The following is a 142,950-nucleotide window of genomic DNA, read 5'->3' on the forward strand; positions in this document are numbered from 1 at the left end:
AAGAGAATTCAGAAAAGATTTAAATTGCTCTTCTAATTGTTTTTTACACGTTGGGTTGATGTTCCTTGAATGCCTCACCAAAACAACCTGGGCCAGAAAAGCGTGGGGGGCGCATGGCCACATATTCAAACTTATGTACAAGGCATTTGAGGTTGGGGCATGGAAAAATACTGAGGCACTGTGTGTATGTTATTTGTCCATAAGAATGTAATTCCTTGACCCTGAAAACAGGGCAAGGAGTGGAGTGTGTGATAAGGAACGCTGAAAACAGCCTCCTGAGAATGCGGTTTGAGTGCTTTTACAAGGCCACAGGTGTCTCACAACCCGACCTCAAAAAGCCATCTGGTGGATGTTTGTGGTTTAACAAGCCCTTTCAATGAATACATGGTGAGCAGATATTGGGGCGGACTCTCTCAGAAGAGCTGCCCCCTGCCCTGCTCAGCTGGAATTTTCTGAGAACTCATTCTTGGCATTCACTGCAAGCTATAAGCTTTGCAAAAATTAGCCTTAAGGCAGATTCCATGAGAATATAAATTTTAAAAAGCATTTTTAAAAATCAGATTGTGCATGAAACACTGTAGAATAAGCTTTAATTATGAGTTTAGATGGACCTGCACTGTGGGAAGATCAGAGTTGATGCAGTTACTCTAAGTTTTAGGGGACAAGAATAAGTCACCTTAAAATATGCCTCTTTGGCATAAAGATTATTTTGAACTGCAGGCAAATGAGATGCAATGGAAGCAGAAAGAAGCCTTCCTGGAGTCTCTCTTAGATGACTATAAGCAGAAACTTCGGAGGAATGAGGACTGCTGTAAGTCCCTTTTCCCGAGGGAGCTTTATGTCCATAAAGAAGGCAGTGTCAAGACAGACCTACACAAACCTTCTCCATTAGTTTCTTTCAGGTATTTGCCTTCTCAAAATTTGCAGCCCTAGAAACTCAACATTCTTTTCCTTTGTCTTGTCACTTCTCTACAAAGTTATTGCTCTTTTGTTAAGATGCTATATAAATCTAAGCTCTAACTCCCCTGTGAGTTACTCATCATGAGGTTCCTCCCACGTGGGGTGTGCTGCACACATTAATAAATTGTTTGGGTTTCTCTTGTCAACCTGTTTTGTCAGTTTAATTTACAAGGTCCCAGGCAGAGAACCTAGGAGGGTAGAAGGAAAAATAGTTTTTTCCTCTCTTACAAAGTAATGGCAGCCTAACTCCTCGAAGGCTACTGCTCACCTTGTTATAGCCCTTCAGACCTGCTACAGTGTTTCAATTACCTACTAAGGCAGATTGCTACTTCTTCTTCAATAGCTACTGAACTCTTCTTTGGTAACTAAACCCTAATTATAGCTGGCACAAAGCCACTTGGAATAAAAATATTCCAGCCTGCATGAAAGCTGTATGTAGCCACTTGACTATGTTTTGGCCAATGAGATATAAGCATAAGTGTGTTTGCAAAATCTAGGAAATATACTTGTTTTAATTTTTAACTTTACAGTAGGTGTATATATTTATGGGTTACATGAGAAGGGAAATATCCTTAAAAGAAGCTGGTATGTCCTGTTGCCTTCTTCCTTCCTGCTGGCCAGAGCGTAAACATGTTTTCTGCAACTGGAGTAGCCACCTTCCTCTATGAAGTAGAATCCAACACATTGTTCTTTTTGAGCGAGAGACAGAAAGAGAGAGAGAGAGAGTCTTACTCTGTCATCCAGGCTGGAGTGCAGTAGCATGATCATAGCTCACTGCAGCGTCAAACTCCCAGGCTCAATCAATTCTCCTGCTTCAGCCTCCCGAGTAGGTAGGACTACAGGCGCACCACCATTCCCGGCTGATTTATTTTTTATTTTTGTAGAGATGGGGTCTCACTACATTGCCCAAGCTGGTTTTGAACCCATAGCCTCAGGTAATCCTCCTGCTTCAGCCTCCCAAAGAGCTGAGATTACCAGCCTGAACCAATGTGCCCATGGAGATGTTATTTTAGATTTACTGGAAATGACTCAGGAATTTAAATTCAGAAAAGAATATTTAACAGACTTTATTAAAGCATACTCTGACACAGTTTCCCTTCCCATCCATAAATTCTACAAAGACAATGGATGAAAGAGGAGAGAACCTAGGAAGTGAAAACTGAATGTCAATGATGAGGCAAACATATCAGTAATGAAGGAAACCCAAATGGATAAACAAGTTATTCTCTGAAAGTAGGCTGGATGTTCAGTGAAGGGCATTAAACTTGTTGAGAATAGACCCCATGAGAGTTGCAACGCTGCTTCCCAAGTGTTCCTATGCTTCTGAAATTATTTTGCTTAATTGCAGAGAAACTCTCCTATAGAATCTAATCTGATTTTCACAGGTAGAGTGTTGCATACAACCAAAAAGGCATTTAAATGCCTTTGGGAATTCAGAAGAGTAGTTGTTCTGCCTGTAAAGGGCTGAAGGAATGCAGCTGACATTGGCTTGATGAGAATAAAAGAAGAAAGACCGTGCTTTGATGTTTTTAAGAGAAAGAAAATACTACTCTCCATGATTACAATATGCTATGTCATTAAAAACCACGTTCTTAAATATCCCAGTGTGCAGTAAAAAAATTCCAGTACATCATATATTCCCCTCCTCTGCTTAAATAGTATCAAATGCATGTCACTGTATTATTTTTTCTTTTACATGTTAAAGGAGAGAAATGGACAAGAGAGTACAGACAGTATTACGTAGCTCCTGTTTCCTACCCTGAGGTCCAAGAATGGGTTTCAGGTCATGACCTACCTAAACTGTATGGAAAACCTATGTGTCAACCTTTTTCTGGGTAGAGAGTCCTTAGCATGTCAAATTCTCAAATGAGTTCAAGAGAATGAATGAAGTTTAGATGGTGCAAAATACTTCTAGAGACCATAAACCTTGGTGATGGGCCACTGTCAGACTGCCACAGAAGTGCCCATGGGCTCATCACCTCCTGCCGAGTTCAAAACCAGCTTGGGCAACATAGTGAGACCCTATCTCTACAAAAATAAAAAATAAATAGCCAGGGCAAGCTAGTGAACCTGAAGGTTGATGCTTCTCACAGTGAGTCCTAAGTGAAGACCCTGGAGAGGTTTAAGAAATGGTGTAATAATGAAACATACAGGAGAAAGGCAAATAATGACCATCATCCAACACTGAAGTACTCGCTGAGTAATCATTTTCTAATGCTGGTATCTTTGCTAAGTTTCCAGCAACATTTTAAAACAGTGTGGCATGTGTCTGTTGGGTCTTAACATTTACCTTGTTCTGAGATATTATTGGCTTTATAAAAATCACGACAGTGTTTAGGTGTGTCACTCAGTAATGGTGCTCATTTACCTGTCTGTGAAACCCAGAGAATCATTCCAGACACCCCAGCCTTTTACAAATGATGGCTTGATGGCTGAATTAGCGAACACTTGCAGAAGTGCCTGGAGATATTTCCAAGGAAATTAAACCTTGACACCACATCCTCATTACTGTCAGTCCACCAGCTAGATTATTAAAGCTCAATGTATTCATCAGTACATATAACCACTGTCTCTCACTTGTTTTCAAATTGGAGAATTCATAAGTCATTTTCATTCTATTAGAAGAACCCTTGAACTTAAAGAATTTGGAAATCCTCTGTTGTTATTATGAACATTTCATTTTATCTCTATTGCTACTGACCCCAAAAGAGTGTTCCGTTACTTTATCATATACATTTATGTAACCATTATCCAACATTATTTGGTCAAGGTCATTCATGAGGGGGAAAGAATCCCCAGTAGAAAGAGATAGGCTAGGTTACAAACCTGCTGTTAACCTTTCCTTTCCAGTAATAAACTCTACACAAAGGTCAGGGACTTTGTTTTAGTCACTGCCTGGCAACTAACAGGTAGTCGCTAAATATTTGTTAAATAAATAAATGAAACTCTAGGATGTCAATAATGCATGGTAGTCACATTCTTACTGATATCATTTTGAAATGCTGGTGGAACTTGAACTGGTTAAAATCACTAGTTGGAAATATACATATAATCTGATAATTTGAAAATCATCTTAAAGAAGCTAGTTTCAAACACATTTTAGACAATGTTATTAATATTTTACATACGTATAATGTACCAAATGTTATCTTTTCATGTGTTACCTTAAAAATTAATTGCATTTTTAATTAAAAATAATTTTATTGTATTTTCTTATTACAAAAGCAATACATATTACTCACATATTTTAGCATGATTTTATTAATCCAGGAGATAAACATTTCTCCAGAGAAATGCATCTCTTGGTTTACACTTACAATAAAAATCAATGAGAAACAAAGTATTCAAAAAAAATTCACTGCCCCTTAACATCGTTATTTTCCTTTTACAGAAGACAGATATCTACATTCTGGAAATTTAACTTAAGTTAATATGACATTACACTTAAAAGCTCTAACTACCTAAATTTCTACAAAAACAAACAAACAAAAAACCTGACAACATAAATTATATTACATTCTGATTAAATACATGCAAACAGTGACATGAAAACTCAAAAATGCCTTACATGGATAGAATAAATAACTAAATATAAACATTGTCTGATCATCAAAAGACAGTTTTTGATGCAGAGAGAAATCCATATCACAACCAAATCATTATAGTACAGCATGCGGTAGGCAGCCAGATGAAAATCATCTGCTACAGGGTAAGGAGCCTTCCTGAAGGCAGCTTTGTATGTAGAAAAGCAGCTCCTAGTTGCTGGATGCTGAACCGCCTGCAGCCCAGCTCATCATATCTTAGGTAACAGAGTCCTGTATCATCCACAGTATAAAAGAACCATTTGAGAAAAGCTACATTTCGTTACTTTTCTTGCTACTCACGCTTTTGCCCAGCAAGTGAGCATTTGAGTGAAAAGGAAAAGAAAGAAAAGTAAAGCTAAAAACATACTATTCTTTAAAAAAATAGACTTTCCTTGCAAGATACAATATCCTGTGGGGGATTCCATACTCTCCTTCAGTAACAGTGACATGTCAAAACCACATTTACAGAGATACATTCATACATTTGACAATCACTGGGGAAAAGTTATCTGATTTGTCTGTAAGGAAAAGCGAATGACTAATGCACTGAGGTGCTGGTCCATGACCCCGCCACCCTCACTTTTATATGAGAGACCAGTGACCACAATAGTGACCAGTGGCCAAGAGGCAGGTATCAGGAGACTACTGCCCTCCAAGTCACAGCCACAGCTCTCTCAAGGACTGTATCATGGTGACAGACCCCACAGAGGGGCATGTCTCCTTCCACCTGTTCCGAAGCCAAAACACTCCCTGATCAGGCTGATTCTCAAGGAGCTTTCTTGACTTACTCACGTGATATAAATGGCACTCTACTTTTCTCTCTAGCCCACATTCCCAACCACCCGGGAGAACCGCATCAGCCCCATCTTGATGCATGAGAGGCACATGCATGAAATCAAAAGTACAGTAGCTACAAAAGGGAACTTAGAAGATGGGTACCCATTTTGGGGAGTCTTGCAGTCAGATCCTGTCCTGAAGAGCCTGGAACAAGAAAAACTTCTCTAAATGAAAAGGTTGCTACTGACACTGTTCTTCTATCAAAACAGAAGAGATGTTTTAGGGACTGAATTTCTCAGAAGACCCTCCATTCACCTGGTGATTTGTCTCTTGCTTCCAATGTGGCAGATGGTAACTGCTAGCATATGTATATTAGACTCTAGTCTGCTCGCCTGGAACAGTGGCAGAGACCAGCTCTTACCTTCTCACTTGAAAAGTAAATCTGAAGAAGTACATTTGCACTTTGGGCAAAAAAGAGCCAGCAAAGGATGCAGACAGTCACAGGTAGGATGTTAAATGTCTATACAGAATGAGATTGACCAACTTGGACCAAACCCAACAAAGAGATGACAAAAAGTCACTGGTTCAGGTTGCTAAATGTTTTGAGGCACAGGGAAGTTAAATTTTTCAGTGTAACTGATATTCCCATTAGGCAGGAGGGGAGGAAATATGGTGACATTTCTCCAGGCCTCGTTTTGGTGGCCCCCAAAGTCCAGCTCCCACCTAACTTCCTGTTCTCGCCTCTGTGGAGCTGACATCCCAAGCTTTTCATTAGATCCCAGTCGTTTGGAGAGGTGAGGCCTGAACATCCACATCATTAGCAAGGCAACATGAGGGACGCTGCAGAGGGGCGTCTGCGCACAGCCAGTGTGGTCTCTGCTGCCTACAAGCCAGAGAGGAAGAGACACAAAGCTATTACAGCACCGCCAAGCAGTGAACATAAAAGTAGAACAGAATCCTTCCCCTACCTTCCCTCCTCCCTCAACCTCCCCATCCCCACATCCATACACATGCATGAACACACTGGCGTGCCTACACACACACCTTGACTACTCGAATGGCGTAGTCATGGTCTTCTTTCCCTGAGGAGCTGACCTCATGACCATATTGGACCAGGCACTCCTTTCAGACCTGGACCATAAGCTACGTACCCAAGATATGAAGCAGGAGCCGTCAGGATCCCTCGGGTAGAAGGAGATTGTGTAGGCTATGTCAGCCAAAAGACCATGCCAATAAAGTGACACTGTAGTCAGGGGCTACTCGGCTTCTGAGGGGGGTCCCTACTATTTTAGTTATACGAGTCCATTCTGAAACCAGTCATCAGAGCAGATCAACTTCTTCCCATTAACCGGCATCTAACATTTTACCTCGTGGGAAATTTTTCCCCTAGAACAGTGCTTCCCAAATGTTAAATGTGCATATGAATCCCCTGGTGGTCCTGGTAAAATGAGGATTCTGACTCCGGAGGTCTGGGATGGGGCCTGGGATTCTGCATTTCTAATGAGCTTCTGCTCTTTGTTAAGGTAACAAGGAATAAGGCATGAGAATGGTAAAACAATCCCATCTGTATTTCCTGTCTCAAAAAAAATTAAATGCTGTTTTATACCCTGGACCATAATCTCTTCAGAAATGGGCAAATCACATTTTAGGAACAGCAGTCCACTAAGTGCTAAAAAATCTCCAAAAGTTTTCTTTATAATAGATAATATGAGTTACATGTTGCTAATGGGAATTACTGCACAGTGCAGTGAAATGTAATTGCTTCTTAATTCTTATATATAAGTGCCAACAGGTACACACAACTGTTGAAGTTCATGTGCTTTCCATAATGTTCTTCCTATTTTTCCCAGAAGGTGGCAGAAGAGAGCCATGGCTACACCATGGTCTGCAATTACAGCGCGAACTTCTGTTGGCTTGTCTGAATCTGAATCCTTGTGCAGCATGAGGCAAAGTTTTAGGGGTGGGGAAGGAACGGGAAACACAACTGAAAATACTAAACAAAAAACCCAGAAGCCTTCTGATAGGTTGAAGTTACTCAACAATTTTATTTACCCATTCTACACACACACACACAAAAACACATTTCAAATACAGTTATGCACACTTTAAATGGATCTGAGTGGCATACTTTGCTATCAATGCCACCCAATTAAATCAGAATGTTGCTAAAGACTTATGTTCCTATTTCAACAGAGCAGTGCCTAGGAAATCTGCAGTAGAACTCTATTCCTAGGCTTCCCAACCTGACCCATTCCCATTCAACCCAGAGGTGCTCAGCCCCACACCATCCCCCTTCCCAAAGGGCACCATGTATGATCAGCCCTTTGCTTTTGCCATAGCAAAACCATCACCATACCAGCATAAGTTGATCTTCTTGTTAGGTCAACATAATAAAAAACGTACATAAGCAATTCAGATACAAAAACATTGTGTAGGTAAACATTGGTCACAGATATCCAGTGAAAGGCTTACTGGAAAGAATACTTTTGCCAACCCTTAAAATCAATTTTTAAATGCCAAATTTCCTTCTCGTTTTTACTTACTAGATTAAGCGTAAAATCCAAATGCATGGCTGACTAAAAATAGCAGCCCTGTCCAGTGGAATACAACATTCCAGAACAGGGTAAGCTGGGGACACAGAAGCTTCAGAAACGAACAGCGGAACTGAAGTCCTGCCCTAAAGCAGGGGACTGGATGAGGTGACTTCAAGTAAAGGTAACAACTCCAGGCTCTGAATAGGCATTCCCTTAGCTGAGTTCACAAAATACCATAAAAATGATGTATAACCTTTATCTTGTACAAAATAATGAGAATTTGGCCACTACTATATAAGAAATACCTATTTAAAATCATAGTGTACAGAACTCCCCTATAAAGAAAACATGTAGAGTGCTTAATTCCTTTCTTTGTTAGACACATTTAATAGACAGAGAATTACCATAATGTACATACACTTCAATGGGTACAATCAGAAAGCAGGCAGACTGTCAGCTTACAGACCCTAGACCGTTAGGCAACTCCCAGATTTTACTAGTCTATCAGTCAGCACACAGATACTACTAGAGTCTGTTAGTCAGTCAATACACAGACACTACTAGAGTCTGTCAGTCAGTCAATACACAGACACTACTAGTCTATCAGTTGGTCAACATATAGACTCTACTAGAGTCTGTCAGTCAGCACACAGACACTAACGTCTGTCTGTCAGTCAGTCAGCACAGAGATCCAACTAGAGACAGTCTCCTGGACAGTATGGGTCTAAATTAAATCCCTGGACACGCTTCTGATATCTGTGTCACCTTCAGGGAAAGTCAATTCTACCCCACCAGTGTTGCAACCTGACTCAGTTGTTACATATTTTCGATAAGTCAAAATACATAGAAAAGCTGGGTAAATCTATCAAATTTCTTAACAGTGAACACAACATGGCTTCTGGGCTTGGCAAAGACAATGGAATGTGCATAAGATTACATAACCCAGATACAATTCTTCTGATTACTGGATACTTTTTCCCTTGCCCATTGGCCACTCCAACCACCAATGAGTTTCTGTCAATTAAGATCTCCGACTCGCAAAAAAAAAAAAAAAAAAAAAAAAAAAGTAACATAGATGAATTTATTTCCAAACAGCTATATCATATGTTTCTTCAAAATGCCAGTGTCTCTGAAGACCAAATGTGGGTTGCAAGGAGGATTACCCAGATCCTCATATGGAATACTCACCCATTCAGTCTAGGGGTACAAATATATTGTGTCCTTAACTCCAACTTCTTCGGAAACAAACAAACAATAACAACAACAAAACACCAGAGGCAAAGATATAGGGCAGATCCCTAGCACAATGCAAGTTTTTAGAAGCTTTTCTTATTCTACTTTACAACTCAATGTAAAAATCATCCCTTTACCAAAACAAAACAACAATACAGATAAGAGTTAAATTCCAATTTAGGGATTAGGAGATAAGAAGAGAAGCAGGTTCTCTAAATCTGCTTTAGAATTCTCTTTCAAATCTGTCATAGAGTTGAAGCAAGAATAAGAAAACAGAATAATTTCCGTTTCCCCACTTTAGACAAGTAAATTTAAAAAAAATTTTTTTAGAGGTGAGGTCTCACTATATTGCCCAGGCTGGTCTCAAGTGATTCTCCTGCCTCAGCCTCGCAAGTATCTGGGACTACAGGTATAAGCCACAGCAACCAGCTTATTCCAGTAGATTAAATGCTAATGTCTTTACCTATTTCTCACAAAACAAAACTTATAGCCTCAGCAGACAGTACTTTTAAGTCCATTTTTATTTTGTAGGACTTGTGATAGACACAATCATAGTAATGTACACAGACTACCAACATGCATTCAAGTAGGAAGAGCAGGAGAGAAAAGATGAGAAGCAGAGATGAAACTTCTCTAAAATTTGGAGTAAGAGCTCTTTTCCATCCTACATTCTCCTGGCTTCTTCCTGCTGGACTTCTCTGAAGGGGTCTTGCTTTAGAAACTAAAGGATGCTGAAGCCCTTGCTTGCCAAATTCCTATTTCTCATGTCCTATCTGAGGATAAGACCACCTCAGCTCCTCTTCTGGAGAAAGCAAACTAGCACGGGGGAGAGTGGGGAAATAACAGCAGGCTGAGAGCCAGAATGAACATCCCAGTGACCTGTCTGTAACGCTGGGGTTAATGGCAGGTTAACACAATGCTAGCTTGTTAGAGAAGTCCCCTTTTGCTAAGAGTAGGTACAGTGTTAATCCAAAGTCTGTGGATCAAAGTGTTCCCTCTTCCCATTCATTAGTTCTCAATTACTCTCACCTCACAGCAGAAGAAAAGACTGAACGCCCATTTGGGCTACAGATGCCACCGTCCAAGCAAATGTAGACAATGCAACCTTGTAACAGTGCCAAACACGCCTCCCCAACCATATCTCATCCTCACGTCGGTGGTGGTGGGGGCATCCCCATCCCCCAATCCTTGTAGTCTCATAGCCATAGGACAACAGAAAAGTCGGGAGAAGCGATGTGATGGTGAACACTTCTAGACTCAGACTGTTGCTATATTGCAAATGTCCATTTGTTACAAATTACATGTCCTGTCTCTTAAAATAACCTTCCTCTAGGCAAGGACCTTTTCTTCCACTTCTGTGTATCTTTCCCCTATCCCTGCCCCCACCAGCCCAAAGCGCCACAAAGACACTAAGTACATGTTATGTAACCACTAAACAGGAATAGCAGGTTACTTAACATCTTGGACACAATTTTGAGAAGAATCTAGGTAAGCAACCTTTAGAAGCTGGCTATGGTATCCTACTTGGGACATATGAGTAAAGGACTCGGGGTCAGGAGTCAGTTGCCAGTGATGACAATCTTTATCATCCTGCAGGGTCTGCACCTCTCTCCAGGGTGCTTTAAAATCCCCAGTTGCTATCTAGAGACAATTATTTAATTCAGTGATTTGTTCCACATCACTCAGCAATGTAAAGGGTTAAACATGGGACTAGAACCTAGATTAACCCTCTAAAACACAGCAGCCTGCCTTCCAGGGGGTTATATCATTTAACACTATGATCTGCTCAAACATCAAACCCAAAGAACTGTCCTTTCAGGACTATGAGGAATTCAGAATTCCTAGGCTGGCACTTTTGTCTGAGGAACTACTATCCAGTATTTTTCCACCTAACTTCCTAAGGTGGAGTTCTTAACCAGGGCTATGAATCAGAATCATCCGGGAAGCTACTTAAATACATGCATGTCCAGACCCAGATCCCAGAGATTCTGAGTCAGTATTAAGCGTAAGGTGGACACAGGCATGTTTATGATTCAACAATTCTAAATGGGATTCTAAGGAATACTCCTGGATGAGAACCACGGCAAAAAGTCTTCCATTACCAAATGAAAACGCCCTTGGAAAATAGCTAACTCCTTCTTACTGGGTACCTCTAAAAGACAAGTGGATAACTTTAAGGTGGGGAGTCACCTATCTCTTTTTAAAATCCCATGAGAACCCTCAACTTGCCTCTCAGAAAAACATACATATATTCATACATTTTGCCTGCAAAATTGAGAAAGAGAATAAGCCACCATGGTCATCAAGGGGCTAAGAATTTCTTCCCTAAAGATTTTCTGTTTAACCCTACAAAGAAAATGAAATGACAGAAGTGAATAGAGAAATACAAACAGTTATGAGCTAGATCCCACAGGGTTCCAAGGACTTCTCTGGACATCAAGATGAGATAGTTTCTCCTTATGAACAAAAGAATACTCCAATGAGAGAGACTAAATTCATCATCAAGCTTTCCCACATTTGGGAAAAAAAATGCTCATGTAAAAACTATTTTGTTTTGATGTTTCTTTCTTCTTAAGGAGAGTGTGCTGAAACTATTCAAAAATAAGCAGTTTTAGTGAACTCTTCTCTGCTTCTTGCCTTGAGCAACTCAAACATCAGTGGTGACTCTTGAATCTAACTGCCCTTCTAAACAGCCCCAGAGGATACTGGCTTTGGCAGGAAAAGTTGCTGTGATTGGCAAAGAACCTGAGAGCCATGGGAGAAAAGATAGGACTGCTCTCTAAGAGCCCTGCAAGAGCTAGAGCCCACCCTACTCTCCTAAACCCCACTCTGCAGACCTCAAAAGACCCGGGCCTGACTCTAAATTAAAAATAAAAACCAAGACATTTCCCACATGCTCAGAGCCAGATTCCCCCAGGGCATCGAAGACTTAGGACTGTTTCTCATGAAAGGAGGCAAGAACTCTCACCCTATGTCTGCTTGCAAGCTCCAGGATATTCTGTGGATGTTCTGTAGCCTGGGCTGGCCCTTGCAGGACCTGGCTGGAGAGGAAGGGAGAAAGGAAAGGAAAGACTCCTCCAGTCCAGATCCATTTAGACCCACTGCAGAAAGCATCAACTGGGCCAGACTTGTCTCTTGCCAATCACCCCTTCCTTCCTAGACAGACACCACAATGCCATGCATTACACCAGACAATCCAGAGGGGACATGAAAGTGGGGGAAGAAAGCAGTCAAGTAAGAGTGAGGAAAACACACATTGAAGAGACGAAAGTGAAGGAAAAAATAGACTTTTTGTCCCCCGACTGCTCACATGCCCTCCATCCCCCAACACTTCACCAACACGAGGACATTACTGAAGACACCAGGGAACAGAGAGAAGATCCAAGAGTGTGGAGCATGCTCAGCCCCAAGGGAGTGTATCTTTTTCTTCCTCCTCCAGATCACCCCATCTGAGAATCTGTCCTAAAAGACTCAATTTGCTAACTTGCCCCTGGGTGAAAAGATGTTTCAAACTGAAGAACAGCTTAAGTTGTCCTATAAACACATAACCTCGTGTTCTGTGTTAAGATTAATGGTGAAGTGTCAGGGGTGGGGGTAGAGGGAGGAAGTTAATGACTCCTTGGTGATTAGTGACAAGGGCAGGAGGCCAGGGCTGGAGGGAAACACACAGTTACACCACCGGAATGCTGACTTGGGTCTTCGGCTAGTCGGCCCCTTCTTGCATGTCCTGGGCACGGAGAGGGCTGAGGGGCTTGAGGGGCCGGCTCCCAACACTGTAATTTCTTGGACGCCTTATTGTATTCGAACTGGACAGAGGCGTAAAGCTGTTCCTTCTCATCCTTACAGGGGTTTGGTTCTTGGGGAAGTTGTTCTGATTGGAAATGGAGTGACACCACACAAATGAAAGCCAAGCCAAAAGCTCACTCATACAGGTTAATAATGCGCTTGTAACCACAACAGCTTCCCTCACTCCTGCTCCTCTGCACACAGGGTCCCTCACAGGGCACGGCCCATGGCCTGGCCTCCTAGCATCAGGGAGCTAAAAGGGAGAAGCTCCTTGAGCATAACATTCCAAAGCAGGAAAAAGACCCAAAGAAAGGAAGGGGCTTATTGAAAACCACACAGATTACCAGGGACAGACCTAGGAATGAACCTGCACCTCTTGACCCCCACCTTATAGGCTCCCGTGGACTCTGCTTTCTAAAGGGACACTTGGGGTTGGAGGGGGGTAGTAACTTGCATTTCACTTCAGCCAAACACTTCCCGTATTTCATTGAATTTCCAGGAGCCAACATTCAAGGTTAAGACTCATGAAAGTGGTACTAATTTAAAAAAAATAATAATTCCAACATCAGTTTCAGATGTAGCAAACTACGTTGGACATAAGTTCTGAATCTGTTTCCCTTTTGTACATAAAAGAAACCCCAGACTCTTGATGTCAAAGCTTCAAAGACTCAAGGTGGCAAGGAAACTGGCGTGTTCTTCATGGGAAAATACTTACAGTTGGCTTGTCACGGTGCGTGTTCACAGCCTCCACGTTAAGTTTAATTGTTTCCACTTTGCACCCTGAGAAAACAGAGGAAAGAGAGGACTTAAAGAAAAAGGTTCAATGGAAAATTCCTTAGTTATGGGAAAGTATACCACAAAGGAATGTACACATTCTGCAATACACACAGTCATGCATACATCCCTTTCAAAACAGAAGGCACTGATGGAGCTTCCCTGGTATACAGAGATAATGAAGCTGAACTCTAGACAAACTTCAGAGAAAATTCTGACCTTCCTCAATTCCCAGCTCCCACCAGCCCCTATGTGCATAGTTACCGTAGGCCACAGGAGTAAGTTTGAAGATGGTATGGAGAGGGCATCTCAAGTATGGCAGCTCATCTGAAAACAGAAAGACCAGGTGAGGGAAGTCTCTTAGTATTATGGAGTAAGGTCAAGTTAGGGGAAGAAAGAATCTACAGAACTCATAATGAGTTTCCCTTACTCTGACCACCTCTTAGAGTTGTACAACTGCTCCCTTAAACCCCAGACCACAAAGCCACCCAACTTCTCAGTGGCCAAGGAAGGAAATAAGGCCATCTTAGATCCTTCCATGCAGGCAAAAACAGGAAGAAGTACTGTAGCCAGAGAGCCCAATGGAAGGGGGTCACGTGGGTACAGCAAAGGCCAATAAGGTCTGACCACAACAGCTTCCCAGCAGCTCAGGATGCTACGCTCAGCGTCCACAATGCAGGTTTCCCAGGAGCTCCTGAAGATCGGGAAGGGAAGTATGGAAGAAGGCAACGGCACCTTCTTACTGCCCTTACCCAGAAACAACTGCTGCTCCTAAAATACCACCCTCCTAGTAGGCAGCGTGGCAGGCTGGGAATATTCAACCACTGTCCTGATGCTGCCAGGAGTGTCAGCGTGACACTGGCCCTTGAGCCAGGCAGGATCAAGGAGCACCAGCAGTAGCCACTCTCCATTGGAAGCTTTCGTAGCCACAGAGTGAACTCAGCAAGTCATTGACTCAGTGGCTGCTGGGAGCCCCACACTGCTGTCTGGAGAAAGTACTCTAATTTGAGCGGAGACAGGGAGGTCTGTTTCCCAGGAATCCTGGTGCCACTGCAAGTCCAGCCCTCTCCCGCTGGACGTGTCTCCCAGCCCCTCCCTCAAAGGCACCTGCACCCTTATCCAAGAAGTAGGCCAGGAGACAGCGCATGACAGCCTGGTGGGAGATGACGAGGACATTGCCCTGACGTTCCAGCTCCATGATGACAGGCTCCAGCCGCTGCACCAGGTCCTGGTATGACTGTGGAGGGAAATGGGGCAGGCTGGCAGGAGCCCAGGTGCAAGCTGGCAGCCAAGTCAGTGGCTGGACCTTGGAGACTAAGGGCCACTTCTTCTTTCTCAGCTGTATTTCCTCCTGGAGGCTCAGTGAGTTTATATCACCTGCTAACTGCCCCCAGCCCTGGTATTTCTTGAGAAAACTCAGATCTTTCAAAAGCAATATTTAGACCAAGAAAACTACAGGTTAAGAAGAGGAAGTGTGACTTCAACCTGTGTATATGTGTTTTTTCTTCCCACAGATTAATACAGGCAGTGAGACAACAAGAGACAACTAGGGGTTTCCTGTACCTCTGCCATTCAGTTTTATTTACTTTTGCCTCCCACATCCCTAGAGTATGGAAGCCACTTAGACAAGGAAATAGCCTAAAACACTCAAGATGATAGGGAAATAATTCCTATCCCATATATTTACTTGGTGACTCCACTTACTTATGTGGGGGTGGGATTGAGAGAGTACAAGGAAAAAAAGAAGTAAAAATGATTGTGTTGATTCTAAAACATACTGAACAGACGATGCCTTGTCACCCTTATCCCTGGGAATCTTAACAATTAATGAGGCATTCGATTGTCTAAGCTGAATGAAACCAAAATGACCCAATGTAAGGAAGATAAATGATGCCTAGACCCTCCAAATCACATTCAATCCTTCCCGCAAATTAAAGCTAAACCCTCAGCAAGGGTCTAGGCAGTCACTTTATATGACAGGGGCGTCTTACCTCCCCACCAGGATATCGATACAGATACTTCTCTTGATCTCGAAGTGCAAACTCTTCTGGGTACCGTTTCTCAATCTCTGCATAGGTCATCTCTTCACACACACCCTGCAAAAAGCCACTTGAAGCTGGCTTGAAGAGATAGACTGTACCACACCTGCCCCATTACAAATAAGGAAGATGACATCGAAGAATGCTAGTTTCTTAGTACATGCCAGGCACTGTGCTGGGTCCTTTCATGTATTGCAGCTGCCTGTGACCAGAGTGTCACAGAGTGTGTGTGACTCACCAGGTGAGGACCACTGCAGGAAGGAGGCAACTTCTCTAGCTCAAGCTACCACATTCTCCTACTACTCGGGGGAACTTACAGTTCAAGAAAGTCAAGAGGCTAAAAGGAACAGGAAGCAGAGAAGGAGGGAAACCAAAGGGACTGGAGACCTTGCATGAAAAATAAAAGGGTAGAAGGAAGGAAAGAAAAAGAAATGTCGGCCGGGTGCGGTGGCTCATGCCTGTAATCCCAACACTTTGGGTGGCCGAGGCGGGTGGATCACAAGGTCAGGAGTTCAAGACCAGCCTGGCCAAGATGGTGAAACCCCATCTCCCCTAAAACTACAAAAATTAGCCAGGTGTGGTGGCGGGTGCCTATAATCCCAGCTACTCGGGAGGCTGAGGCAGAGAACTGCTTGAACCCGGGAGGCAGAGGTTGCAGTGAGCCAAGATCGCGCCACTGTACTCCAGCCTGGGCCACAGAGCGATACTCCGTCTCACAAAAAAAAACAAACAAAAACAAACAAACAAAAAAAAAGAAATGTCTATTTTTGTGCTCAAGAAGAGAGAAAGCCAAGAGAAATTTTGGGAAAATCTTTTCCTGAATAGCTGACCAAATGATCTAAGCAGAAAGCAAAGAAGTGGGTTGTTAGCTATTTATTTTTCCCAGGAGGCAAATATACAAAGGAACAAAATGAGTCCTTGTTAGCCCTACTTTCCCCAGGTGCCAGAAAGGCTGGCTCAAACATTGGTTTGGGTCCCATGATTGGCACAGGTACTGAATCAGGCAGGAAACCCCTGATTAGGGGTGCAATTGTCCTCCCTGAGCCCCCGAGCTGGCCATAGAGTCAGCTTCCTCAGAGTTTTTACTTGTTGGTTCTAGTTTCCTAGATAAAACTGTCTAAATAGTGACTTCTGAGAGTTCCTGCCTGAATACGAGACTCTTGTTGGCTTTTCTGGGCCTTCAGAGCTTCCTACTCACAGCATCAATCTCATTCAGAATCTTCCACTGCTCATAGGGCACCCCGAGAGATTCAGCAGTCTGTATGGTCCTCTTCAACTGGCTTGTCCACACTTTGAGGTCTGTTATTTCCTGTTCCTCCAGAAATTTCCTTAGAGCTTGGGCAAACTGGGGTTTAAAAATGAAAATTAAGGGTAAAAAGAAAACACACAGACACACACACACACACTCAACACACACACACACACACAAAGCCTGCTAACTTGGCCTGTAATGGACAACGTGCATAGCCATGGTCAAAATCCATAAGGTGCTACATAGTTAATATAAACCCGAAAGGAAATGAACTTTAACTGGAGCACCTTGTACATTGCTAAGTACACAAGTTGTGCCCAGTGAATATCTGATGGTTGAATGATCACAGCAGAAATGGGTCCAAGTTATCTACACTTCAATACAGAGCTAGACGCGGTGAGCAAGAACACACCTTGAGCACTTGCCTGACTATGAAACCACAGCCTACGTCCAAATGGGATTTAAGTAAGGAGATAAAAGAGATGACCTCAGCCATGCCCTTCTAACTCTAAGCCTAGAAAATCCAGTGTGCTGACTAATTACTCACCTGCTTTCCCCGCACCGAGAGGCCAGAGTCACCCCCAATCTTCCCCAAGAGATTGAACTCGCTTTCTCCATGCCGGCAAAGGTAAATGGTGCGAGGCTGGACGTGGATATTCATGAGGTAGTAGACTATCTTGCTCTGGATGTAGTCCTGGACTCTGTTGACTAAAAATCGCTGGCCCACGTTTATCACCTTGATGAAAGAAAGATCCCTGGGACAGGAACGGAAAAAAAAAATTCCCTGGGTAAGAAAATCTGAGAATAAGAATCAGAGGAAAAAGGATTTCTATAGGGACTTGCAGGTTCACAGATGGTCTTCCTCCCCTCCTCTGTCACACCCACGTTTATGGAACCAAATGGTAGGAGATTAATTACTCCTTAAAACCAAGATGAAGTACAATTTCCTGAACTTCTAGTAAGTTCGTACCATTTCCTCAGTGCCTGTAGTGTGACATGTAATGTAGATAAATATGATAAACAGAATTCAGGCTTCCCATCGGGGGCTAGACTAGGTGACCTGAAGATTTTGCTAAGCCCAAAATTTGGTGAGAAGAATACGCCCCTTTTGAGGCAGTTAAGACCCGGCCAGAATATGGCATGACGAGCAATGAGGGGAAGGGAAGAGGCAGTAGAAGCACAGACAGAAATGTCTATACACTCCCTGCATCTACCTAATCACACTTCTCTCAAAGACACTTTCAGACATTGCTTGCTTTGAAGCCAACATGAGATTGTTCTCTTTATAAAAGTCATAAGTGTGGCTGGACGTGGTGGCTCATGCCTGTAATCCTAGCACTTTGGGAGGCCAAGGCAGGTGGATCAGGAGATCAGGAGTTTGAGAGCAGCCTGGCCAACATGGTGAAACCCCATCTCTACTAAAAATACAAAAATTAGCCGGGCGTGGTGGCGGGTGCCTGTAATCCCAGCTACTCAGGAGGCTGAGGCAGGAGAATTGCTTGAACCCAGGAAGGGAGAGGTTGCAGTGAGCCGAGATCACGCCACTGCACTCCAGCCTGGGCAACAAGAGCGAGAGATTCCATCTCAAAAAAAAAGTCATAAGTGCTTATTTTAAATCAAAAAATCAGGAAAAAATGATGGAAGGATGCAAATCATGCATCACCCTACTACCAGAGATAACATATACAAACATACACATGTATATATATGCAGATCTTCTGTATGTTTTTCTAGGTGGGACTTTGTTCCAACTGAAGAATACTTTTATGCATATCTAGAGGTGGTTTTCAGCCTCTGAATTAAGGGGATTCTGGGAAACCCACTTGAAGGAACTGAAAGGCTCAAAACATTAAACAGACCACTGTATTAAGTGTGCCATGCACATTAAATGTGCCATTTGCTTGGCTGCAGGTCTGTATTATATGAATAGAGCTGCTAACTGCCCTGAATGCATGCTCTTTCATGAGGCCACATTCTTGCAGATTTCCATGTGTCCGCCATCTTTCTTCAACATGGACTTGGTTTTGTTATGGCTCATATACCTCACACATGACAAGTTAATCTATAGTCTATGCCATACTGCCAACAAATGCTTCCATAGTAACGACAGCTGGCATTGATCAGACATTTCTCTGAGTCAGGTATGTTCTTGAGGGCTTTGCATGTTATATATATAGAGAGAGATAGAGAAATAGATATAAAAAATATGCAATACAGAATATATATAATGTGTTATGCTATAATATGCATGATATACACACAAGCATTAATATATATAAAATATCATATAATATATATAAACTTTAAAAACTGATGACACAACTCCAAAGGGTATCCTAGAACACCCCCATTCAGATATGGAGCAGTGATTCTCAACCAGGGATGACTGTGCCCCCCCGGGGAACATCTGCCATGTCTGGAGACATTTTGATTGTCACAGCTTGGAGGTGTTACTGGCATCTAGTGGGCAAAGGCCAGGGAAGCCGCTAAACATCCTACAATGCACAGGACAGCTCCTACAACAAAGAATTACCCAGTTCAAAGTGCCAATAATACTGAGATTGAGGAAATCATGCACTAGAGACTAGAGAGAAAAAAAATTGATGATAAAAAACACTTCCGGCCAGGCACAGTGACTCATACCTGTAATCCCAGCACTTTGGGAGGCCGAGGCGGGTGGATCACTTGAGCTCAGCAGTTCAAGACCAGCCTGGCCAACATGGGGAAACTCTATCTTTACTAAAAATAAAAAAATAAAAAAAATAGCCGGGCATGGTGGTGCACACCTGTGGTCTCAGCTACTCAGGAGGCTGAGGTGGGAGGATCACCTGAGCCCAGGGGGCAGCAGTTGCAGTGGGCCCTGATTTTGCCACTGCACTCCAGCCTGGGTGACAGAGTGAGACCCTGTCTCAAAGCAAAACAAAAAACAAACCACTTCAATTTTTCATGTACAAGATGCAATCCACATAAAAGCCACAAATCCATACCTTATTTCTCCGGGATGATGTTAACAATATAGATCTAGATTATCAGAAGGAAGTTAGAGAACTCAGGGAGAAAGGTTATTTTCCCAGATGAGACCTTTGCCTTGGGCCCTTCAAACCATGGCCTTAAACCTTACTTGTCATAGTTGTCTGGGTCAAGAGGTCGGTAGGTAACTTTGTAGCACTCAATTCTCTTCAGGAAGTCCTCCATCACGTTCTCTCTGTTCCTTTCAGGGTAGTCAGGGCTCGACACCTTAACCTCCTGAAATCATAGGAACAGTAAAGGCCTCATCAGAGGTCTGCCCTTAACAGTCCTCCTACAAATAGCCACTGCTAAAAAAAAGAAAAAGAAGTCCATAAAAGTCGCCTTTCACTGGAACATTGGCACTCCACTCATTGAGTACCCCCCCGCCCCGCCCCGCCCCATCCTGTGACCCTGGCAACCAAAAAAGTTAAGACAACTGGGGAGTCATGTGCCTGCACTTGGCTGAAGGACAGAGGCAGTCACGCAGCCAAAGCTGCTCCTGGGCCCCAATCCCTTTATGTACTTTCCTGAGAAAACAGAACAGGCTCCAATGTTTCCCTATTACCACTCAGAGTAGGGTGCATGACCCCAGTGCCTGACTTGGGACCAGATGCCTCTTCCTCAGATGATCCCAAGTTCCTACGGCTGGGAGAGCACCTGCATAAGACCATGTACAGATATCTACTCGGTCCAGCAGAGCACAACTCATCCAATGGGGACTGGCTGACACTGTGACCCCACAGGGAATAAGGAGCTCAGTGTATAGAACACTGACTAGAACATTGGACAATTGCTGGGGAGATAACCTTCCTGTAGGTAAGTCCTGAAATGAAGAGTCTGATCTAGTCTTTTTTTTTTTTTTTTTTTTTTTTGAGACAGGTTCTCACTCTGTTACCAAGACGGGACTGCAGTGGTACAATCATGGCTCACTGAAGCCTCAGTCTCCCAGGACACGCTCTCACTCTCACCAAGACTGGACTGCAGTGGTACAATCATGGCTCACTGTCACTCTCACCAAGACTGGACTGCAGTGGTACAATCATGGCTCACTGCAGCCTCAGTCTCCCAGGACACGTTCTCACTCTCACCAAGACTGGACTGCAGTGGCACAATCACGGCTCACTGTGGTCTCAACCTCCCAGGCTAAGGTGATCCTCCTGGGCTCAAACAATCCACTTGCCTCGGCCTCCCAAAGTGCTGAGACTATAGGCATGAGCCACCGTGCCCAGCTGATCTATTCCAATATCTAGGTCTCAGCATCCAGACAATACCCAGAGCACAGGGTCAAGAATCCTACAACCTAAACCCTGGTTTCAATTCAACAGCTAATTCTTACTTGATTCCTTAAGGCCTCAGTTTCCTCTCCCAAGAGAAGAGTGTAGAAGTACCAGATGGTGCTCTGGCAGATAGAAAAGATCTCTTTGTGATGTTAAACATGTCTATTTCTCTCTTTCATTATGCAAAACACCCCTCCCCAACAACACACACACACATGTGCGCACACACACACACACACCACAATACACACAGCACAAAAGGTGAAGAGGAGATGATATGTAGGGGTGTCACCAACCAGAATATTGGCAGCAATGACATCAGGATCATCACAGACGGATTCCACAAAGAATACCTGGCCATGGAGAGAAGGCAGTGATAAACAAGTCAAAAATGCCAGGCTGTTAATTAAGAGCACATGCTCATCTACCCCACCCAGCCACCACATCTCCCAGGATTTTCTTCACGAAAGTGGCCCTCAAGTACTCCTTATAGCTCTTACCACAGCCCCTGGGCCTCAAACATACAGGCTAAAGGTCTGAGAAAGGACCTGAATGAAAACACTCAAGGACTGGGGGAATGCTCTGAGAGAAGAGATTCAGATATCCCATCCTGTCCTCACCCACTAGAGTCAGAGACCCATGCCCATAGCCTGACTCCCCACCTCTACTCATCCCTTTTCCTCCAGCATGGAGTCAGATCCTACCTTGAAGGAATTCTGTTCAGCAAAGTTCAAAATCATGTCCCTCCTCTCCCGGGTTGTATTGGTGGCATCAAACACCTGTGAAGAAAGCACACAAGGTAAATTAGCAGTAACAGAGAAATGGAACCCCACTAGGGCAGACTCAAGGTGGGGCTGGGTAGCCGGGCTGTTGCAAGGGTGGGGACCAGAAAGAAGCAGCAGCAGATAAAGCTTACCGCAATCTGACCATTCTCCTCAGTGAGATACGCCTTAACATCTTCCAGCGCCACCAGAGCACACTGTCTGCCATGACAGTAAATGAAACCAGCAAGGAGAGCTAAGCTCACAGTCAGAGACACAAACATTCGGGTGGCTACAGGAGTCACATCTCTGCCCACTTAGTTTCCCACTGTTCAAAACCTTTTTCTAACTAGATCTTTCAACTTTCTCACTGAGGGTTTTCACACCATCCTATAACCCCTTCCTGCCCCTGCCCCAACGCACAGATCTTAGCCCTCTTTAGACTTCTCCTACGAGCACACAGGTATCACCCTGAGCCCTGTTCTTCTGACCACCCAAGCCCAAGGTCACTTGCCCATCAGATAACTTCCATTTAACTTCCCCATAAGATATTTACTGAGATGAAACCAAGCCCTGTCACACCAAGTCTCACGACGGCCAAGAAAGAGTTGACCTGGAGATCAGGCCTTAAACAAGACTCACTTGCGGATCTTCATGGCCTCCTCATTGTCATGCCGAAAGAAGTCGTAGGACTTATAGGACTTGACTGCTTCACGCCGATACACCCCAAGATTAAACACTGTAGAAGACACCCAAATCCTTCAGCAGCAAAATAATATGATGGCCCCACCAAATGGGACTTGTTTCTTGGCCTAATGTCGGAGTGACCAAGGGGATGAAAAAAGCAGCAGCATGGTAGGTTGGGAACAATATCAGATTAAGAGTCAAAACAGTTGGGTTCAAGTCCTGACTTTCTAGACCTTGGACAAGTCTTAAGCTGTCTGAGGTTTCAATTTCCTCAGCCACTCTGTCTATTTTACAGAGACACTGCTAGGGTTATATAAGACGATGTCCATGTAAGGCTTCTGAAAAGCTACAGCCCTATGCTCATCTAAATCTTAACAGTCCTATCAAAGGCATTCCCTCAAAACTAGGCCAATCCACCCACGCCAGGAGGAGACAAGTCTGGGAATAGAGAATAACTCCAGTAAACCAGAAAGCAACTGCTATTTCTGCCAGAAGCACCCTATAGCATTGATGCCAGGAAGAGTAAGTCTCCCAGAGACCTGTGAGGCCCAGGAACTAATAATTTTCTTTCCTAGGGAATGAGCCACACTTACCTTTGGTGGGGACTCCAATCCAGTTGAGGTAGCGTGTTAGTTTCTTGGACACGTAGGTTTTACCCCGGGCTGGCAAACCAATCATAACGATCAGAGTCGGGGAGTTGGTCATGTAGGAGGCCCATGCTAGAAGGAAATGAAACAAAATAAAACGAAATGACTAGGGTCCTAGTAAGGTTTCCTGGTGTTTGTTTTTTTTGCGACGGGGTCTCGCTCTGTCGCCAGGCTGGAGTACAGTGGCGTGATGTCAGCTCATTGCAACCTCCACCTCCCAGGTTCAAGTGATTCTCCTGCCTCAGCCTCCCGAATACCTGGGACTACAGGTGCCAGCCACCATGCCCAGCTAATTTTTGTATTTTCAGTAAAGACGGGGTTTCACCATGTTGGCCAGGATGGACTCAATTTCTTGACCTCGTGATCCACCCACCTCAGCCTCCCAAAGTGCTGGGATTATAGGCGTGAGCCACCCAGCCCCGCTGGGGCCTAGTAAGGTTTATACACTGAGCTACGAACTTCACAGTCATAATCTCATTTTATCTTCATAAACCTGTGGAGCAAAGGTTCAGCAAGTCTGGGAAGACAAATAAGGAGATATCAGGCAGGCCTCCTGAAATAGAGTTAAAAGGTTATGTAGGCTTCCAGAAAATGCCCAAACCAAGACACGTCTTTCCCACATGTCTGAGGTCTTCACTGAAGTACCCAAGGTGGAAAGAGGAAAAAAAGTGGCAAGGATAAGAAAATAACCATGCTGTGGCCAGACATGACAGCTAATGCCTGTAATCCCATCAATTTGGGAGGCTGAGGTGGGAGGATCACTTGAGGCCAGGAGTTCAAGATAAGCCTGGGCAACATAGAGAGACCCTTGTCTCTTTATATATATATGTATAAAGATATATATAAATATATATATTTAAGATATTTAACATATATATATCTTAATATTTAAGATATATATATATATATATATATTTAACTTAGCCAGATGTGGGAGTGTGCACCTATAGTCCCAGCTACTCAGGAGGATTGCTTGAGCTCAGGAGTTCAAGGTTGCAGTGAGCCATGAGAGCTATGAAGGAAGGTCTAATGCTTGGAGATTCTACCAGTGCAGAACTGAGCTGGCTCCTATAATAGGTCCAACAGAATTTCTGTCTCCAGGATCCCACTGATCCCTTCAGAACCATGGGCAAGAATTAGCTTGCCCACTGCAAAAAGCCTTGCCTCAAGCTGTTTTGGCCTTTTCACTCAGGCCATGAGCTCCTCTTTAAGCCAGAATTTCTAAACCATAGTGAGATTGAGTTGGCAAAGCTTAATTGATACACGTTCTGAATAGACCTCAGGAAGCTTCAGGGTAGAGCCAGCCCACATGGGGCATTAGGGCCAATCTGCCACCATGGCCCATGTAAAAGCAAGACAATTGAGAAGCATTAACAGTCCTCAGTCTACCCTTCCTTAGTAAATTAACTTACTTCAGGAAAGCTCATTTGCAGAGATAAGTCTCCCTGGACAGGCAGGGCAAACTAGATGTTCAGGGGACAGGTGACTTGTCTAGGGACGCCTAATGAGTCAAGGGTACAGCTGGCACTAGAACACAGATCTTGTGCTTCCTTGCAGCTTTTCTCCATAAAAAGAGGTTCCTCGTCACTTTGTTCACAGGGGCTGGCTCCTCCCGGCCCATCTTGCTGCAGAGGAGAGGTGGGAGAAAGACCTGCACTGCTGCCGGCCACTGTCCCGTGGCCAAAAACCACACTGAGGTCATCTGGGACAGCTCAGGCTCTGCCAGCTCCAATGAGGGAAGGCCCTGCACAGGATAGGGGAAAAGGAAGAAACATCTTCACCTCCCACTTCCCACCACTGCTTCCCAGAAGGTGCCCCGCAAATTGCGGCTGCCCCTCTGCCTGATACTAAGGGACCTTGTAAGATTAGGAAACAGTTCTGTAAAATGGAGGTACTTGGATGGGAAATACAACTTTCATTTTCTGAGAAATAAATGTAGAAAGATCTCAGTGGAGAAGTGGGAGGAGGGGCCCAGGTAGAGAACCAACCTCGCAAGGAAAAGAGTTTCCTAAGGGTGTTTGGCAAGAAGTACTCAGAGTGACCCTAGTGGTGAGGAGGGAGAAGTGGAGGCCCAGACCTGGGGTCAGAGGGCTTGGCTTTTAGTCCTTTACGCATTGTACACATGGAAAATTCCTGAGTCTCAGCAGGACCCCCTCCAAGGTAGGTAAAGGAGCAACATAAGTGATTTTCATCTCTATTCAAATAGGGAGCTCAAAGGCAAGCAAACGGTACCCTGAAGCCTCAGCTGGCATTAATCCCTAATCACTGGCCCCTAACAGGCAGATAGCCTCTGCATGGGATCAGCTGTCTCAGATTTAAGTAGTAAAATCCCCTGAGTCTTCACTTTCTCCAGCTCAGCTCAATGCCTGCTCTCAATCCCCCATGATTTGGCTCATTACCTGCACTTCTACACCTGCTTTGTCCGCACCTTCCAGCCCATTAGGCACTTCCCCCAAAGGTCCTATTACCCTCCCTAAAGCTTAAAATGAACTGATACTTGGGAGCTGCTCTGAAGGCAACCAGGGAACCAGCTGCTCTCTGTTTACCCATATGGACAGACAATGTTAAGAACAACAAAAAAAAAACTGCATCCACCTGGGACCTCCCAAGAGCCCTCCAGCAACGCACGTCTCACCTCTGTCCAGAATACACTTATGGGCACCTGCTACAACCAGGGCTTCTCATTTTCTGGAGTAGAAAACTAAACCACACTTCCTATCTCAAATTACCACACTGGCAAAAGTACGAACATTCTGTCCTGCCTGTTAAAAAACAAAACCACCTGCCACTGCCACCTGATTAATTTCAGAGACAATGTAACCCATCTCTTGATATACAATGGAAAACTGTTTCAATCCTGAAATTCTCTTCCACCTTCTTTAAGCCAGGTTCAACTCCTTTTCTCAAACTTAAACTCATTTTCCTTTCATAAACTTGCTTAGATAAAATGAAGACTTGAGGCCAGGCGCGGTGGCTCATGCCTGTAATCCTCACTTTGGGAGGCCGAGGTGGGTGGATCGCCTGAACCCAGGAGTTTGAGACCAGCGTTGGCAACATGGTGAAACACTATCTCTACTAAAAATACAAAAATTAGCCAGTCTCATAACCCAGTCTCAAAATAAATAAATAAATATATTTAAAAAGAAGATTTACAAAAAAAATGAGGACTTGATAACTTCCCTCGTGTAAATGGAAAAACTCAAGCCTGGAGAAATTAAGAGCTTTGCCCGTGGTCCCACAATAGACAGTCAAGGTCAGGGCTCTGACCAGTCTCCTGATCTCATGACTGCCCATTCAGTCCCAGCTGCCAGCTCCTGTGCCTCATGTCAGCACTTGACAAAGGTACCCTCACGGTAAACACAACTTGCTCTCTATTCTAATCCTGAAGGATGGTCTAGGAGAGCAATGGTTCCCAGCCTTTTCAGGACCCAGGTCGTCTTCTTTTATTGGCTCTAAAGAGGCCTAATATTTAGAAATATGCTGCCCATAAAGCATGTTTCATTAGTGACATTTTATCTTTATTCATCAGAAGTCAGAACTGCTGATTACCTCCTGCCAGTTGACAGGCATGAAATAACCAAATTCATATAACTACGGTCAAACACTAAGAAAGCTGATGTTTCAGTTAACCACTATGGCTATAGTTGATGCTGCCCAATTTCCATAAAATATCTTGAAATATTGAAAACAGCTTACAATATAGAACTTCTCAGGAGAGCAAATTAGTAATACTGATGAACATTTCCAGTGTGTCTATCTTTTCTATTATTTCTGTAGGAAAAGTTGCTGGCACAAATGTGCAAATGTGTATGTGTAAGAATGGTCACTGCAGCACTCTTTGTGATGATGAAAAACTGGAAACAATTTAAATGTCTATCCGTGGAAAGCTGGCATATCCATACAATGCAGAATGAGGTAAATCTGCATTTATCAACGTTAAAAGGATGTCCACAAGACAGTAACTTGTTAAAAAAAAAAAAAAAAGGAAATGGCAGCTGAACAGAATATGAACAATATAAACCTATCTTTATTAATAGGATATACCAGAATAAGATGTCTAAAAGAATCAAACTTGGAAGAAACAGGAGTTTTTTACTTTTCGCTTTCTAAATCCTTTCTGCAGTTTGAATTTTTTATGAACATACATTGCTTTTGTATTTAGAGAAACGTACGTGGAAGAACTTGTCTGTTCCAGAACTACTCAAAAAAAAAAAAAATTTAAAAAGAAAAAAAAAGCATGCAGATTTCTCCATTTCCAATCTTTTTTTTTTTTTTTTTTTTCTGAGATGGAGTCTCACTTTGTCGCCCAGGCTGGAGTGCAGTGGCGCGATCTCGGCTCACTGCAAGCTCCGCCTGCTGGGTTCACACCATTCTCCTGCCTCAGCCTCCCGAGTAGCTGGGACTACAGGCGCCTGCCACCACGCCCGGCTAAATTTTTTTTTTTTTTTTTGTATTTTTAGTAGAGACAGGGTCTCACCATGTTAGCCAGGATGGTCTTGATCTCCTGACCTCATGATCCGCCCGCCTCAGCCTCCCAAAGTGCTGGGATTACAGGCGTGACCCACCACGCCTGGCCCTCCATTTCTGCTTTCAGAAGCCCTGAAATCTGTCCTCTGAGCACCGTAAAGGCATCTCAGCCAGTAGCCCCTCTTCGCCCCATCCCTGGAGCAGTTGAAGTCCCAGTAATGCTCCTTCGGAGGTTTTGGCTCCCTAAAGTCATTCTTCAGCCCTGAAATCCTCAAGCCCAGTCACTTCCTGAAGTCAACGTTAGCCAACACAGGTGTAATGAGCAGCAAGGGAACAACGGTTAAGCTATTAATAAAGCAGCTGCTGATGTGAACACTAAGCTGCCAGGGGAACCAGCTCCAAAGTACAGCTCTATAGCAGAGGAAAAGGAAGTAAGTTAACATATACTCATAACTTTATTTTCTCCTTTGACTATGTCTGCAACAGTCTCACAGCCAACTGTGACGTGAGGAGAGAATGGGGTAAATAAATCACAGTGGCTTTAGGACACCTTCTTCTTCTTAGAGAAGAAAAAGGCATTTAGAGAAACTAGAGTTTGGAAAAAAAGAGATTAGAGCCCAGAGCAGGAATTAGAGTCTAGATGACAGGAAAGAAACCAGGGATTACTGCTTCCTTGACTAATTGAAAGCCTTCAAGGCAAAGGAACTACAGAAGAGTTAGGAAAGCAGGTAGAAGAGATTCCTACCATGGAGAAAAAAGCAAAGCTAGAAGGACTGACACAGGGCATTGTGTAGTCAGAGACTCCCACAATTATCGATCCTGCCCCCCAGCCCCAGCTCTCTTTTGGATCAAGCACCCTAGTAACATGAGTGTACCTCCCTGTAAGAGGTGCATCCTAGATCCGCAAATCTAGGTTACAATATTGTCAAATAAGAGAAGAAAACATTTTTTACTGAAAAAATATTCACAGGCCTCTTTTAAATAGTGAGCTTCCAATACAGCATTTGAGTATGATTCAATATAAACATTTCAGGAATAAATACAACAGGCCGATTGAGTCACCTGTGAAAAATAACACACATTAGCTATATGCCCAACACTCTTCTAAGTGCCTTCCTACATTTAGTCATTTAATCCTCACATCACTCTTGGGGGAGACACTGTTAGTATCCCCACTTTTAAAAGGAGTAAACTGAGGCATGGAGAGGACAAGCAACTTGTTCAAGGGCTAAGAAGTCATAAACCCAGGATTCAAACTCAGGCAGTCTGACTCCAGAGGCTACACTCAAACATCATGCTGTACTAGTTATCTCTCATGGGGTATTCTGCCCTTAGTACCTGGCTTCTTGCCCTGGCAGAGAAAAGAGACCCTAATTGTAGACCCTAACTCTGCCAACCCCAGTATCACATCCAGCCAGCTGCTTCTGTCCAGCAGGCTCCATGGGTGCTAGGTGAAGAGAGATTATCATTGTCAATCATGAAACTGACAAGGGCATGACATCAAGGTCGAGGCTCTGGGAAAACCTTTGAACATGAGATGATTCCTGGTCTCATGCTGGTCGGCTGTTTCCACCTGCTGATATATATATATATATACACATACACACATATATATATATACATACACATATATATACACACGTACACATATATACACATACACATATATATACATACACACACACACACATATATATATATATACACATACACATATATGTATTCTTTGACTAACTGGTTATATATATATACATATATAAAAAACCACTGAAGTGAGAAGAACTGACAGGATTCCACAGGAAAGGTGCCAGCCAGAAGCAGAGGCAAGAGTTAGCATTCCTTGAAGTTCCCCAAAATATATGGGGAACACAGTCCCAGACCTTTTGGGAAGCTATGCAGCCTATGATGCTTAGAAATACAGATGCATGGGGACAGGAAATGATGCTTCACCTCCTCACTAACCCTCCTGCTGTTTCTATCTAAAAGACAGGCATGGAAACGGAAATGCTCAGGTGAAAGCTGACCTCAAAAAAATGAACCTATAGGGAAAATAGTTTACAAAGTACAAAGGCTAAACCTGTGAGAAAGTAAGATGCCCAAGACACTGTGAGAAGCCAAGTGTCAGGGCTCATTCCCCTGAGGCCTGTAGGAATGAAGCCAAGCAGCACTGGCTCCCATCTGCAATTCTACAATGAGCAGCAATCTCCCAAAACTTAGCCCAACAGATAAAGCTGGTAACATTACCAGCTCCAAGTAATTCCTGCACCTGCAACTGTGCCTTACTTATTGTGTGTACAATAATGTTTGTTCTAACTTCCATCAGCAAGCCAGTGTGCAAACATCCCAGGAGACAGAGATTCAATTTAAGAAAGCAGTAAGAAACTGCTGGACTACACCAGTAGTCTAGCCCCAAGAACAGACATTTCACTAAGTCTACTTGTTTTAGACAGGACATTCCACCCTGGAGACTTTATATTAAATTTCCATGTCAAAGAATTATTTATCACTCCCACCAAGCAGCAGAGTCTAGGATTATAACTATATTCCGAAGATAAATGCTGAGAGAGAGCAGTCCCTCCTCTCTGCCAGAACTCACAACATTTCTTCTCTGACATTCGAAGATTTGGGGTTTTGGTTTCATAGCTGTTGTTGTTCTGTTCTGAGGAAGATGCCCCAGACATGGCAGCTCTTCAGATGTCTGAAACAGAGAAGCAGAATGTAAAAAAGGGAAGGGGAAGAAAGAAGACATAACTTAAAAAAAACTCAGTGCATTGGATCCGTGTGGTATAAGTAAAAACACCCTGGGCCAAGAGACAAGTTCAGTCCTGTCTCTCCCAGTTAGCAGCTACTTCTCTAGCCCTGTTTCCTCACCTATAAAAAGACTTGCACTAGAACCTTACATTTATCTGCTGACTTACGAGTCTACATTTACAGACGCTATCTTCTTCAGGCCTTCCGATAATCTTGTAATTAGGCAGATTTTGCCACCATTATTTCTTCTCATTTTACATATTGAAAATTCGAGATTCATCGAATTAAGCGGCCTGCTCAAGGTTTCATGACCTCAGATTCTAGTTTTAAGAATCTGGGCAGAGTAGTGGCAGCAGTTGGGGTGGGGTGGGTTATGAATAGACGAAGTTCATTATCAAGAAAGTAACTCCGATCTAACGGTAGGACTCAGTTTTGCAAACAGTGAGGCCAGGCACGGTGGCTCACTCCTGTAATTCCAACACTTTGGGAGGCTGCGGCGGGCGGATCATGAGGTCAAGAGATAGAGACCATCCTGGCCAACATGGTGAAACTCCGTCTCTACTAAAAATACAAAAATTAGCTGGGTGTGGTGGTGCGTGCCTGTAGTCCCAGCTACTCGGGAGGCTGAGGCAGGAGAATCGCTTGAACCCGGGAGGCGGAGGTTGCAGTGAGCCAAGATCGCGCCACTGCACTCCAGCCTAGCGACAGAGCGAGACTCTGTCAAAAAAAAAAAAAAAAGGAAAAATTAAAAAGAAAGAAAAGAAAAGAAAAAAGTGAGGGACGTGGGAAAATCTCGAACATATTCCCTGAAGGAAAAACAGTAACTGGACCCCATGACGGCCCTAGCACGTCGTCATTTCTCCTCTAGTGCATTCTCAAGCCCTGCTCCGCACCCTCTCCCTAGTTACCCCCGGGACTCAGTCTAAAGAACACCGGAGCGCTGAGGTGGTAAATGACTTCCCCAAGGTCACCTCAGGAAGAGGGGTAAGCCCTGATTCAAACTGGAGTGGGAAAGTCCTGAGCTCATGCCCCCAATTCAGCCAACAGGGGGCTGGTGAGGACGGAAGGTCCTGCGCCTTCAAGAGCCTTACACAATTCCTTTACTGACCACACAAATCCTCCAACCCAAACACAGGCTGTGGCTCCCGGTCCCAGAACGTCCGCGCTGCCTGCCATGCCTGGGGACCAGCACCTCGCCCCGCACTTCATGGCACGCAGCCCCCACATCCCGCCCCGCTAGACCCAACCCCCGGGCTGCGCAGCTGTGGCTCACCCTACGATCTCTCCTAAGATCCCTCCCTGCCTTGGCCCCGGCGCCTCCCCTGTAACGCGACCGAACAGAGCAGACAGCTTGTGGCCGGGGCCGGCGCTACAGTAGCCGGCAAATCATGTGAGCCCGTCTGGCCCCGCCCTCTCGCGCGTAGGTCCTCACCTGGAGAGAATCATCCACCAATCGGGCGCCTGCAGGGCCCCGGGGGCGGGGCAGGGTCGCAATCGCCTAACTGGCTCGGGAAGGCGGCTGGAAGTCGGAACCAGAGAGATCACAAGCTCCCGAGTCTCCCAGCGCCTAGGAGCCTGGTGGCATTGTTGCTTGGTAACTAATAGGGCTGGGGGCGGTGTTAACAAAAAGCCTGACTTTTTTTTGACTCTCGCGAGAGTAGACTATTCGGTAGGCGCCTTGAGAGGGGGTGTGCCGGGTGACGAGAAAATGCTGCAAAGATTAACGCTCTCATTCCTGAATCCCAGCAGAACCTCATTAGGTCCATAAATGGGAACGTAAGCTTTAAAGATGTTTTTGCTAGAATAAACTACCACAACACTTGAGCTAATTATGCCTTAGGGTGTATACATACCCCGCTCCACAGGTCAAACTCTAACCTAAGAAAATCAACCACTCTCATCGTTGAACCAGAAGCTTCCCTGGACCCACCCATACACCCCAGTGGAGTTTTGTTTGTTTGTTTGTTTTGAGATGGAGTTTTGCTCTTGTTGCCCAGACTGGAGTGCAATGGCACTCCAGTGTTCAAGCGATTCTCCTGCCTCCCAGTATCTCTAATTACAGGCATGCGCCACCACGCCCAGCTAATTTTGTATTTTTACTAGAGACGAGGTTTCTCCATATTAATGAGGCTGGTCTCGAACTTCTGACCTCGGGTGATTCACCTGCCTCGGCCTCCCAAAGTGCTGGGATTACAGGTGTGAGCCACTGCGCCTGGCCACTCCAGAGGACTTCTAACCACTCCTACCTTCCCTCCTACCCCCCAACCCAGGCTGTATCATCCGTTGTAGTCGTCTTGAAGAACCAAGGAGGAAAATTGCACCAGCAAAAAAAAATTGAGTCATGAAGGATGTGAAAAGATGGAAACATTACATACAATTTATTCAGAAGCAAAGTCTTTTACAGTGGAGGTGAGTTTGCACCAAGTGAACTACACTTTTCATAGTTGCCCCAGCGGGCCTGTTTGATGCTTGACAAACCCACTCTCGGCAAGTGGGACTTGCTGTCTGGATCCTGGCTGGATAAAGAACAATGAGTATGGATTTCTTGGAAAAGAGAGATATAAATTCAGGGATGTCTTTATTCCTCCTTCGCCTGGGAATTAAACTCATTCTTCCAAAAGTTCAAACAGTTATCTCCTCTTTGAGGCTTTTTACAACTCCAAGAGTGCTCTAGTTGCCCTCTCTATGTCTATACAACTCTGTCTTTATTCATTCAGCAAGTATTTGTTGAACACTTTTTATTTGCGAGGCACAGTCCTGGGTTCTAGGCATACACGTTTGAAAAGGTACAGATAATCTAGCATTATCACGTTGCCTTGAAATTCAGTGGCTGTGTGTCTCACACCCCACCCTGTCTCCCAACTGCAATGAATACTTGTTACAAGGAAGGCAGGAATGAAGTCTTCATATTTGTATGCCCAGAAACTGAACTGGAATCTGATGACACGCGTTACATGACTCCTCCTTACACTGCCACCACCTGAATGAGGCAGCTGCCCTCGGCCCAGATGCTGACCTCATACTGTGCTTTCTGATGTGGCAAATAGACGTTTTCAAGCACAGTCCCAGGGAGGCAGAAAGGCCAGTCTTTTGGCCCCTGGAACCCCAATGAGTCAATGTTTAATGCAGCCACGAGTCTAGTCACAAGTATGATTGTTTTTGACTGGTCCTTTGACTCACTGACCATTCCTGGCATTCGTTTGCGTTGTGAACTATGATTCTGTTTCTCCTGGTGTAGTCTGGGTGCAGTGTGGAAGCCTCAATTTAATAATTTCCGACCTCACTAAGTGCAAGGTCACATTCCAATCTCCAGACCTTCATTCAGGAACTCCTTCTCCCGCCCTCTTTTCTTGAGCATATATGCTACTCACGCGGAGGGCACCTCACTCGCTTTATAGGTAGCAAGACCCGTTGTCCTTTAGGAATACGGAGGTTTACATCTTCGTTCTGAGGGTGGGGGAAAAACCAGTTGTCACTTTAAAAGAGTTCGCGCTTGCTAAGGTACTAAGGTAGAAGCCGCACCGAAGCGTCGCGAGAACTGCAACCACCCGCAACTTCTCGCGATGTTTGGCCCCGCTAAAGGTCGCCATTTTGGAGTCCACCCGGCGCCTGGGTGCCCCGGCGGCGTCTCTCAACAGGCTGCCGGGACCAAAGCTGGCCCCGCGGGTGCCTGGCCTGTGGGCAGCCGGACCGACACGATGTGGCGGCTCCGCTGCAAGGCCAAGGACGGCACCCATGTTTTGCAGGGGCTGTCCAGCCGGACCCGGGTGCGGGAACTCCAGGGCCAAATTGCCGCCATCACCGGGATCGCCCCTGGCGGTCAGCGAATCCTCGTCGGATACCCTCCCGAGTGCCTGGATCTCAGCAATGGGGATACCATTCTGGAAGACTTGCCCATCCAATCTGGTAAGGAATCAGGGCTGGGGCCAGGGAAAGTCCCGGGAGGACGGATAGGGGCGTGAGAGAGAACAGAACACCAGTCAAGGCAAAGTGGCTGTGGGTCGGCGAGGGGCTTTGAGGCCAGGGGCGAGGATAGATCAAAGAACAGAGAACTCTGACGGGAGCCGGGGCAAGTGTCTAGCAACTCCTTGTCTTGACACAGGGTTGAAAGGGAACCCAAAGCCTTGAAGATCTCCTTCCCCATTCCGCTTTCTGGTCGGCTTTGAAACTATCCCATTTTGTTTTCCTTCGGCGTCCACAAAAATGTAAAGAAGTAGGGCCTGTTTTCTCTGTCCTTATGTCTGTTTTTCCCTGTATCATCGATGAGATCTCATGGGTGCAGGATTTTTTTTTTTCTTGGTTCATTTCTGCAGCCCCCTTCATAGATACTTCGTTTGACAAGCATACTTATTTTCGAGTTAGCTGTTAAACACCCGCTGAAAGCTCTTTCAATTTCTAACCAGCAGCAGTTATTTCTGTGCCATATCAAAACTTGAACATCAGTGTTTATAATTAAAAGCTTTCAGTTGCTGTATCAAGGACGTTGTAAACACTCAATAGAGTAGATAAGTTTCTGGAGAAGGAGAACCCCCTAGCGGCCTACTCTGTAGTGAGCACCTTCTGTAAAATACTGTATAAGGAAAGGAAATTTTGTTTTTGAAATGTATCTTTTTAGGTAAGCTTGAAGTTGTTTACTCCAGACCCCTTCACTAAATTGAGATGCAACCTCAAGTGTTTTTTGTTCTTTTTTCATCTTTATGAAAATTCAGTGAACAAAGATTGTTACTGGTAACTTATTTGCAAAGCTGTATTCTCCTTAGTAACCCCAGTTTATGCTTTAACTCCTTCAGTTTGTAATTTACAGACTTGGCTAGAGAACACTCGGTTTCTTCTGTAATTTCTCTGCAAATCGGGATTTGTTTGATTTTTAACAGGTGACATGCTGATCGTTGAAGAAGACCAAACCAGGCCCAGAAGTTCACCTGCATTTACTAAACGTGGTGCTTCTAGTTACGTCAGGGAAACTTTGCCTGTGCTTACCAGAACCGTGGTCCCAGCAGACAACTCTTGCCTCTTTACCAGTGTGTACTATGTCGTCGAAGGAGGAATCTTGAATCCAGCTTGTGCCCCTGAGATGCGACGCCTCATAGCACAAATTGTAGCAAGCGATCCGGACTTCTATAGTGAGGCAATACTGGGAAAAACAAATCAAGAGTACTGTGACTGGATCAAAAGGGATGACACTTGGGGAGGAGCAATAGAGATATCGATTTTGTCCAAGTTCTACCAGTGTGAAATATGTGTAGTGGATACACAGACAGTAAGAATTGATCGTTTTGGGGAAGATGCAGGATATACCAAAAGGGTTCTGCTTATTTATGATGGCATCCACTATGATCCACTTCAGCGTAACTTCCCTGATCCAGATACACCTCCTCTGACCATTTTCTCCTCTAATGATGATATTGTTCTTGTACAAGCACTGGAATTAGCAGATGAAGCTAGAAGAAGGAGACAGTTTACTGATGTCAACCGCTTCACCCTGAGATGCATGGTATGTCAGAAAGGATTAACTGGACAAGCAGAAGCAAGGGAACATGCCAAGGAGACAGGCCATACCAACTTTGGAGAAGTGTGACCGATGCATGAATGAGGGTTGAAGCCTACTACCTCACACATCCAGAAGGCTCTGGGTTTTCCAATAAGCTATCGTAACCGTAAAGAACAAAGGACACAATGCTTGAACCATCCTTTTAACTTAAAACCACTAAGACACTGAAATTCCTTGTTAAGATTAAAATTAGTGTGCAAGTTTACAGATGTGTGTCTACAGTGGTAAACTGTACATACATGCCTCTTTCTGCTGGAGTGACAGAATAGGTGATCCTTGCCACCTCCTGACACTGACCTGAAGATTGAGATTGATTATTATAAACGAGCACCCAGCAGCTTTAACTTGTAGAAGAAAGCATCACATTTTGGGTAATGTGGAAGGCCTCCTGTGAGTCCACTGGACATTTACCACAGTGTCTCCAGTAACTGAGTCTTTTTAAAAACTCTGAATGAGTTAAGTTTCTAAATTATGCATTGATTCATCAAATGAAAATACTCAGAATTGTCCAAACTGATTTTATATTGCAATTTGGTAGACTTTATAAATGTGTGCTTAACCACTGATAAGTACATCACAAGCAATTTTTACAGGGATGAGTCTCATCCTTGAGAATGTTATCACAAAACAGGAACTGATTGTGCCCTGTTTAAGATCTCTAGCGTATAAAAAGTAGAATGTATGAGGGAAAAGGTGCCTGAGCAGCTTCCTGAAGCTTTAAAAGACCGTTGGCCTCGTGTTTTAATGCAATTCATGTATTGGTCTTTGTCACATTGGATAACATTTTAAAATTAAGCAGGGTACTTTTTTAATTGAAATTCCTTGAAATTCGAGTCCTCAGTTTTTTCTTCATTTGCATAAAGATTTATCAGGGGGGATTTTCTCAGCTTTTTGTTAAGAGCACTTCCTCCAAAAAATTTTTTTCAAGTAATAATGCTCTGCTTTGGGTTGGTTTTATAAGATTTTTTGCACACCTAAAGAGTGTTTGCTTTTGTGCTAGCCTTATCCCTCCACTAAAGTTATTTTAAATAATTTCACATTTCTGCAAATTAGCACTTTGCTTATCTGCAATCTTTTACTTTGATTTTTGAAGTTTTAAAGTAATTGGAGTAATACTGTTGAATGAATTTGTTTCACTTCCAAAATAGGAAAAATTGTAAATCCTTGCCTTATGCAGCTTTCTCAGAATTCTGCTTCTTCCTAGTACTAGATGTGTAGCCATTTGCTTAGTGGACTAATCCGCAAGGCACACCCTCTAAAAGTTAGCTTCACTACAAGATCTTCCGGATAAAGTTTTCTACCTCTTTTCTTAATTATTCTGATCAGGGATGCTAAATTATAATCTGTTATGTATTATCTCATATAATGTGAAGAGGCTTAATGTTGTGAAGTTTTGTTATTTTGGTCTCATTTTTTATTAAGTATCTCACTTAGAAATTCAGTGGTATACTTTAAAGCACTTGGATCTTTTTCAGCCTGTCTTCCTAGCAAATGTTTTAAAATTGACATTTACTTTTAGCCCTTTCACTTGGTGAAGGTGGCCATATAAAATTAAGGAACATTTGAACAATATAAGAGAAAATAACTTTTAAGGAACAATTCACAAAGTTTGTTTGAAATCATCAGATGACATTTCTTGAGTACCTTTTGTGTGCATAGTTATTTTAGACAATATAAGCTGTTACGGTCAGCATAACTTAAAAGTGTTTAGTTTTCTATTTTACTGAGCCTTAAAAATAGCACTGATGAGCTTATGATACTTAATGTTTGGCAATCATAATGTGTTCAAATTAATAGGATTGAAAATCTCTCCATACCTGACTTTCATCTGGTCTGGATGGTTTTGGTTTTGTATCTTTTTTATTTCTCCCAGAAAATACTAAATTTAAAACTAAATTAAGAATATACCACTAGGTAACAATTATCAAATTGAGCTTTATGCATCATTACTCAGAAAGCTTGCCTTCCTTGCTTTGCTACTTCAGGAGACAGAGTTGACATGTGCTTACTGCAGCTTTAGATCTAGAAGTTTATTCATGCAACAAATATTTATTGAGTAATTTATACTATGCCAGGCATGTTTTGATATGTTTCTGTCATATGTTTTGATATGTTCCAACATAAGTTTCTGTCACTTTAAAATTCAGTATATATTTTCTACAGTGGGTAAATTTAACAAATGGAAAGGAATAGAACACTGATATTTTACAGAATTAAACCCCTTCATTGTAAGGGCTTTGTTTACATATTAAGTGTCAAGTATTTATTCAGGGGATCTTATTTCATTCTATTTTATCTGTTACCTAGGTTGTCCATTTACCGGTTGGACACTGATACTCTGTCAAATTCCTTTTAAAAATGACTCTTTCATCTGCTGAAATTTAGCACTAGTACTTTAGTGTTCTGATCCTGGAAAATTCAAGGTGAAGCTTTATTTGCGGACCATCTGATTTAATTATTGAGGATTAAAAACCTAAACCTTTGCTCATTCTAAACTCAAGCTTTTAAGCGTCACAGAATTTACAGGGGTTTGTTTTTTGTTTGTTTTTTCATTTTTTACTGTGCTTATTAAACTCTTGGAATTAGTTATTAAAGGGAGTAAATTCTCATCTTGGGAATTTTGAAAATCTACGGACTTGTAACTTTCAGGAGGATTAAATGTCTTAAGTTTTGTACTAGAGCAGAATGAAATCCTTCCTATTCATTGAGCTTTTGCCTGCCATAGAGGAATTTTTTTAAAAATTAAAATGAGGACAGTTTACATTAGTGGCAAAGTGAATAAAGACCTCACTTTCCCACACCACCCTTCTTCCTTTGTCTTACTCTTCTTTGGATTAAAGGTCAGGTGTAGTGCTATGAAGATTCACTCCTGAATAAAGTGATTTCAGAAGCTAAAATTTAACATACCTGGAAATTTTGTGATGTGTTAGCCAAGTGAAGACATTAGTGTGTTACATCTTTTACTAATGGTTCATGGTTGATTTCTTCATTGTTTCCCATGAAATTAACATAGTCAAGTGGTACCCTTGACGCTTGACTGCTGGTCAGTTTGACCCTGTTTTTAACAACTAATGTAGTCATGCCGCTTGATTAGTCCATGCAGTCCCAGCAAAATAATAATCAGGAATTAACTAACATTATGTTATCTATCTAATTTGTCTGTATCTCTAAATGCCCATGCCTAACTTGCTTCCCTGGTTTATTCCTTCTGTGGAGGGGTTAAAACGTGGGTGTTGCAAGTTGCCCTAAGCTAAACATAGTTTTCTTACATCTTTTTGGAAAAAAAAAATGGAATGGGAAGTATGCAAGATTAAGCAAGAGTGATTTTTTTTTTTTGGACAAATCAGGTGGCCTTCCTAAACATACTAAGAATTATGTTCTTTCATGTGTTGAGACACATTTAATTTGTTTGCAGCACTTTAAAAAAAATATGGAATAAAAGTTTACATGTTGGCCCTCTAGGGATCTAATTAAGGACATTAAAGTTCAATTCTTGAGCTACTAACCATCAGCTCTTCTTAATCAAAGATTGCCATCAGTGTAGAGTATATCTAATGGCACAACATTCTGGTATTTTAATAACAGTAGAACTCAATTTCAGTAACCATTAGGAGCATGGTCTGTGCCCTAGCATTAAAAATGTTACTTATTATTATAATGTGAATATCTTGTATTATTGTACAATGCAGTATTCAAATTTGTCCTTGTAGTGCAAAGATGATTGATAATTTCTAAAAGATTCGATCCTTAAAACTCGTTTCCAAGCAGACTTATAAGGAAGCTGATTTTTGAGTCAGAGGCCTTAAACGTGTCATACACAAGTGGCATCATTTTAAGTCCAAAGTGAAACACTTGATTTGAATAAGCTAGTTTATTAACTAAAGCTGTTTTCTTATGTTACAGTATTTCAGCACATTTCATTCAACATAAAAAGAATATTAAATGTCCCTGGTTGTGGGAGAGTGTTTATTTTTCTCAAAGTTATCTAGCATTTTGCTTACAGTGCTTTGAATATTTGACTTAAAATTATTATTGATGTTGAATTGTAGGGTGCTGATCTAGGTCTTGATTCATATACATTTAAAGGAGGTTGGTAACCCCCTCATGGTAGAGTGAAGGGAGAAAAGGGCCAAGAGGACAAAGTACCACTGATAAGAGATTGTCAAATAGATGCATTCCTAGTCATGAATTATGCTTTTCCAAACATTTTTAAAGCAATGTCTTTGTGTCAACTCAACCCTTCTTCCCCATTTCTTGTCATAGAATGTAGCATGGCCATAGGTGAAAAAGCTTATCATTAAAGTATGAAACCATGAATTATAAGCATTTTGCCATGATGCCCTTTTATACATATGTTTTTAAAAGTACTAACCAACATATAGGAGTTTAGGAATAGTGAAGATATAATTTGATTAAATTGTAGGTAAACAGAAAAGATCATCTTAGGCTCAGAATTTCTAATATGATTACATGAGTCTACTTTATAAACTGGTATAGGCTATGTAATTAGCCTCTAAGTTACTTAAGGGACCAGTGGACCTAATTTTTGTCAGTTTTCCAGTCACATTGGTGCCATTCAGGACTCCAGCTGTTTACAGGAAATATATACTTAGCAGAGTAGTATTTTTCCTTGAAAAAAAATCTGAATTCGGCCTAAATACAGAATGAATATGAATAGTTTGTGAAAAGGGTTAGAGAACAACAATATTCCTATAGTTTCTGTATTAATGCAGTAGAGACAGAGGTTCCTGACGCAAAAAGAGAACCACAAGTAAAGACTGTCAAATTAGAGCTTTAGAATATGACTTGGAAAAAGTAGGGATGGGCAAAACAGCATAAGAAAATATTTTTTCTTAATGAAGATGGACTGTTTTCTTGTTTTAAAAATGTTTGCCTATTTGCCAGCATTTTTTGAAGTAATGCACTGCTGCTACCTGGAAGATGTCTAACTTCATTTTCTACAACTCTTATGTGATTTTGCCATTGTCGTTAAGATGCATTGATTTTATTTATGAGGTGTATGACTTTAAATATCTAAATGCTGTATTAAGTGACTTGTTTCAAAGGAATAAATGAAGTGAAAACGTTGTTTGAGTATATTTTGGGATCAGGGCAGATGGCCAGTGAACAGCTATTTTACTCAATATACATATTATCAAAAGCTTACCGCATCTTTAACTAAGGTACCAAAATCTGCCAAATGTCACCCTTTAGGCGGACTCAATGAATGAGACAGGAGAAACTAAGGTATTTCTCCTTAACAACGAAAGGTTGAAATTCCCATTCATTGACTAAATTTGTTTCTAAATCAAATCCTACAAGTTGTAATTCAATATTTGTTGCTGACAAATTGTCAGTGTGGAAAGGCTTAATATTTATTTTCTAATAGACTGCAATCTTTATGAACTTAGATCTGTTTGAAAACAGCAACATCACTATGGGAGGGTTTATTTCATCTTTGGCAATGTCAACATTTAAACATATATTTGAAGCAACCCTGTGGCTATTACAATTGGCCAGAGTTCAGGTTCCCTAACCTAAACTACTTAACCCATTCTTTCTCATTGAAAGCTTAAAAATTATGGAAGTGGAAGTATAATAATATCTAATCAATTTGTACAGCAGCATAAAATATATCTCTGGGGGGTCAGCATACATCCAATGTAAGAATAAGTCAAGCCAAACTTCACATTACAAGGTTCATAAAGAATTGCTTGGATTGTGTGATGGAAGCTTATTGAATAATTAATTGTGCCCATAAAGCAATGCTTCCCAGAGTTGGTCATCACATTACCTGGGAATTTGTTAGAAATGCAAATGTTCAGAAGCACATCAGAAATTGGTGAGACCCAACAATCAATAAGCCCACCAGGCGATTCTGATGCATGATAAAAAAAAAAAAAAGTTTGGGAATAGTGGCTATCACCATGGTTGTTTAAATGAACCATTAATCAACTTGCAAGAGATCTCTTATGGCTTATACCAGTTTTATGTCCTTAGCCTCATGCAATTCATTTTCACTCACCACTTATTAAGTTTACAGATAATGTAAATCCAGAGAAGACTTGTAGAACAATGAATGACAATTCAAAAATCTCAACAAGCCGAAAAATCCTAACATTGAATATTCCTAAATGTGAAGTCCCGCCCTTGAATTCTAAACAATCCATTATGTGAGTTCAGCATGAGGGAAAACCTGGCTTTATAGTTGGTTTCACAAAAGATGTAGCAATGGTACTTAATTCTAATTCTGATCCCAATAGAGTACTATGGCTTAGGTTGCAAAAATAGCATTTTAATACTTGAAAGAGCATGAAAAAGGAAGCAATATTCTTTTTTTTTTTTTTTTTTTTTTTTTGAGACAGAGTGTTGCTGTGTCGCCCAGGCTGGAGTGTAGTGGGGTGATCTTGGCTCACTGCAAGCTCCGCCTGCCGGGTTCACACCGTTCTCTGGCCTCAGCCTCCCAAGTAGCTGGGACTAGAGGTGCCCACCACCACGCCCAGCTAATTTTTTGTATTTTTAGTAGAAACGGGGTTTCACCATGTTAGCCAGCATGGTCTTGATCTCCTGACCTCGTGAACCGCCCGCCTCGGCCTCCCCAAGTGCTGGAATTACAGACATGAGCCACTGCGCCAGGCCGCAATAGTCTTAATGTTGGTCATGTCGCATTGGAGGTTCGGATGTGGGTTTTACCTGTAAAATGTGGTGAAAAACAGGTTTGGTGGCCATCGTGGAGGCTGAAGAAATGAGGGAGGAAAAAAAGAGATTGACATGATAGCTAACTTCAAATTTTGGGAAATGTATAAAAGATGAATTTGATTTATTCTCTGAGGCCCTAGAGGAAAGAACTCAGACTAAAAAAGGATGGATATTGTTGCAAAGTAAACTTATGTTAAAAACCTAACAAGAATGAAAAGGAAAGCTATAATATCAAATTACATTAGTAACGGAGGTAGTCTTTTGCATAATGAGAAATAGTGCTAGAAGTCATTAGGTCCCTATCATCTTAAAAAAAAAATCTGTTTTACAGATGCTAGAGAGAATGTGGAGAAATAAGGACCTGTTACACTGTTGGTGAGAGTGTAAATTAGTTCAACCATTGTGGAAGACAATGTGGCAATTCCTCAAGGATCTAGAACTAGAAATACCATTTGACCCAACAATCCCATTACTGGGTATATACCAAAAGGATTTAAATCATTCTGCTATAAAGACACATGCACACATATGTTTATTGCAGCACTGTTCACAATAGCAAAGACTTGGAACCAACCCAAATGCCCATCAATGATAGATTGAATAAAGAAATGTGGCACATATACACCATGGAATACTATGCACCCATAGAAAAGAATGAGTTCATGTCCTTTGCAGGGACATGGATGAAGCTGGAAACCATCATTCTCAGCAAACTAACACAGGAACAGAAAACCAAACACTGCATGTTCTCACTCATAAGTGCGAGTTGAACAATGAGAACATATGGGCACAGGGAGGGGAACATCACACACTGGGGCCTGTCGGGGGTGGGGTGTAAGGGGAGGGATAGCATTAGGAGAAATACCTAATGTAGATGACGGGTTGATGGGTGCAGCAAACCACCATGGCACATGTATACCTATGTAACGAAACTGCATGTTCTGCACATGTATCCCAGAACTTAAAGTATAATTAAAAAAAAAAAAAAAAATTCTGGCCAGGCACGGTGGCTCACACCTATAATCCCAGCTCTTTGGGAGGCCAAGGTGGGGCGGATCACGAGGTCAGGAGATCGAGACCATCGTGGCTAACACAGTGAAACCCTGTCTCTACTAAAAATACAAAAAATTAGCCGGGCATGGTGGTGGGCGCCTGTAGTCCCAGCTACTCGGGAGGCTGAGGCAGGAGAATGGCGTGAACCCGGGAGGCGGAGCTTGCAGTGAGCCGAGATCGCGCCACTGCACTCCAGCCTGGGCGACAGAGCGAGACTCTGTCCAAAAAAAAAAAAAAAATCTGTTTTACATGCTAGTTATAACTACAAAAAGAAAAACGTAGTTTTTTCTGTCCTCTTTACCATCCCATTAGGGCTTAGAAAAAGAGTGGCTTGTGCTCTTAGTTATGTGGCAAAGGCTACAAAGCAGGACACTTATTTGGCAAAGTGTATACTTACTGGATGGGTAAGTATCTGTACTTATCTTATATCTCTAAGCCTGAATGAGACATTCAAGAACAGAAAAGCAGGCATTTCAAATATATTTTCTATTTTGTTTTGACTTGGATTATATTTGTCTCTATTTTGTTTATAAATTTTGAGGATGTTTACCAGACAAAAACAAGGCACAAACATATTCCCCTAACCCCACTGAAACTTGTATGAGTTCCTCATAAAATGAATTCAATAATTCCTAAGAAACTATTAATAGCTCTCAAAGAATGAATAGCCTTGTCTCTCTTTGCTTTAGTAGCTGCCACTCTTTTAACTTCTCTGCCCTTCTGACCTTCTAGAATTCCTTCCGTACACGAAGTGAAGTTTTCTGATCTTATTCCTATGGCATTTCTCTGTATTCACTTGGAGGACTTCATTAGTGAATCTTGAGGTATTGGAGCAGATGTCATAATGACTTGGTCATGTTCTAAAACCCTAAAGACGGCCCTGTTGAATCATTGCAATAAGCTGAAAAGCTATTAATCTGGAGTTGTTTGGAGTTGCTGCTGACTCAGGAGTCAGGTTTGAAATCAATACTGAAGTTAAGTACAAAATGTAGACAAAATTATTCCCAGTAACCCTTACCTATCTCATTGAGTGTATAGACATCACCATAACTTATGTAAGTCCAGCACAGCTAGTCCCCACGCCAATGCTGGAAGAGTTCATGCTCACTCCTGTGGTGCAGCTCTCTGAGGTCCCAACCTGCAGTGAGTGTGGCTCACTAGAGCACATTAATTGGTGGACGCTGAACTCCGATACCTGTTCTCCTTGTTCTCTTAAGCTGTCAGAAGTACCACTCAGCCTCTCAGCATCTCAGCCACCCATGTTGGAACAGACAAATGTCTCCAGAGGAAAAGTGGCTGGCCTCAAATGTTGGACACAACACACCAGACCTCTGTCCTCACCTTGATCCAGGCCTGTGTCCTTAGTGCCTGCCAAATTCTTCACTATCTTTTTGGCTCTACACTGCAAACAGCAGGAGAGTTTGTCTGAATTACCCAGTCCAGCATTCCTGGAAGTGGAAGTCCTCAGCAGCACCTTTCCTAATATAATCAAGAAATAACTACCATAAAAGTGTGGGTTGTTTTTTTTTTTTAAAGATGTAATCTTGGAAATATCAGGTATGAAACAAATGATGTAATAATTTTTCTGTCAAAAATGGAGGAAAGAAGGGTTTCATAAGAATTTGTCAGAGTTTATTTAGAACTGTCCAATAGGAAAAGGCACTTTATCAAGTAACCATAAATATTTTTCTAACACAGTTCATTTCCATTCTGTTGGATATTTATATTGAATTAAATAGAAACGTCCTTTTTTATGGAATAAGAATCTATTTTTAGAGTCTGTTACGTAGGACATTTCATAAAATTACTCTTCCTAATTATGGACAAAATTTTACAGTTACTGGAATTCCAAACTTCCACTATGACTTAACTATTTTGTATTGGGGTTGATAACTCTTTCTCTAATGAATTTTATTGGATTGAATTACTTCTCCCAGAGCATTAATATTGTGGAGTACATTGATCAATTTGAGTTTTTAAACCTACAAAACTAAGGAGCAGATTTTGCATTATGTTGACATACTGCCAAAGTTACCCTCTCACTAGGTTCATCCTTTAACATCCAAAGATCTAGCCTTGTTTTTCTTACTCTTACAATGAAGACCAAGAAAATGATCTTGAATTTGGCTAGGAAAAGCTAAGGTAATAATTTATCTCTGAAAATTGTTAAATGGTTTAACAAATCCTTATTGAGCTTTTACTTATTGCAAAATATGGTGTCAAATACCTCAAGATTGCAATAATATTAATTCATTTAATAAACATTTCTGAATGCTGATGTCATGCCAGGAACTTCCCTAGGTGGTGGGTATAATTTGGAGGGAAAGAAAAAACAACACTACAAAGAAATAAAAATGCAAGTGCTATGAGATCCTTTTGTAGTTCATAAGTGTGATGATTGGGGTTTTGCACTTATGTGTGGGATGTGATGACTCTCTCAAACTTTGTTATGACATCAGCACATCACCTGTCTGATGTGAAAAATAAATACAGATGCTATGAAAAGAATAATTGTGTGGGAGAATCGAATTAAAATTGGTGAATCTGGGAAAGACCTTGAGAAGGTGACATTTAAGCTGAAATCTGAAGCATGAATAAGAACTAATCAGTTGAAACATAAAATCATTTCAAATAGAGGGTATAGCATTTGCAAACATGATGTTGCAGAAGGAAATGAAATATTTTTCAGACCAGTCTGGTCCCAGTATGATAAACAGGGGAAGGGGACATGAGATAAAGTATTAGAAGCAGGCAAGGATCCAGATTTGCAGCATCTATAAGCTATATTAAGCATTTACTCGAATTCGTATTTACCAGGTTTTATTTGCTTATTTTATATTTGTACCCATAATTAGTTTGTAAACTCCACAAGGGCAGGAACTAGTTGTGACTTTTGTTGTTGTATTCCTAACACCTAATAAGGGGCTGGATATATAGTAGACATTCGATATATAGTTGAATGAATGAACATGTGAATGAATAAAGTCAACTTATCCTAAGATCATTGGGAAGATTTTCAAGCATTTTAAGGAAGGCATCAGATTGATGTTCCTCAAAGTTTACTTTAACTGCCCTGTGGAGAAGAGATTGAAGAGGGCGGAGTGGAAGTGGAGTACCAGTGAGGAGGAGGCTACTACAATAACTATGGAAGTGATGACGGTGAGCATTATCATAGTTAGCATTTATTGAGTGCTCACGGTATACTCAGCACTCTTCATGTATTATCTCATGTAATCTTCACAATAGCTCTGTAAGTTATGTGCTATTATTATCATCTCTATTTTATAGATATGATTACTGAGAATTATAAAGTTTAAACTGCCTCAAGGACAATCAACTAATAAATGCATGATGCCTTGGGCCAGGAAGAAGTCAAGAGAAGAGGATAGATGTAAGATATAATTTGGAGATAGAATCTCCAAGACTTGGTGATGTGGAATAATATTTACTCAATCAACTGGTAGGAAAAAGTGACATTTACTGATTCATGGAAGATGAAGGGGGGAAGTATTTGGAGAGAATAGAGAAGAAAAGAGTTAAGACATGTTAAGTTTGAGATGTTTGTGAATCATATGAAAGCAGAGATCATGTAGGCATCTACAGGTCTGAAGTTCAAAAGATATACCTAAAGACAAAGACCTAAATTTTGGACTTGTTGACCTATAGATAAAAGCTATGTGGATGGAAGAGAGAAAGTAGAGAGAGTGTATATAGGGAGGAAGACTCAGCACCAAGCTGCAAGTAACTCCCAACATTTTAGGAGTCAGGTAAGGGAAAAAGAACCAGCATTTAAAAGTTAGTTGAAGAAAGAGCCACCAAGGATAATTGAGGGTTCAGGAGAGATTAGAGAAGAAAGAGAATTTTATGTCATGGAATTCAAGAGAAAATAGTTTTTTTAAAAAACTGAAAGTGGCCAGCTGTGTTGGATGTTATAGAAAGGCAAGTTAGAGAAGAATTCAAACAGTCTATAGGATTTGGCAAACTGGAGTTCATTGATGACCTTAACATGAGCTGTTTTAGGGGAGTCATGGAGAAAGTAGCCAGATAGAAATGAGTTGAAGAGTAAATAGAGATGTCTGGTTAAAGATAACAAGTTGAACATAATCACTCACCTCCACTCTCCCAAAACTTCAGTAAAATGATAGTAATGGAATTACACTCAAGGACAAAGAGATAGTGGGGTAAATAATAGCAACAAAATTTCAAAAGTTAGTGAGCTGCTAACTTTCAAGTAATTTTTAACAAATTAGTTAACAAGCAGTTGGATGTGTGGTAACTGACAGCAGATTTTAAAAAGCTGATGGGAATTATTTTAGGAGAAAGGTCAAAATGATGATGCAGGAGAAAAGGTTATAGGGATAGAGTTGGTGAAATGAGATTCAGAGCACACATAATGAATGACAGGATTTTATAGGAAAAACATGTTTTTTGTTGTTGTTGTACCAACAGGGAAAAAGAAGAAAATGGGTGCAAAGGGAGTTAGGTTTGTAAATTTGGGGATGGGAATGTGGCATTCTTGCCTCTTGACTACTGTTGTCATACTGAAGCTTTCAAAATTGGTGACAAAGTTGTTATATGAAAATGGAGTGAAACAGAGGTAGACAGTTTATGGAGAGAGAAAAAGAGTGGTCTCAGAAAATGGGAAATCTAGCTTCCTAGAGAAAAGTAGTAATTGCCTGCAGTATAGAGTACCCATTTGAGGTTGTTACTCATGAATTTATAGTGGTACCAATCTGCCTGTTATGCGATCAACATAAAGATGTTAGTGACTCAAAGGAATCCAGTAACACCAAATCAAAAGCAAGAGCAAGAAATGCTGACATGTGGAGTCAACCATTAAAGGTGACATTTCTGGGAACCAAGACACCAGGAGGTAGGAGACAAGTGGTTACAGTCTATTCAGTCTGCCATGCTTAGAGCTGTTGCCATGTGATATAGTGTGAATGCTCTGTCCCCTACAAATCTCATGTTGAAATGTGACCTCCAAAGTTGGAGGTGGACCTAGTGGGAGGCATTTGGGTCATGGGGACAGATCCCTCATGAATGTCTTGGTGCTGTCCTTTTGTAATGAGTAAGTTCTAAGTTCTCACATGAGATCATGCCCAGCCAAACCCCTTTTCTGTATCAATTGCTAGGTCTCAGGTGTTCCTTTACAGCAATGCAAATGGACTAACACACTATGTGGTAAGTGTATGTTCCATGGCCCTGTCTATTGTTAATAATGACTCATTATAGCAAATAAAATAAATATTAATAACTGTATACTGAGTACGCATGTTAGCACCTCCTTCCTCTCTCTTGCTCCCCCTCTCACCCTGTGACACTGCCTGCTCTCCCTTTGCCTTTTGTTATGATTGTAAGCTTCCTGACACTCTTACCAGAAGCTTAGCAGATGCTGGCACCATGCCTGTACAGCCTGTAGAATCATGAGCAAAACAAATCTCTTTTCTTTTTTTTTTTTTGAGACGGAGTCTTGCTCTGTCGCCCAGGCTGGAGTGCAGTGGCGCCATCTCGGCTCACTGCAAGTTCCGCCTCCCGGGTTCACGCCATTCTCCTGCCTCAGCCTCCCGAGTAGCTGGGACTACAGGCGCCCGCCAACACGCTTGGCTAATTTTTTATATTTTTAGTAGAGACAGGGTTTCACCGTGTTAGCCAGGATGGTCTCGATCTCCTGACCTCATGATCCGCCCGCCTCGGCCTCCCAAAGTGCTGGGATTACAGGCTTGAGCCACCGCACCCGGCCTCTTTTTTTGGTTTTTTTTTAAGACAGGGTCTTGCTCTGTCACCAAGGCTGGAGTGCAGTGGCATAATCATGGCTCACTGCAGCCTTGATCTCCCGGTCTCAAGCCATCCTTTTGCCTCAGCCCCACGAGTAGCTGGGACTACAGGTGTACACTGCCATACCTGGCTGATTTTTGTACTTTTGGTAGAGACAGGGTTTTGCCATGTTGCCCAGGCTGGTCTCCAGCTCCTGAGCTCAAGCAATCCCCCTGCCTTGGCCATCCAAACTGCTGGAATTACAGGCATGAGCCACCATGCCAGCCAAACCTCTTTTCTTTATAAATCACTAGGTCTCAGGTATTCCTTTATAGCAATGCAAATGGACTAACACACCTTGCATGTGCACTTAGGGGGAAGGGAGGTGCCTAAGTGGGGAGGTTGTACTGAGAAAGGAAATCATAAACTAGGCTCTGACAGTCAAAGAGATGACTTGACCACAACAGCCTGCAAGAATGGAGAAGGAGGGAACAGATGAGTCAGGTGAGCTGGGCTGTAATTAGTTTCCACAGAGTCTGGTCATCAAACAGGCATTTACATACTAAGAGCAATGACACACATACCTCCTCAAATGATGACCTGTATCAACCAGGAAGCCTTATTCTTTCAGGATTTTGACTGACTTTGGAAATCCTCCCTTTTCTGTAGTCCAGGCCTCCTTTCCAATTCTCTTGGAATGTTAGAGACTTGATATGTTTCTAAGCAAAAATAAAACAAAGCAAAAACAATATGAATCCCGGGGAAAACATTTAAGTACATGGAGAATGGGAAACAGAAAATTTGAAATAGTGATTTATTTCAGTTAGGACATATGTGTGTTTGCGGGGAGGGGAGGCTCAAGGCTTGTAAGTAACTTCGACTGTGATGTTTATGTTTTATTTCCTGAACTGGATGTTAGGTACGGTTGCGTTTGTTATGTCAGTGTATCTGAAATATTTCATAATTTACAAAAAGAAAACATTTTTGAGAGGAAAGGGAGGAAGGGAAAGATGATTTTTGTCTATGTCCCTGCTTCTACCTGGTAAAAGATAGGGGTTCCTCCTAGTTATCCTAATTTTATTATAACTGAAAAACTGTGTCTGTTCACAAATAAGACTGTTGCCTACTATCCTCTTGGAAGTTAATTCTCATAAGTCAATTCATTTTTTTAGCAAATGTTCAAATCACACACCTATGGAGCTGGATCAACTTCATTGACTTCATACATGGGTGTGACTCTGGTTGCACCGAACTGCTGATTTGGAGATGCCCTTCCTGTTTTGTTAGTATTATGACATCATACATGTTTGAATGACACACCAGGGAGAGAAGTCATAGCCCGAAGTGCTCATTCAGCTGTGATATCCATCGGCTGCTGATAGGGTACTGGGTCATCCCAGGCTTCCTCCAACCTCCTTCCTATCCATTAGTCCTGCTCCACCTCATCTTTACCTTGGCCCCAGGATCACCGTGCTTTTTATTTCCTACCCAACCATGATCACAGAAAGAGCTAAGATGAAAGCCATGTGTCGTCTTGTTATAAAACATATTAATAGCTTTAAGTAGGAAATGAAACAGAAAAGGACGAATCTAATTGCTAGAATTACACTTGCAAATTTTCTGTGTATTTCATGATTCCCACTTGAGATTCCTTCCAAAATAGAGGCAGACTGGTATTATGCTGATTCATAGCAACCTTGATGTTATACTGCCTGGATTAAAATCCCTGCCCTGCCTCTTCCTAGCTACATGGCCTTGAAAAAGTTTTTTAACCTCCCTGTAAAATTTAGATATTAACAAATGCCTGCTTTTTTAAGTTAAAGACTAAATTAAAAGATACATGAAAATGCTCAGCGCAATACCTAGCAAATAGCAAGAGTTTAATACGTTTTGGCAATTACGTGTACATTGATTTTAAATTTTCTCCCTGACCTTTTAATGCTAGTAAGTGGAATACCTCAAATCCTGATAGGTATCAAGGATGACCTACCTCTAGGAAAAACCAGCTTCCAGGCAAAAATCATATCTGTTAAGAGAGGTCTCTGTACTTAGAGGGAAATTTCTTCCCAAAAATAGTAGATTCTTCTACCTACTCTCTTCTCCCTACAAGTGCCAAATATCAGTCTATGAAAGGAGACAAGAGTTGCTAAACTGGTTGGTAGTTTGTTTTGTTTTTATTTCATAATATGTATTGCCACCTTCCATGAACAGCTAAAAGAGAGCAGAGGACCAAATGACAGAGTGCATGCTCTCTCCTTTCAAGCTGTCCGGTCACTCTTTCATCAGGACACGGACCTCTTAGGGGATGAATGGTTTTATTTCCCCCAGAAATAAATTAGGCCAAGGAGATTGTTGGCAAGCACTGGGGCGAGACTGGCCCAACTACAGCATCCCTAGCCTGGGGACACCCTCCTCAATGGACTTGAATGGAATTGCTAGGCTTATGAGCTAGGAGTAGGCTTGGGGAAGAAAGTGACTTTCAACAGCTAGAAAAGCTAGCAGCAAAACTGACCACAAATGAGTTTAGCTTAGAGAATTCAGGGGAAAACTAAGCTCCAAGTGGCAGAAGGTAGTTCTAGATGAAAAACCTGTTTCACATAGACCTATGGAAAAGCACACTGCCCAGAGGACTGTCTGCGTTCCTTTATATCAACATTAAATATATATACTATCTCTGCCTACTCCCTCCCTGCCACCTGTCCTTCCAGTCTCAGCCCAAACCAGCTCCTCCTCCTTCCAGCCCTCCTTTTTAAAGAGCTCTTTATTAGCTCTAAACAGGGAAGGGGAGGGCAGGAGATGATTGGCTAAGAGGGAGCAGCACCACCCTGCTCATTCCCCTCCCATTCCCTCCCTGAGGAAACAGCTGGAATGACAGGTAGGGAGGGGAGGCTAGGATTGGCTGAGTCAGTGGCAGGGTGGGGGCCAGGCAGCACAGATGAAGCATTTACCTGTCTAGGTAGGTCAGGAGGAGCTCAAAAGGAGAAGAAAACAGTAGGAGGCAGGGGAAGCAGCCTCTGTCTCCGTCTCTGCCCTTTGAAATAAAAGGGTGTTTCTTTTCTCTCTTCAGCCCCCAACCCAGTGGAGGTGAGTTAATCACTAACCAACTATTGCTTATCCTGCAGCAAGAGGAAGGGGTTTCATGGGAAATCAGAGCTACAGGGGAGGAGAGGTGTCCCTCTATACCGCAGCTAGGGAGGTTTCTTCTCTGTTCCTCAATTCTCTGAGTCCATTCTGGGATCAGATCAGGTTGGTAGCGATTTGAGATTGTAGTATTTTTGTGGAGACAGGGGCTGGGAGGCACCTTCTTTTTCATTTACCTCTTTAGGTTGGATAGGCATATTGTGCAAACAACAAGAAAAGGAAAATAGATTTGTTTTGAAAATTTCCATCTCTGAAGAATTGAAATTGAGTTGTGATTTTAGAAAAGAACAGTTGAAATAGAGGGAATCAAAATGGGGGAGAGTATCTTGGTTTTCCATTGCAACTGTAACAGGAAATTCTCCCTTGGCTTTACCAACTCGGTGTCGATCTTTATTTAAATAATGGGTGCAGTGTGTGTGTGTGTTCGATCATGCTCTTGTGATAATGGAGCTCTCTGTGGACAGGTGTGTTAGGCATGAGCTGTACTAGGTTGTTTGTAAAGGGATATGAGGTTTGGGCATGTGGGGAAAACTTCAACTCCAGCTACCAGCTCATCTTTGGAAAACCCATGGATAATCTAGCTGCAAAGTCAAGTTTATTTGGGTTCTACTCAATTAACTTTCTGACTCTGCCTGTTAATAGATGCAGAGACTGGCAAACAGAAAGCTACCTGGCTGTGCCGAGCCTCACCCACATGAATATTTCGCGTCTGCATGTCAGGTCTAGTTAGAGTTCCAAGTGGGGCTCAGGCCAAGGTAGTGTGGCAGAGTCCACAGACAGAGAAGCAGACCAGGGTTGTGGCTTTGTTTTGTTTTCCTGCAGGTGGCCCAGTTGGCAGTTCGTGTGGCAGATTTACCTGCAGAAGGAAGGCAGATGTAGGAGTCGAGTCAGAGTAGCAAGTCACCTCTCCAATATCCATCTTGGGGGGTTTAACCCTTTGGTCCCTCACTTTGACTCTTTCCCTCCTGCTGCAGAGAAGAGGGAAGTGGGAAGACCTCAGTGCCAGGCTCAAGGACCTGGCACACACAGCCCTGAGTGAATATATGTGTTTTCCTGTCCTGGCAACTGGAGATTCAGGCTTGAGCTCACGTCACACCACAGAGCCAACACCCCACACTCACAGACTGAGGGCTGCCCTAGATGGTGAACTTAGGAATAAAGACCACTGGCAGTGTCTAACAAAGCTCTCCTATGCAGAGGGTATTTCTACCTGCTCCTTCCCTCAAGCCCACTGGTGAAAGGGAAGAAGACAATGTTGCCTAAACACACACAGAAACTTGCCCGTGTGCTCATGGAGACAGATATGCACATTGTGCAATTTTAGTCTTTCTGCAATTTTTCTTAAGATATTTTCCAGCCCAAGGCACATTTCTGGGTAGTCAACAAGAAGCAGAGACACCTGGATTGAAAGATAGGTAACCTCTTTGACTAGTAGGCAGAGAGGCAGAGCTCTTGGAGGACATGTGGGTGGTTCGTGGGAGCAGGATGAGAGGGACCTAGGTCTGATTAGAAGGTACAGACAAACCAACCTGGAATGGAGCTGGAGCCCTCTCCCCGCCCCACCCTCTCCAGATGCCAGAACTCCAACTGTTCTTTATTTCCTCTCCTCCAAGGCTTGGCAGTATTTAGTATTTTAGTCAGTGGAGTAGTTAATATTTAATGTGACTTTGGATGGGTGGCCCTGACTATAGGTGCTGCGTATTTCTTAACCCATTCCCTCCTCTCGTTAAGTTCCCAAAGAGGTCAAGGGTTAAAAGATACCAAACTCTCACCTTGAGTGTTTTGTTTGTTTCTTAGTCTTCTTATCAGGGTTTTGATGGCTGCCCTGAAACAGCCCCCAGGGTTCAAGGTTGTGAAGTCCGTGAAAGGAAATGCAGCTTTCACCATTCAGATTCTTTAGGTCAGAAAGCTAGGTATGGAGATGAGGTGACAGCACCTCACTCAGCTTTGGTTTCAGGTTCGGATTCCTCTCTGCAGGGATTATGTAATCCCTACAGACATGATCTTCCTTGGCAGCTGGTGTCATTTCTTTACTGTGGAAATATCTGCTGTTGGGGCAATACATAGGTCTGGAAGTATAAAGCTGGAGCAGATAATTTGCAGGGTTTAAGGTATGAAGTAGTAGGAGAAGCGGGTTTTAAGGCTTTTAGTACTTTAGTCAGGGGTGGCTAGTAACCATTCTCGGGGGCATGCCCCTCTTGCATCCAGATAGTCCCTGAAGTGCCCTCTGGAGGGCTGCCCTGTATATGCATGTATAGGTCATTCCCCGTTTCCCTTAGGAAGGGCTAGTGGTAAGAGCCATAACTTTCTCACCTGTAAAATGAAGAAAACGTCACATCCTGCCTATGTTTCCAGTTTATGCTGAAGATCCAATTAGCATATCTGAGAGCACTTTGCAAGCTGTGGCATGCTGTGTTCTTGCGAAGCAGTGCTTTTCCTACCACTTTTATCTCTTCCAGCTACTTGAAGATACCCTAGGTTCTGAAACAAAAGTGTGATAAGCTTCCCTGGTAGGAAAGAGAGACTAGAAAACCTCTGTAAAGTCTAAAGCATACTAAGAAGCACAAGGGTAGTAATTTCCTCTGAAAGTAAGAGGCAGCATCTGCTCACCCATTCATAGAGAATATGATGTTAATTACAGTGAGTCACTTTAAATATTTACTGCCCTGATTTTACAGAGAAGAAAATTGGAGCCCGAAACTAGACCCTTAGATCTACACTGACTTTTTGACAACAATGCCTTTGTCTTATACAGTTTTGTACCACCAGCACCTATTATTAGGTGCTCATAAATGTTAGTTTAACTGAAAACATTGCCCAAATTTCACTGAGCCATATATTATCCAGGAAATTAAATATGTAAGAAAAAGCTCACAGTAATAGGTTAGAAACCAAGAAGAAGCCTTCCAAAAGCTCAACCCAATAGACCCTAGAACAGATGGCAAGTTCATTCATTCGGCATTTTTTGAGTGTTTTCTGTTTGTCTAGACTTAACAGAGATGGATCTCCTTTGCTATAGTGGCCTCAACCCTACACGATGTTAGGAATGGGTTAGTCCTCCCTGAACTTGGGCATTGTTCATGGAGTCAGTAGCTGAGATGACTGAACTTCATCCACATAATTTCTCACGTTCCTGTTTCTTTGAGCTTCTGGGTATCGGGGAGCTAACCTCATGAAGAAACCCTAAGAGCTTCGTCACCCCACGTTTATTTATCATTGGGCTTCTTCAGTGTCTCTGCCCCTCCAGTCCCCTCCTTATCTCCTAGGAGGATCTGGACCCCTAGGAACCAGATGTCTGGCTCGCTAGGGATCTCTCCTGTTTTCCCCCCAGTGTTCTGCCCCTCCCTACCTGCCCCTTTTAAGAGATTCCTCCCAAGTAGAAGAGGAGCTCCTTGGGGCTCCATACTTGCCAGCTCTATAGGGGTGGAAGGCTGACTCACCCAATCCAGCCCAAACTTGACTTTGGCACTGGAAGCAATTATTACCAGAGACCAAGAGGACATCTGCCCTGGCATCCAAAGCCCAAGCCTTCAGATCTCAAATAGATCACATTTTCTTCTAGGACATTTTACCTAGTGTTGGGAGGGTTGGAAAGATGAAAGAAAATATAGGATGGCATTATAGGGAAAATACGGATTTAGAATCAGACAAACTTTATTCTAATTCTGGCTCTCCTCCAACTCTCTGTTTTATCTTGGAACTGTCTTTTCATCTTAATTCTTTTAGAATTTCATTTTAACATAGCAGACTCACTTCTGGCCTGCCGTCTCCAGTGGATTATTTCCCACAAACAGCTACATCAAAATCTTTGGGACTTTCAGAGAGAAGATGGCACTGCCTTCCTTTGCTACTACTATTGTTACAATGACATTGAAACTTTTTTTCCCTAAGGAATTGGAGTTGGGAGGAAGCTACATGGGACATTTCTCTTGTTCATTTGACATAGGCTAGGGAATCTCATTGGGAATATGTGCAAAACCAGAGGCACTAGAAAGAAATTCACTAGAAAGAAAATAGGTTTGTGTCAACCACTGCAGGTACCCTGTTTATGCCTCCAGGCTAGGGAGTTAAAGATGGATATCGTAGTGGTGGTTGTGATGATGTTGATGATATTGACTATGATAGCAGGTGACAATTTGCGCTGTGCAAAGTGTTTTACATGTTCTCACAATAACCCCATGAGGTAGGTATTATTAAGGGACCTGTTTCTTCTCTCAAGTCTACAGTCTCCCATTAAACCAGAACCCTTCTTTTCTGAGCTCCTGTTTCTCTTGTTTCAATTTAGTTCGATCCTAGATAGATCTTGTCTTTTTCTTGTTACAAGAACAATAATAGTTAATTATTGACTCATGAGATCTTAGGGTATTTACTACCAACTGAACTGTGCTAACTGTTCTCTCATTTAATCCTTATACTAACATTATTTAATGAGGAATAACAGAGTAATTTGCCCCAAGTCACATAACTGTAAATGGCTAAACTGGGATTTGAGCCCAGACCCAACTAACTCCAGAATCCAAGCTATTGGTAACATTTATTGCTTAATGAAAATGTAGGTTAAGCTCCTTGGTTCAGAGAAAAATGTAAGAGAAGTAGTAGAAGCTTCTTTCTGACTAGACTGCCTCTCCACCACCTAAGTCTGTCCTTCTGCATGTATTTGAGCCAGCTCCAGGGTCTTTCCATACAGGCCGGGGGTTTCGGGCAGTGGCTGTTCACACCCCCCTTCCAGCTCTCTGCTTGCTTGGTGTCCTTCCCGCCATGCCGCCCAGGGCCTGGGCAGAGCCTTGCCGAAGCCTCGGCTCACGTATGGCTTTGATTCTTCTCTTTTCAGGCCCAGCTTGGGACATTGTTCACTTCCCCTCGCTTCCCCTCTGGAAGCCCCCTTTGCCATCCCTGCACCTTGTTTCGGGCGATGCCCGAGAGGGAGCTGTGGTCAGCGGGGCCTGGCTCAGAACCCGTGACCCGTGTCGGCAGCTGTGACAGCATGATGAGCAGCACCTCCACCCGCTCTGGATCTGTACGTAATACTCTCCCTCTCGCAACCTGGTCGGCTCTCTGCACACCTGCCCTGCCCTGCCCTGCCCTGTCCTTTCCTGCCACCCATCCTGGCTCACTGCTCCTTCTCTTTCATTGCTGGGGAGTGAATCACAACACCAGTGGGTGCTTTCTGCCTGAGTCAGCCCTGGCTCTATAGAGAATAGGATGGGACGACCTTAGAGAGCAATTGGGCAAATGAGACTTTTTCCACCGATTTTCATTAGGTTGGGGGTTGGGTTGAGCAGAGAGAGTAGGCCTGTAATCTGAGGTCATGGTGGAAACCAGAACATAGATTCTTGTAGCATGTGGATTATTGAAGTTCTCTGCAATGAGCAGCATTACTTTAGTCTCTTACAAAGATCAAAGAAAATAGGTAATTAGGAGCCTAGGTTCTGGAACCAAACAGATCTGAGTTCTCTACTTATAAGCTGTATGACCTTGGGCAAATTACTTATATTTCTCTAAGCTTTAGCCTCCTCAGTTTTCAAATGGGATAGTTAGTGTTCATACCCAATTCAATTTGTGGGGAGTAAATGAGATACAGGTAAAGCACCTAGCATATGCCTCTATATAGAAAAGAATCAGCCTTTCTAGGAGCAGAGACTGAGAGTCTTCCAAAGTCACTGTGTTTAGCTACTTGTGAGTGGCATTTAATAAACTGTAATTTTTCTGGGCATCAATTTAAATCTCAGTTGTTGTAAGGCTGGTGTGAAAGAGTAAATCTGTGCTGCATCCAGACGCAAACAAACATTTGTTGTTCATGCTTGTCACATACGTAAGAATCCTGGAGAATTTATGCTTTTTTGCATTGTATCCTATAGAGGTATTTGAAAATTTAAGGATTTTAAGGGTGTCTAGTGAATGTCAAGATGTTTAAGACAACCAATGGATTTTGATATGTAAAAATGGAGTAGAGAAAGAAACACACACACACACACAAATCCAAAGTGCAGACAATCATACAAATTTTATTTTGACCCTAGATAATGGGGCTGTGGAGATGTCTTTCTATGTCTTTTAGGCTGAGGCCAATGTGAATAGTCACATACCATTGGACACAGAATGTGACAGGGATTAAAGGTTTTCAAAGTGAATCATTCATGAAGGAGAAACTCAGAGTCAGCTTATCCTTGGCAAGGCTATTTTAGAAGGAAGAGGACAATAAAGATATTTTTCTTCAAGAAACTCTTGGAGTCAGCTTCAGAGCTTCCAGGGGCTATATTTGGGGCTTCCTTTCACATGTAGGCCCGCATGCCAAAGGAAGTTCCAGAGGCAACTGGAAGGGTTATTCTGCAACCCTCTCCCCTCCCTCCAGGATATTTTTAGAGCTGTCTCAAAATCTTTCCTGGCCATCTGAGTGGGCCTGAAGAATATACAACTCTGAAGTGTCCCAAATATTAGGAAAAGGGGTGGAGATGCCAAGAAGAGACTCGGCCCAAATTTCTCATATTCCAATTTGCCTTTTGTTTTCCCTTCAACCTCCTCTGTGGAAGAGCAACTATTCCAGCAAACTTCTAGCCCCATACAACATAGTAACTGTCTGAGATGACCATCATCATTTTCTTCCAAAAACCTCTATGTACTCTCTCATAATGAATATGATCTACTTTAAGATCTACTTAATATTTAATACTAAGCTGCTTTTCTCTCCTCCCATACCATCCAGTTTCTCCACCAACCTCCCCCTTTAAGTTAATATTTGCTTTAGAAATGCACACTTACTTGAAGATTAGCCAGAGCCAAATGTCATCAAGAAAGTAAATGTACAAGGGGAAAAAATCCCGTATGGAATGCATTTCAAAGTCAAGTACAAATCGTTTAGTACATTTATCTGTGGCCAGTCATGCCACAGTTCCTACTGGCCTGGCAGCTCATAGCTGGCTGCATTTTCTGCTTTTCCTCATACTGTCCTTGACATACTCAATCAAGTATGCAGAAGTACTTTTAAAAGTTAAAAGGAATACCACTGAAGTTTCAGGTCAAATTGTTATGTTGCCCTTCTTATTTGGAGCTAAATCAGAGGTGCCCAAAGTGAGATGTTTGACAAAGGCTGTCAAACATTGGAACTTGGGACTGCTTCTAATCTGTGCCCCTAAGCATTCCAGCCAGGACTGAGCAAAAGAAAGGCCCCTGCCATGTGCCTGCCCAGCTCCAGAGCTGGGCGCTGGTGGGCCAGCCTCCTGACAGACTCTGCACTCCCTGGTGCCTACAGTTTCGGGAGGCAACTCCATCAGCTTTGCAGAGTAGCAGGAGGGGAAGGTTTCCAGCTCTTCAGCATTCCTTCCCCTCCGCAGGGTGGTTCTCAGGCCCCGCCAGTTTCTGCGGAGGGAGCGCTTTCTCACAGCTCTGTCTCCCTCTCCTGTTCTTCTTCTCGCCCTCCCCCCGCCCCCGCCCCCAACCCCAACCCCAACCCCAACAGAGTGATAGCAGCTACGACTTCCTGTCCGCTGAAGAGAAGGAGTGTCTGCTCTTCCTGGAGGAGACCATTGGCTCACTGGACACGGAGGCTGACAGTGGACTGTCCACTGACGAGTCTGAGCCAGCCACAACTCCCAGAGGTTTCCGAGCACTGCCCATAACCCAGCCCACTTCCCGGGGTAAGGCAGACCCTCTGGGGTAGAACCCCAGCAAAACCCAGAAAATCAATATGCCCCTCTGGCCACTTCCTACCTCGCCTGCCCTCTGCCCCAAGGGTCACAGACAGAAGAAGGGGTAGCCACACTCCTCACCACTCTCCTGGCTAGAACAGAGCCTTGTCCCTGGAGGGAAGGAGGGACCGCTGGCAAGCCAGCTTCCTATGTCTGTCTATGAAGTATCAGAGCCCTGGAAGGGAAAGGGGTTTGACCAGCTCCCATTCTCCTATGGAAAAATTCTAAAGAGACATGACCGCAGAGGCGGGGGAGGGAGTCAGGGAGGGCTGGGTGGTTGGCTCTGGAGAGACCGAGTCAGTCTAGGGAGCTAATCTGGGTGACACAGAGGACAAGGGTAGAAGAGATAAGGAGAGGGAAGGGTTCCCCAGCTGCAGTGGGAAGCACCTCGAGGCCCTCGTTAGAGAGCGTGGAGAGCCAGTGGTGTTCAAGCTCAGCAGAAGGGGAACAAAACAACACACAAGTGTGGCCATGAGTGTGGGGCCACATGTCCCAGGGTGTGAGGAGCCTTTTACTCCTGAGGACAGTCCCGCTGGTATTGGGGCTGCAGTTTTGTGTTGTTTCATTTAGTAAATATTTATTAACGATTAGTTAGACCTTCCCTGGAGCTAGAGCTATAAATGGGGACATAGGGCTTTCCTGCTCCATGAGGCTGATTCACTGGCCCAGGGGGCCTGATGCACCTGCCTAGCTCACTGGAAGGAAAGAAGTCACTTTCTGTTGTGGGGACACTATGGCTATTACAGAATCATCCACACACTCATAGAAAGTGCAAGTAGAAGGCAGAAGCCTGGTTGAATCAAGAGCAAATCACTTATTCATAGGCTTGCATTGGGCTCAGTTGTCTGGGAGGCCCAAGATAGCTAGAAGGAACTGTCCCAAATTTATCCCCAACACTGGTGCCTCTGTAGAAAACTGGGGAGAGGTCGAGTCAACAACTTAGAGCAATCAGGGGTCACTCTCTTGCCACCCATCATGAAAAATTAATTCTCAGTCAAAAAAAGATCTGCTATTATTATTTGTAGAAAGGGGGTCTCTTATGTTGCCCTGGTTGGTCTCGAACTCTTGGGCTCAAATGATCCACTTGCTTTGGCCTCCCAAAGTGCTGGGATTACAGGCATGAGACACTGCGCCTGGCCCTGGATCTGCTATTACTGATCTATTAGTCTAAATGATATCCAGACAAAAGTGCTGCTCTTGTAAAAGCAAAGAAAACAAGACAAAATAAAACCCATTCATTGCTAGTTTGGGATCAGAGTTCAGGAAGTCATTGCTTTCCCCTCTGCAGCAGGGCCCTCACCTCTGTCCACTCTCTTATGTTCTTTCTGACCCTCACAGGAGGTCCAGAGGAGACCATCACTCAGCAAGGACGAGCGCCAAGGACAGTAACTGAGTCCAGCTCATCCCATCCTCCTGAGCCCCAGGGCCTAGGCCTCAGGTCTGGCTCCTACAGCCTCCCTAGGAATATCCACATTGCCAGAAGCCAGAACTTCAGGAGAAGCACCACCCAGGCTAACAGTCACACCCCTGGAGAACCGGGGACGCTTGCGCCAGAGCCTGAGAAAGAACAGGTCAGCCAGAGCAGCCAACCCAGGCAGGCACCTGCCAGCCCCCAGGAGGCTGCCCTTGACTTGGACGTGGTGCTCATCCCTCCGCCAGAAGCTTTCCGGGACACCCAGCCAGAGAAGTGTAGGGAAGCCAGCCTGCCCAAGGGGCCAGGACAGCAGGGCCACACACTCCAACTCCACACACCATCCAGCTCCCAGGAAAGAGAGCAGACTGCTTCAGAAGCCATGTCCCAAAAAGCCAAGGAAACAGGCTCAACCGGGTACACACAACAACCCCAGCCTCCTCCTGCAGGGTTGCCTCAGAATGCAAGAGCTGAAGATGCTCCCCTCCCATCAGGGGAGGACCCAAACAGCCGACTAGCTCCCCTCACAACCCCTAAGCCCCGGAAGCTGCCACCTAATATTGTTCTGAAGAGCAGCCGAAGCAGTTTCCACGGTGATCCCCAGCACTGGCTGTCCCGCCACACTGAGGCTGCCCCTGGAGATTCTGGCCTGATCTCCTGTTCACTGCAAGAGCAGAGAAAAGCACGTAAAGAAGCTCTAGAGAAGCTGGGGCTGCCCCAGGATCAAGATGAGCCTGGACTCCACTTAAGTAAGCCCACCAGCTCCATCAGACCCAAGGAGACACGTGCCCAGCGTCCGTCCCCAGCTCCAGGTCTGGCTCAGCCTGCAGCTCCAGCCCAGGCCTCAACAGCCATTCCTGCTGCTGGGAAGGCTCTGGCTCAAGCTCCGGCTCCAGCTCCAGGTCCAGCTCAGGGACCTTTGCCAATGAAGTCTCCAGCTCCAGGCAGTGTTGCAGCTAGCAAATCTATGCCAATTCCTATCCCTAAGGCCCCGAGGGCAAACAGTCCCCGGACTCCGCCAAAGCCAGAGTCAGGGCTGACTCTCCAGGAGAGCAACACCCCTGGCCTGAGACAGATGAACTTCAAGTCCAACACTCTGGAGCGCTCAGGCGTGGGACTGAGCAGCTACCTTTCAACTGAGAAAGACGCCGGCCCCAAAACCAGCACTTCTCTGGGAAAGGGCTCCTTCTTGGACAAGATCTCGCCCAGCGTCTTGCGTAATTCTCGGCCCCGCCCTGCCTCCTTGGGCACGGGGAAAGATTTTGCAGGTATCCAGGTAGGCAAGCTGGCTGACCTGGAGCAGGAGCAGAGCTCCAAGCGCCTGTCCTACCACGGACAGAGCCGTGACATGCTTCCTCGGCCCCCCTGTGTCAGTGTCAAGATCTCCCCAAAGGGTGTCCCCAATGAACACAGAAGGGAGGCCCTGAAGAAGCTGGGACTGTTGAAGGAGTAGACTCTGCCACCAGTATGGACCCTGTCCTGGCTGAACAAGAAGAGACATGTGCTCCACTTGGGAGCCTTTGCCACCACGCAACTCAGGGCTCAAGATGAATGGGAGGGAGAGATTTGAGTCCAAGTATACATTTATATTCACAGTGTTGTGCCATTGAGTGCCCACATGGATCATTCCGAAGGTGATCTCCACAAGAGGGGGTGTGTGTGTGTGTGTTTGGTGTGTGTGTGTGGGGGGGGGGCTGGATACATCACTGAAGCTATTTATATAACACAATGAGTCACTGTTCAGAATTTTGCTCTTGTTATAGGTTTTCTTACATTGGGTAGAGTCCAACCTAGCCAGAGCTGAGTGAAGGGGCTGGCCATGCCTGAGAAGAAAAGTCAAATGAGACAATGGACTTGTCAATGACTTGAAAAAAAGTTACAACCAGCAAGTGCAGGGTCACATGAAATATGGGCCTCCTGGAATCCCTACAGTGGATAGAGACTGGCTCATACCTTGCCAGATCCCTCTCTCAGTTCCAGCCTTCTGGACAAGGCCTGGGCTAAGAGGAGCTGATTTCGTTATCTCTTCACCCACTGCCCTCTCAGTATCACCAGTCCCAAAGACAGGATACATCCCTGTAACCCAACCTCTCGGTTGATTGATAGCAGAACAGCTCTTGTTGGTCTGAGAAGGCAGGATAAGTGACCACATATTTATGCCACTACCTCCACCAGGGAGAGTCCTTCTCCACAGGCTTGATAAATTCAATCACCAACTGTGCTGTGGTCCCTGACTCTGCTACTCCCGTTCTTCCTGCTTTCTTGCTCCCTATCTCAGTCTGCACTGACCCCAGGGCTGGGCTGACATCAAGATGGGAGCCCAGCCCACAGGCTTTATAAACACCCAAGAACCATTTCAGATCTTCTCTGTGCTGATGCAGGTAGTTTTAAATTTTTCTCAGTTCCAGCGACAGAAAACCCACACAATACATCCTCTGCCAGTCTTAATAGAATATCAGAGGTAAGAGGGGCCTCAGAGAAGCTCTGACCCAGTGCTGCTGGGGAAGGGAAGTGACTAACCCCGGGTCAGCCTGCCATTTAGGGAAAGAGCTGAGGTTCTTACCCTCGTTGCATGCTGCCACCTCTTCTTAGCCAGTGCTCTTGCACATCCACACAGCACCCTAAGGAGCCATAGTCACCATCAAAGACTCAACCCTAAGGCCCTTCAAGATCTCAAAGTGTCTTCTGAAGCATCAGAGATTAAATATTGTTCAAACTAATAGTTATTGCTGTGGCTTTTAATTTTGTCTTTGGAAGATAGCTATATGGTAACTCATCATTAACCAGAACACCTCTCTCCTCAAATTCCCTGACCAAGTTGTGCAGCTTGAGCAAATGCCGAAAGAGGGTATTATGGGTGGGTGGTGTGGGCTTGCAAATACAAGCTTGGAGGTGAGACATGGCCAGACATGACTCCTGCTTCCCCTTAGGAAGTAAATCTTACTTATGGCTGTGAACTGCTTGGAGTCCAGGATGCCCAGATGTGAGGGGCAGACAAAGGGAATGCTGTTGGAAAGGTGACTTTTAAGGCTGCTGAGAATTTCTGGGCTGTGTCCTGATGGACACAGCACCATCAAAGCCCAGAATTTCTGAAAATGGTGGCAAGGTTAAGGTAAGGACAACAAATACTCCACCCTGTCATGGTATGTGAGGTGTGGGTGTGGCGGTTTCTATGTACATCTGCTCATACACCCACATCCAAAGTCTGTGCCTCATTCCTGGCCACGGGTGAGGACTTGGTCTGTCATGGCTGATGAGGACTCCCACAACTGGCCAAGTTATGTCTTATTATACAGCCCCAGACAGAGAGAACGCTGCCTTCTGGAGGACTGATTCCGCATGCTGTATTCAGCTGAGTTGATTTCTGTGTCTATTTCAACCCATAACCTGAAGAATGATCACCTTATTCCTTATTCATTAATTTCCTTGATTAATAGGGAAACTTGAGAATAGCTATAAAGTAAAACTTGGGTGGAACCTGGGGCCCCGGCATCACACAAGGGTGATTAGGATGGTCAAGGTCATCAGGAGTACGGCCTATTACATTCCCACGCCCTGAGAAAGGTCATTTCTCTCCCACACACGTCAAAGTCAAAGACAGCCTGCGCCTGCCACTCGGCATCCTCGTTCTACTGACACGCCCATTTCTCCAGTTTGCTTAATCCGAGACTCCCTTCCCTTGTTATTTAAAGATACCATGCTTCTCCACATCCTCATCCTTCAAAGAGCATATTTTGCTCTAAGGATGGTCTTTGGGATTTAAGAATAGAATAATAAATCCAAACTTGGTCATTCCCATTTTGAAGAAATGCAAGAGGGCCCAGTGGATTCTGCATCAGTGAGGACATCCGCCTCCCTGAAAGTGGTGCTAGACCGAGGCGAGGTGATTTTATCTATGTATCCACATAGGATTGCTCTTCATTCAGCTTGAATTGATGGGGAGGGAGGTAAGAGTAGGGTCAGAGTTACTCTTATCCCTTTTCAAAGAATTGTGGGTGGAGGTTTGTAAAGGCCATTCATTTGATTTTCAAAATCAAAGCAACAGCTCTACTTCCCCTTGGCCTTAGATCTCTGCTATACCCTGCCATAGCCTTGATGCCACTGGGCACAAGCCACCTGCCAAATACAGGAGTGGCCTCTCCCAGCCTGGCATGGTAGGGGGGTCTGTGCCCTCAGATGTGTTGACAGCTGCTCTTCTGAATTGCCACACCTGTGCTACCCTTGGAATTCTGCACTCTGACTCTGTGGGGTAGGACCACGTGCCATCTCACACAGAGGTCAACAGATGAGCCCACTCACTTGTACGTGCCTTCCTCCACAGTGGGAAGCGTGATCTGGCAGGGGCCACCCTGTAAGCTGGGGATGGGCTGGTGTGTGAATGTTGACATTTGTTTCATGGAGAACGGGGAGGTGAAAGATTGAAGAGCAGGTCCCTGTCAATGTTCTGAGTTCGAGCTGGAGGTGTAGATTGAAGAGTCTACATGGTCTGTGAGTGTGTGAGATGAACCCTTCCATCCTTTGATGCCTGGTTGTATGTGTAGGCTAAGAAGGACCCTCCTGTCAGTGTGCAAAGCTGTAATCTCATGGACTAGAGGAGAGGGGCCAAGGGGATGGACAGGAGAAGTCGTGCAGAATCTAAGCAGGAGTGCAGATAGAACACATCTAGGCTCTTTTCCCCAGGAGAGTGATGATGGAGCATATAGATCTGGCTCAAATTCAGCCTCCATCACTTACCAGTCAGGAACCCTGGCGATATCACTTTAACTTCCTGAACCTCAGAGTCTTCACCTATAAGTTGGGGAAAATAATACCATCCTTTCAAGATTGTTGAGATAAATAAGTGATATAAAACATGTAAAGCTCAGTTCTGGACACAGTGTAGCTACTCAATAAATGATACTACTACCTTCTGGGTCTTATTTTTTTCCTCTCAAAGGAGGTGAATGTAGGGAGGGTTGGATACCAACGGCTCACCCAACTCACTTCTGAGAGAAGGATAGAGCCTGCTGCACACAAAACTTACAGCACAACCGGGCTTTGGCACAGCCTCCAGGTGACTCAGCTTCACCCACGCCAGGCTTCCTGGAGTTTGAAAAGACAGCAATTGCCATGGGTGTAATGTGTGTGTTCTGATGCAGCCTGAACCAGCTGTTTCCAGCTTTTATATCTTCAAATCCAACTTCTCCTTTATCATCAGTCTCTTACTGCCCATGACCATAGAGCAAGCTTCTTTTTGCTGCCTCTTACTTTCTTTTGTTGTGTGGTTCAGAGAACTATATGCTGTTCTACAGTTATTTATTTTTAAAATGAAGGTAAAAAAATAAGCATATAACAGGAGGGAACTCCTCAGAAAGAAGTAAAAGCTAGAAAAGGTTTTTAAAATTCATTTTTTTTCTTTTAAATAGCACGTTCCTTTAAATTTGTTCATCTCTGGAATGAATCGGGCATTAGTTATCAGTAGGCAAGAAGTGCATTGGATGAGGTTTCTAAATCTCTTCAGGTATAGGGACCTGTGAATTGCTGGAGTCATGACCACTGTCATAATCATCACTGACTGTTAGCATAAGCATGTGGTAAAAACAGATTACACTCTAATTCCAGGCTGTCATTCTCTCTTACTCATTACCTAGTTGGATTGTTGTCCTTATCACCACTTGCCACATATCCAGAGTTCAAAATAATGTGAAACAAGCAGAGGCCTGGACCAGGTGAGCTTTAGTGGGTCACTTCATCTCATTCTCAACGTGAGGGACTTGGTCTTTCTCCTAGGTCCATGCTAGCCCTGAAATGTATGTTTCGGTAAATCCAAACAAGTTAGGAAGATCAACACCTGCCAAAAATAATCAAAATGTAGTTTAAAATAAACTAAACCTCAGAGAACTTGAGAATGGGAAGGAAACTTTTAGGTTCTGTAATTCAACCTCCCACCTAAAAAGGAATTATCTCTATAGTTGGAGATACATATGTTTCTTTCTTTCTTTCTTTCTTTCTTTCTTTCTTTCTTTCTTTCTTTCTTTCTTTCTTTCTTTATCTACCTATCTATATCTATGGTCTGAAATAAACACACACACACATATATATATACATATATATACACATATATACACATATATATACATATATACACATATATACATATATACACATATATACATATATACACACATATATACATATATACACATATATATACATATATATACACATATATACATATATATATATATATATATATATACACACATATGGCCCCTGGCATGTCAACTTAGATATCTGTATCTATATCTATATCTATCTTCTACTATCTATATATAGAGAGAGATATAGTCAGAAATATGGATGGATAGATGGATGGAGGCTTAATGGATGAATGGATGGGTGGATGGATGGCTGAGTGGATAGATGGAAGAAGATAAGAAAGGAGGGAAGAGGAGGGGAGGGAAGAGAGATTGAGAACATACAGTGGCCAAGAGCATAGGCTCAGGAGCCAGGCTGCCAGGGTCTCTGCACTTCAGTTTCCTTTTCAGTGATTACCTTTTTCATCGTTTAACTGTCTTTGTTGTGTGGTTCAGGAAACTTTATGCTGCCCTACAGTTATTGTTTATCTTAAAAATGGAGGAAAAACGAACTTAGATTATAACAGGATGGAACCTCGTAAAGTAAGGCAATAATAATACTTACCCATTGCAGTTGTTATGAAAATAGAATCAAATGAGATACTACATATAACAAAAAACCACAGCACACTGCTGAATAAATGGTGTCTATTCATATTATTATCATGTAGACATGTAATTCAGATGCCAACTGGGACCCCCATCAGGACTGGTTAATCTTAGCCTGCACCTAGGTTCCTCAGAACTGAAACAGTCAAAGCCCTCCTCCAGCTTTAAGAGCCTCCTACAGTTCTGTCCTATCTGCATCTGTGTGTGCTGCTTCAGAGCCTCCCCACACCTGCCTCCTTCCCAATCCACACTCTGCCCTCCCCAAGCCACCCTCTCTCTCTCCACTCACTATTGGTCTAGACCCAAAGCCTAGGCCTTACACTGATTCCCATGGGAAATCAGGTTATGTTAAGCATTTTGTTGCTTTCTGAGTTTTTTACTGAAGGTCAGTGTGGGGGATGCCAAGGGACCTATCACAACCACATGGCCTCACATCCCCTCCCCTTCCACCCTTTCTTTTTCTTTTCCAACTTATAGCACAACCAGCAAATCCTTCTTACCTCCACCTGACACTTGAGGGCTCTTAGGATCTGAGCATCAACCCCCAGAGACTTTTCAAAAAATTCCTCTTACATGAAAAGAGTTGCTGCACCACACTCTGTACATCTCTATAGATGGAAAGATCATTCTGGTGGCTGGGTTGGGAGGGGACCGAGACAGGCTGGGATGGGTGTGAAGGGAACAGTTAGAAAGCTACTGCTGTAGTCTGGGAGGGAGGCAGTGGGGCACTGTGCAGCTGTGGTGGTGGCAGAAAGAAGAAAAGAAAGAAGGTTTGAAGATGTTCATCACTGACATGATTTGGTGGGTGTATTACTGAGGGTGAGGAAGAGTATGAGGTCATGAGTCATGTTTTGGTTTCATTCCTTAGTGATTGAATGGATACTAATACCACTCACTGAGACATAGACCACAGCGAGAGGCTCAGATCTGGGGGTCCCCTGCATGGGTCTGTGTTTGGACATGTTGAGAGTACAGCGCTGTCTACCTCCTGGGCCTTCATGCCTGAAAGTGGGACTGAGGCTACAGCACAAGTTGACTTGCAACATCAACACCTCCTCCAACTCACACCAACCCTGCCACACTCTGCTTCAGTGGGTAGGCAGGACTCTGTGAAGGCCTCCTTTGGATTAATTCCCGGCTCTGTTCAGTTGCTTGGATCTGGGGAAATGTTTGTCATCTCCTCTTTGAGTGACTCTCCTGACCCCATCCTTTAGGCAGGGGCTCCTGAAGGATCTGTCTTCGTGTTCTCCATTAAAAGCATCAAGCTTGTCCCAGCTCTGAGACTCTACCTTGGCTGTTCCTTCTGCTGGAGTTCTCTTCTCATCTTTACATAGCTAGTTCCTTCTCATCCTTTAAGTCTCAGACTAAATTTCAGATTTTCTAAGAAGCCTTTGCTGAATGCTCAAGACGTACTTGAGATATATATTTATGGACACATTGGGAAATCTTTTCAGTGCTGTGCAGATGGTCGTAACTCTTCTTATTCCTCCAACCTAGGGACAGAGACCCAGAGCAGCTCTGCATGGAGCTGATGGCATGGTGCCTACTGTCTGCACAGTGAAAGGAGGCAGGCACAGGTTTGGGCTTTGGCTGCCCAGCAGCATGGGGACCATACCTCTTGTCCAGGAACTGGGCATCCCAAGTGGGATCCTATCAAGACTGAAGACCCCCTCTTCTCATGTCCACTTCAACTAAACATTTATTGAATCCCTCTTATGAACCAAGAATTCTCATATTCAGTATCTCAAGTAAGCTTCATAACAGCCCCACACATTTCTATCTAACTTCCTGTCAATTAGGGAACTAAGGCTCAGATAGTTTACTCAACTTGCCCAAGTTCATAAGTTAGTAATTATTGGAGTCATGGATTTGAACTTGGGTTGACCTCTCACCAAAGCCAGTGCTGTTTTGCTATTACAAATCTGCCATATAAAAATAATTTCGTTGACACTTCAAACAACAAAGATAGAATTACCTGTGTTTTACATATGAGGAACATGAGTTTCAGAGAGCTCATGGGGTTATAAGAAGTAAAACTAGAGACAGAATCAAGGCCCCTGGTTCAGCACACTCATTCATTTCTCAGTTTCCTGAGTTCAAACCCTCTATCCAATACTAGGAAAACAAAGATATTTATCTGGATATTTATGTCTTATTTAAGACATATGTCTTGAAGACATATTTAAATATGTCTTATTTAAGACATATCCAAAAAATGAAGGAGCTCATAGTCTAGCAAGAGGAAGAGACAATAAGGTATGATTATATTCAAGATAAAAAGATATAGAACCATAGAGGGTAGAGCTCTAAGAGAGGACAGGAAAGACCTGGAAAGAAGAAGGTGTTCCAGAGAGAGGAAACAGCATGTGCCAAGAAAGCACAAAGAAGTGTGGTATATCTGGAGAACTGTCTGTGATGTACAGTGCCCAGGGATGAGACCAGAGGAGCAGGCAGCAGGAGACAGTGGAGGGCTTATGTGCCATGCAAAACAGTCTGATCTCTATCCTGTGAGCAGTGGAGAGTCAATGGAAGATTTAAAGCAGGGAAGTAGCAAGGTCAAAATTGCATTTTGTAAAGGCTCTGGCCAAGGCTGTGGAGAATGGAACATACTGCAATGATACTACAACAAAGAAACCAGCTAGAAGACTTTATCAGTCAAAGATGCTTTTGGCTACAAGTAAGAGAACCCTCTGTGGCTTAAATAAAAGGGGGTTTATCTTTTTCTCCCATAGTGGGAAATATGAGGGTAGGTGGCTATGGGCATTGTTCAGGGCAGAGGCACAGGAATTATCTTTGCCTTCCTTCCACAATTGCAAGATGGTGGCTCCAGTCATATTGCTGGTGTTCAAAGAATGAAGAAGGGAAAAAAAACTGGGAGCATCTGTGTCTGTCTTTTTAAATAAGACAGCAAAGTCTTTCCCAGAAACTTCTGAACAGACTTTCTTTTCTGTCGCATTGACCAGAATTACGTCACAAGCCATCTCTAGCTGTAAGAAAGCCTGTCTTATCTTCTCTAATAGAGGCCAGCCTGGAAGAAGTGGGTGGATGTAAGTCTTCTGCTAGCTAATCCACAATGCTCCCAACAGTCCAAGTGAGAATTTAAATAAATCAGTGAAGACGGAGGTAGTGCATAATTCTAAATGTGCCCACAAACCAGCAGCTTAGTGACTGACTGGATATAAAGACTAAAGGAGCTCAAAATGATGCCCACATTGCTGGTCTGAACAAGTAGACAGAATTCATGAATGTGCTATAGGGGTAGGACCAGGAAGAAGGGAGGTTTGGTTTGGGACATACTGAGTTTGAGGTTGCTGTAGGACTTCTAAGTTGACATGGCCCCTGGCAGGTAGACTGTGGGTCTGCAGTTCATGGGTGAGAAGCGATAACAGAGCCACTAAATGTAGGTGACAGCTGATCATGAGCATGGATAAGGCTGTCCAGGGAGGATGGGTAGAATAAGAAGAACAGAAACCTGCACATTGTGCACATGTACCCTAAAACCTAAAGTATAATTTAAAAATGTAATCTTCAGCATATCATCGTAAGATTGACTCTCTCTGTCTGCTTAGGCCTTAAAATGGTGATGCATATTGAACAGTTAAAAAAAAAAGAAGAACAGAGCTCATGGATGGATCTCTGGGGCACACTGACATCTAAAGGGAGGTAAAGAAAGAGAAATCCAATGAGAAAACTTCACCTCCAATTTCTACTTGATCACTGTTCTGTCTAGTATCTCTCAATTAAAAAATTAACAACAACAACAACAAAATCAAAACCTTCCTTAACCCCGCATCTTCTACAGCAGAGTTGTCCATCAGAAATTTCGACAATGATAAAACTATGCTCTATCTGCTCTGCCCAACTGAGTAGCTGCTCCTCACATGTGGCCCTCAAGCACTTGATATTTGGCTAGTGTGACAAAGAACTAAATTTTTAATTTTATTTCATTTTAATTAACACAAACTTACATTTTTAAATTAGACAAGTGGCTATGGTGTTGGACAGCCCTGCTCTAGCACCCTGGCCATCTCTCTGCTCCCCTCTGGAAATGTTCCTTGAAATAATCACAACCTCTCCTTTCTCACCTGAACCTCACTCCTCCTCCCACTTCAAACAAGCATCTTTCCCCTCCACGCCCCCAAGACCATGTTGTCAGAGTTACCAATGACATCCATGTTGGCAGATCCAGTAGTCTGCTTTGCTCGCATTTACTTTATTTCTCTGCACATTTGACACAATTGACGACTCCCTTCATTTTGAAACACTGACTCCTGGGTACTGTGTGCTCCTCCTCGGGATCTTTTGCCTTCTCATCCTCTTGGGCCTCAGGGTTCTCTCCTGTGCCCCCTTCTCAGATCTGTCTTCATGTTCTCCTTTAAATGCATCAAGCTTGTCCCAGCTCTGGGACTCTACCTTGGCTGTTCCTTCTCCTGGCGTTCTTTTCTCCTTGTCTCTACATAGCTAGTTCCTTCTCATCCTTTACATTTTAGATTAAATTTCAGATTTTCTGAGAGGTCTTTGCTGAGTGCTCAAGCTAAAGATGACACTTGATCTTTCCTATGGGGTACTATGAAGTACCACTCTTGAATTCTCTGCATAGTACCCACCACTATTCAGAGAGAGATTTTGAAAGCGAAGGGGAAAAAAGAGTTTCTAGAAAAGAACATGGTCAATAATACCAAGTACCCCAGACACATCAAATATGTGGAACTAAAACATTTCTACTGGATTTTGAAATTAAGAGATCACTAATAATTTCAGCAAAAACAATTTCAGAGAAGAACTGAGTGTGAAAACCAACTTTAGCCAGTTGTAGGGAAGGGAAGACAGTGAGTATAGTTAAATCTACTTCCCTCCCTTTATAGCTTAGCTAGGGAAGAAAGCTGGGGAAATTGAAAAAAAAATGTGATCAAGAGTACAGAAGGGTTTTTTTTTATAGTTTGCTTTAAGATGGAATAGATTCGAGCATGACTATATGTTAGAAGGAAAGCGTCCATAGAGAAAAAATTAAATATATAGGAAAAGTGATCATACAGAGGAAGGCTCTAGAGGAAAAGTAGAGGAGACAAGATCTAATGAACAAGAATAAATTCTGCTGGGGAAAGAGGGTCAGCAGCTTCTCCAGGTCAGGGGAGAAGAAGGAAAGGATGGGCCAGGCGTGGTGACTCACGCCCTTAATCCCAGCAGTTTGAGAGGCTGAGGCGGGCAGATCACCTGAGGTCAGGAGTTTGAGACCAGTCTGGCCAACATGGAGAAACCCCATCTATACTAAAAACACAAAAAATAGCTGGGCATGGTAGCGCACACCGGTAATCCCAGCTACTGGGGAGGCTGAGGCAGGAGAATTGCCTGAACCCAGGGAGTAGAGGTTTCAGTGAGCTGAGACGCACAACTGCACTCCAGCCTGGGTGAAAGAGTGAGACTCCACCTCAAAAAAAAAAGAAAAGAAAAAAATTAAAACAAAAAGACAAAAGGAAGGAAAGGATAGAGAGATGTAAAAAAACAAAAAACAAACTTTTGTGGGAAAAGGGTGGGAAATGGAGGAAGTTCCCTCCTAATAGGTTGCATCTTCCCTTTTAATTTGGAGGCAGCGTGAAAGCAAGGAGAGTAGGGTACGGTAAGGAGCTTAATAAGAGAAGGTACAGAAGAGCCATTGTGGGAAGGGATGAGAAATAAAGTTAATTTGGAACAATGACAGAAAAAATGTGTGGTGACACTGAGAGCCCCAGTGAGGTCAAAGACACCTATGTGTTCTTCAGGAAAGTGCAGGTTCAGAAAAAGGAAGGTTGAGTTGATTCAGGTTCAGAGGACTGCAAGGTTATCTCAGTCCCTGCTCCTTCAACCAGGGCTGCCTCATCCACCATTCTACAGCTACTATGTGAAAACATCCCCAACAGAAAGTAATTGCTCTGAACAATTGCCCCAGTTTTCGCCTGATTTATCTAAACCTACAGCTCTTGCTGCATCCTTGCTAATTCCCCGAACCTGTGAGAACCACTCCAGTATCCAGACAATACTTGAGAGAGCTGGCAGTACCTGAAGGATGCTCAAAAGGAACTCTAGGATACTCTCTCAAAGCACTGAGGAGCAGTGCTACACTTCCAGGGGCAGAAAAGGCATGTTCTGGAATGGCCTGGGGTAGGGAGAGCTGACACTGCCTTCCAGTGTCAGCCCAGCCCCTTGATATAGGTGGGGTGGGAGGGCTGGGGAGGTGTGTTTCAATCAGGACGGAAAGTAGAAGGCACACTCTGAAATGCTGAGGATATATGGGAGTTTTGTACCTAGTAGAAAACATGGGAAATGGAGAAAGGACCCAAAGGGATGTAGAGGGGCCTGCATTTGGGCACAGGCTGTCCTTCCTCGGTGGAGTCAGTGTTAAACTAGTTTGGAGCTTAGACAGCAGTACACAGGCCAAGGGTAAACTCTTCCTCCCATGCGTTCACTTCTCGGTAACAGGAGTTGGGATGTCAGAAGGAGAGGAGGTGGTTAATTAGGTTCAAAAACCCTTCTTCCTTACTGCAACAGGCAATAGCCTTAGGGGCTTGGAGGAATCCAGCCAAACTTATTTTCTATCATTTACTCTAGTCAAGGCAGAACTATAGGTGAAATATACATGTGAAATAGCACACTACTTATTCCAATCCTGAAAGTGAGAGAGCAAAAGAAAAGAGAGAGAGAGAAAGTGGGAGTTGCCTCTCTAACTTTCTAACTTCTCTTCCTTTTGCAGAGTTAATATCTCCTGCACAGAGACCTTTCAAACACTATCCTTGGGAGAGGCTTGGCTAGAATCAGTGTGTAACAAACATTTAAAGAACAGGGTGTGCTGTGTATTCAGGCTTTGAGTAGAAAAGAAGGGAGCTCTTAGTCAAATGGAGAAGACAGGAATTGCACCCTTGGAAAGCATTACAGTGCCAGAGGTGAGCACACAGAAGAAACGCCACAGAAAGACGAGGGCAAATGAATGCACTGCAGATGGCTGCATAATTGCTGAGGGGATGAGGAAAAGAGTGCTGAAGGAGCTGATCAAAGGAAGCTGATGGAAAGCAAAGGGTGTTGACCTCCATTTTGAAGGATGGTGTGCTTAATCTGGGAAGCAGGGGAAAGCATTCTTCAACAGGCTTCCATGTACAAGGCAGGAAGGAAAATGTAAAATCCTTCATCCCCGGGCAGGAAGCCCTGAGCAAATGCATCACATCAACCTGACCCTGGGTTTTTTCTTGCCTATTAATTTGGCCTTTCCTTTTTCCTGAACCATTGCACTCAGAGGCCTCAAACCGAAACTAGAGGCTTTAGGAGGCCTCCCACCTCTGGAAGCATCCAGGCAGGGAGGTAACAAAGGACCAATGTTTAACTCGGGGAACAGAAGTCCTTTTGATAGGATCTTGGCCTTGGCACACTCTTCCTCTGTGCAGATAAGATTGGATTCCATTCAGGGAAAGCAAGAACAGGAAGCAGTGGTTAGTAGGGAACCCCTTGTTTTTTCAGATGCCTTACCAAGGTAGAAGGTAGGAGAGAAAATGACACAGATGTTGGGTAGCTCTACAGAAAAATGGTGGCACTGAGTAAGTCCCGCTGGCTTGAGACACGGGCACAATATGCTGAAGATGAAGCCTTCTCCCTACGGGTGGCTGAAGAGGGCTGGTGAGGGAACAGCGGTGGGCAGCTCCTGGAGGTGGTACTGCAGGCTCATCTCCCACGATTCTAGAATTGCCCTCCCTGACATCTTTTCAGATCCCTCTAAGAGTTCCAGAAGGATCTCCCCTTTCTCTCTTCTCATGTTTTCCACCCACCCTCTCCCCCTGGATATTTTTCTTGGGATAGATAGAACACCATCTCCAGGATTGGGCCATGTTATCCCAAGGAAGCCAGCAGGGCCAGTCATGGACCCTCACAGCAGTGCTGCACCCACCAAGTCAGCAGAGTCTGTTGCAGAAGAAAATCTTCCAGAGTACTGTTGGCAGAGCCTTTATTCCCTTCTCACTTGGGGCAGGAGAGAAGAATTTCCTACTAGGCTTTAGCAGGAGAGGGGGTCAGCCAAGTTCAGCTAGTTTCAGGAGTAATTGGTCAAGAATGGCTCTGGGAAGAGGGAGAAACTGTATTGCAGATTATCAGCCATTGTTTGGGAAATTTGGATTTTATTAACAGGGTGCAGAGGAATAGTTAGGGGCTAAAGTCAAGAATAGTCAAGAGGAGTTAGGGAAGAACTGCCACCGTAGGGGCCAAGGATATAGGAGGGAGGGCCACAGGGGAAAACTCTCAGTCGTATAGGAACAAATGAATGTGCTCCTTTCCCTGTCCCTTTGGTGTCAGTACCAGCCCCCTTCCTTTGCCTCAGCACTGCCCTGTGCCCAGCTTCTTTCTGGATACAGAGGCGTCAGGACTCAGCACATGTGCCTGGATTTAGACAAGGCGGCCAATCCCAGATGGGAGACAGGGGATCCTTGTGTTGCCTGGGAGAGGGATGGTTTCACTGAAGGCAGAGAGAGTCTGGGGGTCCTTGACGGCCACTCAGCATTCTGTTATGTCCAGTTCCAACCCTCTGGGCTGTTGCCAGGCTTTGGACAAAGCATCCAGAGGTACAAAGCATGGAGGTATAAACATCCAAAGCATGGAGGTACAAACCCAGGAGGTGTAGCAAAAGACTCCAGGCCAGCCAGGGCTAATGGTCCCAGCTCCTCACCTGACCTCTGTCCTGGTACTCTGGGATGGCTACCTTCACTTTCATGCCTGGCCTCTGCCCATCCTGCCCTCTAGGGGCCCCAGATCAAGTATAGACTATGCCTATTTCCTCGTTGGTTTAGCTGAGCCAAGGCTAGAATTTCCAGAGAATTATTTCCAGAGAATTATATAGAAAACTATTTAAAAAGGCAAAACCCCTTGATATGGTTTGACTCCCTGTCCTCACTCAAATCTCATCTTGAATTGTACTCCCATAATTCCCACATGTTGTGGGAGGGACCCATTGGGAGATAATTGAATCATGGGGGCAGTTTCCCCCATACTGTACTCATGGTAGTAAATAAGTATCATGAGATCTGATGGTTTTTTAAAGGGTTTCTGCTTTCATTTCTTCCTCATTCTCTTCTCTTGTCTGCCACCAAGTGAGATGTGACTTTCACCTTCCGCCATGATTGAGAGACCTCCCCAGCCACATGGAACTGTGAGTCCAATAAACCTCTTTCTTTTGAAAATTGCCCAGTCTTGGGTATGTCTTTATTAGCAGCATGAAAACGGACTAATACACCCCTAAACAAACAAAACAAATGCAGAATCCATGAAATAGAAGTCTTCTGAGTCCCAATTCATCACTGAAGTCCAGCCCCAGACAGACTTGGCTGGCAGGAGTCCTAGTGATCCCTTCTGTGGCTTTGTCACAAGTGACTGGGTTCATTGTTCTCTGCTCAGGAATTCAGTAAATTCATGTGGAATTAATCCAAGAGTGAATTCCTAGCATGCAAGAGTAAGGAGTGGCTTTACTCATAAGCCACTTGTCCAAATGCCTGGCTGCCCTGGGAGAACTCAGCTTTTCTGTCATCTCCCAGCGTCCCCACCTTCAAGGAGTAGAGAATATCCCAAACAAACGGACAGTACACAACTCGGCTACAGTAATGGGAGAGTCAAGGGTATTTAGAATGCTCTCCTGGAGTGTGTTTCATTTTCAACGAAGTAAAACCCTCCTCTCTGGGCCCAGGGCAACGTCCCTTTTGATCTTCCCCTGGGGCTGTCTTTCTATGTGGGCTGCTGCTCTCCCACCTCTCTGTCAGCCCTCGGAGTTCCAACCTCTCTGCCTCCCCTCTATCTTCCCCCATATCATGGGCCTGATCTTGTGTCTAGGCTCCTCCCCACATTGCCCTGATCTGCAGAGAAACTCGTAGTATTTCCTAAGTGTTCAGAGCTGAACAAGTGTGCACAGGCAACAGACAGTGAGCTGGAAGGTGAACATCCCCAGCTCATCTGTAGGGACACATGTCCCAAAGACACCTGTGAGCACTATTGCCTTAGATGGCACTTATGCCTAGGACAGATCTGGTACATCCAGACACCTTGGGGTCATTGTGTTTTGTAAGAATGGCACATGCACTTGAGCAATACACTGGCCCTTTTATTTTTCTTTAGAGGCTTTGGTACAAATAAATGAAAATAGCTATATCCACTAGTGCATTTTCTGCAATAAGTAAATTCACGAGCCATTATGTCAGCCAATGCATAGCATGTACTCCCTCCCCCACAACATGTAAAATGCTTCACATTAATTTAACCAGCAGCATAAACATTTTTGTGCCTTTTTCTTCTTTCTACAACTAAATCGGATGAGCTACACCTATAATTGATGACACAAATGTGTCACAGATGATGAATTCAGTGGAGAAGAGAAATAGGCTGGGGGAAATGTGAAAGAATTTTAATATGTCTTAATATTTGGATATAGGTAACTCAGTTTTTGCCAAAGGCACAACGGATTTATCTCACTAGCTCTTTGGATATTCAGTGAACAGGAAAGGTAAAAGGAAGGGTGTTCAGAAGATTGGAATAAGAATTGCTTATCTCAGTGATTTAAGGAGAGTGGGAACTTAGTAAGTGAGCAATGAATTAATTGGAAGTGATAAAGTCAGAAGGAGAAATGGCTGATGGCAAACACCCAGCACAGGCAACAGCTCAGGGAGCACGTCTGGCCTGTCCTGAGTGGGGAAATGCCCGCCTGTCCTCTGTCCTCCTCCAGCCCTAGGTCCGCCTGCCCCTCATTGTCACCATCCTGCTGACTGGTAGCAATCACCATCTCTTCCACCAGCCCAGCATTCCTGAGTAAAAAAATCACCTCCATAGTCACAATCTCATTTGGGTCTCAAAACAAAAAAGATAAGGAAGATTAGATTTTAAATGTTATTTTACAGATGAGGAGACTGAGGTTCCTGGAGGGTAAGTGACTGACCCAAAGTCCCAGAGTGGTACTTCCAGGGCTAAAACCTAGCTGCCCTGACTTCCCACCCAGGCTGCTTCCCTGGCCCTAACTGAATCTCCTGAGACTTTGCTTTGGATTCTCCTCTCCATGTGGCTCCACACTGGACAATTCTCCTAGGACGGACCCTTCACTGCTCCTGACTTCATTGCTGGACTTGTTAGAGCAGAGCCCACCTCAACGTACCCACCACCAGGCTTTTAGAGCTGGGCCCTGGAGGTGGGCACACTTACTTTAGCTCAGGAAAGTCTCTGTACCCAAATCCACCACCCTATGACTTCCCTGCTGCTGCATAACTTTCTAACTAGGCTCCCTGCCAGCTGTACCTTGAAATATAGAGGAAAGGTTGCTGGAACTGGAGGCAAAACACTCAAGCATTAGTTCTGGTTTCTATCTAGATAAGTAACCCTGGCGAGTTAATCAACTCTTTTAACTCCAGCTTCTTTATCTGCAAAACTGGGATAACAATACATACCATGCAGTGTAGTTGAGAAGATTAAACAAGCTATCTTTTGGAAAGGACCTGCAAGGTGGACAACAAATGCTACCATTCTTTCCCTCCATTGTTCTATTCTTCCTCCTTCTTCTCTTCCCCTGTCTTCCTTTTCTTTCCTCTTTCTTACAGTTTATCCCACACAACACTCTCAGGCTGATCTTCCCTGAACTTTACTCACACCAGACTGCTCCCTCGGTCAGAAATCTGGAATGATTTCCCATTGCCAAGCCCAATGGCATCTCTCTCTGCCATGCAGGTCCTGTGGCTCCTGGCACCACCTCTCCTCCAGAGGCTTCTTCTCCTCCTAACTCGGGACGTGCCTCGTCCAGTAGGTGGCGTACCCATCCATACTGACTTGCTCCTCTCTGTTCTTGCTTCTGTCATCTCATCCTCCGGGAATGTCCTTTCCCACCTCTGTTTTCCTGGAGGCTTCCCTCACTACTCCCTGGATCTCTCTCTTCTCTGATTTCCAGTTTCACTTACTGTCCATATCAATTTCCTTGGCATGAAATCAGAGGAAACGATGTCTTCAGGTTGTTTCCTATGTGCCTATCTTCTTCAACTGTATGGCCTGTTCCTTGAAAACAAACCAAGGTCTTTTACCTCTTTGAGTTCCCCATCAGGCCAGGAGAGCTCAGTGGTAACGGGATGAGATCTGGACTCACACCTCTAGGCCTGGGTTCAAATCCCAGGTCTAGCACTTATAACCTATGTGATTTGGGAAATCCTACGTTTTTCAGCTTTAAAAGAAATTATTTGGCCAGGCATGGTGGCTCACATCTGTAATGCCAGCACTTTGGGAGGCCTAGGTGGGTGGGTCACTTGAGGTTGGAATTTGAGACCAGCCTGGCTAACATGGTGAAACCCGGTCTCCACTGAAAATACAAAAATTAGCTGGGCATAGTGGCACACACCTGTAATCCCAGTTACTCGGGAGGCTGAGGCATGAGAATCACTTGAACCCAGGAGGCAGAGATTACAGTGAGCTGAGATCGTGCCACTGCACTCCAGCCTGGGTGACAGAACAAGACTCTGTCAAAAAAAAAGAAAAAAGAAAGAAAGAAAAGAAATTATTTAACTTCTTTATCAGAAGGTTGCTTTGCTAACATATTTGTCCATTGAATAAACATTTGTTGATTACCTACTTGTGCCAGGCCTATGCTTTTCAGCATATATGAGCTCATCTAATCCTCAGTAATCTAATGTGATAACTTTAGCCCTGGGACTCCAAACTCTAGCATCAAATTTGTGGAAATTAAATTAATTAAGAGTTCATATGAAGGTGCACCATGCTGGACACATAGAGGTGCCCAGCAAGTCTTTGCTGAATCTGAGTGTTAGTTATTAAATTGAATCATATTGACTCACTCATCCACAGTACTGAAGATATTATAGTGAATAAAACTACAAGCCAGGTGCAGTGGCTCATGCCTGTAATCCCAGCACTTTGGGAGGCCAAGGTGGGCAGATCACAAGGTCTAGAGATAGACACCATCCTGGCCAAAATGGTGAAACCTCATCTCTACTAAAAATACAAAAAATTAGCTGGGCGTTGTGGCACACATCTGTAGCCCCAGCTACTCGGGAGGCTGAGGCAGGAGAATTGCTTGAACCCGGGAGGCAGAGGTTGCATGAGCCGAGATCATGCCACTGCACTCCAGCCTGACGACAGAGCGAGACTCCGTCTCAAAAAAAAAAAAAAGAACTACAAAATGCTTCTGTCCTCATACAGCATTCAGTCCAGCAAATGAGACAGACAGTAACAACAGTAATTGTAAATTACACTTGTGATACATGCAATATAGGGAAAGCATGGTGTACTCTGAAAGCCCATAAGGGAACCTAATGCAGGCTACTGTGTCAGAGTAGATTTCTCTGCAGAAGATCCTGAGCTCAGATCTGGGGATCTGAATAACCTAAGTGGGAATAGACAGGGGAAAGACCTTAAGGAAGGGGACAATGGGAATGGCAGACAGTGGAAACAGCAGGGTGCAAAAGTCCTGGGTGAGAGAACAGAGGGCCCTGTTCAGAAACTGGAACTTAACAAGCAGCCAGGAGAGGGGGCAAGTTGGGGCTGAAGGTGGGCTGCTTCGAGCCTTGCTGGCCTTGCTGAGGAATCCAGATTTGATGCACCGTGGGGTGCCGTTAGGGATCTTAGGCCTGGGAATGACATGATCAGGTCTGTGTTTTTGGAGACTCACTCTGGCTGCTGTGTGAAGAAAAATGAAAGAGCAAGGGTGATGCAGGAGAACAGAATGGAGTTAAAGGAAACTGATGCCTGAAACTCTCCTGATAAAGACTCCAGAATGTGGGCCTGAAAATGACTTCAGGGGCCTGTGCTCCAAGGGGCAGAAGCAGCCCCCAGTTCTGAGCACCCTCTCTTCCTGACTTCCTGATGCACGCTGGTCCTGACCCACTGCATCCTGTCTTATCCACTCTCTGCCTTCTCAATGGGACATTCTGGTTTGGGTGGGGATGAGGCCAAAACAAATAAACAAACCTTCAACCACCACCCCGTTCTGAAGTGCAGGCTAAGCCACAGATTGGTTTGAACCTGTCAGTTCAGAGCTGGCTCCAAGGCCGAGACCCACCTGGCCTGGCTGAGAGTGGCCTCTCCACATTCTTGTCTCACACTCACCCTTTGTAGGGCAGAAGCAATGCCCTCCTCCACCCCTTCCTGCCCAAAGAGCTGGCAGCAGCCCAGCCTCTGCTTACATAACCTGAGCCCAGGCATTGCTCCATTTGCTTCTTTGGGGCTGGGTGGCTTCCGGGGATGGGATTAATAGGTAGGTTCTGTGTGATCGATGGAGAAACAAGAACCAGTTTCCAGTTCCTCTACTTCCACCCACTAAGACCCAATGGTCTAAACTTTGGCCATATTCACAGTTCAAACATACTAGGATCAGATGGATTCCCAACACTCACTATTCAACACTCTCCTGGTATGAGAAATTGGAGTTACTCATCGCTAGGGTCAAGATACTTTGGTTTGGACTTTCACTCTGTCACCAATGTGGGCAAATCCCATAACTTCCCTGGGCTTTGGTTTCCTCGACTATGAGATGGGGAAATTATCACTCCTGTTGTGTAGACCTCACAGAAGACAAAGAAAATCAAGATGAAGGTTCTCAGAAAAGTTAAAAACACAATACCAATGTAAAAGAGCATTAATAATAATATCAATAATAATAATAATAATAATAAACCTTATATCCATAGTGACTCATCTGTGGCCATTAAATCCCTGAGAACTCTTTAACTAGAAAATAGTGCTCCGACAAGCAAGGCTGATGTTCCCCACCCCCAATTTTCCCTCCTGTCCGCAGCCCCAATGGAGTCGAGGCTGGGGCAGAGGCTCAGCCCTGCTCACAATTCTGCTGCACTAGGTTAACAACACTGAACTCCTCCTAAGGGCTGCATAGCCCTCTCTCCCAGGTGAGACACCCGGAAGTTCCATCTGACTAAAGTTGCAGGTGCTTCCTAGGTAAGGGGGTGGAGATTTTTGGCTCAGAAATGGTGATTGCAACTGCCTCAGGCAGAATTAAAACCAGTGCCTAAAACTGAGAAGATTCCTAGAAGGATTCAGTGCCCAGAGACCAAGCAAAAAGAGGGTACTAAGGCCAACCAGAGGGTAAAATACAAAGTAGCTACATGTGCCTTCCCAGTCTCAATCTTTCTCCTCCCCAAGGACTGCCTTCTCTCCCAAGGTTCACTGAGGTCTTTTGTGTAAGAAAAGTCATTAGTGTAAGCCAAAGGAATGAATCTCTAAGAATGCACATACCTGCATTAATGCACATACCTATATTGGAAGTGATAAATTCCGAGGGAGACATGGCTGATGGCAAACAACCAGCACAGGCAACAGCTCAGGGAGCACGTCTGGCTTGTCCTGGGTGAGGAAATGCCCACCTGCCCTCTGTCCTCCTCCAGCCCTGGGTCTGCCTGCCCCTCACTGTCACCATCCTGCCATCTGATAACAATCACCATCTCTTCCACCTGCCCAGCGCTCCTGAGATAAGACCACCAGGTACACACCTGGCATCTAACAAAATCAGATATATTGCCTCAGTGCAGTGAGGGAGGGCATTCCAAAGGGACGGTAGAATGATACTCTACAGGAGTAAGGCAGGGACACATCTCATGTAAGGTTTGGTGTCCTGCTGTAGGATTTTGAGGAGAGTCTCAGGGAAGTGGGGATCTATTCTGAATTGGTTGCCATTTCTGACACAGGATTAGTATATATGGAAATTACTAGGGATTGGATGTTGTCATGAAGCTAGGACAGTTTAGCAATTGGATATCCCTAATAATAGGACCCATTTGAGCAAAGTGGGCCTACCAGCGTCATTGCTAAGACAGCAGTAGTCACCACTCAAAAAGGGAGGCTTCATGACATTTTGCAGCTGCTGCATGACTTTAGGAGAAACAATGTTTTCTGTTAATGTTGCAGCAGGCTTTATCTGTGTCTGTCCTTCCAGCTTGATTAACAGCAGGGCTGCTTTTTATGTCTTCATTTTGAGCTGATTTTTCACTCTTCAGTTGGGTACAGGTTTTATACTCTTTCACCTACCACCATTGCTTGTAGGACCTTTGGGTTGAATGACTGTCTCCACATACATATGTCACCTGATGGTTAAGAGCATATTTCCTAGATTCAGGTTGACTGTATTCACACTCCAGTTCCACCACCTGCTTATCTCTGATATCTTGGACAAATTATTTACCATCTCGGTCTCTTAGTTTCCTCATCTGTAAAACAGGAAAAAATAAAAGCTCTTGCCTCATAGGGTTGTTGTAAAGATTAACAGAGTAAGACGTGCAAAGTTTTTAGAACCATTCTTAGCCCTTAGTTAGTATTCTATAAGCCTTGATTCTTTTTCTTATTAATTTTATTTGAAAGATAACCTAATTTCTGATTTAAAATGATGGATTTGCTGTACACATTTTCTCCTCTCCCTTCAAAGATTCCCTCCAAATAATAAACAAGATTAAAATATATCAACTCTAAGCAATGAAGAGACCAGTAAAGAGGTTATCAGCAGACTGGAGATGTCAACAAATGCTTGAAAGGAATGAATGAAACCAATGGAGGAGTGACAATGGATGAACAGAGAACAGAAACCCAAATGAAAAAGGAGATTTAATTTTTAGAAATTAAGAAATATACACATAAATAAATATGTGTATATCCAAATAGATGATAGACTCACTGTATATATACATTGTGTGTGTGTGTGTGTGTGTGTATAGGGAGAGAGAGAGAGTTTAAACTCACTTTAGAGAATAATATGTACTGTTAGAAAATGCCATGAAAACTGGTTGATCATCCACCACCAAGCGTAAGATAGAATATCAGCAGATCCTGTGCCATCTTTGTGACTCTCCTGTGGCGCTTCCTGACCACATCTCTCCCTCCTCCTAAGGTAACCACTGTCCCAAATTTTGTGTTATTTATTCCCTCGATTTTCTTTATACTCATTCACATATGTAGCTAGCCCTGAACAATGCATTGTTTAGATTTTCTCTATTTTTGATCTTTATATAAATGAAACCATGCTTTGTATATTATTTTGTGTCATGTTTTTTCACTCAACATTGTTTATAAATAACAGTTTTATTAAGATGTAATTTACATAACATCAAATTCACCTTTTTTGTTTGTTTGTTTGTTTTTTGAGATGGAGTCTTGCTCTGTCACCAGGCTGGAGTGCAGTGGCGCGATCTTGGCTCACTGCAACCTCCGCCTCCTGGGTTCAAGCGATTCTCCTGCCTCAGCCTTCCGAATAACTGGGACTACAGGCACACACCACCATACTCAGATAATTTTTGTATTTTTGGTAGAGACAGGGTTTCACCATGTTGGCCAGGATGGTCTTGATTTTTTGCCCTTGTGATCTGCCCGCCTCAGCCTCCCAAAGTGCTGGGATTACAGGCGTGAGCCACCACCAGCCCCAGATTCACTGTTTTAAAGCATACAACTCAATGGTTTTTGGTATATACACGAAATCGTGCAACCATCACCACCATTTAATTCCAGAATACTTTCATTACCCCCAAATAGAAACTCGTTAACAGTCACTCCCTAATTCCCACTCAGCCTAACTCCTGACAAACAGTGATCTACTTTCTGGGTCTATGGACTTGCTTATTCTGGACATTTTGTATGCGGTCATGTACCCATATAACAACATTTTGGTCAACAATGGACCACATACACAACATCGGTCCCATAAGATTTTAATGCTGTATTTTTACTACACCTTTTCTATGTTTAGATATACAAATATTTACCATTGTGCTACAATTGCCTACAGTACTCAGTACAGTAACACGCTGTACAGGTTTGTAGCCTCAGAGTAATAGGCTATACCATGCAACCTAAGTATGTAGTAAGCTATACCATTTAGGTTTGTGTAAGTGCACTCTATGATATTCACATAATGATGAAATTGCTTACGAATGCAATTCTTAGAAGATATACCCATGGTTAAGCAACATATGACTACAGATGGAATCATGCAATGTGTAGCTTCTTGTGTCTGGCTTCTTTCACCTGGCTTGTTTTCAAGGTTCAGTCACACTGAGCATGTATCAGTACTTCATTTTTATAGCCAAATAATACTCCGTTATATAGATATACTACATTTTTGTTTATCCATTCTTCAGCTGATGGACATTTGAGTTGTTTTCTCTCTTGAACCATTATGAATAATGCTGCTATGAACATTACACTCTCTTGCATGAATATACATTTTGATTCTGTTGGAGAATATCTAGAAATAGAATTGCTGGGCCAATTAGTAATTCTATGTGTAACTTTTTGAGGGCCTGCCAGACTGTTTTCCAAAGTGGCTACACCATTTTACATTCCCACCAGCAACACAAGAGGGTTCAAATGATGTTTTGAGAGCCACTCATGTGGATGCCTGTGACTATTGTTTACCCATTGAGATCCATTCACGTGGATACCTGTGACTATTGTTTACCCATTTTATGTATATGCCACATTTTTAAAATGCATTCTATGGTTGATGGACATCGGGTTATCTCCAGTTTTGGGCTGTTATACACAACGCTTCTGCAGATATTCTTCTACAGGTCATCTGGTATAGAGGATTAAGCACTTCTTTAGGCTGAGCACAGTGGCTCATGCCTGTAATCCCAGCGCTTTTGGAGACCTAGGCGCGTGGAATGCCTGAGCTCAGGGGTTTGTGACCAGCCCAGGCAACATGTCAAAACCCTGTCTTTACCAAAGTATACAAAAAAAAAAAATTAGCCAGGCATGGTGGTATGTTCCTGTAGTCCCAGCTATTCGGAGGGGCTGAGGTGAAGGATTGCTTGAGCCTGGGAAGTGAAGGTTGCAGTGAGCCAATATAGTGCCACTGCACTCCAGCCTGGGTGACAGGGTGAGACCCCATCTCAAAAAAGAAAAAAAAAAAGAGCTTCTTCAGAGGTGGGATTGCTAGGTCATAAAATAAGCACAGTTTAAACTTTCTTAGTGAATGCGGAATTGTTTCTCAAAGTCTCATTCTTAGTCACTTCTGACCTTAGCGTTTAAGAGTTTTTGTTTCTCAGGAAACAACAGGTGCTGGAGAGGATGTGGAGAAATAGGAACACTTTTACACTGTTGGTGGGACTGTAAACTAGTTCAACCATTGTGGAAGTCAGTGTGGCGATTCCTCAGGGATCTAGAAATAGAAATACCATTTGACCCAGCCATCCCATTACTGGGCATATACCCAAAGGACTATAAATCATGCTGCCATAAAGACACATGCACACGTATGTTTATTGCGGCACTATTCACAATAGCAAAGAGTTGGAACCAACCCAAATGTCCAACAACGATAGACTGGATTTAAAAAGTGTGGCACATATATACCCTGGAATGCTATGCATCTAAAAAATGATGAGTTCATGTCCTTTGTAGGGACATGGATGAAACTGGAAAACATCATTCTCAGTAAACTATCACAAAGACAAAAAACCAAACACCGCATGTTCTCACTCATAGGTGGGAACTGAACAATGAGAACTCATGGACACAGGAAGGGGAACATCACACTCCGGGGACTGTTGTGGGGTGGGGGGAGGGGGGAGGGACAGCATTAGGAGATATACCTAATGCTAAATGACGAGTTAATGGGTGCAGCAAAACAACATGGCACGTGGATACATATGTAACAAACCTGCACATTGTGCACATGTACCCTAAAACCTAAAGTATAATAATTAAAAAAAAATAAAAAATAAAAAATAAATAAATTAATTAAAAAATTTAAAAAAAAAAGAGTTTTTGTTTCTCTAAATCTCCAACTGGAGACATTATCAGAGTTCTTAAAATCTTGGTTAATGTAATGAGTATGCAATATTCTCTTATTGTGGCATTTTTTGTTTATTTATTTATTTTTACCTGTATTATCTTATTAGAGCTTCAGAAAGCCTCATGAATTAAATAAGGTAGTTACTTCTTTACAACTTTGCAATTGAGGCATGGAGTGTGGTGTTACTATCAAAGGTTAGACAAACAGTATGCAGAGCTCAGACCAGAATTTGAATCTTCTGATTTTACTATTGTGGTCCTTTCCTTATATTGCCCATTACCAAAATTACACTCTAATAAGTGGTAAAACCAGAAACATAAGCAAGTCCGTGCAAGGTTTAGATACATTCTTGAATATTTTGTACACTTTATTGAAGGAGATAAAGAAATACATTAGCAAGTTTTTAACTTTTATGGCCAACACTCTGTTCTTCCATCTAGTTAGATATAGCCTCAATAGGATCCTTTTCGTGATTTGAGTCCCTACACAACAGTAGATTTATACATGATCAATACAGGGTTAAATGGAAATTTGAATATATTTTTTCATTAACCCTTCCAAAATATACACCAAGCTCCATGTTATCTTCTGCTATACTTTTCTAAACAATTGTTTATTTTAAGGAATTAAGTAGCATTTTAAAGAATTGGGGTTTTTTTGTTTTTTATTTTATTTTCTTTTTAAATCTGCTTTTTTTTCTTTTCTTTCCAACTTTTATTTTAGGTTCGGGGGTATACGTGCAAGTTTGTCATGTGAGTAAATTGCGTGTCAAGGGAGTTTGGTAGACAGATTATTTCATCACCCGGATAATAAGCATAGCACCTGATAGGTAGTTTTGGATCCTCGCCTGCCTCCCATGTTGCACCCTCAAGCAGACCCAGGTGTCCATTGTTCACTTCTTTGTGTCCACATGTACTCTATGTTCAGCTCCCATTTGTCAGTGAGAACATACAGTGTTTGGTTTTCTGTTCCCGCATTAATTTCACTGTGATTTTTAAACTGGTGTTCTCCTGATTACTCTTTTCACTGACCATCTTTTCCTATGATCCTGGGCCATTTAGGTTTCTTCTTCAGTGAAATGTGAGATGTCTTTTACCAATCTTCTTCTTGGTTTATTTTTATTTTTCTTATTGATTTGTGGGTATTTTTCTTATACTCTGGATCTAAATCCTTTGTCAATTGTATGTGTTACAAACATATTCTCCCAGTTTGTGGCTTTTCTTCCCCTTCTCTTCATGGTATACTTTCAGAATCAGTATAAAACTATTCAATGTATTCAAAAGTATACAATGTATTAAAGTATTAAAATGTATCCATCTTTTCCTTTAGCTTGCGATTTGCGTCTTATCCTTTTAAAGAAACCCTTCTGGCCGGGGGCAGTGGCTCACGCCTGTAATCCTAGCACTTTGGGAGGCCGAGGCGGGCGGATCATGAGGTCAGGAGATCGAGCCCATCCTGGCTAACACGGTGAAACCCCGTTTCTACTAAAAGTACAAAAAATGAGCTGTGGCGGACACCTGTAGTCCCAGCTACTCGGGAGGCTGAGGCAGGAGAATGGCCTGAACCCAGGAGGCAGAGCTTGCAGTGAGCCGAGATTGTGCCACTGTACTCCAGCCTGGGCTACAGAGCAAGACTCCATCTCAGGAAAAAAAGAAAAAAGAAAAAAAAAGAAACCCTTCTTTGCCTTGAAGCCATAAACTTCTTCCATATTTTCTTCTAAATGTTTAATTTAATTGTCTTTTATATTCGAGTTCTTAATTCATCTGGATTTTTTTTAGCTTATAAACAATAAAATGTACTTCTTACAGCTCTGTGAAGTGCAAGATCAAGATGTCAGCAGATTTAGTGTGGGGTGAGGGCCCATTTCCTTGTTCATAGATGGTCCCTTCTCACTTTGTCCCCACATGATGGAAAGCGCCTGAATTTTGTGTTTGTGTATGGTGTGGACTAGGGACTTAATTTTTTTTTTCCTCTGTGGGCAAAAATATCATCAATGTCACCCTTCTCATATACAGTTTCCATCCATATGTGGGCTGTTCTGGGCTCTCTTATCCTTTCCATTGTTCATTTGTCCACCCTCTTCTAATATGACATTGTCTTAACTATTCTAGTTTTACAATAATCTTTTTTTTTTTTTTTTGAGATGGAGTCTCGCTCTGTCACCCAGGCTGTAGTGCAGTGGCACAATCTCGGCTCACTGCAACCTCCACCTCCAAGATTCAGGTCATTCTTCCTCAGCTTCCCGAGTAGCTTGGACTGCAGGTGCACACCACTGCGCCTGGCTAAATTTTGCATTTTTAGTAGAGCTAGGGTCTCACCATATTGGCCAGGCTGGTCTCGAACCCCTGGCCTCAGGTGATCCACCGGCCTTGGCCTCCCAAAGTGTTGGGATTAGAGGCATGAGCCACTGCGCCCAGCTGATTTTACAATAATCTTGATGTCATAGAGAACATGCTGTCCTACTATCACCACCAATCTTGTTCTTCCTCAGGATGATTTTGGATATTCTTGGCCCTTTGCTTCTCTAAGCAGACTTCACAGTAAGCTTGTCTCATTCCACAGAAAACCATGTTAAGCTTTTGAATGGAATTTCTGTAATGTTATAGAATTAAGACAGAGAAAACGGACACATTCACCAAATTGATCTTCCTTTCCCACAAATATATTATGTCTTTCTATTTATTTAGAAAGATTTGCTAATAAATTTCCAAAATTTGTATTGTTTTCCATGTGAAAGAGCTGCGTATCTCTTGGTAGAGTCATTCCTAGATATCATTTTCTTTATAATTAAAAAACTTTAAAATGGTATTTTTCTGCTTATTTTTGGTGTAGAAGTGAAATTAACATTTGTATATTGATTTTATACTTGTGGGCTTTGCAAAACTACCTTAATAATTCTAATAATAAATCTGTAGATTATTTGTGGTCTCTTATGTGGGTATTCACATCATTGGCAAATAATGGGAGTTTTATTTTATCCTTTTTAATTCTCATACCATTTCTCTTATTTTTCTTGCTTTGTTGAGCTGGCTAAAGCCTCCACTGCAATTTTTATTTTGTTCCTGACTTTAACGAGAGAACTTTCAATGTTTCACTGTAGATTTTTAAAAGCAGAATTCCTTGCTGAGGTCAAGGAAATTACTTTCTACGTCTAGTTTACTAAGAAGTTGCTTTTTATTAACAATAAATAAATGTTAAATGTCACCTAATGCTTTTTATAAACCTACTGAGATGATTATCTCTTTAAATCTCTTAATGGGATAAATTACACTAATATAGTTTTCAATATAACTTTCAAGAATAGACCTATATATTAATTTTGTTTTGAGACAGGGTCTCGCTTTGTCACCCAGGCTAGAGTGCAGTGGTGCAAATATACCTCACAGCAGCCTCAACCTTCCAGGCTCAAACAATCCTCCCACCTCAGCTTCCTGAGTAGTTGGGACTACAGGTGTGCACCACCACACTCGGCTAATTTTTGTATTTTTTTTAGAGATGGGGTTTCACCATGTTTCCCAGGTTGGTCTTGAACTCCTGAGCTTGGGCAATCCTCCCACCTCAGCCTCCCAAAGTGCTAGGATTACAAGTGTGAGCCACCCTGCCCAGCTCATATATTAATTTTTTAAAAACATAGCTGGATTATATCCAGAGTGTTTTAGGTTCTTTTTTGTTCTTCTATATTCATGAATGTGACTGATCTGTAATTTTTCTTTTTCAGACAGTCTTTATACAGTTTGGGGATCCATGTTCCATTAGCCTCATAAAATAAATTTGGGAATATTGCCTCTCCCACTATCTTCTGTAAGAATTTGAGTAAATTTGGAGTTTCTACCTCTGTTTCTTGAACACCTGGTAAAACCCACTTGTATAATTGCTTAGGCACAGGATTTTCCTTATGATTCAATGCCTTTAGTAGCTATAAAACCATTCCAGTTTTCTATTTCACATAGAAGCAATTGTTGCCAGGTTTTTTCCTAGAAATTTGTCCATTTCACCTAAGAATACAAGTTTACTGGTGTAAAGTTATTTATAACATTCCCCTATTGTCTTTTATCTCATTAGTTGGCCCCTTTTTTCATTCCTGACACTTTTTGTGGGTACCTTTGCTTTCCTTATTTGAATGATTTTGTCAAAGTTTTATTAATTACTTTGATGTTGTTGGGTCTCTCATTTTACATTTCTTTTCTATTCCATAAGTGTTGTTCTTATCTTACATATCTTTTCTAAGACTTTTTTTTATAGCATTGTCACATATTTTCATTCTTCTCCTTCCCTTGGGTTTCCTCTGTGATTCTTTTTCTAACATCTTTATTTGGATACTGTTTTTTTTTTTTTTTTTTATGACGGAGTCTAGCTCTGTCACCCAGGCTGGAGTGCAGTGGCACAATCTCAGCTCACTGCAACCTCTGCCTCCCGGGTTCAAGCAATTCTCCTGCATCAGCCTCCCGAGTAGCTGGGATTATAGGAGCCCACCACCACGCCCAGCTAATTTTGGTATTTTTAGTAGAGACGGGGTTTCACTGTGTTGGCCAAGCTAGTCTCGAACTCCTGACTTCATGATCCACCCACCTTAGCCTCCCAAAGTGCTGGGATTACAAGCATGAGCCACTGCTTATTTGGATATTTAATCCGACTTAATTGCTTAATGTTCAGCCTTTCTCCTCTTCTAATACAAGTAATAAAAAGTTATAAATTTCTGACAAATTTCTACTTCAGTTTTGAAACAGTATTTTTTAATTTAAATATTTTTCTAATTTATATTATTATTTATATTTTAATCCTCGATATATCTAGAGGTCTTTTCTAAAACTCCCAAATATGTCACTATTTAAAAATAGGTTTTTGTTATTGAATTTTAACATAATTGTTTTGCAATATATAATGAGATGTGTTTGATACTGATTCTTCGAAATTTGTTGAAAGTTGATTTATGGCACATGATGGTGGTCCGTTCTTGAAAATTTGGAGTTTTTCTTTAAAAGACTGTGTGGTTTTGTTTGTTTGTTTTGTTTTTAGTGAAGTAAAATACTTAAAATATGTCCATTAGGTCAACTTTGTTTTAGTCATAAATATATTTTTAGAAATGCAAAGACTGGAGAAATGTATTTATCAAAACTTCTTTGATTAGTAAATCATTAACAATGTGCTACAGCAAATATGGGAGAGAGGCAAGGCAAGGAAAACATGGGACCCAGGAAACAGTGGCCCTCACTCAAGAAAACAGTGGTGCCCCAGGTGACAGCTATGCAGCAGGTCTTGTGAGCAAATAATACCTACTGGAGCAAGACATCCCAGGGCTCCAGGAGGAAGGTGTGCAGCAAAAAGCAGGATTCAAGCAGTCTAATATTATCCTTAAGGCTTTGGGAAAATGTGACCCAGAACAAAGTCCTATCCACTGTTAGGCCAAAGCCACAGTCTGTTAAAGTTGGGGGCTTGAGTTATCCTCAGGAAACTAATGCAGGAACAGAAAACCAAACACTGTATGTTCTCATTTATAAGTGGGAGCTAAACGATGAGAACACCATGGACACATGGAGGGGAACAACACTTACTGGGGCCTGTCGAGGCCTATCAAGAAGAATAGCTAATGGATGCTGGGCTTAATAGCTGGGTGATGGGTTTATCTGTGCAGCAAACCACCATGGTACATGTTTACCTATGTAACAAAGCTGTACATCCTGCACATGTACCCCAGAACTTAAAATAAAAGTTGAAGAAAAAAATAAAATTAAAATTAAAAAGGAAAAGAAAGGCCTGGCACGGTGGCTCACGCCTGTAATCTCAACAATTTGGGAGGCCAAGGTGGGCGGATCACCTGAGGTCAGGAGTTCAAGACCAGCCTGGCCAACATGGTGAAAGTCCAACTCTACTAAAAATACAAAAAATTAGCCGGGTATGGTGGCACGCACCTGTCAAGTCCCAGCTATTCGGGATGCTGAAGCAGGAGAATCACTTGAACCCAGGAGGCAGAGGTTGCAGTGATCTGAGATAGCGCCACTGCAGAAAAAAAAAAAAAAAATTGGGAGCTTTGAGTTTATCAGGACATCCAGAGCTCATGGCCCAGGCTGCTGGGCTTGCCTCTATAGAGTGAACTGGGTTGAGATGGCAGGGACTGTGGGGAAGCTGACCACTAGTCACTTGGTCTCTAACTAGAGCAGAGATCACATAGATAGGTGCTGGCCTCTCTATCCTTGTTAAGAGTGGTCAACCCACTGGGGTTCACAGAAACAGCCATTGGAGTGATGGGAGAAAATGTTCAAAATTCCATTTATCTCATTCTTTTTATTTGCTTTGTATGTATATTCTAATGCATATAATACATCAGGAAAGTAGAAAGTGTATATGTATGTATGTGTGTATATCTCTGTGTACATACACAGAGCACATGCATATTCAGAAATTTTTAGGTCATAAAGTGTATAATTATAAATACTTGGAGACCCCTAGTAAACAATAGCTATGTAGGGGAGAAACACTCAGATACTCTCCCAAAGTTAGGTAGAAAAATAATGATAGCAACAATTGCTGCACAGTGATTGTGTGCCAGGTGCTCTGGAGATTCTTTTAATTGATTATTTCAGCTAATCCTCAAAACAACCTTTCAGGAGGAATACCGCTTTTCTTACTGAATAGGTGAGAAAACCAAGGCACAGAGAAGTTAGGCAACTTGCTTAAACACACATAATAAGTGACATATCCAGAATTCCAATCCAGTTGGTCTCCAAGATGCATACTATTTGCTGTTATCCAGATGTTCTTTTTTAAAATTTCAACATTTCTACTTGTTATACATTGAATTGTGCATGCCTGAAATTCATATGCTGAAGTCCTAACACCCAGTACCTCAGAATGTGACCTTACTTGGAAATAGGGTAACTGGAGATGTAATTAGTTAAGATGAGATCATATTGGAATAGGCTGGACACCTATCAATATAACTGATGCTGTTATTAAAAAAAAAAAAAAAAGAACACCCATTGAACAGGTAGCTATGCATACCGGGAGAATCTCATGTGAAGGTTGGAGTTAGCTGCCACTAGCTAAGGGACCACCAGAGCTAGGAGAAGGGGCTGGAACAGATCCTTCCCTGGCATCTTCAGAAGAAACAGAGCCCTGCCGACACCTTGATTTTGCATTTCCAGCCTCCAGAACTGTGAGACAATACATTTCCATTGTTTAAGTTATCCAGTTGGTGGTGCTTTGTTATGGCAACCTTAGCAAATGAATATACCAGTTATTAACTTACTTGTAAATGAGGTTAAACTGAATGTTTAGATTAGGAAATAAAATTTAACTGCTCATCAGTGTATTTTTTAATGCAAGTGACTTATTGGACAATGATTCCCTAGTCTTCTTTTTCAGTGCCCTAAGTATATTACTAAATTTTCTCAAAGACTCACAAAACAAAGGCTAATCCTACTGAGATTAAATAAATGACTGGAAGTGAATTATTTTATTTACTAAATTCTAGAACAACCTACAAGTATAAAGTGTGGCAGCTAAGAACCATTTCTGCAGAAGCTGATAACCTGGGACCCTGCCTCCTCTGAGGTCTAGGAAAGCATATGCTCTTAGATCCCAGGAGCAAACCCCACAGCTAACAATGATTGCTGGTGTAGGGGTGAAGGGGAATTTCTCCTTTGCCTTCTGAAGATTCACAGAAAATCAACTGACAAATGGTAGATTAACAGGAGAAAAGGTATACACAACTTTATTTTAAGCTGCACAGCATAGGGGAATGGCACGAGAATGATTACCCAATAACCCACTGAGGTACAGATGTTTATATAACCTTTCTTCACAGGGGAAGGAGAGATGGAGGAAACGCGGTACTTTGAGAGATAGTAAAACACGATTTTTAAGGGAAAATGAATGGACTTGAAGAAGATACAGTGGCCCAGGACAAAGTCTGTTGCCCTCGAAACAAACAATGGTTTGCAACAAACATCTATCCAAGTGTCGACAGACTTTGTTTTTTTTTTTCCTACTATATGAGTTAAGTTCATAAAAACTCAGAGAAGGCAGACATGTTCTTTGGCAGGTTTGGCTTTTAGGTAGATAAAGAGACTTCAGAGAACAACTTGATTCTGCGCTTTGGGAGAGACAGAAGATGAGGTTAGGTGGAAGGTCAAAGACATGTTAAGGCTGCCTCTTTAGTCCAGCATGTCAAAGCACCACATTTTGGGGTATTGGTTTATGAGCCCCAACACTGGCCTAGACAGAGAGCAAGAACTCTTGATCACTAGCCATGGCATGGCAGGATAATAATAAAACTGTTCTTATCTAGAAAAATCCCAAGTACTACTTAAACGTGGTGAATTAGATACAATATTTTATCTTTACTTTGTCCTCAAATCCCATTAAAATGTCCCCCAATTTTTTATTAAAAAAGGAAAAATTCACAAGGACAGAGGAAACAGAGAAGGGGATGATAGCAGATGAGAGATGGGAAAGGTTCTCACTCACTGCAAAAGGACAACTGGCAAATACTGGAAATTGAGAAGCAGGTGAAATGAGGGGTAACTGACCAAGCAGGGTGGGGATGTGGAAACCCAGACCTGCAGGGAGAGGAATTCAGTGAGAAGCAAGCCTTTGAGTTGCTAAAGCCATGGAAGGCTCCGGGATTAGAGGACCATGGTACGCAGAGGTGAGCGTGAGGGACACAGCTTAAAATAAGACCATTGACTACGAGTCTGTGCAGTGAGAAGATTACCTCCCTTTCACCTCAGGAGGAAGTTGTTTTCTACCCAAGGGGAATTTACGACAGATAAACTTCAAACTCCAAACTCAGAAACATCGGCCTCAGCTGAGGACTGGAGGATTAACGGGTAGTCTACACTGAATAGTGAAATCTCCAGCTTCTTTCTCCATTTGGTTTCAAAAATGTTAGCAGAGAGGCTCAGACACCCCCAACCCCCGACCTCTGAGACACCCCCAGGCAGGATATTGGAAGATTTTGGAAGCTTCTCTAGGGAAACCAATTAACCCCAGAGAAAATGACTGCTGGAACTAAATTTGGGGGTTTCCTCTGATGAAATGGCTTGGGCTCTTGCTGAAAAAATACCAAAGCACCAAAACCAAAAGCCCAACAGTGAAGCCTGCTGACTGACAAGTTCTGCATATATGCACAACCCAAGCAAAATTTAGGTGCCTTGGTCTGAAATACGAACACACATACTAGGACCACTAGATATTTGAGGAAAGCCTCCAAAATGAAAGCCAGAGATCAAAATAAAGAATCCAGAAGAAGGAACTCAGAAAATAGAGATGATGCAGGAATTACAAGAAAACTGTATAATTTTTTAAAAATCTATAATTAATATCCTTGGAAACATAAGGAGATACTGCAACTATGAATCAAGAATAGAATGTTACATGTTTTTAAAGGGAGATTTAGAAAACAAGACAAAGTTATTATAAAATACAATATCATAGCAGAAAATTATAAGTATATATCATGTAATATATATAAAATAAAGTTATGGGAAAATCTTCTCTGATCCTTCTACCTCTTTCTTCCACATTTAAGGACTTTTGTGAGTACATCAGGACCACCCCAATAATAGGACAATATCCCCACCTCAAGATTCTTAATCACATCTGGGGAGTCTCTTTTTTTCAGGTAAGGTAACACATCAACAGGTTCCAGGAATTGGGATGGGAACATCTTTGGGGGCCATTATTCTACCTACTGCAGAAGTTGTTTGGGGTGGGATTGAAAATGGCTCCAGTGTGTTTCCCCTTCCTGAACCAGTCACCTCCACTTCTGGTCCACAGGAAGCTCACTTTCTCTGCCTGGATAGAATCTGAGATGCAGACCGATCTCAGGGTAACAGCAACTCTGGTTGGCTCACTCTACTCCCAAAGCAGCTAGGTAACCTGCCTCATCTCCTCCCTAATGACCATAGTGGGGAGTCAGCTATTGTCCTAGCGGCAGGCAATACACACTTTCTAAGCAGTCAACTGAAGCCCATCTCACTAGACTTGAGGCAAGGGGCAAGCACCACCCCTCCTTCACTGGGGTAGGGAGGCCAGTCTCAGCACAGCTCTCTGCAAAGAAATCTGCCTTACCACCTCCCAATCTCCACCCACCACCCTCTCCCATCCTCAGTGCAGAGAATCACCTCACTGTCTCTCTTTGTAGAATTTTCTGCACATCTGCCTCTCATCTCACTCTGGGTCATTTATCTCTTGGGTCTTGGTGATCATACTGAAATATCTAACTTAGTCTGCTATCACAAAAACAAAAAATAGAAAACTAAGCAGATGACCCAAAACAGGCAATTCACAGAGGAAGAAATACAAATGATCAACAGTCGTTTGAAATTCATTCCCCAAGTGATGAAATATATTCAAATTAAAAGAAGACGCCATCTTCACTGATAAGATTGGCAAGTTCCCACAGTTTGAGAGCACCGTGTGAAGGTTTGCAGAGGCCCTTTATATATACCTCTGAGAGCAGTGTAAAGTTTTTGGCGCAATTTTTCAATATGCATCAAAGCCATTGAAATGTGATTTTGGGAAAAACATTGGCAGGTATACAAAGAGGAATGAATAAGGATATTCACTGAATCGTTATTTCTATTAACAAGTGATTGGTTATTAACCACTAAGGAGTTTGTTAAATAACTTATAATCTCTGTATATGATGTAATGCTTTGTAACCACTTAAAGTGATATTAAAGAAGGTTAATGACATCCGTAAATAAGCCTTGATATATTGGGAAATGGAAAAACATGGGTTGAAAAACAGTACTTAGAGATTGGTCTAATTTAGTGGGAAAATATGTGTGAGACATAAATCTTCGATAGTAAAACTGTGTGTCTTGATGTGGTGGGGTTATGGGTACATTTAAATTTACTTCTTTAGTTTTTGTGTATTTTTAGAACACAACTATGAAATGGTATTATTACTTTTATAATGAAATCCATTTTAAAATGGTAGTTTGCTCCTATCTCTGTACAGCTGTGTCTGGGAATTGGTTTGGATGTATTGGGAGAGGTACTCACTCACTGCAAAAGGAGAAGAGACAAACTGCCCGACAAGGACAGGGTGAGGGGAAATTCCACAAGACTAGTAAGGGTGGAGCAGAGCAGCTGGATGGGACAGGTTTTGTAGCCAGTGCTCTGTTAATAAATGATACGCCCATCCTTCAGTGAGCCCCATCAGCAAACATTGGTTCTGTGCCTGCTACAGAGGAAAAGAACGATAGCCTGTTTGAGCCTCAAAGGGCTGATTAGGGAGAGAAAAATTGCATGAAATAATTGCAAAGGTATGCATTAATAAATCCAAAATAACACAGCACTGACTGTATTATATATGGAGTAGGGGTGGTGCAGAGTAAATCATCAGAGTTCTGAGACTTTGTGGAGAAAAAGGTAGGATGAAATACACGAATAAAGAGGTTAATACTATCCAAAGCTCCTCAAGGTGTGCGTCAAGCCAGTTATGCATGTTAGATTATCATGACATGTTTATAAAAGCAAGGGAGAGAGGAAAGAAGAAGGCAAATAGAAGGAACATTTCAGGTAAAAGGTGTGGCTAAGCCAGTGGTTTTCAAAGTGTGGTCCCTGAACTGGCAACATTGGTATCACCTGGGAACTTGTTAGAAATGCAAATTCTTGGGCTCCACCCCAGACCTACTGAATCAGAAAAACTGGTGGCAGGGCCCAGCCATTTGTATTTCAACAAATGCTCCAGGGGATACTGATGTAGCTAAAGTTTGAGAACCACAGGGTTAAACAAAGTCTTGGAAGATGCTGTAAGCAGGTTGTGGGTAAGGGAAGTGGCCTTACTAGAAGGAAAAAGCCACATCAGGGATTGATGGGAGATCAGATGGGAAATATGGGGGCTAAGAAGGCGCTATGTTATTGGAGGTAAAATAGATTAAGCCTTTTCACAAACAGCATGGCTGGTATTTACACATAACTAATATGAAGGAAATTTGCTAAAGAAAAAAAATCCACATTCTCTCTTGATTAACACAATTAGCTTAAGATTTTTCCTGTTCCATGTATTTGCCCATATGTATACCTAATGTTCACAGTTATAACGAAGTTCTGAGGTTCTGTTTATTTTTGCATTTTATAGTAGACTAATATTTTGATACATTAATAAAGGCTTCCATTTTTATTTTGGCTTCTGCTATTGTGTTTCACATCTTAGCTCTGCCTAGACTGTCTCTGGAGGGTTGTTAGAACAGAACCAAATAATAAAGCAATCAAATGTTGGGTTGTGAGTTTCACAGTTGAGATCCAGGCCAAAGACAAAGGCATCTGGAAGTAAATGAACAGTCAGAGCCAGCTTTCCTCACCCCTAAAGCCTTGATAGAGTTGTCAACTAGGGCAGAGCTGCAGAGAATCAGAAAGAAGAGCAAGAGCATATCCTGGGGTCCATTCCCCACCCGACCTGCACCCCCAGAACCCCACGGATATGGCCTAAACTCCCACCATGACAAGAGCCTAGGGAAATGACAAGTGTCACAGAGGTCCTTCTACTTAGCACCATATGAGAGCGGCAAAGGCTACAGGTGACCCAGCTAGGACCTGAGGACCCAAGACAACCTCTCAGAACTCCCCACAGCACCAGGGTGATGTGATGATGCAGATGGAATGTGGCTAAGTCAGAGGCTGGCCTGAAAAACTTCTGTATTAGGGAACAGAGGACAATCCAGGTCCTGCATGGATCAACAGTCAAAGAGAAAGAAGTCAATAGACATCCCATCCTGGTGGATGCCTGTAGGAGCAGGTAATGACAAACTACCAAGTACTACCCCAGGGAAAATGCAAGCAGTTGGGAATAGGGTGTGGCAACAGGACTTTGAATTGCTTGAGGTTACCCAGAATCAGCATAACAGGACACACACCGGGGTGGACCACTAGTCAAAATGGGGCTTGAAAAGGAACGTAAATGTTACTATAGAAAATTAAAGAAAGTTACTTTTTGCTATAACTGAGTATGTACTCTACGATTTATACTTGCTACAATTATATAAATTGTTTTCCATGTCTGAGAACACATTATTATTTTAGTTGACAATATCTCCATCAAGTGACAACACTGTATTTTATTTAGTCATTCTCCTATTGTTGAAAATTAAGATTGTTTCATTCTTTAAGTATAATATAAATACTACAACAAAATAATTATTCTGCAACATTTATTTGCCACCTACAATTATGCCAGACTCCAGATTAAGCATGCTGATTCAGAGGTGAAAAAAACACAATGTCCCATTGTCTGGTGGGAGAGTCAAATGTGTCTAATGATCACCACAATGTAACATGAATGTGATTATAAAAAGCATAGCTAACTTGTGCCTATTTTAAAATTATTTCCTTAGGATAAATTCCAAATAGTGAGATTCGTGGATTATATTGACAAATTGCTTTCTTTTCTTATTTTATTTTATTTTATTTTATTTTATTTTATTTTATTTTATTTTATTTTATTTGAGATGGAGTCTCACTCTGTCACCCAGGCTGGAGTGCAGTGGCATGATTTCAGCTCACTCCAACCTCCACTTCCCAGGTGCAAGTGATTCTCCTGCCTCAGCCTCCTGAGTAGCTGGGATTACAAGCGTGCGCCACCAAGCCCGGCTAATTTTTGTATTTTTAGTAGAGACGGGGTTTCACCATGTTGGTCAGGCTGGTCTCAAACTCCTGACCTCATGATCTGCCCGCTTGGGTCTCCCAAAGTGCTGGGATTATAGGCATGAGCCACCGTGCTGGGCTGACAAATTGCTTTCTTAAGGCATCAATTTAATCTGCAATGAAAAACAGTTTCTGTTATATAACCATGTAATATTCCTTGACTCATATGTGCTGGAAATATTTTCCAAGTCTTTTGTTTTCCTTTTTATATATTGTTGAGGGCAAATTTTTAAAAAGTATTTTAATTTCCCTTTTCCTATGTTCTTTCTTATATGATTTTAAAACTTAGAAAATTACTCCTTTAGAGATAGGATACATATTTACTTCCATTTTCTGCTAGTTTTTAAAAATAATTTGGTTTTTCTTCAATTGTTTAATTAATCCATCTGGAATTTTTTTTTAGCAATTAATCAAAGCAATTTATTTTCTAAATTGCTAGCTAAGACTATTTTTCCTTTAATATTATTTGATGACATTTACCAAATGCACAATTCTCACTGTAAAATAATAATATGTTTTCAGATATTAACCTGGTATATCCTAGACTCTGATTAGCCTGTGACCCCCATACGTTGAACTGATGGCATCCAGAGCTTCATGGGGAGGGGAGAACCATCAAATATAGGGGAGCTCCTATTTCATTTTCTAGGCTATCTTGAGAACGTTGAAAAAAAAAGTGAAAGGATTTTCAGCTAGGCAGAGAACTAATCATAGAACAGATTATTGACCATTGATCAGAGAAGAACATGAAATATGATGTTAGTGAAGCCCTCACCATTGAGGAAGGAAGAATTTCCTTCTAATGCTGGGATTAGGATCTGGGTGAGTGAGGGGGAAAAGAGGGGCAAAGGGTGACCTGAAATGTTCTGGCTCCCTTTCTCACCCCAGGATGGAACATTAACAAGAGGTGTTATAGGGCAGGAGGGTGCATCTTGGATAAAACCACCCCCAAGATAAATTCGGGAGAGTCTAAGAACTTCAGGAGCTGCTGTCCTTCACAGACTGAGCAGAGCTTGGGGAAACCATAGACCTTGTAGAGAAACCCTCCACCGCGGGGGATGCTGCATCCAACATGATCCAAGAAAGGGGAACTAGCAACCACAGGCACAGGCTGAGGGCAGTCTTCAAGGGTCCACACACAACAGCATATTGGAGAGAAAGCAATCGAGAGTTTTCCGGCACCCCACTGAGAAGCATGATAGCCGAGAGAGCGGAAAAGACTCAAGTTCCTAAGGAAGCCCAGAATATGGAGCTCTTGTCACCAGAGGCAATGACAAGGACCCGTGTGTGTGCGTGGTGGGGGGCAGATGCCACTATGATGCCCATGGACCAGATCAAACCAGTGGCATCTTCATCACCAAGCAGAATGAGGGGCATTTCAGCAGAGGGTAGGGAGGACCAAGGACATCTGAGCAATATTACTGCACCCAGACACCATCCTGACAAGGGGTAGGAGAGATCCTTTCAAGCTGTCTAGAGTCTGAGCCTTGAATTAGCTGCTTATCTAAAACAGATCTGAGCAATGGAGATTAACTTTGTATTAATTGGTACATTTAAAATATCTTGGCAATGTCACCTCATCCCTGTTACCAACAGAAATTAGCACCACACTAAACAATTATAAGACAAAAATTTTTACTTTTATTTTTCCATATCTGAGTAATATTTCAATTTTGAAAGCACCAAACACACACACACACACACACAGAGAGAGAGAGAGAGAGAGTTAGAGTTAGGCCCTTTCTGGGCTTTTTGTTCCTTTATTGATTTAAAATGCATCCTTAAAGTCAGAATAAAGCTTTACATGTGTTTGGGGTATGTTGTGTTCAAAGGCAATGTAGAAAGAGACTTTTTTCTTTTAGTAGACATAGTTGGAAATTCATTCTTCTTTGTGCCAGAGGAATTCAGAACTCTTTCATGTATTGTTAACCTTGCATGAGGTGTGATGGCCACCATAGGTGACATAGGAAGCTTCATGCTGAGAGTAAATGTAGAAAAGTAGAACATTTTGGAAAACTCAGATTTATTCTTGGGAAAATCCTTGCAAATCCTGTTGTTCCCTTGCATTCCCCAGGGGTGACCATATGTTTTCCTGGGACAATCCCGATTTACACCTGCTGCCCCAGAACAATTATTAGAAGTGCCCCTTCAGAGTGTCCTGATTTGGGGTCCCTGGTCACTCTAGCCATGGAGTCTTTCTGCCACAAGGTGGCAGCAGCTGCCCATAGTTGAAAACGTACTGTAGCTTGTGGGCCCTTCCAGTGTCTGAGACAGAGAAAAGGATCCATTCATTAACCCAGGACAGGCTTCCAAATACAACACCAAACTATGGAACAAGAGTACCTTAGAATGCAAGGACTTAGAATACAGGATCATCTGGCCACCCCCTGCCATGAGGCCGGCCACACAACCCTTTAGGCAGCTGTGGGAAAAGCCATTCTCTAGATGAGTATTCTCTCAGCTGGTGAAGTTAGGCTTTTGTTCACAAATTTCAAGCAGCTCCTGGAGAGAAGGGAAGGGTCCGCTCCCTGCAGTTTCTGAGATCCTCACCTGCAAAGACCCTCATCCTTGCGCTGAATGTGCAGACTGCTTGGATATATTCGCCTGGCCCATCAAGAAGGTGCTTGTTTTCCAGATGATTCTTCAATTGTCAGCTCTTCTCTCTCTCTGTTTATTTTTTTTTCTTGTTATGGGTTGAAATGTGCCAGAAAAGATATGGTGAAGTCCTAACCCCTAGTCCCTCAGAATGACCTTATTTGGAAATAGGATCATTGAAGATGTAATTAAGATAAGGTGACATGGAGTATGGCAGGCCCTTAATCCCATATGATATCCTTATAAGAAAAGGAGAAGACAGAGACACATGGGGAAGATGGCCATGTGAAGCCAGAGGCAGAGACTGGAGTGATGTTGCCATAAGCCAAGGAATGCCTGGAGGTACCAGATGGTGGAAGAGGCAAGGATGGATCCTCCCCTAGATACTTCAGAGGAACCATGGCCTTGCCAGCACCTTGATTTCAGACTTCTAGCTCCAGAGCTGTGAGAATAGATTTCTGCTGTTTTAAGCCACCCAGTTTATAGTGCTTAGTTATGACAGCCCTAGGAAACCAATGCACTCCCCTCTCACACTTTCTGACCCCCATGCATTACTTATCCATTGCTGCATACCAAGACTACCATAGAGTCAGCAGCCTAGGACAACACACATTTCTCTCCTGCTTTCTTTTGGTCAACAGTCCTGGCACAGCTTCGGGTCCTCTGCAAGCCTTCAGTCAAGGTGTCAGCCAGGTCTGGGTTTGCATCTGAGAGCTCAACTGGGGAAAAATCCACTTCCAAGTTCACATGATGATTGGTAGATTCAGGTCCTGGTGGGTGACCAGACTGAAAGCCTCAGTTTCTTGCTGCCTGTGGGCCAAAGGCTGCCCTCCATTCCTTGCCACATGACTCTCTCCACTGAGCAGCTCACAACATGACAGCCAGCAAAGGACAGAGTCTCCTTGCAAGAGATGGGCGTTACAATCTTCTCATTCTGTATTTAACCACAGAAGTGACTTCTCATCACCTTTGCTGTATTCTACTGGTTAAATGTAAGTCACAGGTCTCACCAACACCCAAGAAAGGGACTATACAGGGGCATAAACACCAGGAGGTGGGGATCACAGGAGCCACATCCCACAAGGAGGAAGGACAGCAAATTCCTCAGGGATTGGGTTTTCAGGCTGAACTTCCAGGGGCTCAAGTCTCTCTGCTCTCTCCCCAGTCACTGTCTCCCCACACATCCAAGAGATGAAAGATTATTTTTTCTTCCCCTTTCAGAAACTAAGTGCAACTTCTCATTGCTCTGTGGAGTAACCCTTTTCCCAACTTTCCTCCTCTTTCCCTGGGACAGGGGCAGAGTGGAAAAGCCAAAAGAGGCTGACCCAAGGCAAGGACAGGCTGTGTTCTCCCACAGTCCAAAGAGTGTTATCTTGCTTTGCAGGGTTGGGGAGGGAATGAACCACTGCTTATGCTCATCCGCTTTTTCCTCGCCTCTGCTGGTCTGCTGCTGGGCTCCGGAGTCAGCCCCATTTTAGGGAACCCATAGTGCTCTCCTAATAATCCATGTCTCTCCATTTCCCCACCGTCCTTTGCAGTTAAGTTGGGTCCATGTGACTAATTCAGCCTAATTAACAGTGGAAGTTTGGTGTGACAATTCTGGAATGAAGCCAGTGTACCTCCTCCCTCCCTTCCTTCCCTGACTCAGTAAATTTGGAGGCCAAGTGTTGAGAGGGCAGTGCCACAAGACAGAGGGAGCTTGGTCCCTGAGAGGTGGTTTGGAGAGCCCCTGCCACCCCCCATGGGACTTATTTGAGTGAGAAATAAAGTCTGTGGTGCTAAGCCATTGAGACGTTAGGATTTGTCTACAGCATCAGCCCAGCGACAGGTAGCACAGCTTATCACATCTGTTTGAATTTCTTTATCAGCCCCCAGGTAAGCTGTTGCAAAGAAAAGCTCAGCCAAGCACATCTAAATCATCTCAAACCTGCACTGGGATAGAGAGATCTGCCAGGGCCATTTTCCGTAGTGACACTTGTTCTTGGCTCTGTTCTTTACCCCCTTACAAGCTATGTGACCTTAGAGAAATTATTTAGCCTCTGTGTCACAGTTTCCAGACCTGTAGTGTAGGGTTCTACTAGTAACTTCTCATAAGAGTAAATGAGAAAAACCATGTAGATCAGTGGAATTGTTCCTGGTTCGTCATTGCTTTCTCAGCTGGAGTGCAGGGACACGCTCCGTAAAGCCCATCTCCAACGCTGTTAGCACAGGCCTCTGGGGCTTCTCCTCAGCCCACCTGTTCCCAAAACAAGTCTCAATTTCATTTGTTTTGTCTTTCCCCAATTCCCTCTCTTTCAGGCTGTTACCTTCCTTTCCTTAACACTAGAGGGTGCTCCAAGTCAGGCGCCATCTAAAAACAGGTTCTCACTCTGAGTCCAGTCAGCAGCTGGTGAGTGCTGGACAACTGGCCAAACTTGGAGCGTATCACTTAGAACTGGGAGATGGGCTTCTCACTGTCAGAATGGCCAACCAACCTTAAGGTCACATAGCACATTCTCCTATTGCAGAATGATCCCAGATTGCTTCCTTAGAGCCCTATTCTTTCCCTTCCTAATACCTACCAATACTTCTAAATCACTTATATTGTATATACTTCTTGCTATGCTAATTGGCTTAATGTTCCTCTCCCCCAGCAGACTATCAATCAAGGGATGTGTCTGTTTTGTTCATTATCCCTTTCTAGCACTCAGCAAAGTGCCTAGTGCATAGTACCTTCTTGATAAATACTTGAAGACTCATTAAATTAATCCCCCTATCTTTTCTCCTTCTCTGCCCCACCATCCCCTTGCTCCCCAACACCAGAATAATCAACTTGACCTTATGCTACTTACCACTGCCATCCCAACCTTACCACCTTTGGTTATTGTCACTGTTTCTTAAAAGGTTTTCATTTTTCCAAATGTTTTCCTTCCAGTACATTTTGTCTGCCACCACTATCCTGCTCAAAAAACCATTACCTACAGGCTCAATTCCCAGATGCTTTCAAGACACATTGACAAACAAATTCATCTAGAAGGAACAACTCAGATGGTGAGAGGAGGCTGAACTTCCCTGAGGCTCCAGAATTCTTATCCATATGTTAGGGATAGTAATACCATCTGACTTATGGAGTCATTGCAATGCCTAAATGAGATCATGGCGGACATGGGCACTGGCAGAAAATAGAAAATGTAATAAAGGAAGGCTATTTGCATCAATAATATTCTATGATTTTAGTTCAAAGGAATGAGAAATGTTTAGGTTGATAAAATAAAAACTTTAGCTGAATTAAATTTGAAGGAGTTTCAATGAGCAATGAACGATTTGTGAAATCGAGCAACCTCCTGAGCCAGAATAGGCTCAGAGATTCCAACACAGCCACATGGTGGAAGGTTTATGGACAGAAAAAGGAAAGTGACATATGAGGAAATGGAAGTGAGTTACAGAAACAACTGGATTGGTTACAGCTCAGCGTTTGCCTTATTTGAACACGGTTCAAACAGTTGGCTACATTTAATTGGCCAAAAGTCGGTAATTAGCACAAGTGTAGGCTACTGTCTCTTTACACTTCCACTTGTTAGAGTTCACAATGGACAGAGAAACCCTTAGGCCAAACTCAAAATATGTAAGGAGGCAGCTTTAGGCTAAACTTGATTTAACAAGGTGAACAAACAGAAGACTCTGGAGAACTATTTCAAAGGCTACTGAGAGAAGCGGGAGTAGATTTAATCCTGTATTTCTCCTTTCAGAAGATGTAAGTAGTGCCAATAGGCAGGAATTAAAAGAAATTAGATTTTTCTCAATTAGAATTTGCTAAAAACTGGAAATATTTGAAAATGGAATTAACTTGAGTGAGTTCCCTGTCCCTGGAGATAACCAAACTAAGACTGAATGCCTACTTTTAAAAGAAGTCTCTGAAGATACCGTGTATTGAGCAGAGACTTGAATTAGGTCACTTCTAAGGTCTCCTACTTTATGATTCTATGAGAATTTCTGATTCCATGAGAACCCTTTCCTAATGTCTTTGGGCCATTAATTTCTCTCACTCTTCGGAGATTTTATTTTTTTGAATATGTGAGACCTGCTTTGATATTTGAGTTTTCCTATTCCTTCCCAATTAGGTACTAAATTTTTTGAGAACAGTAACCGTGTATATATGTCTTACTACACTCCCTAACATTCCTAGCATTGTAGTCTGTGGGTGCCTGATAAAGATTTGTTAAAGAGAAAGGAAGGGCTTCCTTTCAGAGAGGAAAACTCCAATGCCAAAGTAGGTGGAACTGCAAGATCCCTTTCTCTTCTCTCTTTCAATATGAAGCTCAGCTTCATGAATTGAACAGTTAGGAAGGAGATGACCCCAGGAACACTGGGGATCCTATGTGTCAGCTTTTGAAATACGGAGTGGAACTTCATCATTTCCCAGGGCGTTCCTGTGTAGGATCCATTTTAAAAAGTGAGTGAAAGATTAAGGGTAATGATCTCTGAAGACAGTAAGATATTTTGCCTTCTTAAATTAAGCAATTTTGTCAATGTGGTGCTTAAACAGCACTTTTTATAACTTAAACAAACTTAAATCAAGATGAAATTCTTCATCATTATGGAGCCTGTCCCATTGCAGCAAATCTGGAGATTTGCTTCTTTCAGTATTTGGTAGGAACATGGTCCTTGAGTACCCCCTTGTTACTGGCTTCTGTGTGATTTCAGGCAAGTTGGGCAAGGCGCACAACAATCTCTCTATAAAGGAAGGTTGGCTCTGCCCTTTCTATTTCATGGACACTTACAGGCTTAAGTCTAAAGGTAATGGAGACATTTGGAGGGCACTCGGACTCTGGAACTTGGGTAGGAACATCTGAGCAGACGAACCCCAAATGTTGTACGCCCAGATTCTTTTAAATCTTCTGATCCTGCAGGATTTGCCCACCTGTTCCTATTAAGAGCTAACTACTCTTTCCCTTCCCAACTCTCCCTCCCCCACCTTACTTGAAGACAATACACAGGCCTCTCTCCACCATCTCTGCTCCTTGTAACTAGGCTTATGACTAGGGATATGTCATAGCATAACGGGATTACAGGCGCATGCCACCATGACTGGCTAATTTTTTTTGTATTTTTAGTAGAGATGGGGTTTCACCATGTTGGCCAGACTGGTCTGCGAACTCCTGACCTCAGGCATTCTGTCCCTCTCGGCCTCCCAAAGTGCTAGGATTACAGGCATGAGCCATCGCACCCGACCAGGTAGAGAATTTGACTCAATGATACCAATGGTGATGATAGGCCCAGAGCTAAAGAAGCCAGGGGGTGGCACTTAACTGCAGAAGCCAGGTGGATGAAGTTATTACAATGAGCAATGGGGCTGGATTGGCAGCCAAGAAGGCCTGACCCACAGAGTTACGGAGATGATTAAAGGAACACAGTGCCCCTAGAGGCAAAATAGATACTCAACCAACAAGAGTGTTTCTTAGCTTAGACCACTAGAAGAAGTCAAGGATGGATAACAAGGAGTCTGAAAGCAGTAGCCCCAATACAGTGTCATGATCCTTTGGCCTTTTCTGGATCTGAACCAGTTTTCAGACTTGGACTCAGTCAGGTCTCTGGGAGAAAGAACCCTGCAACACCCCAGCAAACATGCAAAGTAATGATTCTATAAGCCCTTCCCAAAGAGACCCAGGATCATTTACCTGGGTAACTGTACCAAGCTGGCATGTTGCCCAGAGAATCAAAGCATCCTCATGGCTACTGTTCTAACTAGTGGGGCATGTGGGAGCGAGGTAATAAGTAAAGTCCTGGCCAAGGTCCAGCTTACACCCAGTGGTAATTACTCCAGTCTCTGAATGTATAATTGGGATTCATATACTTGCTACTTGGATCATTGGATGCTAGGCCTGTGGGCTCAGAACTATCACGGTAGGACCAAGTGAAGCCTCTGAAACTGCCCCATCCCCAGCCAAGATAGTAAATATAAAACAATATCGTGTGTTGGGGGCAATTCTGGATATTAGTATCACCCATAAGAATCGAAAGGATACAAGAATGGCAGTTCCCATGATATCTCAATTTAATTCAATAGTTACCCCCTGCAGAAACCAAGTGGACCCTGCAGGATGACAGTAAAGGACCACACACTCAAACAAAGAGTAACCCCATTTTCAGCCACTGTGTCTGTCTACCTGCTACAAGCAGATTGGCAAAGCCTCAGGTACATGGCATGCAGCCTTGATTTGGTGAATGCATTCTTTGCTATTCCCTTCAGAGAAGAGAGTTAGAAACAATCTGCATCTATACAGGCGAATAACAATACATATTTATAGTTTCACCCCAGGACTATGTTAACTTCCCTGTCCTCTGTCATAATATAGTCCAAAGGAATCAACATCATCTAGATATCCTAAAAAATGTCACATTGACCCGTTATTTGATGCTCTTATGCTAGTCAGGCCACATGAACAAGAAGTGGCTATATTTTGGAGGCCTTCGTAAGACATGTGGATCAGAGGATGGAGGCGAACCTATGAAGATTCAGGGACCTGTCACATGGTAATATTTTTAGGAGTCCAGTGATAAAGAGCCTCCCAAGAAACCCCATCCAAAGTAAAAGACAAAGTATTATACCTTGCACCTCCTACCACAGTGAAGGAAGCAACACATCTGATAGACCTCTTTGGTTCTGGAGGCAGCATATTCCACAGCTGGAAATACTGCTCTGGCCCACACACCTAGCGGCATGAAAGGCTTCTACCTTTGAGTGGGGCCCAGAGCAGGAAAAGCCTCTGCAGCAGGTCCAGGCTTAGCTGTAAGCAGCCCTGCACTCACTAGGGTTAGAGGTCTAGGTGGTGGGAAAAGATGCTGTGCAGAGCTTACAGCAAGCCCTAGTGGAAGAATCACTACCTAGCCATGTGGTCCCCTAAGACTCTTTTGCAAGGCCATGGCATCTGCAGGGGAGCATCATGTGCCTTTTGAAAAACAACTCCTGGTGTGATACTGAGTCCTAGTTGAGATAGAGTACCTGAACACAGGATACCAAATGAGTATGCATCTGGAACTACCCATCATGAGCTAAGAGTTATTACACCCACCAAGTCATAAGGTCAGGCAATTCATCATGACTTATAAGTGCTTTAGCTGGGATCAAGCACAAGGCCCTGAAAGCACAGCAAGCTGCATAAGCAGGCAGCCCGGACCCTCACAATAACTACCACTGTTGCACAAGTGCCCCTCTCCGGGCTCATAAGGGGCCACAGAAGAGCATACTTGATAGCTAATGGCAGACAGGTGAAAAACCCAAGCTTGGTTTATAGATGAGTTGGTTTGGTTCAAGTCGAAAGTGGAGAGCAGGTGTACTACAAGGAATGATCTTAAAAGACAGAGTCAGGAGAAAGTCCATCCAAGGGACAGAGCTTGCACAGTGCATCTGGTCATCTATTTTGTGTGAAAGGAAAAATCGCCTGATATTAGAATACATACAGAGTGAAAGGTGGGGGTAGTGGAACATGGAGGGACAAAGGAGCAGGCAGGAAGTGTGAAGATCTTTGTATCATGTGCTTAAGCTCAGCAGAGAGAATCCACCATGGAAGAACCACTAACTGCCAAGTTGACAGAATGGCTTGGCCTTCTGACATCAGCCAGCTTCAGCCATCGGCCACCCTGGTGCTAATGCAGTGGACACATTAAGGAAGGTGCACTGTCAGAAGGATAGAGGCTACGCATGGGCCCAGCAAACAGTATAGGCTCCCACTAATCAATGCTGAGTTAGTTACTATTGCTATCAAACCTTCAACCTACCAGCAACATAGATAAACACCAAGCCCCCGTAAATAGCACCATTCTTCGAGGAGACAGAGACCAATAGCCTCCTTAGTGGCAAGTTAACTTTTTTGGGGCCCCTTCCATCCTGCAAGGACCAGAGATTCATTACCGCAGGAGAATGTGTATTCAAAATAGCATCCTAACCAAATAATCTTAACCAGTAAGAAACATATTCATTTCCATTTCCAGACTCAAGTCACTCCAGAAAAGATTATGCTAAGACGTGCTGATCATGTTTTCCAACAGCAATTCATACGAACATTCTAGAATGAGCTACAGCTAAAGTCTTAGGCTAATATGCTCCCATCTATGAAATAATCTCCTGGGATTCTTTACTTTGTGCTTTTGCCAACGGTCTGTACATGAACTTAAACTGTCTCAGCACTCAACTAACTGCTTTTGGAATGCCTCCTGTGTTGAGGGGTTGAATATTTTTGAACTGCAAGCTTTGCTATCAGGTAAATGGTGGTTGAGGTTATAAAAGCTTGCTAAATGCCATTATAAAATAATTATTTGTGCTATACAGATACTTTCTTCCGTTGTCATTTGGAGGAGTGACAAGTCTCATAGTTCACCTTCCGTTGTGAATTTCTAAGTAAGTAATCGAGGACTTGTATGAAGGCAGATGTTTTTAAATAATGTTTTCTTCAATACTTGGTATTCTACCTGAGCTAGGAGGGACAATGTGCCTTTCCAGCAGACAACAAGGGTAGAAAAAGCTTACAAAGTGAGTACAGCGAGTAGAAAGCTACCATAACATATAAGGAGGAGGGTAAGTCTTGACTACCAAGGAAAGGGACAGGACTGGGTGAGCCACGTGGGAACCTAAAGCACCTCTGTCCACTGCTCTTCATTACACATTAGAAAGCACATTTTGGAGAAGAAAGAGATCCATATGGATTGTTTTACAGTACAAGTAGCTTTTCTTTCTTGGGTTAGCTTTCTGTTTGCTGGTTTTTACTCTCACATGTGTATGTTTTTTGTTTGTTTGTTTGTTTTGTTTTTTTTTTTTTTTGAGACAGAGTCTCGCTCTGTGGCCCAGGCTGGAGTGCAGTGGCGCAATCTCGGCTCACTGCAAGCTCTGCCTCCCGGGTTCAAGCAATTCTCCTGCCTCAGCCTCACGTGTGTATGTTTAACAAACAAAGTTATTTGCTAACTGGGGGACTGGAGGTGGGAGCTGGAGGACAGGGAATGGACAAAGCTCTTCCCAGATTTGATGTCTGGTCAAAGCCTGATTCCAGAGTCTAGTGCCTAAATTCAGAAGGTTATAGTGTCATACATATATGTAAAGGAGCCCCTGGGGCTTTGTGCTGGATAAGAAAATTCAATTGTACCCCCAGGAGAAGCAGCCAGTATGGAGTTTTCTCCTCCATAAAGCTTCAGAGAAGGGACATCATGGCTCTGAGAAAGTGCTCTGGAAACTGGACCAGTGCATTACAATTAATTGTACTTTACTATAATTTTTGTTTTCTGTAATCAAAAAATCTTCAAAGTGTTCAGAAGTAGATAAAACAGAAAAATATGACCTTAAGGATGCAAATGGCAGCAACATTTACAAAATGGTGAAACTTTGACAAATGTTTACTTAAGAATATAAATTTAATTCAGAAGTGTCCTTAGACAAATTGATGAATTTTTTATCTTTCAAATGCCAAAATAATGGAAAGGAAAAAGAAGGAAGGAAGGGAGGGAGGGAGGGGACCCTTGAATAGATGAAAACCATCGAAGGGATTTTTTTTTTTAGAGTTTGATCATGATAAAACACCTGCTTCCTTTGCTACAAGCCAAGCTAATAATATTCTCAGCTAATGTTTAATGAAAATTAACTGCATGCTAAGAACTTTGAATTATATGGATTATCACATTTGATCCACATAATAACTTTATGAGTTAGGTGCTATTTTCTCCTGTTTAATAGATTAAGAAAACTAGGTTTAAAGAGAAAAAGTAACCTGACCCATGTCATTTTCCCAGTAAAAAGTAGAACTGAGATCGTAACTGAGAGGAGGGGGGAGTCTGACTCCAGAATCTACGTGATCAAACATGACGCTATACTGCTCCATGAGGAGGGGAAGGGGAGAATCTAGCCAGGCATTAGCTACCTCTCTACCACCTACATGAAGGTCACTCATTTCTGGAAAGCAGTCTCGGAAGGCAAGCCCACTGTATACAGTTCTTCAGGTTGTGCACTGCTCAAGAGCGCCATTACTAAGGAGATATCATTCACATTGTAGATGTATTTTAACTAATATGAGAGGCTATAGATGGAGGTGAAGATCTGGAGCTCTAGCACTGGAAGCTGCTGACCAAGTCCTGGGAGAGCAGCACACACAGCTGTGCACACAGTTACCAGCACACACTATGCACTGTTGTCCAGTCACGGCCAAACTCCAAGCACCCCATAGAGTTTTTCTCTTCCTCTTCTATTGCTTTCAGTGACTCAATTTCTACCCTCAATCTGCCTTCAAATTTGGAAGGGGAAATGCATGGAGAATACATGCTGCCATCTATGGCTACAGCAAACTACACAACAATATACCAACTGAATTTATTCTTAAGGAAGAGTTGCCCTTTGTAATTGGCTCAGAGGTGCCATATTATCATATCTATCAGGGGTCCTAGTGAAGGTCCCTAATTACAGTTTGCAGCACCCCCCATCCCCTTGTGCCCATTCATTGTTGAATGCTTCAGCTGTACAAGTTTGAGACCAACAGAGATTGGAAGATCACATATTTTACAAGGAAAAAAAAACCCATAAACTATTTTCCAAAGGGAAATATTAGGGTATTTTTCAAGTGTGTCATCTATTTGGGTAAGCCACACTTCTCAGTGTCCTCTTTCCATGAAGATCATCTAATTTACTGTATTATGCTTTGTCAGGGACGTGAATTAGTAACCACCAGCTCATGCAACTCTGAAGTCAGTGACCCAAGCTGCCCAAAGTGCTTCTCTATGAGAGTTGGAGGGGCCAGGTCAGCTGGAGGGCACCAGCTGCCAGCCAAATGGCAGGGGAATTCCTCTTCTGAATTTTGAATTTTCCCTGCCCTCCTGCCCAAGTTGTTGCATCACTTGTCTGGGAGATGCCTGAATGGGCTGGTAAGCTAAGGCACCCTAAATAGTCTGAGACCCCTGAAGGGGACACAAGAGGAGGAAGGACATGGATCAGTGTTTTCTTTCTTGAAGCTACTGTTACCACCCCTGGAAAAGTTCTTCAGGAATAAGTGACAGTAAGAACGACAAGGGATTAGGACTGGCTTCCTCTTATAAATAATAAAATCCAAAGAGAAGTGACTTGAGGTGAGTGGCAGAGCTACGCCTTGCACCCCGACCTTCTGTTGCTGGCTCCATCTGCTTTCCAAAATACCACCTTGACTTCTCAGTCTCCAGGTTTAAAGAAGAGCAACTGGAAGACGTCCAAACACCTGCATCTCATAAGGAGAAGAAAAGTCCACCTGAATCTTGTTTCCAGACTGAGATGGATGGAGAGGCCACAGTGAAGCCCGGAGAACAAAAGGTGAAATGAGGCTTTCTCCTGGAGGTTGGGATCTTGCCTCTGAATGTGGGGGGTGAACTGTAGCCATAGCTGTCACACATGCTCCTCAGTGCCCTTCCCAGAGCAGGTGGGCTCCTTCCCAGGAGGCCAGGTAAGGGTTCTAGAGTCCAGAACATAGGGGCTCCCTCTCAGCTCCCTATTATTCTGCTCACACCCACCAGAGTGCATGGTTCCTTAGAAGTACTGGGTAATTTAGAACCAAAAAACGTTAGAAAGAGAAGAAACACGGAGAACATGCGGTCAAAGCTCTTCTTTTGTAGAGGAGAGGAACAGAACATTGGCCAAGTTATTGCAGCAGACTGAGGCTGCTGCAGCCCCTCCTGAGTCCTGGTTCTGTGCTCTCTCCTCTACACCAAACTGACTCCTTCCCTTCTTATCTGCTGCCCAGCGGATGTGGGGAGGGGATAGGAGTGAGCTGGGGCTCGGAAGGCCAGTAGGCATCTGGGAAGTCACGCAGCAGCCTGTGCTGAAGCTGAGATGAGGTGCATGCCCTTCCCAGCAGGACGAGAGGGACAAGAGAGTCCCCTCATGTGGTCTCATCCCCTAAAATGCAGTGTGCAGTAACAGAAACCTGTGGCCCCAGGCTACTGAATTATGGCCCCCTGTCTCCTGGAGAAAGGATTTCTGAAGGTCATTGGCAGAGAGGGTGACTTGGAGACATTCCGTTGAATATTATCCTTCCAGCCTCCAATCAATGCTGATAACTCCCTGGAAACATTTTATCTCATACTCCTGCTTCCTCATTGCCCCCACGGAGCCGGCTTTTCTTCCTGAAGCCCAGAGATTGCTGCACCGGTGGCTTCAGAGGAACTGGATGGTATGATGCGGAGACTTTGGCCCCAACATGTGCTGCATCAGCACTTAATGCTTTAGAAAAATTTGCCCAGGGGGAGTCTAGGTACCAGCCCCAGAATCAGCCAGAACTTGGTGAATATTAATCAAATTACGAGTTAGGTGCAGGAACACCCTGGGAGAGTCTCCAGGTGGGGACAGGAAGCTTTGTAAGGCAGGGAAAGGTCTGAGACTGCCATCGCAGTGCCCAAGCTAGGGGACTTGCTAGAGGGAAGGCACAGAAAGCTGCATAAAGAGCCTATGGACTTTTAAAGATCTGGCCATTCTTGTGGCTCAAACTGGATAGAGCAGGGAAAGGTCTTAGTGGAGAGGGTTGGGCAGAGCCAAGTTGAGGGGACAACTTGCCAAGTCTAGTTGCAGGAAAACAAGCTCAGGGCCACCCCATGGACTCTCTACTTTTCTCTTCTGTCTTCTCTCTTCCCTTTTCCCTTCTTTCACCTCCTACCTCTCCTTTTCTCTCCCTGTTCTCCTACTTCCTCTGCCTTCTCTTTTCCCCTATTCCCTGTTTTCCTCTTTGTGATTCCCTCCTGCACAGCCTGTGTCCCAAACTGGCCAGTGGCTTTGCATGGCTTAAACTGTTTGGGGAGTGAGGGGGTTTCTGCCCATGGGCCAAACCACTGACTATTAGCACCTGTCCTTAACAGTAGTGAGGAACATATTAGGATAGGAAGAAAAACTCAATGGCTAACTTTAGTTTGCTTTTTAAAAAAATCTATAGGTCCCAGAAACAGAAGTAATAGATAGATTCAAAGAGTAGATTTTTAATCAATCAAAAAGCATCCATGAATACCCTCTGGGGAATGCAAGAGAAGTGTGATGTACAATCTCTGTCTTCTTTTGTTGTTGTTGTTGAGACAGAGTCTTGCTCTGTCACCCAAGTGAGAGTGCAGTGGCATGGGCTCACTGCGACCTCCACCTTCCGGGTTCAAGCAATTCTACTGCCTCAGTCTCCTCAGTAGCTGGGATTACAGGCGCGTGCCACCACGTCGGGCTAATTTTTGTGTTTTTTAGTAAAGATGGGGTTTCACCATGTTGGTCAGGCTGGTCTTGAACTCCTAACTTCGTGATCCACCCGCCTCGGCCTCCCAAAGTGCTGGGATTACAGGCATGAGCCACTGCACCGGGCCACAATCTCTGTCTTTTTCATCAGCAAGTGGTAAAAGACCATTGAGTAGTGATCAGTATGGTGTCCATTAAAAGAGGAGGGTTACTGTTCACAATAGCTGTGCATTTCACATCTACAATGTGATAGATCCCCTTTCAGAGCATGATGGTAGAGGGATGAAATACAAAGCCATCCCCTCTTGAAGCTCCCCAGGCCAGTGGGAGATACCAGAGTGGGGTAAAGGTCAGTGTGGATGGGAGGACAGAGAGGGCTTTCTAGAAGTTGTGGAGAAGAAACAGAATAGCACCCTAGTGCAGAAAGCTACTTGGTCTGAGATTTAATTTTTAACTCCTTGTTAATAACCAGAGGCATACTAACAGTGAAACAGAAATCCTCCCCTGAAAAAACCAATTCCCCTTCTCCAAACAGGAAGTGGTGAGGAGAGGAACAGAAGTGGACTACTCCAGGCTCATTGCTGGCACTTTACCACAATCTCACGTAAGTTGTGTAACAACAACCCCATGCAGATTCCTTCATTCTCCTGAAGAGGAATCAAATCCCTGAGACTAACCTTCCAAGGTCCCACAATTCCAACTAGAGTTTGGACTTCAAACGTGGCCTTTCCACTACACGGTGCTCCCCACAAACTCAGAGCTCCAGGCTGGCAAGTGGGTGCCCAGGCTAGAATCCTACAGAGGGAGTTTCACCTCTTCTGAACACAGAACCCTCAAGGGTAAGGGACATTTTGGCCTCGTGGACATGACCAAAATGTGCATGCTTAGGAGTGTGAGGATAAAGTCATGCTTTCTCAGGGAGGGAAGTGCTTGTCTTACTCTCAGATATCTGCAACCCAGCCCCTGCACCGAGCAAACCGAGATCCCGAAGCGAGAAGATGCTTGTTCTCTCAAGTCCCACCACCCTCACCCAGCTTCTCTCAGGCCTCTTTTCATTTAGAGTGTTTTTTGCAGGTCACCAACAGGAGGGCGGGATGGAAAATGCCCCTCTTCCTCATACTGTGCCTGCTACAAGGTGAGTCCCAAACCCAGCCCAGGTTCAGGGCTTACAAAACCAGACCTGAGTCTTCCAGGCTGCCCTAAAGGTCCTCACAGGCTGGTATGGGAAAATTGTCCAGGTATAAAACATGCTCAGTTGACAAATGGCTCCATCTCCATGCTGTAGTAGATTTTATTCTGATGGTAATAGGGAACCATTGAGGAATATAGTGAGTATGCGCCAAGAGTACCCAGTACCTAGAATCTAGTCCCAAGTAGATGCTTAATAAATAATGACTGAATAAATTAATGAATGAATGGAAATTCTATCATAATATCAAAAAAGGATTAACAACTAGCTTAAAAACAAATCAGAATTTTAATGAATCAAAGGTAGCCAATAAGGTCGGACGTGGTGGCTCACACCTGTACTCCCAGCACTTTGGGAGGCTGAGGCAGGCAGATCACGAGGTCAGGAGTTCGAGACCAGCCTGACCAACATGGTGAAACCCTGTCTCTACTAAAAATACAAAAATTAGCCGGGCCTGGTGGCATGCACCTGTAGTCCCAGCTACTCGGGAGGCTGAGGCAGAAGAATCGCTTGAACCCTGGGGGCAGAGGTTGCAGTGAGCTGAGATTGCGCCACTGCACTCCAGCCTGGGCAACAGAGAGAGACTCCATCTCAAAACAAAAACAAAAACAAAAAATGTAGCCAATATTTGAGTAAGCACTCTGCGTGATAAAATCACACCACCTCTTTAATCTCCTGCTGTCCCTTTTAAAATTTTTCAGTAAATGTCAACTCAGGCAGGCCCATGATTTTTCTGCTAAGTAATAGTCCTAAGTTAATTGCTTTAAGTCTCAAACATTCTAAATTTGATCATTTAAAGTTTCCAGTTAAATACTTTGGTCAGCACTTTAATCTTCATTTAAAGGCATACTCCCTCATCCCCTCAAGGCCTGCAGTCCAGGAAGTGGGTGTGGTTGCTGCCTTCCTTCTTCTCTACGCCTCTCTCCTCCCCATCTAGGCAGCTGCTGCTTGAGACCCCAGCAAGGTGGTAGCAGTGGGAGGGAGAAGCTGCAGGAGGGCAGGCAGCTCTTACTTGATGGATGGCCTGGAGCTATCTGGCCTGGCAGGGGTTTGGAACTGGCTGTTTGCTTCTTCCTCTGTGGGTGCCTTTGTGGACACATGGATGGCCCCCTGATGACCCATCTCCTCCCTTTGCTGCAGGTTCCTCTTTCGCCCTTCCACAAAAAAGACCCCATCCGAGAAGGCTGTGGGAGGGCTCTCTCCCCTCCAGGACCCATCTCCGGGCCATGGGAACACTCACGCCTTCCTCGCCTCTCTGCTGGAGGGAGGAGAGCTCCTTTGCAGGTACAACCCCTACCCTCCCTTTGTTCCACCATGGACCTCAGACCTCTCAGGCTCTCTCAGACCAAGTCAGACTCCCTACAGCTATAGGCAGCCCTAGCCTCTCCTAATGGAAGCCATAGCAATAGACAATTGCTGAGTAACAATGAGGGGATGAGAGCCAGGGCACCCACCTCCATGGATGGGCAGAGAATTGGCATCGGGGCCCCCAAGTGGGCACACGTTAACCCTAAAATGCTGGCCTGGTCTTGAATTCTTACGGTAGTTAATATAAAATTTCCCAAACCTTAATTATTATATATAACAAAAAGCTACTGATTTGTGATCAAATGAAGCCTTAAGGTATTGGTTCTTAACTTTGGTATTAATAAAAAATTATGTGCATTTGCAAGGGTTGATTAAGGATTCTTAATCAGCTTTCTACTGTGAAGTCAGATCACCCCATCCTGCTGATTAGTGGAACCGTGCTCCTCTCAAATGTGCCACATACAGGTGAGGGGAATTCATGAATTCTGGGGTATGCACACTTTATCAGGGCATCGTCACTATTGTCATGAAATGGTCCTTGTTTGTAATTGTGAATATTGCAAATATTCACAACTCGGTAAATTTAAATGGTAATTTAACTTTCCCATTAGTGACATGGTTTGGGGTGTGTTGTTTAATGAAACTTACAGTGAGTATCAGTACAGCCATAACATTTATGACCTCTACTCTTCCAGCAATTAGACCTGAATACACACATAATAGGCAGGGTAGGTTTCCTGGGCCTGTGCAGTCACACAGGACCGCATACTCAGAAGGTACTTGGCTTAATGCTCTGCTGTTGCCATGTTGAAATTCTTAATAACTTTTGAACAGGAAGTCCTGCATTTTCATTTTGCTCTGGCACCCACAAACTACTTAACTGTTCCTGGCAACAAGATTGTATTAGGCCATTTTTACGGTGCTATAAAGAAATACCTGAGACTGGGTAATTTATAAAGAAAAGAAGTGTAATTTTGCTCATGGTTCTGCAGGCTGTACAGGAAGCATGGTGCTGGTATCTGCTTGACTTCTGGTGAGGCTTTAGGGAGCGTTTGCTCATGGGGGAGGCAAAACAGGAGCAGCACAGCACATGGCGAGAGAGGGAGCAAGAGAAGGGGTGAGGGGAGGCCCCAGATCTCATGTGAACTAAGAAGTAACTCATTTAGCACCAAGGGGATGGTGCTAAACCATTCATGACAGATCCTCCCCCATGACCCAATCACTTCCCACCAGGCCCCACCCTCAACGTTGGGAATCACATTTCAACATGAGATTTGGAGGGGACAAACATCCAAACCAAATCAAGGATATTAAACTGAACTTTCTGGGGTTCAGAGGTCCTAAAGACAGAACAAACTGATAGGTGCCAGGCATCCACATCCTACCACAAGATGTTGAACCACATGTACAGGGCTGTAGAAAGACACCATAGAGCTGGTCCCAGCAACAGCCCCGCGGGAAGCTGTCCAGGCCAAATGAGGGAGGGAGAGAATCATCAGCGGCTGCAGAGCTCACTGAGAGGGCTGTGTCGGAGAGATGTTCCTGTGTTGTGGTCCCCTTCACTTGTCCCAGGGGACAGGAGACATCACTTTCCCCTCACTTTAAGCCAAGTAAGAGAAGGAACTTCCAGAAAGCCACTCAACAAGCTTGCCCTTTGTCCCAGGTTTCTTCTGACCGCAGGACACAGGTGTACTTCCTGTGTTAAATGCAAGGCCTCCACCTAGAGGGCCACCCAGAGGGGACTATGACCACAGAGCAGGGCAGATAGCCAGAAGTCATAGGCTTGTGGGTGGTGGCCACTAATGGCCAGCAGAAGAACATGCAATTCTCATAAGGAGGGAACGACAGCCATATATGCTAAAAATACATCAGTAGGCAAAAAAGAGGCAGCCTTGGTCATCTGCCACGCCCAGAAAGCACCAAGGGCAAATCACAACTGTCTCATTCACCTCTCCTTTCCCCACTCTGCCCAACCCTGGAGAGACCCCCAGACAGAAGCTTTGAACAGGGGAAGGGGTAGAGCAAAGCAACAGACCGCAACCATGCCCCCCTCCTCCATGACAGACTCCAAGCCCAGCTGGGAGAAAGGAAAGGGTTTTGACTGGGCAAGAGATTGGAGTTGTAATCTCTCATTGGACTGGACTGGATGTATAAGTTTAGACTAGGCGGGACTTTTTATTATCCATGAGAAATTATGAAAGAAAGCTACTGTACATGAGATTGTGCCTGAGATTTCATCAAGGATCAGAGATGTCCACGGAGAAGGTATGAAGAGGCAGTGAGAGAAAGAATGAACTTTGTTTCTGCTTGCACCCCATCACATTTAAGTCATCCAGGAAGCTGGCCACATATGCGATTCAACTACGAATTGTCCTTATGTCTGTTGCCAAGCAGACATATTCACAGTACTGCTCGTCTGTGCTTATATGGTGGCATTTGGTTGTTTCTGTTTCTATGGAAAAGTGACTAGTGTGAAAAATTTTGCAACCAGTGGTCCAAACAGGTACCCACCAAGCAGAACGGGATCCTTGTGTTTCAGGGCTCCCTGTCTTTTGCAGATGAAAGGTACACTGATATGTTCTTACTGCTTAGCATCTCTCTTTTACATTCCATGCAAACCAGAGCCCTTCTGTCAGGGAATCATCACTGTTGTCCTGAAAGGGTCCTTGTTTATAATTGTGAATATTTTTGTCTTTTAGTGATAAATTACCATTTAATGTTATCATTGGTGGCATGGTTTGGACTGTGTTGTCTAAATCTACAGTGAGGAGTGACTGAGTGAGTGAGTGTCAGATGTTGCCTCAGCCCTCTTATGTGTGCTTAGATGGCATCTTTTTAAACATCTGCCTTGGAGCACAGGGGAACCCAGGCTCTGGATGGACCAGGATAGCTCAGGATAAGTGTTAGCTTATCTGGGTGGGTAAGATTATGATTACATTTTCATCTTCCATACCTTGGGACAACATCTGCTTTCCCAATGGCTGAGTTCTGCTATTTTTATATTGATTCTGCTCCATGTTCACAGTGGCGTTTTCTGACTTGACCCCTAATTCTGGCAGAGTTCAGAGCTCATGACTCCCCAAACAGTGACTATGCTCACCACTCCCTCTCCTTTGACTTCCTTCTCTGTCTGCAGCTCCAAATGCATTGAAGGGCTCAAGGCTGGTGTCAGGGGAGCCTGGAGGAGCTGTCACCATCCAGTGCCATTATGCCCCCTCATCTGTCAACAGGCACCAGAGGAAGTACTGGTGCCGTCTGGGGCCCCCAAGATGGATCTGCCAGACCATTGTGTCCACCAACCACTACACTCACCATCGCTATCGTGACCGTGTGGCCCTCACAGACTTTCCACAGAGAGGCTTGTTTGTGGTGAGGCTGTCCCAACTGTCCCCGGATGACATTGGATGCTACCTCTGCGGCATTGGAAGTGAAAACAACATGCTGTTCTTAAGCATGAATCTGACCATCTCTGCAGGTATGAGCTGACGGCTGATGGGCCAAGCTTGGTGAAGCACATTCTAGGAAGGAGAAAGTGGGAGAGAAGCCTCAGAGACCTAGAAGGGCTTGAAACATTAGGGAAGTGACAATGAAAAGCTGGGGTAAGGCAAAGACGTTAAGAAGCAGGCTTTCATTTCAGAAGAAGGCTGCCTTCAAAAGAAAGGGAGATTTTAGGAAAAACTTCCCCAGTGAATGCGTGTACACTCTCCCACCTGAGTCCCCCAAATGTCATGAAATATATATTTGGAGATGGCTCCAAGAATGGGATAATGTGGCTTCTTAGGATCCTGATAGCTGCATGTTCAGACATGCAGAGAAGCGGCAGCACTGCAGAGGAGGTGTGACAGGCAGGGCAGAAGAATTGCAACTGGGCTGTCCTTCACACAGACTCTTGCTGAGCCCCTCAGCAGACATCTGACAGCTCCCAGGCCTAGGCCCTCCGCGGCAGATTCTGGTTGTTGATCCCAAGTCAGGCACCCAGAGCATAGGAAGGGCATCCAGGCTGTGAAAGGCCACTTGGCAGAGGAGACAGCATGACAGGATGCAGCCTGAAAGCAGGTTAGTTCTATTAGATGCTGCTCTCCAGTCACCTGATGCAACTGGCTGCTCTGCTAGAAGTGGAGTGTTTCTTTTATCTTTTTTGAAGAGCAATACCTGCTGGGCGGTGGGCCTCTGGAGAAAACAGCTTGGCGATTCAAGACAGCTGGATAGAAAATATGTGGGCATGGGAGAAGGAAATAGGAGCATAACACGTCAGTGTCTGCCACAGACTAGAGAATGTTTGCCACAAACTGGAGAATGAAAAATTTTCCTATTTTTTATTTTATCCAACCTACTGGTCAAAGATGGCATCTCTTAGTGAGGTTGCATTCCACTTAGCAGACATTTTAAACCTGGTGTCCTTTGCCAAATCCGGTAGGAGGCCTGCCAGCCTTCCCATGTGGCCTCCCTCTGCTGTCCACACAGGTCCCTCCAGCACCCTCCCCACAGCCACTCCAGCTGCTGGGGAGCTCACCATGAGATCCTATGGAACGGCGTCTCCAGTGGCCAACAGATGGACCCCAGGAACCACCCAGACCTTAGGACAGGGGACAGCATGGGACACAGTTGCTTCAACGCCAGGAACCAGCATGACTACAGCTTCAGCTGAGGGAAGACAAACCCCAGGAGCAACGAGGCCAGCAGCTCCAGGGACAGGCAGCTGGGTGGAGGGTTCTGTCAAAGTACCAGCTCCCATTCCAGAGAGTCCAGCTTCAAAAAGCGGAAGCATGTCCAATACAACAGAAGGTGTTTGGGAGGGCACCAAAAGCTTGGTAACAAACAGGGCTAAAGCCAGCAAGGACAGGAGGGAGATGACAACTACCAAGGCTGATAGGCCAAGGGAGGACACAGAGGGGGTCAGGATAGCTCTTGATGCAGCCAAAAAGGTCCCAGGAACCATTAGGCCACCAGCTCTGGTCTCAGAAACTTTGGCCTGGGAAATCCTCCCACAAGCAACGCCAGTTTCTAAGCAACAATCTCTGGGCTCCATTGGAGAAACAACTCCAGCTGCAGGCATGTGGACCTTGGGAACTCCAGCTTCAGATATGTGGATCTTGGGAACTCCAGCTGCAGATGTGTGGACCAGCATGGAGGCAGCATCTGGGGAAGGAAGCGCTGCAGGGGACCTAGATGCTGCCACTGGAGACAGAGGTCCCCAAGCAACGCTGAGCCAGGCCCCGGCAGTAGGACCCTGGAGTCCCCCTGGCAAGGAGTCCTCCGTGAAGAGGTAACCCCAGGCACCTTCTCCCAGTCAGAGGGCCCCACATCTGCCTCATCCCTGGTATGCAAGCGAGGCCCCTCTCCCTCTGCTCACTTCTCTCCCTTTGTACCCTCAAGACAGTGACATACACATCAGATGCCCTCCCTCACTCAAGGGGCCTTGCTGTGAGAACGCTCCCTGAGTACTTCCATGTGGTTTTCAAGTGATATCTAAATGATAGAAGGACAATATTTAGGCTGGAAACTTCATTAGGACTTTCTGTTTTTAAAGATAAAGAATAGGCGCTCTGGAGAGAGGGGGTGATGCACTGAAGCCACAAGGAAAGGCTGTGGCAGAGCCCAGTGCTGAGGCTGGAGTCGCTGGCTCCCACCTAGTCCTCTTTTTCACTGGGAGTCATCGCAGGGCCCACACACAGACGGGTGGAAGAGGGAAAAGGATTTGGGCTTGGAAGCCTGAAGACAGAGATTCTAGTCCCAGCTCTGCCACTAACCTGCCATGGGAACCAGGGCTGCCCATTTGCTTTGGCCTCAGCTCCCCCATCTGTAAAATAAGGATGTGGGCAAATGGTCTTTAATCTTCTGCCCAACTCCAACCTCCTCTCCCCTGTGCTCTTTCCATCCCCACTCTAGTACTTTTCCAGAAGATGAAAGCAGCTCTCGGACCCTGGCTCCTGTCTCTACCATGATGGCCCTGTTTATGCTTATGGCTCTGGTTCTATTGCAAAGGAAGCTCCAGAGAAGGAGGACCTGTGAGTTGAGTAGCCCCAAGGCTAGATAGAAGAGTTCTGGTTCCCACCTGACACCCTCAGGGCTGGGTAGGGGTAGAGTCCTGCCAAGACTTTTCAATGTAGAAGAGCTAAATTCTAGGCTGAGCCATTTAACCACTCTTGGCCTTGGTTTCTTTTCTTTCTTTCTTTCTTTCTCCTTCTTTCTTTCTTTCTTTCTTTCTTTCTTTCTTTCTTTCTTTCTTTCTTTCTTTCTTTTTCTTTCTTTCTTTCTTTCTTTTAGACGGAGCCTTGCTCTGTCATCCAGGCTGGAGTGCAATGGTGTGATCTCAGCTCACTACAACCTCCACCTCCCAGATTCAAGCAATTTTCCTGCCTCAGCCTCCCAAGTAGCTAGCACTACAGGCATGTATCATCATGCCTGGCTAATTTTTGTATTTTTAGTAGAGATGGGGTTTCACCGTGTTGGCCAGAATGGTGTTGAACTCCTGACATCAAGTGATCCTTGGCCTCCCAAATTGCTGGGATTATAGGCGTGAGCCACTCTGCCCAAACTGCCTTGGTTTTTAATCAATAAAATTAGAAATTATCTCTGTACTTATGTGTCAATGGCAACCCAGAGCATAAGGAGAAGCTCCTGGAGGATTACAAAGGCTGTGGTGCCTATGTTAACCATAAGCCCCATAAGCAACCCTCGCAGCAGAGAGCAGGAGTGCAGAGCCCAGACCTGGGATCAAACCTCGCATTTTTCCCCCTTCTGCAAGGCCCTGCTAAAATTCTCTGAGAGCAACATGCCCAGGTTTAAGTACTCTTAAAGTGAGGGCTCTATGATATGTAGACCTAGTGAAGAAAGGGTGAGATTTTCTGGCAGCAAGTGGAGGAGGCTTAGGTTCTCAGACCCAGGCCCCAAAGTCCGAGCCCTATCAGGGGCTGGGCTGGCTTAGCCTAGCCAACTAGGGCTCCTTTGCTTCTGTGTCAGAAAGTTCTTGAAAACTTGCAGTGGGTGGGAGTGGTTCTTAGGAAATCAAAGTCAGTACTTTCCTTACCCAGAACCCTCACAGTCTGCTCTGTGTCTCTGCAGCTCAGGAGGCAGAAAGGGTCACCCTAATTCAGATGACACATTTTCTGGAAGTGAACCCCCAACCAGACCAGCTGCCCCATGTGGAAAGAAAGATGCTCCAGGATGACTCTCTTCCTGCTGGGGCCAGCCTGACTGCTCCAGAGAGGAATGCAGGACCCCGAGGGACAGAAAGATGAACTGCTTAGTTACCATGGGAGAAGGACCAAGATCAAAGGCCTTCAGGACCCCAGCCTCTTTCCATCATCCTTCCTCCACCTGTGGGAAGACAAGCTGATGCAGCCAGTGCTCCACCCATGGAAGAAAGGCTGGCTGTCTTTGGGCCCAAGAAAGTCAAGCATTATCCACGTCCAAAGGTGACAAGATGACTCAAAGGAGACTTCAAGAACAGTGTACGAAACACTGGAAGAGGTCACCTAGGAAAAGTGTGAAATTTCCATTCCTGAATGTTTGAAAATAGAAGAGGCTTCCAATCAGTGTGGAAAGTGACAAATTCGCTATCATCACTCCCAGCCCTTACTGGGGTCCCCTTTTCTGACTACTGTTAGCACCTCAGCCTCCCACTCACATTTAAGTATATTTAAGTGTACCAGCCTTGCCTTCTCAAGTAGATTCTAAGCTCCTTTAGGGCAGTAATTGCATTTTATCTGTCTCATGATGTTCCCCAGAGAACTTCCAACTCAGTAGGACCCCAATAAATACCTGTGGCTGATTGACTGACTTGGGGTCTCAGTGGCCTCTGGGCACCCTGCCTCTGCAAGAACTCTGGGTCCCCCTGGCTTCCGTCCCTCCTTTTGGGAGTCCCCTAGATGACCCCACAGGAAACTGGTTTCTACACTGAGACCAAAAGGGCAAACACCCATTCCTCACATCATCCCGCCCCATTTGGACCCAGGCTCATTGTGCCATAGACCTCTTGACCCGGCCAAGATTTTCTGGGATTTTCCTACATTCATGGAGGAGCAGGGTATTTTCAGTAGATTCTCGCCTTCTTCATAAAGCCCCTCTTGTTCAGCTGCTTATAAATCCTCGATATGGAGGACTGTTGGCAAAGCTGGAAGATGGTTTTTGGGGGTGAGGTGGGAGACAAAAGAGAGGAATTTTATGTGGATTCTGCCCTGTAACTACATCACCTCATGCCTGTCAGGGAACTTTCGCTCCACCCTAGGCCCCACTGCCTTTCCAGAAATCACATCTACTCTTTTCTTTTGCTAGATCTGTTGGCAAACTGTCTGGGCTCCATTGTTGGATGGAACAGTCTGAGTGGTGGAGGCAGAAAGGAAAGATAGGCACCAATATCGAGGTGAGAATTGCCAGGTAGACATTTCCAGAAGGCTTAGTCCTGCCTTCTAAGCTGTCAGCAGCACAGAAATCCTTCAGTAATACTTCCTCATACCTGGTTCTGAACACAGACACTGTACCAGGAAAACGAAGGAGATGCCGGTTTCATGGCTTGTGAGAGAAACCTGTTGTTTTGGATAAGTAGGGAAGTTGCACACATCTAACCACATGGAATCGCAGAATTTCAGAGCTAACAGATCTTTAGAGATTAGTCTAATACCCTCATTCTAGAAGAGAGGGACATGAGGCCCAGCAGGGTTAAGGGTACAGGTGGGGGGCGCTTGTTTAAAGTCACCCAGTTAACCCAGTTAGTTATAGCACTGTGAGGACTAGCAGAGAGAACTCATGACCTTGGTTCAGGGCCTTTTTCACTTCACTATTGCTGAGCATTGTGCCAAAGCAAAACTCATTGTCAAAAATCAAGGATACCACAGTCGTCCCTTGAGACTATTTTCCTGTTGACTTTCTCAATGACTTGCCCCAAAAAATCCTGTAATGGAGATAGGACAGACATCACGGAACCCATTCAACCAATGAGGGAGCAGGCTCTGCAAGATGTGTACTTCAGCAAAGGCCACTTGGAGCAGCCCACCTCCACAGCTATGTTCTGGATCGCTGTGCCCCTTGCTTGGATTTATGATCTAGGTATCTGGTCAGGTCCTTTCTTGTGTAAAGCTCTAAAGGCTCGCTTCTTTCTCTCTCTCTCTTAGGCTCGTGCATGGAAGATTTCATGATCATTTCCAGGAATTGGTGCTCATTTGTGGCAGGGCTGGGCCCAGCACCCAGACTGTTTTTAATGCTAGATTCTCAGGATGTGAAAAGGTGTTCCGAGGAAAAGGAGGTTTTGTAGATTAATGAAGTTTTGGAAATGCTGGGAAACCACATTCTTCTATGCAGGATCTTTTGGAGCCTTTGCTATATGAAGATGTATTGTGAAACACCTTGGTGTTTCACAACTCAGGATGGGGACATTATGTGTGTTTCCCAGATGTGTTGCATTATTGTGTTTCATTGAAGCAGTCTCAAGGGGCTGGAGTTCCTCACATCACTGTTTGGGGAAGCCTGATGCACCAAACCAGGGGTTGGCCAACTCTTTAGAAAGGGCCACTTGGTAAATATTTTAGGCTTTGCAGGCCATACAGTCTCTGTGGCAACTACTCGGTTCTGCCATTGCAGCACAAAAGCAGCCAGGCAATCCAGAAACAAATGACCGCAGCTGTGTTCCAACAAAACTTTATTTCCCAAAACAGGAGGGAGACTGGATTTGGCCCTTGAGCTAGAATCTGTCAATCCCTGGACTAAGCCATGAAATTGTACAGGACTCTCTTGTTCCCACTCGTATCTGGAGATCAGATCCTATTCTTCCTCAAGGGCTTCCCTGACCACCTTTCTCCAGGACCTCTCCTTCCTCCGAAGGGCTCTGATACTTTCATTGTGGAATTCAGCAGCTAGAATGTTCTGTCTGACTACTCCATCTTAGGGGAAGAAGGGGAGGGAGGAGACAACCAGCCCAGCAAGAGTGTTGGCCACGTGGCTAGAGCCAGGAGCGTTTCTAGCAGGGAGGCCGTTATGGAGAAAGTTAAGCTCCACCAGTGGTGGAGCTGGTAAGAGTTCAAAGGGCCAGGGCAGAGCCAGATTAGAGTCCCAGGGCCAAGAGTTTGGAGGGGGCAGAGATAAGATCTGAGTAAGAACTTTCAGGGAGAGAAGCGGGGAAGCCCCAGGTGTTTACAGCTCTCCTTTATGGGCTAACTGATCCATGGAGTAGCCAGGAGGGTTGATTTAAAGGGCCAGAGGCCAAATTGGCAGAGGAGGCCACCTCCACCACTTGGTATTGTCAGTGCTTTTGTTTTTCATCTTATAACTCCAGCTAGTATGATGCCTATACCACTAAGATGAGGGGCAGGCAAACATCTATCTCAAGGCCAGAATCAGGGAAGCCTCCCTGGAGATTTCTAACGTAGGATTAGAATCTAATCAAGGATGCAGGGAGGCCATCGATTTTCACAAGATCAAGCAGATTCTCAGGTTAGGGCGCAATTCTGCAGTTCTCTTTACCCTGTTACTTATTAATGCTGCTACTGCTTGTTAACGTGTTTCTGCACAGCAGGCACTATCCTAGGTGTTTTCACATTGTGTATCACAGTTATGGTAACATTTCTGTATGGTAGGTGTGATCACTCCCATTTCACAGATGGGAAAACTGAGGACCAGATAAGTTAAGTTACACTACTTGGGAAAGGGCACCCTGGGACTTCATGCAAAGCAGCCCACCTCTACAGCTGCATTCTCGATCTTTGTGTCCCCTGTCTTCCCCCTTGCTTGCATGTATAGTCTGAGTGTCTGGTCAGGTCCCTTCCTGTGTAAAGCTCTAAAGGTTTGCTTCTTTCTTTCTTTCTCTCTCTCTCTCTCTCCCTCTCTCTCTCTCTTTCTTAGGCTCATGCATGGAAGGTTTCGTAATCATTTCCAGGAATTGGTTCTCTTTAGTCACCTAACTAGTTTATTACAACCCTGGCCTAATGAGGCATTAAAAAAAAAAAAGTTCAGAGAGCCGGAACTAGAGCTAAAAATTCAGGACCAGCCCTGAGGTCCTTGCTGACATATGTATAAAAGGAGCTCAGATCTTTATTTGCGGGGATGTCCATCAGGCTCAGGTTGCTCGGGGCAAATGCATGACTCTAAGCCAACTTCTGAGGGCTCTCTGCTAACACGTTGGAGGTTTATTCCTCTCCTCCGATAGCCCACTGTGGTCTGAGACATAAAAAATCAGTTTAATAACAGCCTCAGTCAGACCCTAGAGGAAGATGCCTCCACAGAGAGACCCATAACACACTTCAGCCAAGTAGACACAGGTTATTTTATTGTGCTCCCCTGGTACAGATATCCCAGAGCTGAAAGCCTGACTAACGTGGAATGGAGAATGGAGATTCTCCTCAGAAAGAAACAAACCCTGCATTCAGGGTCCAACACCACCAAGCTCTTCATTTTTCATACGGTGACGCAGCTTGGTTTACAGGTGCTGGCCTTCCCGGGCCAGCCTGGTCCCTTCACTGTCAGCAGTATGATGAGCTGTCATCCTACTGCCTAGTCTCTAAGGGGCCAGCTGAAACCCATGTGGGCAGCAGAGAAGCGGCAGCCTCAGGAGAGAACCCCATGCTGCACCTCTAGAGGCATGTGGCGATCACCAGTGCCAATGCCCCCGGCCTGCAGATCACTGTTTGCCTCCTGGATGCATTGCATCAAACACATTGATTGAAGCCAGGCACCGTGGCTCATGCCTGTAATCCCAGCACTGTGGGAGCCCGAGGCAGGAGGATCACTTGATGCCAGGAGTTTGAGACCAGCCTGGGCAACATAGTAAGACCTCATCTCTACAAACAACAACAACAAAAATACACACATTTGCTGAGTAGGATCTGAACTCTTCTATGTTCTGCCTCTGCCAACCTCTGGCCTTGTTCCCACTGCTCACTTATTTGCTACCTCTATCCAGATCTACCAGTTCTGCTGTGAGCATAGAGGGTCAAACAAAGGCTACTTCTTTCCCTGAGTGGCAAACTTCTGGCTTCCTAACCTCGAGTACTTTAGAGAAGAGGAAGAAAGCTAGGACTACTGTGTCCAAAGGTTTTTTCAGAATGCTCTAATTTGTCTGAAGATACTGTGTTTCATTTCAGACAAGAGTTCAAGAAAAAGAATTCAGAATGTGGCTTCTTTAGGGCCTGGCATGGGAAGATCAGACTGATTAGTAAATGCAACTAATCTAAACATTTTATGGGGTCAGCACTTTCCTTCCCTACCTCTGCCAGTGGAGTACAGACAACTACAAATTAATTACAATATACGCCACCAAAAAGAAACATACTCCCATTCTAGAGACGGGAACATTGAGGCTCAGATGAACACAAGCTGCAGGGGATTACAGGGGCTATTTTTCCAATCGCTGCCTGTCAGGCAAGCCTTGGGCCAAGAGCCAGGCTCAGACCAGGAACAAGGAAACAGCAAGTCTTCAGGAGGACCCCAGTGGCTTATGAGAGGGGCTGGGCCCTGTCACCTGACACTCCACCTATTGACTTTGGATGTCTACTCCAAAAATCTTCCTCCTTCCGCTTCTCCCTAGCCCGGGTGTGGAGGTAACAGCACATAGGACAATGGTTGGGTAACCTCAAAAAAGGTTTGCCCATATGTCCCTGCCTCTCAGAAACAGAGAATCAAAGCTCTTTGGAGTGTAGGGACTAGGCCCAAAGAAGAATTGAGAGAGCTTTTGGACTATGGCTGACTTTCCATTTCCAGGGCCTTTTTCTTTCTTTTTTTTTTTTTTTTAATTATTTTTATTTATTTATTTATTTTTGAGACAGACTCTCACTCCCTCCCCCAGGCTGGAGTGCAGTGGCACAATCTTTGCTCACTGCAACCTCCACCTCCAGGGTTCAAGCAGTCCTCCTACCTCAGCCACCTGAGTAGCTGGGATTACAGAAGCACACCAGCATGCCTGGTTAACTTTTGTATTTTTAGTAGAGTATTTGTTGGCCAGGCTGGTCTCGAACTCCTGGCCTCAAGTGATCACTTCCCTTGGCCTCCTGAAGTGCTGGGATTACAGGTGTGGGCCACCACGCCCAGCCTCCAGGGCCTTTTATGTTCCACCTCACTCCCCACTTCCCACGGCAGGCTCCTCAGGGCTGGACACAGGCAATCTCAGGGGGCTCTTACCACAGTTTCCACCTTCACTCCTTCACCAGCCAAAATAAGAAAGGGTACCAACAACCTCCCCACTCTGGAAGCCCCAGAAGAAATGTTGTTTTCACTTTCTGACTGGGAGGCAGCTGAGCTAGGAAAACAGGTGAAGAATGGGACATCAGGGCAGTGACACAGTGAGGCAGGTGGTCAAGGAGAAGGAGGTGCCTCAGTGTGTTCACAGAGGAAAGTGAAAAGATTTGAGCATTGCATGCACACGTTTGTCCAGTGAGTCACCTCTCCAACACCAACTGAAGACTAGAGCTGCTAATCTGACCGTGGCCTTCCTTCCCTCTTCACGTCCCTGCATGCTACCACCCAGCTTGCCAACCTTTGACTTCCCTGATTAAGGTTGTTCTTAGAATTGACACAATGCTGCCCATTTGTAGATGCCATATGCCCCGAGCTCCTTAGGAAGGACTCTAGGAAGCCCCTAGAGAATCACCAATAGTCAGGGTCTTTCTAATGAACTCTTCCCTCTCCCACCTGCCCCTTAATAGGGAGACTCACCTGGGAACAGGTTTAGGCCTTTGAACATAAATCTGGGCTCAGAAACTCCCAGAAAACATGCCTAAATGCAGCCAACTGGAGCTTTCAAGTTCCAGCTCCTCTAGTGGGATTCCAAGTAGTGGCTTCACAAGGAAGCATGTTGCCAGCCAGCAGCATTGCCAGCTGTGTAACAAGGGCAGTGGTCTCCACCCAATGCTCTTCTCCCCCAGCCCAAAAGGAAGAACTGAAACAGGAAGAATAAACACTGTGCTCCTGCCACTGAGTGACAGCTAGGGTCAGCAAACACCATACCACTATCTGCTAATGGGAACAGGTAGCATGAATAATTCCAAACAGCCAGTATCCTCTAAAAAGGGGGGACAGTCTATTTAGCTTTGTCAGATTCAGTCACAATTTTATTCTTCGGTGGTTGATTCTAAAATGACTCTGTATTTTAGGCTAGATGAGGAATGCTGGATTGCAGGGCTGGCTGGCCTGGGATTAAACATTGACTCCAGTCAGGGATTAAACATTGACTCAGGTGAAGATCTGTACATAGGAGCAGAGAGTTGGCAGTAAACAGCATTTCCTCTGTCCCTCTTACCTCATTTTTATGGCAAAAGCCACACTCAAAGGAACCATCCATGTGGAGGGATGCCTGCTGAGCAGTGGAGAGTGAAGAAGGGCTATCTAGCTTCCCTTTCTCTGTTGGTGATTGTGTCAATCCATGGTCGTGGAGCATCAAGCTAATGACAGCCTGAAGGGTTGGATTTGTGTGAGCCTGTGGGCTTGGTCATATCCAATATTCTCTGGCTAAACCAAGGGTGTAAATGGATGTCCCTTGCTGTCTGTAGAAATATCATCCAAAAAATTCATCCTGACAGCAAAAGTTTTGAGAAGTGGAGGAAAATGCTTTCTGGAAAACCTTGGTTCTAGACCCATCTGTGTGATGACCTCCTTTGCAAACTGGAGCAAGTCATTTCACTTTTCTGTTCTTAGTCCTTCATCATTCAGTGGAGAATCACTCTAGTTACTCCATCATGTTCTGGTACATGCTCCTAGTAGTCTCCAAAACTGTCTTAGCAGACAGTGTCAGACATGTATGCACACACACACACACACACACATACACACACACACACTTGCCTTTTGCTGTCCCATTTATTTGATGCTGAATTATAAGCACCTATTAGATGCTAGTCACTGAACATATTATAGCTAATCTTTTTTTAGATTTTTATTTTGGGGAGATAGGGTCTTGTTCTGTCACCCAGGCTGGAGTGCAATGGTGCAATCATAGCTAATTTCAGACTGCAACTCCTGGGTTCAAGCAATCCTCCCACCTCAGCCTCCCAAGTAGCTGGGACTACAGGGATGTGCCACCACACCTGGCTAATTTTTTTGTTTTTGTAGAGACAGGGTCTTGCTATCTGGCCCAGGCTATTCTCCAACTCCTGACCTCAAGTGATCCTCCCACCTCGGCCTCCCAAAGTGCTGGGACTAGAGGTGTGAACCACTGAACCTGGCCTATACTTAATCTTTATAACATACCTATACAGTAAGTATAATTTTCCCCAGAGACATTAAATAATTTGTTCAAGTTTCCCTGGCTGGCAGGTGGTAAGAGTTGGATATGAACCCAGGGCATCGAGGTCCAGAGGCCCTGCTCTTTCCCCAAGGCTACACAGGCTCTCTATGCTTGCTACTTCCTGGCTTGTGTTGTTCCTTGACAGTGTTGCATGTGAGTGATGACTCCTCAGTTGGACTACTTGCCCTTGGGGAACAGGGGTGCACACTCCTACATGTCTCAAATCTCTCTGGACCTTGAGCTGGTCATGGTCGGTAGGCCGAGAAACAACCACTGTCCCCCCTTCTCAAGGTTTGTCTATGTCTCCATCTCTGGAGCCTAGAAATGTGACCTTATTTGGAAAAGAGTCTTTGTAGATGTGATGAAGTTCAGGATCTTGAGATGAGGACATCATCTTGGATTAGCTGGGTGGGCCCTCAATGCCATCCATATAACAGAGAAATGGAGAGTTATTTGAGACATACACAGAAGCCAATGTGACTATGAAGGCAGAGGTTGAGTGACACAGCTACATGCCAAAGAACACCAAAGAATGTCAGCAGCAACCAGAAGCTAGAAGAGGCAAGCAACGGATTATCGTCTAGAGCCTGCAGGGTGGCCCTGCTGGCACCTTGATTTCAGGCTTCTGGTCTCCAGAAGAGAAAGAGCATACATTTCTGTTTTCTTAAGCCACTAAACTTGTGTTAATTTGTTATAGCAGCTGTCAGAAACTAATACAGTGCTCAACCAAAACACAGAATCCTAGAACTGAAAGAAGCTTGGGGACCATTTGGCACTGTCCTCTGATGGAACAAACAATCCTGCAGACCTACAGGATGAAGTGATCTGGCAAAGGTCACTCAGCAATTAGAGGCAGAATCGGGAACAAAACAAAGGTGTTCCAAAGTGACTTATGCTGAGTCCTAGAGTCAGGAAAGTCCAGTGAGAAGCTATTCTTCTGCTGGTATATTTTCTTGTATGATTACTTTAAAAGAAGCGGGAAGGGTTGAGCAGACGAAGTGTTGTAAGTTTGGAAACTATAATCACTGCTGTTATCATCATTATTATTGATTTGGGCGATAGACTCTCTTGGCCTGTCCCTCATCCCCCAGGGCTGGGAAATAGTACTATTTTAGGGCCACTGGGTCCCAGATGGGGAAACCACAGTGTAGGAGGGGAAGCAAGTGAGTCCAATCACACCACCGGCGTGTGGCTGAGCCCAAAATAGGCCGTAGGATTTTTGACTCCGTGCCTCTTCCCAGGGCTCTACTTCTCATTTTTCCCTTTCTGTAAACTGGATCAGTAGGATCAGTGGGCTCCAGGTATGTGGGGTGTGTGTGTGTGTGTTTATGTGTGTGTGTGTGTACGTGTGTGTGTCTGACATGGGTCAGCTAAGACAGTTTTGGAGACTATTGAAAACATGCAACAGAACATGATCTAGTAAATTATCCACCATCATGAAATAGCAAAGCAGGGAAGGAAATCTGCAACCTATCCTCCGCCCCCACCAAGGCAGCACGAGAAGAAACGATTTAATGAGTGTTCTCCCCTTCCTCCCTGCAAGCCTTCACTCGTCAAATTTCTACACTAGTGTTCTGTGAACCTGCCTTGACTTCTACTCCAGCCCGGACAACTGGATGCAACTTATTTCTTGCTTTGGGAAGGAAGAAACAAACCCTACAAATATTTTGACTACTGAGTTCAAATGGAGAGAGGTATAAATTGGGAACCCTTTGAAAGGAGCTATAATCTGACAGAACCAGGCTTGTCTCATCTCTGCACCTGCATACCTTGTCTTCCCTCACATCCTCCCACTAGACATTAACCCCAGAACTGGGGAGGAGAAAGACTGCTGAAGAGTAAGAAGGAGAGCTTAGTTACTGGTGTGTCTTGGTGCCCTCCCATCCACCACCATGGGGCAGAGTCCAAGCTACAGTAGGGGAGAGAGGATTAACAATGATAGAGATATCCAGGTGGGCTTGGAAATTCCAAATTGAGGGGCCCTCACCTTTGCCCATCCTGTATAGAAGTTTGGTGGGCCACAGTCTTACTGATATCCATTGTACCCCCAATTATATGGGAACACTGGCACACAGGAGGCTACAAGAGTGTTAGGGGAAAATGTGACTCTGCTGCACAGGATCTCCCAAAGGCCTCAGGAGCCTGTGATCAGCCAAGCTCACCCTGCACCCACAAGGTGGGCAAGGAGAGGCTGAGGGCCTGGCAGACCCACCCCAGGGAGCTCAGTGTATGGACTAGGAGGGCACAGTGTGGACCACAGAACCCTCAGGATGAGCAGGGACAAAGCCCACTGACCAGGCAGGGCAAGTCACATCTCAGTAGACAAAACTATTTCCTTCTGGAGGCCAAGGCCAGCACAGCATCGTGACAAAGCAAGACCAAAATAATGGGCCACCCCTTTTCACTGCCTCAGCAGTAACATTGACCACCCCCTCACCCAAGACCACTCTCTCCAGACTGGACCCCAGGGGAGAGAAGGGAGACAAAAAGGAAGGGAACTCCATAATGAGGCTAAATTTTAAATCTGGAGTGAAGTGACTGAGAGATCACTGAACTGGACTGAGCTTGCCTAGAAGTGACTAGGTAACTTGTTTTCTTTTATCAGTCAGATTATGGGTTTAGGGCTTGAAATTAAGCTACATCTGGAAGCCATCATCCTCAGCAAACTAACACAGGAACAGAAAACCAAACACCACATGTTCTCACTCATAAGTGGAAGCTGAACAATGAGAACACACGGACACAGGGAGGGGAACATCACACACTCGGGCCTGTTGGGGGCGGTGAGGGAGAGCATCAGCACTAATAGCTAATGCATGTGGGGCTTAATACCTAAGTGGTGGGTTGATGGGTGCAGCAAACCACCATGGCACACGTTTACCTGTGTCACAAACCTGCACGTTGTGCACATGTAATCCCGGAACCTAAAACAAAACAAAAAAAGAAAATCCAAATTTGCAAACCACAAAAAAAGGAAAGAAATTAAGCTGCATAAAGAAATTATGGGGTTTTTTTGCTTGCCATTGAAATCTGTGATTGTGTGTTAACACCCACAGGTGAGCCAGTGGTTAGCTAAAACAAGACCCAGGGCTCTGGCTGCCTTGTGTTTCTCCAGGGCTCTATTTCTCTATTTTTCCTTTCCCTTCTGGTGTTTGGCCTATAGGACTCTGTAGGGAGAGCCTGGGTCAGCCCTGTACAGGTAGGATGGGGCAGCGTTTCTGTGGGGGTTTGCAGTGAGGGGTGGGGGGGCCATACACATGTGTGTTGGGGAGTGGGCTTCACTTTTGTCACAGGACTGCCATGATCATTTGGGGAACACCCGGGAGTCCCAACGAGGTCATGTCTTGGCATGGACGAAGTGAGACAGGGAAGGAGGTGCTACTTCAGCTCAGCAGGTGGGCACCCTCCTTGCTATGGAGCCGAGCCCGGGTCCTAAGAAGACTCTGAGGTCAGCCACGTTCAGGGGAGCCCAGAAGCAGCGAGTCTTTCATGATTCCGGGGAGTGAAACAGGAAGGGCCACAGTCCTGCCAGTTCCTGGAGCTCTGGGACTGGTAAAAGGGGCTTGGCGGGAGGTGTATAAAGGGCATTTTTGTCCAGGCTAAGTAACCTAGGGAGGCGGAGGGGATTCCCAAACAACTGGGGATATGAGACCAAGGACTATGACAGCCACTCCTGCCATCTGTGCCCCATCAGATGATGTCAACTTCAAATCAAGCATTGGGCCAGGTATTTTAGAGCTAATATCTGGCTATATCTTCTACCTGTAGATTTGGTATTACCATCCCTCTTTTCCAGACGAAAAGAAATAGGAAGGTGACTCGCCAAAGGTCTTGCAGCTAGAAAGCGACAGAACAGCAGCTTCACACTTGACATTCTGTCCTCATCCTGAAGCTGCAATGATGGAGGATTCCCAACTAACAGAGTCTCCCCAAGGTCAAAGGAAACCAAATGGAGCCAGCCAGGAAGGCCAAAATGAAAGGAAAGCAAGGGATCTGTGAGAGTCACGTGACCCTGGCTGGCCCTGGTGCCTGTGGGAGAGTGGCCCTTTAAGAGCCCAGGTGTGGGTCAAACACTGAGCAGAGTTTCAGTTTTGGCAGCAGTGTCCAGTGCCCTGCCAGTAGCTCCTAGAGAGGCAGGGGTTACCAACTGGCCAGCAGTCTGTGTCCCTGAAGTCAGATCAACGGGAGAGAAGGAAGTGATTAAAAGTAAGTGTTACTGCTCTGGGATCCCCAGACGGGATGCTATCTGGAAAGGGCTCGGGACGATGGCTCAGGTAACCCCCTCCATTCCCAACTCCTAGTCTCCTAGATAGTGGGGTGGGAAGAGCAAAGAGGCAGACTGTGTGACTGTGTGTGGTTGGGAAGTAAGCGTGCATATCCCAGTGGGACAAGTAGGGACGCACATGTGTGGAAGCCCCCCATCCTTTTCTGAGAAATATCAGCAGGTGGGAAGGGACCTCTGTGGTCAGCATATGTAGTTCTACTCTTTCAGCTTGGTCTGTGCCTGGATTTCCTAACTCCTCACAGTTGATTAACTGTGTGGCCTTAGGCAAGCCACCTAACCTCTCTGATCCTCTGTTTCTTAATCTGTAAAACAAAGATAGAAATAACACCTATCATTCAGGGTCAATGTGGGTTCAAATGAGAAAATATGGGTGAAATAGCTTTGTAATCTCTAGAATGAAATAGGAATTGTTTCATATTTTTCAGTTTAGTTTAATTAATCAAGGATTTATTGAACACCAGACAGACCTGGAATTAGACAATGCGCATAAAGGATGGCACCTAGCAAGTCCTCTTCCAGTCTTTGAGGTTTCCCACTTGTGGCTTTCTGGCAAAGGCAGTTCAGCTCCTTTTTCTGGTCTTCCAAGAATCTCTGAAATCCTTTCCAATTCCACCTCGCTTTGCTCTAGCAGATTCCTGCCACGGGAGACATAAGTGTGTGTCATCGCATCATCCTGCCCTTCCTAGAGGTAGAAAAAATGAGGTCCTCACGGGATCACTGAGTGAGGTGGAGCTGAGCCCCACAGGCAGCATGCTCAATTCCTGCGGCTCCTCCTGGCTCTGCAGCCAGCAGATCTCAGACATGGGCTTCCCCTCCCTTTGCCCACCCTGACAGCAGCTCAAGCCAGCAGTGGGACTGTCCAGCACAAGGGCAGCAGCTGGTCAAGCTCCGTCCCTGACCCCCAGTTCCCTTTGTGCAATTGCCACAGTGCCTGGGGCCATTGGAGCTGCTCCTATTTTGTGCCATCACTTTCCCCCTTCACTAGGAGAATTATAGATCCTTTAACATCTGGAGAGGAGATGCCAATTTCAGGGGTTTAGGTAGAAGGCAGCTGTCTGATGCCTGGACATAGGTCTTCTCAGAGCCAGATCTGGAATTCTCTCTCCATCCTTCTCCCGCCTCTGGATGTGCTAATGTAGCAGAAAGGACGCTGAGCCAGGAGTCAGGAAAGCAACTCTCTTTGCCTATCTCCTAGAGCCTCTAGACCTCTGTGGCTTTAGGTGATAAAAAATGGGGTCACACAGGCTTCCATTTAGTAAACCCACTTGCCCTGGGCTTTCACAGCTTCATCTCATTCTCCCCTGATACCAACGAGGAGGTAGGCAGTGTTGGTTTTGTGATGCCCTTCCCTAGTGGACGAAATCAAGACACCATGAGTCTATGTGACTGGTGCAAAGTCACCAGCAAGTTTGAACGATGAGGTTTTGGTACAGCCATTTTGATATGGTCATGAGGACATTTTGATGTCACCTAAAAAGCAAACTATCCAACTTAAAAAAAAATACCTATGCATTGTGCTCAGCAGAGACCTTCACCTACATCTTGCCCTCTCTCTGGAGGGGCTGGGGCTGGAGTCCCAATGTCACTGGCATCGACACAGTATGGTGGAGTGGAAAGAGGCTTTGGCGTCAACATGCCTGGTTATACACATGGTTATGTAACATATCCTACACACGGTAGGTGCTAAATAAATAGCAGCTAATATTTTCCAGGAAGAAATTTCTCTGTTGGCACCTACCCCTGGGTCCAGATGTCTCTTCATTTTTTAATTTTTTATTTTTTTGAGATGGAATCTTGCTCTGTCGCCCAGGCTGGAATGCAGTGGTGTGATCTCGGCTTACTGCAACCTCCACCTCCCAGGTTCAAGCAATTCTCCTGCCTCAGTCTCCTGAGTAGCTGGGACTACAGACCAGTGCCACCACACCCAGCTAATTTTTGCACTTTTAGTAGAGACGGGATTTTATCATGTTGGCCAGGCTGGTCTTGAACTCCTGACCTTATGATCCACCCACCTCAGCCTCTCAAAGTGCTGGGATTACAGGCGTGAGCCACCACGCCTGGTCCCAGGTGTCTCTTTATAAGAACTGCCTTTTCCATGAAAGGCAGAGAGGAAAGAACTGAACAAATTCTCAGTTCGCTAAGGTGGAATATCCTGCTTCTTCCTCTCTCCACTGCTTCCTCTCAACAGGAAGACCCTCTGAGGTAGAGCAGAGTGGCTAAGGGCCTATGCTCTTGATCTAGAATCCCATTTAAGTCACTTACCAGCTGTGCAACCTTGGGCAAATGTCTCACCTCTCTGTGCCTCAATTATCTCACTCATGAAATGGGGTTGCCCATTTTGTCCTATCTCCTAGGGTGGCTGTAAAAATGAAACACATTAACACATGTAAAGCACCTGGAAAGGACTCAGTGTACGTTCTTCTAGCCTAGCCCATAGCGCTTGTCTCCTCTCTTATCCACATGAGTCCAACCTAAGTAGCTCACTCTCTATCTTCACAGGATGCCCAGCAAGCAGACTTCTATTCTCATACCAAGTCCAGGGGACCTTTCTTCCTCTGAAAAAGAGGGAAAACTGAGATTAGATGGACAAAGGTTTGGACTCCACACCATGACAGACGAAGTGCAGTCACTTTAACTGAATAGGAGCTAGTTAAATACATTTTATAAAAAGAAAAACTATTCTTCAGCACAGCTTACACTCCTGCCCCAATCCACAATTCTGGGGACATATGTTACACATATATTGGGATGCTAACTCAGTAAACTGAAAGTGATCTAGCACATCCTAGCTTCAGCAGTGAAAAAACAACTGCTAGTTTAAGGACCAGAAAACGTGCCCTCATGCATGATATAATATCACACATATAAAACCCAATAAAGCAGGTCCGTCTGCTCATTTAAAGAGTGATAATGGGGTAGTGACCTCAAATTCGGATTCTGCTGTGGGTCTTGGGGTCAAGAATCCCTGTAACCCTTAGATTTCCGACCTGTGTCATGAGGATAACAACATCAGCCTCTTGGGTTGTTGTGCTGATGGATGAAGTCATACAAGAAAAGAACCTAGCAAAGCATTTGGCACATAGCAGGTGCCCAACATTATGTTCTTTTTATTCCTTAAGCAAATCCTTTAAATCCAGCCCCAGCCACCCTGGGGGTGGGGGGTGTCCCTGAGATTTGAATCCCCAGGTT

The 142,950-nt window shown here is 44.0% G+C and overlaps 5 protein-coding genes and 1 non-coding gene across 16 annotated transcripts in view; 5 read left to right on the plus strand and 1 right to left on the minus strand.

Annotated features, from left to right (window-relative positions):
* Nucleotides 1–5,905: 5,905 nt before the first annotated feature.
* On the minus strand, nt 5,906–50,825 carry PFKFB2 (6-phosphofructo-2-kinase/fructose-2,6-biphosphatase 2). Of its 7 annotated transcripts, none has more exons than XR_004245086.1 (16): nt 31,812–31,941; nt 30,384–30,485; nt 23,267–23,392; nt 22,629–22,725; nt 22,142–22,208; nt 21,930–22,004; nt 21,522–21,578; nt 20,061–20,185; nt 17,487–17,694; nt 16,886–17,032; nt 15,640–15,744; nt 14,756–14,885; nt 13,913–13,975; nt 13,590–13,654; nt 12,057–12,959; nt 6,126–6,204 (listed from the first exon to the last, which is right to left on the minus strand). XR_004245086.1 is itself a non-coding variant. In XM_058430710.1 (16 exons), the coding sequence occupies exons 3-16, from the start codon at nt 30,466–30,468 to the stop codon at nt 12,792–12,794; spliced, it is 1,518 nt and encodes a 505-aa protein (XP_058286693.1). In that variant the 5' UTR covers nt 30,469–30,485; nt 50,183–50,317; nt 50,791–50,825; the 3' UTR covers nt 12,142–12,791. The 7 variants fall into 7 exon arrangements, 6 of the variants coding, with proteins under 6 accessions (XP_031992976.1, XP_058286693.1, XP_058286692.1 ...); XM_058430710.1 differs by lacking the exons at nt 6,126–6,204; nt 31,812–31,941 and adding exons at nt 50,183–50,317; nt 50,791–50,825 and having other exon boundaries at nt 12,142–12,959; XM_032137085.2 differs by lacking the exon at nt 12,057–12,959 and having other exon boundaries at nt 5,906–6,204.
* YOD1 (YOD1 deubiquitinase) lies at nt 32,012–41,177 on the plus strand. Of its 4 annotated transcripts, none has more exons than XM_032137089.2 (4): nt 32,012–32,132; nt 32,809–32,947; nt 34,285–34,444; nt 35,413–41,177. In XM_032137089.2, the coding sequence occupies exons 2-4, from the start codon at nt 32,897–32,899 to the stop codon at nt 36,114–36,116; spliced, it is 915 nt and encodes a 304-aa protein (XP_031992980.1). In that variant the 5' UTR covers nt 32,012–32,132; nt 32,809–32,896; the 3' UTR covers nt 36,117–41,177. The 4 variants fall into 4 exon arrangements, with proteins under 4 accessions (XP_031992980.1, XP_058286700.1, XP_058286699.1 ...); XM_058430717.1 differs by lacking the exon at nt 32,012–32,132 and adding an exon at nt 32,196–32,314; XM_058430716.1 differs by lacking the exon at nt 32,012–32,132 and having other exon boundaries at nt 32,830–32,947; nt 34,224–34,444.
* On the plus strand, nt 46,212–46,318 carry LOC116458170 (small nucleolar RNA U13). The gene has a single exon (XR_004245235.1). It is a non-coding gene; the product is annotated as a small nucleolar RNA U13 (small nucleolar RNA).
* A 1,679-nt stretch (nt 50,826–52,504) lies between the features above and the next one.
* CUNH1orf116 (chromosome unknown C1orf116 homolog) lies at nt 52,505–66,741 on the plus strand. The gene is made up of 4 exons (XM_032136457.2): nt 52,505–52,682; nt 57,571–57,756; nt 60,196–60,373; nt 61,763–66,741. The coding sequence occupies exons 2-4, from the start codon at nt 57,652–57,654 to the stop codon at nt 63,286–63,288; spliced, it is 1,809 nt and encodes a 602-aa protein (XP_031992348.1). The 5' UTR covers nt 52,505–52,682; nt 57,571–57,651; the 3' UTR covers nt 63,289–66,741.
* A 48,766-nt stretch (nt 66,742–115,507) lies between these two features.
* FCAMR (Fc alpha and mu receptor) lies at nt 115,508–128,046 on the plus strand. Of its 2 annotated transcripts, XM_032136640.2 has the most exons (8): nt 115,508–115,881; nt 118,307–118,375; nt 118,846–118,906; nt 120,101–120,244; nt 123,405–123,743; nt 124,733–125,534; nt 126,158–126,276; nt 127,334–128,046. In XM_032136640.2, exons 1-8 carry the CDS (start codon nt 115,843–115,845, stop codon nt 127,507–127,509), a joined length of 1,749 nt encoding a protein of 582 aa, XP_031992531.1. In that variant the 5' UTR covers nt 115,508–115,842; the 3' UTR covers nt 127,510–128,046. The 2 variants fall into 2 exon arrangements, with proteins under 2 accessions (XP_031992531.1, XP_031992532.1); XM_032136641.1 differs by lacking the exons at nt 124,733–125,534; nt 127,334–128,046 and having other exon boundaries at nt 115,843–115,881; nt 126,158–126,213.
* An 11,505-nt stretch (nt 128,047–139,551) lies between these two features.
* Nucleotides 139,552–142,950, plus strand: part of PIGR (polymeric immunoglobulin receptor) — a 17,937-nt gene continuing 14,538 nt past the window's right edge. The window contains exon 1 of the mRNA XM_032136642.2: nt 139,552–139,682. The gene's annotated coding sequence lies outside the window, so the exon portion shown is untranslated. The remainder of the gene's footprint in view (nt 139,683–142,950) is intronic.

Source organism: Hylobates moloch, unplaced genomic scaffold (assembly GCF_009828535.3).
Source record: "Hylobates moloch isolate HMO894 unplaced genomic scaffold, HMol_V3 SCAFFOLD_18, whole genome shotgun sequence".
NCBI lineage: Eukaryota > Metazoa > Chordata > Mammalia > Primates > Hylobatidae > Hylobates > Hylobates moloch.

Bases quoted from the DNA above. Each gene is read 5' to 3' on its own strand.
- PFKFB2 (XM_058430710.1), bottom strand. From the start codon at position 30,468: ATGTCTGGGGCATCTTCCTCAGAACAGAACAACAACAGCTATGAAACC. The intron at 21,579-21,929 runs GTAGGATCTGAC...CTCCATGGCCAG, and splicing joins CTGAACAGAATTCCTTCAAG to GTATTCTTTGTGGAATCCGT. The intron at 12,960-13,589 runs GTAAGTATTTTC...ATTTCCAATCAG, and splicing joins CGCACCGTGACAAGCCAACT to AACAACTTCCCCAAGAACCA.
- YOD1 (XM_032137088.1), top strand. From the start codon at position 34,102: ATGTTTGGCCCCGCTAAAGGTCGCCATTTTGGAGTCCACCCGGCGCCT. The intron at 34,445-35,412 runs GTAAGGAATCAG...GATTTTTAACAG, and splicing joins AGACTTGCCCATCCAATCTG to GTGACATGCTGATCGTTGAA.
- CUNH1orf116 (XM_032136457.2), top strand. From the start codon at position 57,652: ATGCCCGAGAGGGAGCTGTGGTCAGCGGGGCCTGGCTCAGAACCCGTG. The intron at 57,757-60,195 runs GTACGTAATACT...CAACCCCAACAG, and splicing joins CCTCCACCCGCTCTGGATCT to AGTGATAGCAGCTACGACTT. The intron at 60,374-61,762 runs GTAAGGCAGACC...TGACCCTCACAG, and splicing joins AACCCAGCCCACTTCCCGGG to GAGGTCCAGAGGAGACCATC.
- FCAMR (XM_032136640.2), top strand. From the start codon at position 115,843: ATGGATGGAGAGGCCACAGTGAAGCCCGGAGAACAAAAG. The intron at 125,535-126,157 runs GTAACCCCAGGC...TCCCCACTCTAG, and splicing joins AAGGAGTCCTCCGTGAAGAG to TACTTTTCCAGAAGATGAAA. The intron at 126,277-127,333 runs GTGAGTTGAGTA...GTGTCTCTGCAG, and splicing joins GCTCCAGAGAAGGAGGACCT to CTCAGGAGGCAGAAAGGGTC.